The sequence below is a fragment of the Capricornis sumatraensis genome, chromosome 17 (assembly GCF_032405125.1).
Source record: "Capricornis sumatraensis isolate serow.1 chromosome 17, serow.2, whole genome shotgun sequence".
Lineage (NCBI taxonomy): Eukaryota > Metazoa > Chordata > Mammalia > Artiodactyla > Bovidae > Capricornis > Capricornis sumatraensis.
This window is the reverse complement of record NC_091085.1, coordinates 77,691,944-77,816,118: the sequence shown is the minus strand read 5'-3', so window position 1 is coordinate 77,816,118 and position 124,175 is coordinate 77,691,944. Positions and strand designations below refer to the sequence as shown.

Below are 124,175 nucleotides of genomic sequence, written 5' to 3'. Positions count from 1 at the left end.
TGCTGTGTTGACGTGGGGATAGGGATTCCTGCAGAAACCAGTAAGCTTGGGATAAGGAAGCTTTCAGGTCACGCTACAGTTTACGCGCATTAGGCGGGGGTATTCAGTCCTGAAGAGCAGCTGGTGCCCCAGCAGGAGAACAGAGCCCTGAACAGCCCACCGGGGAGCCAGTAAGGGTCCCACCCATGAACACCAGGGAACGTTGAGTCTTGAGTGAAGAGTTGGTTGGAAAAGGAAGCTGAAGAGAAAAACTGGGTCGTTGTCAACACATTCAAAATGATAAACAACCTTTACATAAATAAATGCATATATGTATGTAAAGCAATTATCTAGATTGAGAAGTTACAAACTTAAAAAATGAGGACCACAGACATCACAAACTAGAGCAAAATACCCTGACATTTTTCTTAATTGCCAGACATACCTTCTCCTTTCAAATACTCCCTCTTCCCCCCATATTTTTTGACTGCAGACTCTGATTCACCTTTCATTTTGACCGTGATTTTATGTTTCCTGCAGGGAACAGGGGATTCCCCCACCTCTCCTTCGGCGGTAAGCGTGTCCCCAGAAGCCGTTTATGTGCCAAAGCAGCAGACACAAGAGTGACTTCAAAGCACATGGACATACCCCACTCCACCCATACATTAGTGATCCACCACCTTTACCTTCCCCCGTAGCCACACCCCAGATGCCCCTGACTACTCCCATGGGGGATGCGTAACAGGAGGGAGAGGCTCTGAGCATGGCAGCTGTTGGCGGGGGCGGGGTTAAAGGGAAGACGGGCGGGCACCTTTGCACTGCCAAGCCACCGGCTCACTCTAATTTTGCCTCGATCGTTTGGTGGGGTCGCACTGCTCCTCCTCCTGCCCCCTCCGCCGCCGTCCTCCAGCACACACAGGGAAGTTCCTGGGTTTGAGGGCGCCCCCCCAAAGCCCTCCTCTGGACAAGGGGAGGGTCCTTGGCCCTGAGCAGAGTTCTCCTGGGGGCCCTCCCCGCCCTGTCCACACGCAGCCTTGGTCAAGCTGATCCTTGCGCCGCAGGCCGCTTCCTGAGGAACAGAAGGGTGGGAGGACCTGCAGGTCCCAGGCCAGCTGCCCTTAACCTGTCTGTCCCCTGACAGGCCGGGGTTGCGGGGAGATGCGGGAGGGGAAGGGTAGAAGAAAACTGGGAAGAAAGGCGAGTGGGCCTTGGCTGGGGCGGAGGGGGGGCCGGGGGAGGGCGGTGGGGTGGGAACAGGCGCCGGTCCTCTCGCTGACTTGCTGTGCGGCGCTGGGGAGGCCGCCCGCGTCACCTCTCTGGGCCTCAGCTTCCCCTTGAAAGCAAGGCCGCTAGTCCCTCCCTCGCAGGGCTGCTGTGAGGACAGCGCGAGGCAGCGTCGCGGGGGGGAAGGTCACTCGCGCTGCAGAGCCTCTGGCTAGGGGGACAGGAGCCCCGGAGGCAGACACAGGCCCCAGGGGCCCCGCCTGGGAGGGGAAGCCGCTCGGGCCTTTACTCAAAGCGGAGCCTGCCTTAGGCGGAGCAGCAGCTGTGCTGCCCACCAGAGCCCTGGCCTGGGCTCGGGGGCGGGGGGGCGGCTCCCCAGGCTGCAGGAAAAGCCTGGGAGACAGAGGGGCTGCTGTAGGGGCATAGCCCTGGGGCTGCAGAGGCTGGGGGGCCCGACAGTCGGCACAGCGGCGATCGGGCAGCCGTGGGGCCCGGCCGGGCCGTCAGGAGCGGGGGGCCACCTCCACAGGGGGCAGCGGGGTGGGGCTGGTGGGCCCCAGTGGGGTGGGCACGGGGCCGGCTTGCTGCCCCCCCCCCGCCCACGATGGATGGTCTTCCGCACCTGGTACCTGGCGCTAGCCCCTCTGACCCCGCCCTGCTCCCTGTCGCCTCCGCGATCTGAACACATTCTGTTTCTGTCGGTGTGTGCAGAGAGACCCCTTTAAGAAACCAAACAAGCTGACTTGAAGTGATAGTTTGGGGTTCGTCTCCAGCAGAGAAAACTGGTGACAACGGGTTGAGGGGGCGACAGTGGTCAGAGGGGCTGTGCAGCATGGAAGAGGGGGAGGAGGCGGCCAGGGGGTGAGGGGGCATGGCGAGGCTGCAGGAGGGCCAGCCTGGGGCCTGGGGCACCGCCCAGAGACCCTCACCTGCCGGGCACTTTGCTCCGCTTCACTCCCAACGGGAGCAAGGAGGGCCGCGGGCACCCGCGCGACCGGGCGGGCCAGGTCCCCAGAGAGGCTGAGGGAGCCGGATGGAAGATGCCCCCTTGGTCCTCCCAAGTTCATGGGTCAGCGATACGGCTGCTGCTCCCCAAGCAGAGTGGCAGGCTGGACGCGATGGGGAGCCAGGGGCCACCGGGCACCTCAGCTGTTTCCCAGGGGTGGGGGCAGGCCCCAAATCTACTCATCCCCCTATGGGGGCCGTGGGCGGTTTATAGAACCTCCCACATCAGCCGCCTCACCACGATGGGCCGGAACCCACATCAGTGAACTCTCAGGACACCTTGGACCCCAGACCCAGAACTCTCTCCCTCCCCTTTCCCATCCTGAATTAGGTCCAACCTCAGAGTCCAAATTTGGCTCAGAGGTTCTGCAAGGAGATGAAACGACAGAGATGCTCCCAATAAAGGGTCAGCCTAGAAACAGACCCTCTGTCCTGAATTTCCTAGGGTGAGATGCAAATCAAAAAATTAAATTATTTTGCCCTTTTGGGTTAAAGTTCAAAGAAAGAAAAATGGAAAATCTAAGGTCAGGGGGATTAAAGCCCGAAGCCTTTCTCAGGGAGCCTGGTGGCCGGGTGCTCCCTGTCCAGGGACGGTGCTGCCCAGCCACCCGCAGGGCTCCCGGACCTTCTCCACACCTCGGCATGGTCCCAGCCTGTGGCGTGTGCCCCGCCCGCCACCTGCAGACTGCTCGTGGCCTCAGAATCTGCAGAGCCCCCGTGTGGACCCGTCTTCCCGCTGGCTCCAGGTCTGGGTGGAAATGGACAGAGAGTGGGCAGGAAGGAGCATGCCGGCCCACCCCCACCCCTGGGGGTCCTGCCCCAGCAGAGGGTGAGCTTAGCCTCACGGGCACGCACGGGGCCAGGCCTGGAGCCTCTTTGCCTTCCACCTCCTCTGAGTCCATCTGAGCCACTCCTGCGGGCTCATAAACCCTACCCCGTGGGCGGCCCAGCCTTCGGAGCTCATTTGTGATAACTTCCTCCTTCCAAATGTTCGGAACCTTGTACTTGCCGTTTCCCTCTGGCCACCCCTGACTGAACTCTGTCTAGTGTCCATCGTCTGGCCCAGAGCGGGTTCCCGCGCCGAGGGCAGGGCACACGGGGGCTGTCATCCAGCAGGGCCGCCCAGCCGGCTCCTCACCGCACAGAGGCCGGCCACTTCTGTTGTATCCAGGGCCTCCCCTCCTCCTGGCCCTTTCTCGTGGCTTCCTGGCCCAGACATTTAAGCATTTCTGACATATTCCTCTAGGTGTTGTCCCTTGGGCTCTCCCAGGCAAGAGAAAGAAACACTGCTGAGGCCAGCGTGGTCACAGCATCCGCCGCTGAAACAGCCCCAGGGCTCCACTCCCTGCCGCCGCCAGCCCCTCGGGTCGGCCTCCAGCCAGGCCTGCCCGAGGCCTCACCCCAATGTTGGGACCCCTCCCCTAGTCTTGCTAGCCCATCCTGTGCGCCCAGAGCTTCTCAGGCTCGGTGCCCCCATCCGAGAGCTTGCCCAGCTTGCCCGGCTCCTCCTCAGCCTCTCTCTCAGAGGTCCCGTCCGCCGGCGTGTTGTGCTGCCCGGCTCCGGGGGGCCGGCCGCGTCCCCAGCTTTGGCCCTGGGCCCCCCGCCCCCAGGGAGCGCCTCTGGCCCAGGTGCTCTGTGGGCCTGGCTGCTCGCTGCCTTGCGTCTCTGCCCAGCCTGTCTCTGACTGGCCCAGCCTGTCCTCATGTTCCTTTGAGGACACCCCTCTTTCTCCTTCTTTCGCTGCTCCTGTTTTGAGCGTGAGACCGGGGCAGGCTTTTCAAACCATCCTGTCCCCCCACCCCCTGCACAGCCCGCCAGCTCCCGAGCGCCCCTCTGCTTGCTGTGCCAGCCTCTGGTGGGCAGTGACCTCCTGAGTTGTTTTTCTGTCTCAGCCCCTCTTCTCTGCCGGTGATGTTGCTGTGAGTTCACAACCCCACACCTCCCACTGATGGGGTGGCTGGGCTTCCCGCCCCAGGGGCCAGACCTCACCCAGGAATGTTCTAGAAGGTGTAGGCGAGCCCTCCATGGCCCCTCTTCTGATGGCAAACTCAAGGGGCCAGCACCTCCCTGTAAACTGACCCTGGAGAACCCCACCCCCACCCAGAAGGCTGAAGCTCTCTGGAGCCCCGGTGAGGCCTCCAACGGCTCACAAACCCACCCACCCATGAGCACCCGTCCCCCCATCAAAGACCTCACCGCCTGGGTGTCAGCTAAGGCACCGCCAAGGTGTGGCCCGCACCCAGCCCCCGAGGCCCGTGGCACCCATCCCCACAGCCTCAGACCTCACCTGGGCTCCTGTGTGGGGTCCACTGGGGTACACTCAAAGCTTGACGCCAGTGTGCAAGGTGGTGGGCTCGAGGGGCCTGCGTAGACCACTGCTTTCTTCCAATTCCATTTTGGGGGGCTTCGGCCATAGTGTGGGGGTCCCAGCACGTGCCACAAAGCGGGCTGAGCACACGGAGCCCAGAGGGTCACGCCAGCAGGTGGAGGCGGGCGGTGGGGGGTTGCTGTGGGATAGACGCACCCCGCAGGGACCACCCCACCTCCGCAGGCCTGTGGCGGCGGGGCGCTCAGGGAGGCCAGGGCTAGGCTTGGGAGGAGGCAGCCGGGGGCAGCCCTTGCCAGACAAGGCCTCCGCAGGGTGGGGGCCGGAGGGCCACCCGCATGGCACGTGGCGGTCTTCGTGGCCTTCCCCGGCTTCCCTTCCGTGTATGTGCAGGGGGTGGCCACACAGACCACCGAGTATAGCATACACACAGCAAAATGCATGGCACCTGAGCAGGCGCAACCCAGACGCTCGTAACAAGAGTGAGAGATGATGTCGCCACAGCTTCCCCGCAGCGGGCTGGCCCGCTGTCCCCGGGAGGGGCCGCCTGGCCCGGCCTTCCTCAGGGTCCGAGCGCCTCAGCGGGGGTCGGAACAAGCTGGTTGCAGCTCGCTGGCTGGGAACTGTAAGCGCCCGAAAGGGCCGGGTCCACGGTGGCACGTGTCCCTGCGGCTCGCCCACGGCGCTGCCCGGCCGTACATGCTGGGTGCCAGGAATGTGCCGCGCTTTATTTATCCATGCCCTTCTGGATGGCTGTTGGGTGGTCTCCGGGTTTCTGTGGGGTCTGGGCGGGGAGCTGCAGGGGCTTCATCACCGCCGCCGGGACGGGTAGGAGTGGCAGCTTGTGGTGCCTTAACTGCCTTCCTCTCATCTTTAGGCCGAACATCTTTCCCACTTGATGTTCCGTTTGTGAAGAGGCTTATAAAGTCCTTTGCTATTTTTTTATTGGTTTGTCTGTCACCAATTTGTAGCATGGTTTTTTTGTTTTTTTTTGATATCTGAACGTGAACCTCTCACCGCACGTCTTTTGACTCGTCGTGAGATCTTACTAATTAGATCTAACGTGTCCCGCTTCCCGTAGTCATCTGTGCTCTCTGCACCTCACTGAAGAAGTCATGAAGGTGATATGCTCTTCCGTGACCTTTGCGTCTTTAGTTCACTGTGTGTTTTTTGCGTGTGGAGGCCCTGGTGGTCGCGGACCCGGGGTTCTTGCACGCCGATTTTGTTCCCTTCTGCCTGACCCTGCATCGGGCCCACACGTGTGTGCAGATGTCTGCCCTGCGCTGATTCACTTTGCCTCACTCATGGCGCTTGATAAGATACCTTGACGTCCAAGCAGGTCTCCCGCCTTGAAAATGTTTTGGCTCCTCCTGACCGTTTGGATTCTCATAGACATTAGAATTTGGTGATCAAATCCCACCCCAAGTCTGTGGGAATTTCTACTGGGACTCTGTGGAATCGTGGGGCAGACTGGGGGAAGTGAAGAGACTCTGGGGCCCTTCAGTGGCCCCCCTGGGTGTTCATTTTCCCTGTGGAGTTCAGCGCATCTCGGCTTCCTTCCCTGATGCGAGCGATGAGCTCAGCAACTGTTGCTTGTCTCCCTCCTCTCCACCTCTCATCTTGCCTTCTCTGCGTGTTTGAAGTCACGTTCGGTGTGGTATCTGTGAAGTCACAGCCTGTTCTGGAAAGTGTTTTTGCACCAACATTCACTATACCTCAGCGTTCTTTTGCTTGTCTGGTAAACGTGGGTTGTTGACGTAACAGGACAAGGGCTGTGACTGCCCTTCCTGTCCTCTTTACCCCACCACCATCATCAGCCCCCTTAACCTTATCTACACGCGGGACGGTGGTGGAACCTGGACTTGCCTGTCGGGTTTGTCGCCGTGTTTTGTTCCGACTGGCAGCCAGCCACTCAGCAAGGAATCAGCCCTTCATGGAAGGTTTTGCTTTTGCAAACTCCCTTCCAGAACCCTCATGAGCACTCAGCTCTCGTGGTGCTTTGCTGTTGGTGGGGGAGAGGCCTGGGCTCTTTGCTGCTGTCTGACGCACCACCTGGACCCCGCTGCTTCCTGGGGGGCAGGGCCACCTGGGCAGCCCCGCCCCAAACGCTGGCACTGGCAGGCAGGGTCACTCGTGTTCTTCTCTGAAGCCATGCACCTCCCTGGAGGGGGTCTGGTACCTGCCCCTTCCCCTCAGACCCACTTCTGGGGCGGAATACTGGGGGCTCACTAGAACTTTATAGGCTTGAAACCCAAAGGGTCTTTTCACTTCTCCCTGAACAAGGACAACACGGGCTTATTTTAGAATCAAGAGAAGTATCCTCCAAATTATCAGAGAGCAAAAGAGAAGAGACTCACTCCCTGAAGCTGAGCTTCTCCTGGGGAAACACTGGCAGACCCTGACAGAGTCCACGCCATTTTCTCGTGGGTCGCAGTCCTGTTGCCAGACTGCCTGCTAGGGATCGAGCCCTCGCACCCCCGCCCCCGTGTTGGAAGTGCAGAGTCTTGGCCGCTGGACCACCAGGGACGCCCCCGTCACAGTGCTTGTTTGACCGGCCAGGTCTTCTTTTCAGCAAAGCCACAGCGAAATGTGTGCCACCACTGAGGGTCATGAGAGTAACAGTTCAGGCGGGCATCGCCCTGCCACCCCCCGCTGAGCTAGCAGTGGCAGGGAGAAGGCCTTTGGGGAGGAGGAGGGGGCTGGCTGCCACCAGACGCCCTAACTTACAAGCCAAGTTGGTAGCTGTGGACTTTGGGGAGACACCTCCCCACTGCTGGCAGCGTCACTGTGGCCCGAGAGGGCTTCATTCCCGTGGCGCTCGGGCCGGCCGAGTTCCGGGCCCGCCGAGTTCCGGGCCCAAGCTGGGAAAACATTTGCAGCTCCCAGCAGAGTTAGCTACTCTGATACACGAAGAGCTTGAACAGAACGAACCACTCAGTGGGAAAACGGGCTGGAGGACTGGACTCGCTTTCCCGAAAAGGTACCAGGAATGGCCGTTCATGTCCGCCTCATAAGGAGAGAAAACCTTTCCCCACAGGTGGGAAGGCCCCGGGCTCCAGACACCCCCTCTAGGAGGGACATCTGGTCACAACGTCGATTTTGACCTACTCACCCCGCTAGGAACCTATCCTCCAGATACACCTCCGCAAGCGTGGCCGCCAACAGCACGGAGCTGAGGGCGGAGGGATGGACCGAGGCCAAACACTCCTGACCAGGGCTGCTTAAGTAGCTGAGCTAGACTTTAAAAAATAAAAAGCAAAGTCAAACTAGCGTTAGAATAGGCTACCATTTGTGGGGGACAAAAGTTGGGGGAGGGGTGTTATGTGTGTGTAAAGATGCCTCTGGAGGCCTTTGTGGAGGGGGTGGCCGCAGGGAGCTTTCTCTTGGGGGATCTTTGGAATACTCTGAGCCCCAGACACATGTCCCCTATTAAAACAAGAGCAGAATTAGGCAAGAAATCCTGTCATGGGGTCGCGCCCACGAGACTTCCCATTTGTAGCTTTGGGATTCGGAGCCCTGTCTGGGGGTGGACCCACGAGAGTACCCTGCTATCCCCGGATGGCAGCCAGGGCTCCAGGAGTGAGGGGACACCGCCAGCTTATGGAAAGTGGTCTCTTATTTTCCCCTCTTACACGGGCTTCAGACACAGAACGGGAGACGCACTCAGTCAACCAGGAGGGTGAATCTGGGGGAAGCGGCTGGTGGAGCCTTCCTATGCACCCCCACTCCGCCACCCCACCTTTCCAGCTCATTCTGTAATGCTTGCTGTGAGGCCTGCAGGGCTGGAAGTTGGCTTTGCTCAACTGGAAAGAAGGGCTGAGTGGCAGGAGAGAGCTTCACCAAACCCCATCTTGGGGGCCAGCACCTGGTGTGGAGTGGGGCGAAGTGTCAAGGAGGAGCTCACTGGCCCAGAAACGTTGGTGTCGTCCTGAGCTCTGGGATCCGCAGAGCCCCCCAGATAATATTGAGACCTGAGTGCAGGCGCAGACCCTGCTGGCACCTTCAGCGTCCCTGGCAATCACAGTGCCCGTGCTGCTGAGGCTGACGGGGACGGCTCCGCGGTTTGGGGAATACGGAGGAAAGATGTTTGGGGAATTCCTTCATTTCATCGATGGGGAAACCTGAGGCCCAGAAGGGGAGCCGCAAGCACTTGACTCCAGAGCCCCTTGGGTCAGGCTCCCAGGGGAAGCAGGCCTTCAGGCAGGGGCCTCAGGCTGGAGAGAAGGCAGTGGGATGGGCCAGGAGGGAACAAGGGGGGTCTGGGGGGACCTAGGCTGCTAGGCTGTCCAGAGTGGACAAGCCCCGAGTGGCCTCCGGGCTGCTGGCCCCAAAGATCACGGAGCTTGGTGCAGCTGCTCAGAAGGTGCTGGGGACACAGGACCGGGAGGAGCAGCATTCAGGGCCTAGGTTGACGCAGAGGGGCCTTCCTTGGCGTCAAGGCCTCCGGGAGTGCATCCCAGGTGCTGTGCGGGGCTCCCGGGGCTGAGGAGGGGAGGGCATTCAGCGCACGAGGAACGGAGGCGCCAGGCTGCAAATGGGGGCTGAGGGCGGCCGGTCCCCCTGGAGCCCGGGGGTCTTCGCTGGCAGACAACTGGCAGCACCGGAGCGATGGTGGAGAGCAGGCGGCAGCTGGCGCCCCCACCCCCGTCTGTCCCACCTCCATGTGATGTGTTCCTGGGAAATGAGTTTCTGCTGCCAGTTCCAAGGCTGCTGGCACCCCCGTTGCCAGGGCAGCTGCTGGCTCTGGGGGCAGGGACGGGCTGTCCGGGGCAGTGGACCCGTGCTTCAGGGTGAGGCGGGGAGTGAGGTCAGGGAGACGGGGATGGCCTGAGCGGGGTGCGGCAGGAACAGTGGTTCCCTCCGGAGAACCCCAGGGTGCAGTGGGCGTGGCCACGGATGTGGGTCCTTGACCAGCCTTGGCCATGCAACACTGCAGCTGACCAGAGGCTCCGGCGGCAAGCCCCACTCCGCTCTCCCAAGTCCTTCCACTCTCCCTGAGACAGCAGGCGCTCAGCCTGGGCCCTCAGACTCCTGCAGCCGGGGAGCCCTGCATGGCCGCAGTGAAAGTCCTAGCTGGGGCAGTGGGGGGTGGGGGGCGTGAGGCAGGACCCTGGGAGGAGGCAGCCTGTCAAGACGCCCCGGAGCCCAGAACCAGGTCCTCGGCTGTGAGATGAGGAAGCTGGATGAGATGCTCTGAGACCCAGATCCCTACTCTCCCTATCACAGGCGCTGGGCCAGGCTGGTGGGAGTTCATACCCAAGTTGGGGACGCTGAGCCAAGCCACAGTACGCCTGCCCCAGCCTGGAGACCCTGAGACTCCCGTTGCCTCTACTGGGGATAGAACGAGACCGAGGGGAGCTTGAAGACCTCTGTGGGGGGAGAACAACCCCCTCAGACAGGCCACACCCTCTAGACTCCTCCTTTCTAAGGTCCAGACTGTCTCTGCTGTCCTGGAAGTTAAACTCTCCATGGCCAGGAAGCAGACTTGGGGCTGGGGGATGGAGTGCTTCCCCCCTCCCCAGCTACGGCCTGGACTTAAGGAGAGCAGCCCTCAGGTGTGTCCAGGGGAGCAAGCTGGCCCTGGCAGGCTGCCCCAGTGGAAAGTGCCAGTGAACCGGGTTGTTCTGACCTGTCCTCAACTACTGGCCTCGACTAGGCACCTGGAGCTTTCTGCCCCTGCCTGCGGGGAGCACATGGGCTGGGCCATCGGCAGCCGCCCAAGAAGGGCCTGGGGTGGCCACGCGCATAAAGGGGCCCTTGCCACTGTGGCTCAAAGTCAGGCGTGCTCCTTACTCCCAGCACCAGAGGCCTGCCCAGGCAGTAAAACCCTTCCCCCAGTATCTCAGCTTCCAAAACCAAACTCACTTCAATTCCATGGAATTTTAAGTCACCTCTCTCTGGGTGTTCTTGTCTGTCTTAGGGGCTGAGGTTCAGGGCTAGCACGAGTCCATAGGGGAGGCCCCAGAACTGGAGCTGATGAGGCAGGGGGAGGCCGTCTCTGTGCCCACAGCTGAGTGACGGCACCTTTTCTTATTTGGAAGGAGCTGCGGCCAGGTGGGGCCCAAAGGCAACTGGCCTGGCCACAAGGGAGCAAGCCCCTGCACTTGGAGCAGGGATCCTACCCAGGCCAGGAGACCCCAGGCGCACTGGTGCTCCTCCTGACTGTCCCCTCGGCGCCGAGACCTTCCTATCCTACAGGGGCTAACAGCCACCTGGAGGCTCGGACAGCTGCTGTACCCTGAGATCTGAATGGCATCCAAACCACGAGTTTGTTCTCAAAGGAAACTGTTGCGCCCCAGGGGCCCCGGGGTGGACTGGGCGGCACCGTCAGGAACTCCACCTTCCGGGCACCTCCCCCAACACCACACCAGACAATGGTTCCCAAGTTCCAGAACAGGGGGATTTCCCAAATCGCGACACTGAGGCGGGCGGCGGCATCGAGGCAGTGACCCCGACGGAGCCCACGTTTCTGTCTCCTCCCCTCTGCGCCTCTACTGGGATTCTGACCCCTCCCCCTGTTCCCCCGCCAGCCCCGACCCACGTGGTGGCTGGGCCTCTGCGGGAGGTCGGGGTGGGGAGGGGGGACGGAGGGTTCTGGATCTGAGTTGGATTCCTGGGTCTGGGTGCAGGCAGGATGCCAACCAAGTGAGGGCCCTCTACTGGGGGCTGAGGCGTGGAAAGCTAGGCTGCAGACTCCGGGGATAACACGTCCCGGCCTCGGTTCCACCTTCACCGGCCCCACCCTGCACCGATTCCTCTGCAAGCCAAAAAGAGCCGAGGCAGCCGGCGTCTCCACACCGTTTATTGCTCCTTCCAGGGAGGCGGGGTTGGTGGGGGCAGGGCGAGAGGGAAACTCGTGCGCACCAGGGCTGCGGGCCCTGGGAACCCGTGGCGCGTCCCTCAGGCGAAGGTGGAGCCGTTCCAGCCCACGTTGGCCGCGTTCATGTCGCAGAAGTTGATGTAGATCCTGCGAGGGAGGAAGCGAGGCTGAGCCGGCCGTGCGGGGGCCGCCGGGGCCGCGCGCCCCCCGCCCACCGGCGCCCACGCACCTGTCCGGGCTAATGCGCAGGCGCTCGGTCAGCAGGCCGCACAGCAGCTTGCTGTAGGAGCGGTTCTGCGCGCCGCCGATCTTGCCGATGCTGTGCAGGCTGCAGAGCGCGCAGGGCTCGCTGGAGCCCCCGAAGGTCATGAGCTGGTCTGGGACCACGTGCACCGCGATGTACTGCGGGCGAGGGGCCGCGGTCAGCCGGCTCGCGCGCCCCCGCCGCTCCCGGCCCGGAGCCCCATCCCGGAGCCGCCCGCCTTCCCGGCCCGGGGCCCCATCCCGGAGCCGCCCGCCTTCCCGGTCCGGGGCCCCATCCCGGAGCCGCCCGCCTTCCCGGCCCGGGGCCCCATCCCGGAGCCGCGCTCCCCGCCTGGCCCTCCCCGCAGACCTGCGCCGGCTTGCCCGTGGCCTGCGCCAGCTGCTGCGTGAGCTCGGAGAGGAGCCCGTCCGGCACGGAGGCGCGGGGCACGTTGGTGTTCACCACGAACATCGGCATGATGGCGAGGGACGGCGGGGACCGGCACGCAGGACCCGACCGACGCGCGCGCTAAGGCAGCCCGGGAACCTGAGCTACGTGACCGCCGCCCGGCGCCCCGCCCAGCCCCGGCCCGACGTGGCCCCGCCTCCCTCGGCGTCACCGCCGGCCCCGCCCCCGGGCGGCGGCGCGCTCCCGGCCGGTGACGTCACCGCCTCTGGCCCAGCGCGCCCCGTCCAAGCCGTTCTCCGCCCGGCGGCCGGAAGTCGGCCGCTCCCTGGTTTGTCAGCCCTTTGACTTAGTCACAGGGATGTCTGTGTGCTGGGAACAGCGGTTAGCGGGACAGAGGACCCCTGGCGCTCCAGGAGGTCGCAGGCGGAGTCCTTGTGTGTCCGCAGTCTCCAGGGCCACAGTCTTGAGCGCATGCGTGTGTATGTGTGTGCGTGTGTGTATGTGCGTGTGAGTGATGGAGAGCGGTGGTCATTGCTGCATGTGGGCAGCGCTTGCCACAGCGCGTCGCCATCCAGGGGCCTTCCTGCACCCAGCTCTTGGAGTGGGTGAGATTGCCCGGAGGTGCCCAGAGGCAGTCCGCAAAGCTTCAGCCCACCGGGCTACCTCTCTGCAGCGCTGAAAATGTCAGCTCCTCAGGGAAGCCCACCCCATCAGGTCTTCTGGGGGTGCTGTCTCTCAGAGCCCTGGGGGGGAGGTCTCTCTCTTCCACTGTTGGTCAGCTCAGGGCGCACCCCGTAGGTGCCAGGCATATGAGAGACGTGGACTAAATACTGGCTGAATGAAGGAGTGAATGAACTTAGCCCTGACAGGGCAGGAAGAGGGCAGGGCCAGGGCTGAGCCTGCAGGCCCTGCCGTCCCTGAGCAGAAAGGCTGCCCAGCTCCCTCTCTGAGGAGACCTTGGTCATGGGGCTGCGCTGGGGAGCAGAGCTCTGTCAGGCACTGGGGCGGCGTGCTGGTTGGGCCAAGTCTCAGATCTCTCTGGGGAGATTCTGCTCTTGGCCTCTGGCAGGCGTGGTTTGGTTAAGGGGGGCCCCATACATGCTGGCCTGGACATCGGCCCCCATGCCAGTGGGACCAGGTGTACTCAGGCAGGAGGTCCCGTGGCCCAGCTGGGCAGATGCTCTGTAAAAGGTGGGCTCCAGGCCCCTTCCGTCCCTGCTCTTACCCCAGCCGGCCACCTGTGCCCAGGGCTCTCTTAACCACGGATGCCCTCCATGCCCGCCTCCAGCTCGGGCGCTCCCCCGAGCCCCAGCAGGCAAGCCCGCGCAGCCTGTTCTCTATGTCCAAATCCCGGTGCTTGCCTTTCGCCTGTCCCTGACGCCTGCCAGTGAAATGGGCCTTCCTCCACTGTGCTTGGGTCCTCACCCCTCCTGCCCACCCCGCCCAGTCTCCGTGAGCCGCCTGGGGCCGCGAATCCATACGGTCCTGTGACCTGCCCAGTGATACCTGAAGAGACCCAAGAGACTCCAAGCAGAAGATTCAGCAGCCGGCGCCTGCTTGGCGGTTCTCTGTAGTGGAAGCGGGTGACACGGTGAAGCCCCACCCCTGGCAGAGACACTTGCGCCAATGAGGGGTAGGTGAGCCTGTGGTCCTCAGGCTGCTGCTGTGGCACCGGGAGCCTTCCCTGGTCAGCATCGCCTCTGTTCACCCCTGACCTTCCCAGGAGTGCCTGTACTTTCTCTGTAGAAGGGCATCGGAGGAGGTGGCAGGCTCCCAATCCCACTTCTTCATAGCGTGGGCACCTGGCTGACCTCTCTGAGCCTGTTTCCGCATGGGTAATTTGGGCATGACGGTGGAGCCCCCTTTCCAGAGGGCCTAACTTTCCAGAGGGACCGGGTAGCCTAACTTCTGGCGATGGTCCCTTCCAGCCCTCGGGGCGGTGCTGTCGCAGAGCCCTGGGTGGCCTGGTCCCCACCCAGCGTCTCGGCCCGCCCTCCTTGGGTCTCTGAAGCTTGTGTGCTGCCCTGCGATGCCGTGCTCCCGGCCCCTGGCTTGGGCCTTGTTCTTGGAACGCTGCTGGCCTGCTGCTGCCCATCCGCCTTGGGCTCTGTTCCTGGGGAAAGCCCTCTCCTTCTGGCTGCCGACCCGCTTCTATCTGTGAGTTACCACGCTGCCCACCATGCGGAGGGGCACTGTCTCTTTTGGGCCCCTGAGTGGCCCAGGACTTCTGGGCCCATGACTTGTGACACGTGACTCAGGCAGGCAGAGGGCCTCCAAAGACGACCTCGCCCTAACCTCTGGAACCTGTGAATATGTTACATTTTGTGGCAAAAGGGACTTCACAGATGTAGTTAGGGTGACAGACTGTACAGTGGGGAGAGGATCTGGGTTATCTGGGTGGATTAGCGTGGATTATCCGATGTGATCACGTGAGCCCTTAAAAGCAGAGGATTTTCTCCATCTCAAGTCGCAGATGAGACGGAAGGGGCAGTCAGAAAGCCTCAAAGCAGAAAGACTCAGAAGTGCTGTAAACGGCTTTGTAGATGAAGGGGGTTCAGTCATCCGGAGCTGATTTCTGCCAACACTGAATTCTGCCAGCATCCCGAATGACCTCAGAAGTGGGCTCCTCCCTGGCTGACCCTGAGATGCCTTGGCTTGCCTGAAGCGGAAGGCCAGTCACTTTGTGCTCAACGGATGACTTGCAGAAACTGTGAGATAATAAAGGTGTTGTTTCAAGCTGCTCAGTTTGTGGTGATTTGTTCTAGGGGCAACAGAGCAGCGCCACCCCTGCGTCCCCAGGGCCTCTGTGATCAGCCGCCGAGCAGTAGCCTGACCTGCGCACCAGGAGGCCTTGGACCCCCGACCATCCACCCCCTCCTCACCGACAGCATCCCGGTTCTGTTTGCTTAGAACCTTCACCACCAGAGCCACTGGCAACCGGGCGTGGCCCCCACCCCCGGGCAGCTGTGTCCACGTGACGTGCAGACTCCTCAGGGAGCAGCTCCCTGCAGATGGGGCCGCGGCCCCGCGCCCTGCCTCCTGCCCTGCTTGGAACCTGGACTGGACTGCCCGATGGGCCGTCAGATGGGACCACCAGGGGCCATGCCCCACAGGTGAGGGCTGCGGGCAGAGACCAGGAAAGGAGCAAACCTCAGGATGTGGGGGACAGCTGCGGGGAACCCAGCATGCCCAGAGGGCTGGCAGCTGGGCCCAGATCTGAACATCTCCGAGGGCAGGGCCTGAGTCAGCCAGGCTGGGAGGGGTGCCCAGGGAGGGCGACTGCTGTCCTCCAGTCCCCATCCATGGGCGGCCCCCTGCCCAGCGGCTCCCAGGGTGCCTTTACCAGCCTCCTTCCCCGGTGTCCCTCCCCCAGCACTCACGGCTCATCTCTCGTGGAAGGATCCAGCTGGTGCAGAGCCCTCAGCAAGCACCTGCACTCTTGTTTGCTGAGTGCGGTGAAAGGTGCAGCAAAGACCAGCCAAGTCAACCCCCTCCCCTCTAGTCATAGCAGAAGGAGACCTGGGGGCCACCATCCCGGCTGAAGGGACAGGGTTTTAAGAGGGGTGTCCGCCAGGAGACCACCACGCTACCAAAGCAGGGCCAAGGCTTGGTGGGGCCCCAGCGGGCCTGGCCAGGTCTCCCCACAGGACGGGACACGGTTCAGAGGGGGCGAGCTGGGCTGAACCTTGTGAACAAACTCTCTGAGTCTCAGCCAGAAAACTTCAAAATAGGGGAATTCCTCTCTCGCAGACGTAGGTGAAGATGGGAGAGATTACAGTTCAAGCACAGAGCGCCTGCATGCAGGAGGTGCTCAGTAAATGCTCCCCGATCTTACTGCATTGTCACCACTTGTCCTGGAGCAGCGAGTGGGCTGACAGGCCTGACCCCAGTGGCACCTTGGGCTTTCCCTCCCTGCTGGCCCGGTCCCTTCCCCACCCCGCCCCGCCCCCATCCCACCAGAGCCAAGGCCAGGCCGTGTCCCGTCCACCTCCCCTGGCACAGCCTCTCCTATCCGTGGGGTCCCATCCCTGTCTCACCCCTCTGGGGGTGTTCCCTGGGCAACAAGGACTCCCAACACTCACCCCACACTTTCACAGACAATTCAGCTGGGTGGATGGCAAGCGGGACGTGGCCCAAGGGCTGGGCCTGGGCTGGGTTTGCCTCTGCAGCCCATGCTGGGGAGCAGCGCGCTCAAGTGTGACCATGCAGTCCCAGACCCGAGACCCAGCCGGACGCCTGCCCTGCTCCTAGCCAGTACACCTCAGGATCACAAGGCCAGTAGTGCTCCCGGGAGCCCAAGGAGGATCCAGGGAGGCTGGTCAGCAGAGGCAAAGTTGGGGCGGATGGATGGCAGAGAGAAGCTGGGAGACCGCACGGAGGGCTCCCAGAGTGCCGACTCCTGCCTTCCAGAAAGCACTGCGGTGACTGGACCCAGAGGCCCTCATTCCCATCCTCCAACACTCCTGCCTCCAAGGGAGCCCCAGCTGGGCCTGTCTGCAGGAAGCCAGTCCCAGGTGACTTCTCCGCGAGACCTCCCCTGAGCCTGGCTCAGAGAGTTCTCACTCCCTGACTGCTAACCTGGCAGTCACTGCTCCCTGTGGAAGCCAACAAAGTCTTCATGACACAACAGTGGCCAGCTGGCTTTTGTACCCAGGTGCCAAGGCAATCCAGCAGGGAAAATGGTCTTTTCAGTGAACGACGCCGGCACCACTGCACATCCATTACCAGTAAATGAATAATCGAGTTCCCTAGTGGCCCAGTGGTTGGGACCTGGCCCTTTTCACTGCCAAGAGCCCGGGGTTCAACCCCTGGTTGGGGACCTGAGATCCTGCAAGCTGTGGGGCGCAGCTGAAAACATTGCTGGACGCTGGTTGCAAGTCTGGACGACTATGGATTTGGTGGCGATTTTTAGATGCCGCACGAGCCACGAAAGAATCGATGAGCTCACCTTCTGTAGAATTACAAACGTCTGCTCTGCGGAAGGCACTGTCAAGGTGAGAGAGCAAGCCACAGACTGGGAGAAAATATTTGCAAAAGACGCATCTGATTGAAGGCTATGATAAGAAAGCAAACAACTTGATTTTTAAAAATTGACCAAACAGGGGGTTCCCTGGTGGCTCATTGGTAAAAAAATAATAATAATTCTGTCAATGCAGGAGACACAGGTTTGATCCCTGGTCCAGGAAGATCCCACGTACTCTACAGGCTCAACTACTGAGCCTGTGCCCCAGGGCGGGGGGACTGCAACCCCTGAAGGCTGCTCGTCCTGGAGCCCAAGCCCAACAACAAGAGAAGCCACTCGGCAACAAAGACCCAGCACAGCCAAAAACAAGTAATTAAAAAAAAAAAAAAATTGGTCACTTTAAAGGGATACTCACCAGAGAAGATATATACAGGTGGAAAATTAGCATATGAAAAGACGCTCCAGGTTTGAACTCAGGGAAGTACAAACCACAGAAACAAAATGGCACCATGCACCCGTTATTAACAGAACGGCCAGGATCCGGAGCACTGACGAACCAAACGCTGCTGAGGGTGCGGAGCGACAGGAACGCCCGCTCGCAGCTGGCAGGAACTAGACTGGCACAGCCACTCTAGGAGAGCTTAGCGGGTTCTCACAAAGCTACACAGACTCTTGCTCTGTGACCCAGCAATCATGCTTCTTAGTATTCACCCAAACGAGGTAAGAATGTATGTCCACACAAACACCTGCGTGTGGGTGCGTATACCTACTTACTCATGATTTCCAGAAGCAACCAAAAATAAACTGTGGACATCCGGACAATGGAATTTTATGCAGTGCAAAAAGAAATGGACTTTTAAAAGCTATAAAAAGACAGGAAAGAAACTAAAATGCACATTAGTAAGTGAAAGAACCCAATCTGAAAAGGCTGCGTAACAGCAGGATTAAGAAAGGACAGTTCAGTTCAGTTGACAGTTCAGTCACTCAGTCGTGTCCGACACTTTGCGACCCCATGAATCGCAGCACGCCAGGCCTCCCTGTCCATCACCATCTCCCGGAGTTCACTCAGACTCACGTCCATCGAGTCCGTGATGCCATCCAGCCATCTCATCCTTGGTCGTCCCCTTCTCCCAGCATCAGAGTCTTTTCCAATGAGCCAACTCTTCGCATGAGGTGGCCAAAGTACTGGAGTTTCAGCTTTAGCATCAGTCCTTCCAAAGAAATCCCAGGGCTGATCTCCTTCAGAATGGACTGGTTGGATCTCCTTGCAGTCCAAGGGACTCTCAAGAGTCTTCTCCAGCACCACAGTTCGAAAGCATCAATTCTTCGGTGCTCAGCCTTCTTCACAGTCCAACTCTCACATCCATACATGACCACAGGAAAAACCATAGCCTTGACTAGATGGACCTTTGGTGGCAAAGTAATGTCTCTGCTTTTGAATATGCTGTCTAGGTTGCTCATAACTTTTCTTCCAAGGAGTAAGCGTCTTTTAATTTCATGGCTGCAGTCACCATCTGCAGTGATTTTGGAGCCCCCAAAATAAAGTCAGACACTGTTTCCACTGTTTCCCCATCTATTTCCCTGAAGTGATGGGACCGGATGCCATGATCTTCGTTTTCTGAATGTTGAGCTTTAAGCCAACTTTTTCGCTCTCCTCTTTCACTTTCATCAAGAGGCTTTTTAGTTCCTCTTCACTTTCTGCCATAAGGCTGGTGTCATCTGCATATCTGAGGTTATTGATATTTCTCCCGGCAATCTTGATTCCAGCTTGTGCTTCTTCCAGTCCAGCATTTCTCATGATGTACTCTGCATAGAAGTTCAATAAGCAGGGTGACAATATACAGCCTTGATGTACTCCTTTTCCTATTTGGAGCCAGTCTGTTGTTCCATGTCCAGTTCTAACTGTTGCTACCTGACCTGCATACAGATTTCTCAAGAGGCAGGTTAGGTGGTCTGGTATTCCCATTCTCTCAGAATTTTCCACAGTTTATTGTGATCCACACAGTCAAAGGCTTTGGCATAGTATAAAGCAGAAATAGATGTTTTTCTGGAACTCTCTTGCTTTTCCATGATCCAGCGGATGTTGGCAATTTGATCTCTGGTTCCTCTGCCTTTTCTAAAACCAGCTTGAACATCAGAGAGTTCACGGTTCACGTATTGCTGAAGCCTGGCTTGGAGAATTTTGAGCATTATTTTACTAGCATGTGAGATGAGTGCAATTGTGCGGTAGTTTGAGCATTCTTTGGCATTGCCTTTCTTTGGGATTGGAATGAAAACTGACCTTTTCCAGTCCTGTGGCCACTGTTGAGTTTTCCAAATTTGCTGGCATATTGAGTGCAGCACTTTCACAGCATCATCTTTCAGGATTTGAAACAGCTCCACTGGAATTCCATCACCTCCACTAACTTTGTTCATAGCGATGCTTTCCAAGGCCCACTTGACTTCACATTCCAGGATGTCTGGCTCTAGATTAGTGATCACATCATCATGATTATCCAGGTCGTGAAGATCTTTTTTGTACAGTTCCGTGTATTCTTGCCACCTCTTCTTAGTATCTTCTGCTTCTGTTAGGTCCATACCATTTCTGTCCTTTATTGAGCCCATCTTTGCATGAAATGTTCCCTTGGTCTCTCTAATTTTCTTGAAGAGATCTCTAGTCTTTCCCATTCTGTTCTTTCCCTCTTATTTCTTTGCACTGATCGCTGAGGAAGGCTTTCTTATCTCCTCTTGCTATTCTTTGGAACTCTGCATTCACATGCTTATATCTTTCCTTTTCTCCTTTGCTTTTCACCTCTCTTCTTTTCACAGCTATTTGTAAGGCCTCCCCAGACAGCCATTTTGCTTTTTTTTGCATTTCTTTTCCATGGGGATGGTCTTGATCCCTGTCTCCTGTACAATGTCACGAACCTCTGTCCATAGTTCATCAGGCACTCTATCAGATCTAGGCCCTTAAATCTATTTCTCACTTCCACTGTATAGCCATAAGGGATTTGATTTAGGTCATACCTGAATGGTCTAGCGGTTTCCCCTGCTTTCTTCAATTTAAGTCTGAATTTGGCAATAAGGAGTTCATGATCTGAGCCACAGTCAGCTCCTGGTCTTGTTCTTGCTGACTGTATAGAGCTTCTCCATCTTTGGCTGCAAAGAATATAATCCATCTGATTTCGGTGTTGACCATCTGGTGATGTCCATGTGTAGAGTCTTCTCTTGTGTTGTGGGAAGAGGGTGTTTGCTATGACAAGTGCATTTTCTTGGCAGAACTCTATTAGTCTTTGCCCTGCTTCATTCCGCATTCCAAGGCCAAATTTGCCTGTTACTCCAGGTGTTTCGACTTCCTATTTTTGCATTCCAGTCCCCTATAATGAAGAGGACATCTTTTTTGGGTGTTAGTTCTACAAGGTCTTGTAGGTCTTCATAGAACCGTTCAACTTCAGCTACAATTGTAGACTGTAAAAAGATAAGTGATCGACAGGGGGTGTGCAGCGCAGGAAAGGGATGACCAGGTACAGCAGAGAGTGGATACATGTCACCATACATCTGTAGACCCACAGCATGTACAGGAGAGAAAGTTAGCATGGAAAATATTAGCGTGGAAAAGTAGCTAAAAATTAGCATGAAAAATACAGAGGAGAAAACCCCAGTGTAAACCGTGGACTTTGGATAATAATGACACGTCAACATGGGGTTGTGGGTTGCAACAGACATCGGCTCTGGTGGGGACACTGATGAGAGAGGCTGTGCATGTATGGGGGCCAGGGGCACACGAGAAATCCCAGTACTTTCCTTTCCATTTTGCTGTCAAATTGAAACTGCTCAAAAAAAAAATTTTTTTTTAAATAATGGGCAAAAGATTTGAACAGATTCTTCACCAAAGGAGATCTGTGAATGGCGTGCCATTTGTATTAGTACATAAAAAGATGCTCAGCATCACTGCCCATCAGGGAAATCCCACAATTACACCACGAGGTGCCACTACACTCAGCAGGACGGCTGATTTGAAGAGACTGATGATGCCAAGGGCTGAGGAGGACTGGAGGTTCCAGAAGTCTCGTGGATGGCTAGTGGGAATGTAAGACAGTATCATCACTGTGGAAAAGTTTCTTCTACAGGTAAACACGCATTCGTTATTAAACTCAGCAATTCATTTACCCAAAAGAAATGAAGGCACATGTCTATACACCTTGTGCAGGAATGTTCACAGCAGATTTATTCATCATGGCCAACAATTAAAACCAGTCCAAATGGTACATCCATACAGTGAACTACTACTCAGCCACACAAAGGGATATGTGCTGCTACATGCAGAAATATGCATGAGTCTCAAAGACTTTATCTGGAGCAAGACCAAACATAGACGCATGCACACAGTGGGGAATTTTGTCAAATGGTCTGAGAGAGAAATCTGACCTCCAGTAACAGAAGGCAGGTCCAAGGTTTCGGGGGTGGGGTGGGGGGTACTGATCACGAAGCGGCAGGAGGGATGGCGTGAGCGGTCTCCCTGGGTCGTGGTGTGGTTCACAGGTATGCACACGTGTCAAAACTCGTGGGATGTACACTTGTGGATGCATTTTATTGCATGTAAATTACACCTCAAAAAATTTGATTAAAAAAGTCAATTCCTCACAAAATCCTTTCGTGACCATGCCCCTCTCCAAGGTTTCACAAGCTGTATTTTCTTCCCCTGCGTTTCTCTGAGTTTGTCATTGTTGGTTTCCTGCCGACAGCCTCCAGACACAGGGCGCCGAGAGGCCCCTGAAACCATCTCTCTGAGGCTGAGCACCAGGCCTGCACACTGAGGGGCTCCACAGGAGGAGGAGGGTCCGGGGCTGGCCCCCGCTGTGCCGGCCGAGCTACAGCTCCGTGGACCGGACGACCTCGGGGCCAGCCCACGCTGGGCCTCGGCTCCTCCCTGGGAAGTTGAGTCTGTGCAGCTCCTCCGAGATCTCCACGAAGCTCTTGCCTCTGGTCTCGGGGAGGAAGATGCCCGAGTACACGGCCGCGCAGACGCAGACACAGAGGAAAGGCACATAGATGAAGTGGGACAAGCCCTCCTGGAGGTTGCAAGAGACCCGAGGCCTGCTGTAGCCCATGGAGCCCCCGACGCACGGGGCCTCCGCCCTCTTGGCTCAGGTGAGCCCCCTCCCCCTTCAGGCTCTCACTCCCTGGACGGATGGAGCCTCCCCGGGGCGGGGGTTCTCACACCACAAAGGCAGGCCCCCCACCCCCAGGGGGCAGGGGCAGGCAGGCCTACCACGAGGAAGGGGAACAGCAGCCCCACGAGGAAGAGCATGGTCCACATGAGCGCCCCGCAGACCATGTAGGCAGCAGGCCGGGCCATCTGGTCAAACAGCTCCGTGGCCAGGATCCCGGTCACTCCGGCTGGAAGCGGGTGTAGAGACGTGGGCGCTGCCAGTCGGAGCTCCCTGGCCTGCCTCACCCCACCTTGCCCCCCTACCAGGACAAGAAAGTGGGCCCCCCCAGCCTTCCTCCAGCCACGCCCTCCCAGAAGCCTGTACCAGGCGGGGGTGAGGGTGTCAGGGTTAGGGTTAGGCACACCCACTCATCCTTCTCCCAGACACCCCTGGTGCTTCAGCCAGGCCCAGAGGAGGGAGCCCCCGGGGCCCCAACTCACCAGGGCCGATGCCAAAGCTGAGGATGAAGGCGAAGATGCAGGCCATGGCCAGGTAGGGCGTCCAGGAGAAGGAGCCCTGCGGCAGGGGCAGGGGGCGGGGCGAAGGGAAAGTGGGCGGGGCCCAGCCTCCCCACCCCCACCCCCTCGCCCGCCCCGCCAAAGGGCCCAGCTACCTGGAGGCACAGGGCCACCGTGAAGACGCTCCCCCAGCAGGTCATCAGGCTGTAGCCCCCAGTCAGCAGCACCCGCCGGCCCGCCCTCTCAATCGCCAGGCACTGCGAAGGGAAGGAGCCCTGGCTGGCTCACCGCTGCAGCCCCGGTCAAGGGCCGCTAGGCTGCCGGCCCGCAGTCGGCAGGGGCGTCATGCAGAAGCTGGCGAGGGGCGGGCGCGGTTTGCCACTTCGCGGATTAAGACATTATTAATTTCGCAGAGGGTCACTCAACACCCATTGGGTTTCTCCATCTCAAAATGGCGGTGTGAGCACCTGGCAAACAGCAGGTGCTCAATAAGTGCTCGCTTGCTCCCTGCATTTTAACACAGTGACCTGAAGTGGAAGTGCCTTAGCTTGGAGGCCTGTGGTGCCTGGAGCCTTAGCACCCCGAGGGTCTCCACCCCGGCAGTCTGCACCCCCAAGGTGAGCACCCCGAGGGTTCGCCGCAGGGCTAGGCGCTGGGGGTCGGCCCCAGCAGACTCACGCTGAGCAGCGTCGCCAGCAGCTCGCAGCCCCCGGTCCCGATGGCCGCGTACTGGATCTTGTCCTGCGGGATCCCTGCCTGGCTGAACACGGCCGACGCGTAGGCGTACGTCTGCGGGGAGAGGGGCCGCTGCGCGCCGGCTCGCGTCGCGCCCGGCAGCGGCTGCCCCGGCTCCCAGCCTTCCCCGCCCGCTCGCACTCCCGGGCCCCGCGCGGCCGGCTCACCGCGTCGTTCCCGCACAGCTCCATGGCTCCGCCCAGCACCACCAGGCTGGCCACCTGCCGCCGCAGCGCGCGCTCCCGGAACAGCTCCCACGGGCGCCGCGCGCGCCCGCCCCGGCAGACGGCGCGCTCCTGCTCCAGCTCGGCCAGCTCCCCGGCCAGGTCCGCGGGGCCCCGCAGCCGCTGAAGCGCTGGGGAGGGGGAGGGGAGGATGGGGACGGATGGGGGAGGGGAGGGGAGGGGAGGATGGGGACGGATGGGGGAGGGGAGGGGAGGGGAGGATGGGGACGGATGGGGGAGGGGAGGGGAGGGGGAGAAAAGGGGGCAGGGGACAGGGAGGAGTGGGGCAGGAAAGGGTGGAGGAGGGGGAGGGGAGGGGAGGGACGGGGAGGGGGAGGGGGAGGGGAAGGGAGGGACGGGGAGGGGGAGGGGGAGGGGAAGGGAGGGACGGGGAGGGGGAGGGGGAGGGGAAGGGAGGGACGGGGAGGGGGAGGGGGAGGGGAAGGGAGGGACGGGGAGGGGGAGGGGGAGGGGAAGGGAGGGACGGGGAGGGGGAGGGGGAGGGGAAGGGAGGGACGGGGGAGGAGGAGGGGCAGAGTCCCCAGCCTCTCGGTGGCCCCCATAGTCAGCTCCCCACACCCCGCTCCGGGTCACTTCACAGCCCCACGGACCAGAAAGGCTTTAAGAAGCCCGGTGGTCTGCGGGTGCCTCACACAGGACGCAGTTGTGGCCGGTTGCCACTGCCGCCTCGGCTCTCCAGGGGTCCCCGTGCCCACACCGCTCCTGGGGTTGCGGTATTTGGCAGCTGCTCCCACTAAGTGGGCGTGTGCGCGCCGCCCCTTGGCTCTGCCCCCTGACTCGCTCTGGGCCTCAGGGTTAGCCCAGCTGGGACGGTCCTAGATCAGCCCATGCCCCGCTGACCCTCGACAGTGACCAAGATGAGCAAAACCGGCAGCAAAAGCAGGCTGGGCTGGCTAGCCCTCGCTGACCCTGGGACCCTGGCACCCTGGGCCAGCCGGGCTGATATCAGCAGGGTCGTTCAGCCCAGCCCAACAAGTGAATGAGTAGAGGAGGCCGCCGTAAAGGATTGCTGTTTTAAGCCGGACGTTTGGGGATTGTTCCTCGGGCATCCTTACTGTGGCCTTGGCTAGCAGGTGAGACCACCAGCCTAGCTGGCATTAGGCCCTTGAGCCCTTGCTCGGGGTTTCATCGTCTTGCCTGTGGCAGGGGCGGCGGGGTCTTTCTTCGCACCCACCTGGGGCTTCCCAGATGCAGGGGCTGGGTCTGTTCCCTCCCACTGCCCTGCCGCTCAGGACAGGCCCCTGATAAAGAGCGTCGAAGGGACGGATGCATCATGAAATTAAGGCGCAGAGAGAGCAACAGCTTTTCCTACGTGAGACGGACGACCTGCACGCTCTGGGCAAGCGTGGTCCGGGGGCCCAAGCCAGAGGCTCACCTGCCCGACAGGCCGCAGGGTCTCCACAGTCAATGAGCAGGTAGCGCGGGCTTTCAGGGAGCAGGGGCAGGGAGGCCAGCTGGAGCGCCCCGGGCACCAGGCAGCTGGCCAGCAGCAGGGGCCAGGCCTACGGGCCACCCAGGAGCTCCCTGGGGAGACAGGAGGGGCTGGGCCAGCGCTGCCTGGTCGGAGCCCTGTTCCCTCCCGCCCCCGAGGGCACCATCCACGTTCCCCTGTGCCTCCTCCTAGCCAGCTTTGGGTCGGACACCCAGCTGGGGACCCACAGCAGGGCAGGGCCATGGCCTCCCCTATCCCTGGTGGCTCCTCTCTCCAGGGCTCTCCCCAGGGCGCCAGGTTCTGCCCTCGCCTCTCTTTTCTGGGACAAACAGTACACGCTCCCTTTCAAAGCCCAAACCTGCCCCCGTCCTCTGTCCAGACTTATCCCTGCCGCCTGGTCCTTCGGGGCTGGAAGAGGCTGACAGACAGCATGCTGGCCAGAAGCCCATGGACGGCTTTCAATGCCTTCGTCCAAGGAAGCCACGTCTGAACCTACTTGGGGGTAGGGGGAAGTTTAGGCTGCCCTCTAACCACTCAGTGTGCGTGGGGTGAGGGGCGGCGTGTACCTGAGTCCCACCACCTGACCCATCACGAGCCCCACGGCGGTGAAGATGGCGGAGGTCATGGCCACGGCCCCTCGGAGCTCCTTGGGGGCGCTCTCCCCCAGGTACATGGGCTGAACGTTCATGCCTACACCTGGCCGTGCAGGGCGACGGTCAGCCACGGGCCGGGCCTCCAGGTTCCTCCCTCAGCCTGGGCGCTCTGGGGGTTCCTCCCCGCCTCGCCCCCGCTCCCCGCCGTCGGGCAGGAAGGACTCCAGTCCTCCCTCAGGACTCCCAGGAGGGAAACCCTGGTCACCCTTGGGGAGCGGGAGGGGCGGGAGGGAGCCGGCACCCATCAGCTGTAGGCTGTCCCCCTCCCACCTGCCCCAGGGAGGCCCCCAGCGCCCAAGCACTCCATGGGGTGCTAGGACGGACAGGCGCCGCCCCCCCGCCCACCCCAGAGGGTGACAGCTGGCAGTGCCGGGGCACCATTCGTCTGCCAGGGAACACAGCTGGGGTGCTCCTGCAGCCCTTCCCTGCCCTCAGGTCGGGAAACAGGCCCCCGACAAGGCCCTGCCTCTCTGAGCACTGGCTGGGGGAGCTGAGAGGAGCGGGGTTGCGCTGATGGCCAGAAATTCTCAGAGGTAGCCTACTCGTGCTGCAGATGCTGCGGGAGGGGTTCTTTCTGCGCTAGGAACTCGGGGCACAAAGGCACCGTCTGACCTGGCCTGTTCCCTGAGCGTGGGCTGTTGTTAGTGACTCGCTTCGTGGCAAAGCTGACGGTGTGTGACTCCTGAGATCAGGCCATAAGCCTCCCCGGGACTCTCTCCTTGTGGGCCCACACACAGGCGCGCGCGCATGTGCGTGCACACACACACACACACTCACACACACGGGCTCTCTGCCACCCATCACTTCCCCTGGAGGAAGCCAGCCACTGTGCTGCACGGACACTCAGCAGCCCTGCTGGGAGACCCGTGCAGGCTGGGGAGCGCAGCCCCTGGGAAACCGCACACAAGGCCGACAGCATCTCAGCAGCAGGCCCACCAGCCATGGCCAAACCTCAGCTGACCGCAGCCCCGCCTGACACATTACAGCCTCCCGAGCGGCCCCAAACCAGGACCCCCCAGCTAAGACACTCTGGGTTCCTCACCCATAGAAACCGCGAGTGGATCAGCATTGCTGGCTTTAAGCCATTGAATTGTGGAGCGCTTTGTGTCACAGGAATAGACGCCTAATAAAGAGATGGGCACCCGGCTGTATACACAGTGGGGCGTCGAGGGGACTGATGATGGCGCCCCTAGAAGCCCAGGGGGACACGCTCAAGATTCTGCTCCACACCCCACCCCTGCAGGAGCCCGAGGTCCCTGGCAGGCTCCTCGGCTTCTGTGGGGATGACCAGAGGTCTCCTCCGTGCCTCTACGCTTTGACCGCCAGGAAGCTCTGGGCTTAGCCTTCGGGGACGCCTGTCCTCGAGCGTTTCCGTTTTTTCTAGATCCACTTCAACTGCCTAGTTACATGAGCCTTTTAAGACAAATCATGAGTAAGTCACTCTGAAAAAAAAAATGGTGAGCACGCCTGGAAAGGAAATCAATGAATGACAGGAATACGGGGCAATGGGAAGGAAAGGCGACCCCCAGGCCCACTCCGTGCCTGCGCTGATGCCCACGAGCAGTCTTCCCAGCATGATCATCTCGAAGGAGCCTGCTCTGCGGCTGAAACCAAACAGCGCTGCGGCGGCCAGCACGAAGACGTTGTTCACCAGCAGGGACTTCTTCCTTGGGGAAGCGGAGCACAGGCGAGGCAGGCTCAGGTTCAGTGCCGAGGACGACCCCTCTCCCCCACAGGGACCCTTCCCTGCATCCACAGCCAGCCCTGATCACGCCCCTGTGTGTGTGTGTGTGTGTGTGTGTGTGTGTGTGTGAGGAGTGTGAGCTGCCTGCACAGAAGTGACGCCGGCCACTGCAGCTGGGGTCACCCATGGGATGCCCCCAGGGGCCAACCCCCCAGCCCCAGCCCCAGTGGGTGCCTGCTAAGTTGCTTCAGTCATGTCTGACTCTTTGCAACCCCATGGACTGTGGCCCGTCAGGCTCCTCTGTCCATAAAATTCTTCAGGCAAGAATACTGGAGTGGGTTGCCATGCCCTCCTCCAGGGCATCTTCCCGACCCAGGGATCGAACCCTGGTCTTCTGCACTGGCAGGCGGGTTCTTTACCATCTGAGCCACCAGGGAAGCCCCCCGTCCCCAGCATACCCCAGACTACTGTCCTTTCTGCCTCCATCACAGCTTGAATGGACAGAACTTGTATTTCATGCGTTTATCCCTACAGACCGAGCAGCGCTCTCCTCAAAGCCCTTCGTAAGGCAAGTGCCCGACATCTGACTTCTCAGACCCAGGGAAGCCTGGGAAGGGAGGGAGGGGGAGCCAGGGAACCTCCCGCGCCCTCCATCCATCAGAGTCACTGCCCAGAGCAGGACGTCTGGACGGCCCCTGCCCAGCTGGCTCAGCGGGACAGACTGGCAAACCGGGAAGGGGGCACTGGGCACGTCAGCGTCGGCTCTGGGCTCCTGACTCTGCGCTCGGAGGCGCCACCCTGAGGTCACCATGTGAGCTCCCAGGAGATCCTGCAGCTCAGGTCCTGATGGGGAAACGGGCCAGACGCGGCTTGTAATTTTGAAAAAAGAAAAGGATGGGAAAAATCTCAGATGGCTTCTTTCCAGTTTGGAGGCAGCCTGCCCCTCGGTGGGTGTCGTGACCTGACACCTGCCCCAGGTGATCTGCAAAGCAGGGTCCTGTGAGGGGAGTGCTTTCTACTGGCCCACTCAGCAGCGGGCCAGTAGTCCAGACCAGCTGCCAGATGCTCTGCCCTCCGACCCTTTAGACTGTAGTGCTGAAAGTGCCTCCAGAGAATCAGAATGCAAGACCTCGGACTTTGCAGCGAAGCCACAACTTCAGTGAATTATTATCTTCTTAACCTGAAAGCGGAGAAACATCAGACTGGGGTGTCTGGCTGTTGTTTTAGCCAGCTGAGTCCTGGTTTTCTGTTGCTTGCAATTGATGCTTCTGTTAAATAGCCAAACACAACGTCTCATGCACGTCTGCTTCTGACAGTGGTGGTTACCTCAGTAACGGTGGACGAGAGCCCACGGCACCTGGCGTCATCTCAGGAGCCTTGCGGTGCAGGAGCTGGTTGCCTCAGAGGGTAGAGCCTGCTAAAGGGCCCAGGCCGGCAGGACTGTGGCACCCACTCCAGCGCAAAGACTGGGGTCACCCCGGTGGGCAAAGAGCTGCAGCCCCTGGAAGCGCTGACCCGAAACCGGCCTGGGAGACCGGAGCATGGACGTCAGCGAGGCGGGCGACAGCGTGCGCGGCTCCAAAACCCCGGAGCAGACCTGTCCCTTGTTTCCAAGGCTAGGGCTCTAAGCCAAATTCAGCCAGTAGCTTCCTGTCCCTTGGTTACTCTGTCTGTCCCCTTTGTTCGTCTCTCTTCCCGTGTGAGGTCTTGAGGGCAGTTAAGTTTACCATCAGCATGTAGACGGCGGGACAATGAGAGGGCTGCAGGGCTGGCAGGCTGGCCGCCTCGTGGAAACCCCGCCTGCGGGCAGCTCAGCTCGGGTGTGTCGGCGCTGGTGGCCGTGGCGAGGCAGTGCCCTGGGCGGGCTCAGGAGGGGCGGGACTGGGTACCGCGAAGTGGCGAGCCCAAGATACAGGAGAACGGTCCTGACGCGTGCTGGGCGGCCCGGCGGCCAAGGAGGGGATGGTGGGAGCCTGGCCTGCCTCCCCCTGCTGTCTCAGCCAGTAACAAGCTGTCTCCCAGGACTCTGAGGCCGAGTGCAGTCTCAGTGTGGCCGGAGCTGATGTGCTCAAGGCGACCCCCGCCCCGACCCCCCAGGAGAGCCCAGGCTGCAGGCCCGCCCTCTCCAGACCCGGCTTCCGTCCGGTGAGCTGCCTCAGGGCCCTCCGCGCTCTCACAGCATTCCACGTCTCAGAGTCTGTCTCCTGCTTGCGATCTAAGAGCTGCCTCAGGTGGATACAAAGGGGGCCTCGGGGAGAAAGCTCCTGTTCATGGTCCATCTAGTCAAACCCATGGTCTTTCCACGAGTCATGTGTGGACGTGAGAACTGGACCATGAGGAAGGCTGGGCGCCGAAGAATTGATGCTTCTGAACTGTGGTGTTGGAGAAGACTCTTGAGAGTCCCTTGGACAGCAAGGAGATCCAACCAGTCCATCCTAAAGGACACCAGTCTGGGTGTTCATTGGAAAGACTGATGCTGAAGCTGAAGCTCCAATACTTTGGCCACCTCATGCAAAGAGCTGACTCATTGGGAAAGACCCTGATGCTAGGAAAGATTGAGGGCAGGAGGAGAAGGGGAGGACAGAGGATGAGATGGCTGGACAGCATCACTGACTCGATGGACATGAGTTTGCACAAATGCCGGGAGTTGGTGATGGGCCGGGAGGCCTGGACACGGCTGAACGAGCGCTGCGCTGCCCTGCGTTGCGTGGCGTTCCCCTGTCAGACGTGGGTCCTCCCTCCCTCCCTCCCAGCGGGGACTCTTCCTCTCCCACGTCCCCGGGAAATGTGGGCTTCTCAGTGACGCAGCAGGCAGAGCCGGGGCCGGTGCAGAGCTGACCTGGGCCTGGGCCTGCCCGGTGACCTGCCCCCACCCCTCAGCCCGTGGACCAGGATGGCCCTTGTTGAGAGGCACTTGGGGGTCCATGGGAAGCACTCACCTTCCCAGCGTGACAGCCAGGGGCCCAGCGAGCAGCGCTCCCAGGAGGCCCCCGAGGGGATACAGGGACACGATGAGGGACCACACAAGCAGGACCAGGTGGTCGGGCAGCGGCTGGCCGGTTCGCGTCTGCCACGTCTCATTGGTGAATTCCTGAATGTGCTGTGGACACAGATGCCGGTCAGCACCCCCCCACCTCGGGGTGGGGGCTCCCCACAACAGGCCTTCTCCCCCAGACCCTGCCCCCGCAGGGCAGGCAAGCCTCCCCGGCCCCCCTGCCCGCTGTTGGGGGGATGGAACTCCCCTGAGTGTGGGGTGCTGTGCCGTGTGTCCTGGAGCTCAGAGCTGGCCAGTGTCTATGTGGCCCCTCTGAGTCCAGGATCAGGCCCGTCTCTCCCCCAATCCCACCTGGGCCACATCATCAGCCTCCCCCACTGGCCAGCTTTCTGATCGACTTGGCCGTCAGCGAGCATCAGCAGGGTATCAGAGAAGCTGGAGGTGCGTTTGTCCCCCAGGCTCCGTTCCTGGATGGGAAGTGAGTTCGCTGACAGCTGCTCTCTTGTACCCTAACCCTAACCCTGAAGGGACAGGAGAGCCAAGTTCCATCCTAGGACCTTTTTTCCTGCAGCCCCAGCTATGTGACGGGACACATAACCTCCTCAGTCAGGTGGGTCAGAGGCGGCCTCTATCACCGGGGCTGAGAGATGCCGCCTTTCCGCAGGCACTCGCTGAGCATGGGCACAGCCCTGGCGAGCTTGCTAGGGACTCAGAGATGATGGGACCCCGAGAGGGGACCAGCAGGAGGCTGAGTCCAGCTGGGAGCTTGCTGAAGAAAGGCTTCAAGCAAGTGATGGCATCTGGGTGGCTCTTGAGGGGCTTCTGCAGGAGGGGCAGGGAGGGCTTGGCCCAAGTGGGGTGTCTGTGTTTAACTGCTCTGGGCACGGAGTTGGGGGAATCAAGGCGGGAGACAGGTGGACAAGTTCGGACCCCAGGAGGCCTTGGACTTCAGGTAGATGTATGTGTTGGTTTCTCAGTCATGTCTGACTCTTTGAGGCCACATGGACTGTGGCCCACCAGGCTCCTCTGTCCATGGAATTCTCCAGCTAAGAAGACTGGAGATTCCCCTCTCTGGGAGATCTTCCTGACTCAGGGATTGAACCCAGGTCTCCTGTAGTGCAGACAGATTCTATCATCTGAACCCCCAGGGAAGCCCTCAGGTAGATGAGTCTGTCCTTAATCCTACAGGCACTGGGAGTCACAGAAGGTTTCTGAGCAGGGCGTTGGTTTGATCAGACTTGAGAGGACCCACAAGGGGAGAGGCTGAAGGCAGGGAGGCCGGTGGGGAGGCGGGGCGAGCGACCCCCGCAGCAAGGATGGGTCTGAACTAGGATCATGGCAGAGACCCGAGCCAGAGACGGCCAGGGAGGACTTGGTGCTTTCCCAGGAGGGAGGGCAGAGTCAGGCGGGACCTCCTCCCTGGGGGCACAGGGGGAGTCGTCTGCTGACATCAGAGACACAGGAGTACGTGTGAGTTTCAGGGGGGACTGCAGAGCTGGATTTGAACTCGCAGGGCCTGGGGAACAGCCCAGTGGAGGCGGAGGCGTGGGAGGAAGCTCCACCAAGCGGATGGCGGCCTGCAGATGCGACGTGGGCCGCTGTGGACGCTCGGGTGGTGACAGTGGGCACGCAGGGTACATACCAAGGTCGGAGCATTGATAATGGAGAGGTTGTAGCCGAACTGGAAAGTTCCACCAATACCAGCCGCACAGATGGTCAGGAGCAGGACCCTGCCCTGAGCCTGAGGAGAAAGGAGAGGACCCAGTGGCCGACGGCAGCTCCCGCCTTTCCCCTGCGGGGCTGCAGCCCACCAGTCCCAGCATGGCGATCTGTCTGAAGCTGGCGGTGGCGACGTCCCCGCTTTGCAGATGAAGAAACAGAGGCAGAGAGGAGTTGCGTGGGCCAAACAGCACGGGGCAGGCAGCAGAGATGCCCCTCGCCTTCTGCTCTGAGCCCGGGTCCCACTGCCCCTCGGCCCTGCCAGCATTTCCCGGAGATGGACAGGCATTCCCGGGCCCCTGCCCCTCGTCTTGCCCAGCTGCCTCCCAGGCATGCCTGCTGTGGCTCAGGGCACAACACCCTGAGCTGGGGCCCCAGGGGAGTGGAGCTCTGTGAAGCTTCTCCACAGACTGGCTGGGCGCCCCGCCCTGTTCAGAGAAGGGGCCACATGGACCTACACGTGTGGGCACCTGGGAGGCACCTTGAGCCGCAGGGAGCAGTGGGAGCCCGCTGATGCTGATGGCGACTTCCAGGCTGGCGGCAGCCGGTGCGCACACCCCTGGCACAACAAGAGGGCATCTTCCTGTCCTAGAGCGGTGCCCCTACACAGGCGGGCGACGCCCCAAGGCACCCCCAGGAGGCTCAGCGCCCTGATGCCCCGTTGTTAGGTTGGTAAGCTTTCCTAGGCATTCACCATCTATTTAGAGTTTGCCTCATATATTTTCTTAAGATTTTTTTTACACTTTTAAAAATTTATTTTTAATTGGAGAATATTTGCCTTACAATGTGGTGTTGGTTTCTGCTGTACCACAGCGTGAATCAGCTCTAAGTACACTTATATCCCCTCTCTCTTGAGTCTCCCTCCCACCTCTCACTTAAAGATTTTTTTGATGTGGGTCATTTCTTTAAAGTATTTATTAAATTTGTTACAACATTGCTTCTGTTTTATGTTTTGGGTGCTTTTTTGTTTGTTTGTTTGTTTTTTGCCGAGAGGCATGTGGATCTTAGCTCCCAGGACCAGGGATCAAACCAGCACCTCCTGCGTTGGAAGGTGAAGTCTTAACCACTGGACCACCAGGGACATCCCCGTCTTGTCATTTTTGATTACAAAAGAGTATGTTCATTAAGGGGCTTCCCTGGTAGTGCCGCGGTAAAGAATCCACATGTACTACGGGACATGCAGGAGACCTGGGTTCGATCCCTGGGTCAGGAAAATTTCCTGGAGGAGGGCATGGCAACCCACTCCAGTATTCTTGCCTGGAGAACCCCATGGACAGAGGAGCCTGGTGAGCCACAGTCCGCGGGGTTGCACAGAGTCGGATACGACTGAAGCAACTTAGCGCGCGCGCACACACACGCGCGCACACACACGCTCATTCAATCTTTTGAAAGCTCAGTACACACTGAAGGTTCTCCACTCTCCCAAAGAACAGTGGCCTGCTCCCCCCGATATTTCACGAGACACTCACAAAGTGGTTAACTGTTCAGAAATGGGATTGTCGATCTTTTCCCAGTAATGCTATACTACCTCTCATGTTCTGGCAAATTGTCTCCCAGGTATAAAGTGCTGTGTCATGTTTATTACTTTTTTAATATTTAAATACAGGTTTCATGGTAGAAGGATGTTTGGCTCAGGACTTCGTGAAAAATTTCCAGAGCCTGAAGGCTACTTACACATTCATCCGTCGAATACCGAGCGCCTGACCCAGCCAGGAACTGAGCTGGGGGGCAGACACGGGGCGGGGGCGCGGGTAGGGGCGATGGAGGGGTGGAAACAGACCTGCTTTCACCGGATGGTGAGAAACGGCTGGGTGGGGGGAGGCGGGGGGGGGGTGGGGGGAGGGGGGCGGGGAATAGCCTCCCAGGGCAGGACCTTGCCAAAGATGTTGCCACCAGTCTTCGGGCAGGTCTGTGCCGGGCACCGTGGCCGGCCGCCAAGTTCCGATAAGGCTAAGTGACTTCCCCCCAAGCGGGAAGCCACAGAGGGAAGCCAGGTGGGAACGCGAGAGTCCGATCCCGCTGGAGTCACGCGGAAGCTCCCTAATGGGCTGCCTGCGGTGAGAGTCTCACTGGGAGCGCAGATCCGCAGGAAGCGGCAAGTCACCCGATGAGAACCGACCCCAGGTGGCAGGGCGGAGGCTGCCAGGTCGCCAAGGGAGCATAAATTACTTAATTCCCTGAGACCGTGGATGGAGACCGCCTAGGCCTGCGGCGGCTGGTCATGAAAGCCTTCAAACGTTAGCTATGGTGGGGAGGAGTCATTCAGTGAGTGAGGAAGGCTTGCCTTCCCACTCTGGGCAATAAATCTACGGTTCTAGGTGCTGAGGATACAGCAGTGAACCAGAAAGACGAGATCCGGGATCTCACGCAACTTTGCTTCCAGCGGGGGAGTGACAGGCAGTAACAAACGCACCAGGAAAACACGTAGGGTGTCAGAGACACAGAGAAAGAGGGCAAGGGGAGGGGCGGGGTCTGCGGCGTGGCCAGGGAAGGCGCCCGGCGTTGAGGGGTCGCCCGCGCGAAGACCAAGGAGATGAGGGGAGGCGCCGTGCAGGGCTCTGAAGGGAGCGGAAAACCCCCAGGGATGGGGTGGTGGGCGGTGTGGACATGCTATTCCGGATGCCTGGCTCTGGGAACAGCAGCAGGTGAATGGAGACGGAGTTTAGGGGCAGCGCGGAGATGAAGGTGGGAAACAGGCCCCGCACGGGACGAGGAGCGGGTGCAGTGGCCAGGGGCTGCTGAGTCTGGAGGCGCTGTCCGGCCTGCACGAGAACCTAAGTGATGCTGGTGGGGGACAGGTCCAGCACCCTGCGCCCCAGCCAGACCTTCGCCCGAAGCGGACCCGAGGGGAAGGCGAGGCGCATGTGCGGTGGGCGCTTGCGAACGCTGGAGCAGGGCGCACCTTAACGCGCGCGCAGGCGCACAGGGCGTCAGGGGTGGGGGGCCCGCGAGCTGGTCTCCAGGGTCCGAGGCTGTATCTGGGATGAGGCGGCTCGCGCGCATCCTCCATGCCCCCGTTTCTGCAGCTGCGAGGACCAGCCCGGGCCCACCTCTGCAGACCGGAAGGGAGCCCCGATCCGGGGACTTCTCGCCCAACAAACAGCCTGCCTCCGACCCCCGCAGGTCTTGGCGGGCGGCTCCGATCAGCGAGCTCGGGACTCGCCCGAAATCCCGGCCCTGGTTCCCCGTGCCCTGCCCCGCGGCGGCCTGCGGACCGACTTTCTGCAGGTCCCTGCCGCGCCCTTCTGTGGACCTCCGCCGCCGCCCCTTCCGGCCCCTTTTCGGGGCCGCCTCTCACCTCCATCTGGCGCCCCCGCCCTCTGTCAGGTTCCGGGAGACCCCTGTCCCCGGGAGGGCCCCGTCCCCGGGAGGTCTCCGTCCCCGGGCACTCTGAGGCCGAGCGCTTGATTCTGCGCGGACATCCCCACGCTCCTCCAGCCCAGGTGTCCCCGCCCTTTCCCCGGAGGAGGGGCAGGATTCGGAGGGACGAAGGGCCGACCCACCAGTCTCCGGAGCGCTCTCATCTGTCCGTCTCCCGCAGAGCCGCGGATAGGAGAGCGGGTCTCGGGTTGCAGCCCAGGCATGCATTGTGTGCGAGGCCGCGCTGGCCCCGGAAACAGGATGAGCCCAGTCCAGCGGACTTTGTGAGGTGAGCAACTAGCGGGTCCGCTGGGCCGGATTAATCTTTCATTTCTTAGGGCTTCTCAGGTCCTTCGTGAATCCAGGTCGATTAAGGTCAAATCGAAACCAGACCTGCCACAGATGCTATTTGTGGTCATGGAAACAGAGACCCGAAGGTCATCTGAGCGACGACGGCGACAGGACACAGACCGCAAGTGACGATGCAGTATTCCTCTCGCTCCTGCTTGGGTTTATTTCGTTGCTCTGAACTTTTGAAGCGTCATGTATTTTTAAGGAAAAATACACAAGATAAAATATTAGCAGTTGCCAAGTGCTCGCCTCTCTGCGTCTTTTGCGATGATCCTCTGCCGTAGAAGCACCCACTCCGCTCCCCACCCCACCCCCCCCCCCCCCGATGCCGCCTGGACACCTTGCTGGAGTCAGCTCCCCCCACCCCCTCAGTGCGTGGGCTCGCCAGACGCTAATTATTGTCCTTGAGCAAGGAAGCTTGAGGTTTCTCTTCGGCAAACATTAACCGGCAGTTTAACCTTCAGCACGCGCAAGTCAAGGTTGTGAGTGATGACGAATCCTCTCAACACCCCACACGGGGTGGCTTCAGCCTCCCTTGCGGAAGAGCCCCTGAGACGCCACAAGGTGGAGCTCGCACGCTGTGCCCCGCAGTCGTGCTGGGAGTCCGGGCTGGGCTGCCAGATCTCAAGCGCGGCGCAGCGGACCCTGCGCGATGGGGCGGCCAAACCACGCCCGAGTGGGGGGAGCGTGGACAGCCGCCTCCCCCGCGGGCCTTCCCGCGTGGAGTCCCACCCAGTCTCGGTTTCCCGGGTGGGAAGGCGGAGAAGGCAGCGGGGGAGGAGGGGCGGCCTGCCCACGGCCTCCGTGCTCAGGACCTCCGCGCCCGCGGCCCGCGTGCGTGGTGGCGCCCCTTCCCAGCCCTGGGAGCCAGGCCCCGCGCTCGCTTCTACACGCCAGAGCCTCTTATTCTGCAGATCGGGAAACTGAGACCCAGAGCGGCGGGGAGGGCGGAGGCCGGGGAGGCTCGCGCCCAGCATCCAACCGGAGGCGGGAGCAGCAACGGCTCGCACCGCAGGCGATCGATACCGCAAAGCCGCCTGGAGGGCTCCACCGGGTCCGCGCCCCCAAAAGCCTCTGGCTACTCCTAGCCCCGCAGAAGCGGCGGGCCGCCTTGTTGACCAGAGCCCGCCCCAGATGAGGCCTCCATCACTACCCGGGCTCGAGGCCCTCCGCAGAGATGCGGCCTCCAGACCCGCGGGTGACCCGTCCAGCCCGCCCCAGGCGCCAGCTACCAGGGACATGCCCGCGCCGCGGAGACCCGCTCCGCCTGCGAGGGGCCGACAAAGCCCGCGCTGCCGGCGTCGGCGCGGCGCGACCTTCCGGGGCTCCGCGGCGGAGACAAAGCGGCTTGAGTCGGTGCCCCGTCAGGCGCGGGGCCCTCCAGCAGAGCTGCCTCCGCGGCTCCTGGCCGAGTCTGGGCATCCCCGGTTCCGCGATCCCCGGGTGATTTCGCTTTCTCTGTCCTGCGCACCCAGCCCGCGCCCGGCCGGGCCGGTAAGCCAGGGTCTTGGCGGGGCTTGGGAGGTCTGCTAGCCAGCCCACCCTGCCTCTGCCTCGCTGCGTGCCTTCCCTCGCTGATCCATGAGGTCATGGGACAGGAGTCTGGGCAGAGGCCTAAGGCCTGGAGCCAGGGCCCAGGCTGGACCCCAGAGGCCCTGGTCTGTCCTTCAGCCGGTCAGCTGGGCGCCCATCTTCAGGTGGAGTGGCGGCTGGGCCCCTACTGCCCCTGACCACCGGTGGGCCGAACGCCTTTGACCTGACTGCCCCCTCTGACCTCAGTGTCCTTCTTGGTCAACGGTGCCTTCCAGAAAGGGCTCAGGAGCTGTTCCGGGCTGCTCCAAGGCCCCTCCTCCTTGTGGCCTTCCCACTTGGGCTGGCATCTCTACTCCACACCAGGAGCCTCCAGATTGGGCACTGGGCGGAGCTCAGAGGCCAGCTGACCTTGGTCACCAGGCTGCCAAGGTGGGCAGTGAGCCATCATGAAGCTCAGCAGGCCGGCAACAGGCCTGGTTGCGGTGGATTCCAACCGAGCCCCTGCAACCCCAGCACTTACTTTCTGCCTCCCAGCCTCCGGCTGCTCACCTGTGAAATGGGGACATCATAATAACCGACCTGCCCCCTGCACAGGTGCTGCGTCCTCAGGCCCCACTTGTATCTACTGACTGCCTGCACCCAGCATCCTGAGGACAGGTACCCCGCCCTCTCTTTATCTCCAGACACACCTGGCCCACCTGTGGACCAGGTGTGTCTGGAGATAAAGAGTGTGGAGGGCACGCCCCGGGGGCAGACTCTACCCTGAGACCCAGCTCTGTCCTCCTCCCCCTCCCCTCCCCTCCCATCCGATCTGGCATCCACTCCAGTTCTGGGACACATTTCCAACTTAACAATCCAGAAGAAAGAAAGAAAGAAAGAAAGAAAGGAAAACCTCAAGCAACCACCGGGTGAGCAACCCTCCTGGCCACCCGTTGATATTTGAGGAGTGGAGCTGACTGCGATTTTGGACCGGAGATTTAAAGCCATCTTAATTAGAAGGAAAGAATGTCCCTGTGGTTGGCCGTTCTAAAAATACAGCTGTGCCCACATCTGGAGGCGAAGGGTCGGAATGGCGGTTAGAGCATCTGTAGCGCTGACACCCGCATTCCTTGCAGGGGGAGGCCCCTCCCAGCAGGGCCTGTGGAGCTGGGGAGAGGGGAGAACACCAAAGCAGCCAGTCCCCTGTGGCCGGGCCACCTGGCCAGGTCTGGGACGGAGCTGAACAGGGAGCCCACCCCTTCCTGGGCACATCTTCCCCCTTCCCCGTGCCTTCCCCACACCCCAGCCTGTTTCCCCGGGGGCCTGGTTAACTGGGGCTCCTCTCTCACCAGCACCTGCTTGACCTGGGCGCGGCTTCTGACCAGGGAGGGGATTTTCTCCGGCTGTGATATGAAGTGCTATTTATTACCTTTAACGAACTTGTCGCTTGTTTTGTTTATCCGTACTAAGCAAACGGGGTACTTTCATACCTAATCTTAGATCTGTAATTTTGCTTTTTTTTTTTTTTTTAAAGAGGCCCTGATACCTCACACAAGTGAAGGGCAGGTGAGGCTGGGAGAAGGTCTTGAGTAAACTGGCGGCAGGGCCTGCGGCGGTGTCTCCAGGGGATCTGAGGGCGCGGGGTTCCTGTTCCCGCACACGGCCTGGGGCTCCCTCTCCCGGGTGTGGGAGCAGGGCTGTCGGGGGTACAAGCCAGGACAGAGGTGTGGCGCCCCGGGCCTCTCCCAGCCTCTCTGAGCGCTGAGTCACTGGTTCTGGGCACAGGCTCCAGAACGGTGGCCCTGGCCTTCCAGGTCACTGCCAGACCACAGGCCGGAACTGTCTGAGGTCCTGGCCGGCCGGCAACGGCTAAGGAAGGCCATGGGACAGCGTGGTCTTAGGTTTCATGTGGACCAGATCCCACACACAGCCCAGTGGGCAGGGGTGGGGGGCAGACCCATGTGGGGACACACGTGTCTCCAGGAACTCACATCCCCAGCCCTGCCACTTGGCTGACTTGGCCAAGCAGATAATCTTCTTCCAAAAGATGGCCCCGGGCGGAGGAGGGGAGGCCCTGCCAGCTGCTCCGGGCGCCAGCTGGAGGCAGTGGTCACCGTGGTGAGCGGGAGCGCGGGGCACCTGCCGAGGGTCCTGACAGCTGGGCACCGAGGGTCAGGCTGGCCCGGCAGCTGGGGAGGGACCGATTCATCCAGCCAACCGAGGGCCGGGTGGGGAGCCCCAGGCCCCACTGCTCAGCCAGGGAGCAGGCTGGGCGCAGAGCCGCTTGTCAGGACTCCGTGACCGGAGCCCAGAGGCGGCAGGCGGCTCAGTCTCTGAACCGGGCCTGGCCCTACCCGGCTCCGCTGCCTCACCGGGCCGGGCGCTTACTGAGGTCTGTGCCTCCTGCCTCCTGGATCCTTCCACCCTCTCTAGTGCCTGTGACTGCAGGCTGTGGCCATCTTCTCTGACCTGCGGCTTCCTCCAAAGAGCCCGCCGCCATCTGACCTCACCCCACTGAGGCTCCTTGCTGCCCGCAGAACGGAGAGCACAGCCTGCAGGGCCCGGTGGGCCAGCCTCTCAGCACGTGCAGCCCCCTCCCCACCCCCACCTTTGTTCCTCCGGCTGCCTCGGGACCTTTGCACGAGCTCTCTGCCCTCCTCCTCCACCCTGACAGCCCCCCGCCTTCCCCAGCCCACTCAGAGACCCTCAGACTCCTGGAAGGTCGAGTCTGCTACCAGGCTCGGAAGGCCAGGCCCCGGTCACCCCCTCTGCTGGGCAGCCCTGACGCAGCCCACCTGGACTGTGTGTCCGTTTCACCCTCCTGCCACGAGTAGCTGCTACCCAGTGAGTTCCGGAATCAGTGCTAAAAATATCCCGTGACCCAGACAGGAAGGGCCGCCCGGGACCCAGCTGCTCCTGGGGGCGCGGGCTGGAGCTGCGGTGAGGCCCACCCACAGCAGTGGGGGTAGGGGGAAGTCCTCGTGAGGGCGCCCCATCATCCACAGGAAGACTCCGCGCCCCCAGCACTCACCGTGTCTCTGCTTCGGGCCTGTGCTGCGTTCGGAATAAACTAACATTTAAAAATTGAGTGCACGGGGCCCTAAGAGAAGGCAGGTGCGCTCTGGTCCCTTCAGGGAGGCTTCCTGGAGTGGGGGGCATTTCCAGCACCCTCCCTCTCTCTCTTTTAATGGAACACTGAGGATGGTAGGGAAGGAAGTGAGTGAACGAAGGAGGCAGATTTGGGCCGTCCCAAGAGAGGAACGCTGACTCAGGGGTGGGGGGAGCGCTGGAGGGTTCCCTGTGGGAGGGGGCGTGGGCAGGGACGGTCCCCGGGTTCGGGGTTGTTGCTGGGGGCTCGCGAGGGTCTCTCCTGGTGTGGGAGCCCTGAGAGGAAGGCGGGCACTGTGGGCAGGCAGAGGGTGCTGTCCCGCCTGTAGGACGGGAGGAAGGGGGGTCTCCAGACCTGGGCACCCCGGGTTCCTTGCTCTGCAGCAGGCAGGAGCCCCGGGCCAGCAAGGGAACACAGGCCTCTCCCCAACAGTCCTCAGCCCAGGAGCGAGGAGGTGGCCCTGCTGCCCAGGACAGACAGACCGGGTAGAAGCCGCCAGCATCCAGCACGCCACCTTCCCGGGTCAGCCTGGCTCCCAGGGATGTGTGGAGCCTGGGGCTGCTTTCTGTAATGAACCGCCTGGAGGCGCCGAGGGTGGGAGCCGCGGATCCAGTGCCTCCAGAGCGGCCTGTCCTGGGCCTGCTGCTGGGCGGGAAAGCCCGGACACGTGGCAACGGCCCGCTCCAGGCCCTGCTCTGCCTCCTATGGAGCCCGGGGGGTCCCGGACCCCCGGGCTCTCCAGGAGAGGACCCTCCAGGCAGGACGGAAGGTCTGCAGTAGAACCTGTGCTGTCCCCGGCACGTCCTGCCCCCTACCCGGGGCTCCCAGCCTCCCAGGAGTGTGCTTCCTCAGCCGCAAACCAGGCTCTTGCCTGATCGGCCCCGTCGAAGGGGAGAGACAGGCCCTCTATCCCATGACGGCCCCTCCATTAGCCCCGCCTGACCCCTGCAGAGGGCCAGCCAGCGCCTGCTGCTGACAGCCAGCAGGCCAGAATGCCTCCCCTTCCCCATGCACACAGGAAGCCTGACCCCTCTCACCGGCTCCTTCAAGCCTGGCGGGCGCCTGCTGGGGTGTCTGAGGCCCTGGATCCCTGGCCTGCAGCCATACTTCCAGCTGGGTGAGCTCTGCTCCCCCAAGTTCACCTCCAGCCTGACCTAGGTCTGCTCGGCTGGGAAACGGAGGCTGCCTGAGCAGCGGTTTCTCAGCCTGCTCCCACTGCCCAGCCTCCCAATCGCCTTGATCCGACTCCTGCTGTATAAGATTGAACTCTCCTCATGCCTGAACCAAATGCACACCCCACCTTCATCCGCGCGCCTCTTCCTCCCCCTCCCTTCCCAAGTGGACCTCCAAGAGCACTCCCCAGGGACTCCTCTTACCCCTCCCGTGATCCATCAGAGATAACCATCTTGGCTGGTCGTCTCCATTCTGGTCTCCTTGGGGGGACTTAGGGCCCAGCTCAGGGCTTCCCTCACCTGCCACACTGGAGTCCGAGGTTGAGCTCCTGTTTGGTAAAAGTCTGGACACTTCCTCTCCCTTGTGGCCACTGTTACCCAGGGCCCTTGGCGAGGCTGCGCATCTCAGAGACTTTCCAGGTCACGTGCCCCAAGGCCTCCCACCGCCTGGCCCCTGCAGCCCTGTCCTGTCTCTGCAGCAGCCTCCCTGGTTGTCCACCTTCTCTCTCTAACTCGTGAGGGTCGAGCTGGCTGGGCCTGCCCTCGTGCCTTGGGCATCTCATGAGGGCCCAAGGCTACAAAGGCCATTGGTCTACTGAAGACTGGTACCCACACTTGAGCCGCCTGCCTGGCCTCTCTGCCACGTGGATTTTTCCACGCGGATGTCACATAGATCCCCTAGACTCAGTGAGGCCAGAACAGGATGCTCCATCCGCCTGCCCTCCCCGTAAGCGTTCTCCAGCTCAGGAAAGACCATTGCCTTCCATCTCCCCTGTGGCTCAGTCCCTCAAGTCACCCTTGACTCTCTCTTACAGCTCCATCTAGTCTGCTGGCAAAACCCACATCCCGTCCCTCCTGGTCCTCCAGGTTCTGCCCTGCCCGAGCCACCAGCTTCCCTGGCATCCTCCGCCTGCCCCCGGATTCCTCTGGCCTTCTGCTGTCCTCACAGCAGCCACAGGCATCTTTTTAAAGTGACAATCAAGCATCACTTCTTCACAGAGCCTTCCCAGATCATCCCATCTGGCAGGGGGCCGGCTACCCAGCCCTCCAGCCTCCACTTGACTCTCATCACCATCACTGTCCTGCAGACGCTAGTTCTCATCTTAGCAGAAGCCCCTGACCCCGCGGTCTCCTTGGCTACACCAGGAGTGATAGCATCTTTTGTTGGCCACCGTGTCTCCAGGCATCCAGAACACTGCCTGGCACACAGTCCATGCTCAATAAACTAGGGACTGTATTCATTAGAAGGAATACACGGGGTTTCTCTTTTCCACCCAAGTAACGAGTCTCTCTCCAGCTCGTCCACTTGCGCCAGCCGGTCTCCGCACCTTCTCGTCCCACCAGTGCCGCAGGTCCCCACTCTGCTCCTCCCCTGGCGGCCCTCGTTGGGGCTTCCCAAAGGAGTCGGCAGTTTCAGCGGGGCCTGGGCTTGCAGGGAGATTTGGACACAGCCGCCGAGCGTCTCCCTTCCTGCTCTGGTTCTCAGAGAGAAGGACAGCCTGGGACCCCAGCCAGCCCAGGTAGGGCTGCTGAGCAGGGCGGTCCAACTCCAGGCTCCGCCCCGCCCATGCCCCACCCACGCTGCGTGGGTGGAGGCCAGGAAGCGGCGGGACGGCGGGCGGTGGGCCGGGCGGGGAGGCTGCGAGGCCGCACCCCTCAGTCTCACGGGGGCGGGGGGCCCTTCTAACAAGTGCTCGTAGCCTCAGCCTCGCCCGCAGGGTGGGCCAAGGTGTCCCCGCTACCGGCAGCCCCTAAGTCCCCTAAGGGCTCAGCTCCTCATTGGCCACACCTCCCACGCCACCGCCGAGGGTACCACAACACGCGCCACGTGCTCCATCGTGGGGCCTGCTCATTGGCCCCGGGTTACGCCCCGCCCACGCCCCGTCCCTCCGCTATCTCTTCCTATTGGCTATCTGCCTCAGGGCCCCGCCCTCCAGCCGCGGGCGCGCTCCACCGCAGGTGCGGATTGGCTGAAGGCGGATGGGCGGGGCTTGGAGGCGGGTTAAGAGAGCGTGGCAGGCCGACCACGATGTCTGGGAAGCGTCCATGGCGTGGCAGGGGCTGGCGACCGAATTCCTGCAGGTGCCGGCGGTGACGCGGACGTACACCGCGGCCTGCGTCCTCACCACCGCCGCCGTGGTGAGCCGGGAGCCGCGGTGGGGGAGCGCCGCCGTGGTAACCGCCCCCGGGGGTTGCCAAGGTTACGACTGGACCCCCCCCCCCCCCGCTCCCCCAGGGTGGGTGGGTCGGGGGGCAGTTTCTAAGATCTCCTGGTTCCGCAGCAGCTGGAACTCCTCAGTCCTTTCCAGCTCTACTTCAACCCGCACCTCGTGTTCCGGAAGTTCCAGGTGAGGCCGCCCCGCCCCTTGCACTTGCTGGCCCAACCCCTCCCGCCCAGAGCTGGCCTGACCGCCCCCCACCCCGCCGCACCCCACGCAGGTTTGGAGGCTCATCACCAACTTCCTCTTCTTCGGGCCCCTGGGATTCAGCTTCTTCTTCAACATGCTCTTCGTGTATCCTGCGCCGTGCTGGAGGCGGGAGCGGGCGGCGGGGCGGGGTGCGGGGGACCGGGCGGGAGGCGGCGGGCCTGGGGAGGCTGAGCCCTTCCAAGGGGCACGCTTCCTATACCAAAGCCGCAGGTTCCGCTACTGCCGCATGCTGGAGGAGGGCTCCTTCCGCGGCCGCACGGCCGACTTCGTTTTCATGTTTCTCTTCGGGGGCGTCCTGATGACTGTATCCTTCCTGGGCTCGGGGACCTGTGGGTCCGGGCCTGTGCTGGCCCTGGGGCCCTGCTTGAGCGCCGGCCCAGAGGGAGAGTTGCGCCCCCGAGCTGAGGGTGTTTTTGAGCGTACATCACGTGCTCAGCGGCAGGTGCCCCTGTCGAACTCCAGGGCTACACCCAAAGTACCACAGGGCAGGGTGCCCAGGGGCTGACTCCTGAATGCAGGTAGCCAGGAGGATCTAGGGCTGGGCCCGGGAGCTGGGGTCAGGTGGAGAGGCAGGGCGGATCAGGTGGCCCCTGGAGGCCACGATTTGGTCTTAGAGTGGGAAGTGAAACCAACTAGCTTGATTTCAGGGGTTTAGGAAGTCAGAGGGGCCCTGGGCAGGGCACAAGACCTTGACTCTGGCCCAGCTACTGGGGCTCCTGGGCAGCCTCTTCTTCCTGGGCCAGGCCCTCACAGCCATGCTGGTGTACGTGTGGAGCCGCCGCAGTCCTGGGGTGAGGGTCAACTTCTTCGGCCTCCTCACCTTCCAAGCGCCGTTCCTGCCTTGGGCGCTCATGGGCTTCTCAATGCTGCTGGGCAACTCCATCCTGGTGGACCTGCTGGGTGAGCCTGCTGTCCAGGGAGCCCGCCCCAAATTGGGTGTGCTGGGCCAGAGCCCTGGCCCGCTCCCTGTCCCCCACCGCTCTTCCCTACTCCTGGCACCCCCACTCCTCCAGCCCCTCCAGCAAGCCAGCCTGTCAGTTTTACTTCCTCGAGCCTGACCCATTCGCTGGCACTTGTGTGGGGCCCGACCCCGTGGGGATGGGTGGCTCAGGGCGCCTGCTTCACGGCTCTAGTTCCTCTGATGTCCTCAGGCCTGACCTCCTCCCAGGTTCTGCCCACTTCTGGGCCAAGCCTGGCCCCACGCTGGGCTGGCCGGCCGTGCAGGGCATCGGACACCCATGCTCTGGGGGCTTCAGGGTTGTGACGGGTGGCCTCGCTCAGCACTGGTGGGTCTCCCACAGGGATCGCGGTGGGCCATGTCTACTACTTCCTGGAGGACGTCTTCCCCAACCAGCCTGGAGGCAAGAGGCTGCTGCTGACCCCCAGCTTCCTGTGAGTGCTGACAGCCTTCCCCACCCCCTCCCCAGATGGCTCTCCACCCCATGGGGGGTACCCTGCCAGCTGCAGCTCAGCGTGGGCCCCTCCTCACAGGAAACTGCTACTGGATGCCCCAGCGGAGGACCCCAATTACCTGCCCCTCCCCGAGGAGCAGCCAGGACCCCTGCAGCGGTGAGGACGACCTCACCCAGAGCCGGGTCCCCCACCCCCAACCCTGGCCTGCGACGCAGCTGCCTGTCCTGGAGGCCGGGCCCGGGCCCAGGGCCCCCGCCTGAATAAACAAGTGACCTGCAGCCTGTTCCCCACAGCACTGGCTCTCCTGCCACGGCCGGCCTCTCCACGCAGGGCACGTGCTGCTGGCCGAGAGACAGGGCCATCAAGCCTGACCTGCTCTCCGGCCCAGTACAGGCAGCACAGCCGGAGGCCCGGGGAGGGTCCAGAACCTGCCCGGTCGCCAGCAGAGCTCTGAGCACAGAGGGCAGCCCTGCCAGGGTTCTCATCCCCGCCCTGCCTGTGCCGTACTTCAGCTTCCACTGACGGGGCTCAGATCTCGGGCAGGGCTGGGACTGGGATGCTGGGTTTTGCTGAGCTTTGGCTGTGGGGGCCCTCCGTTGACGCCTCCCTAGGTCCTCCTGTCCCGAACTAGCAGCCCCCAAGGGGACCCCTGCCTCATTTCCCAGCCAGGCCACTGAAGGACGGGCCAGGTGCAGAAGAGGGCCAGGCCCTTTCTGTGATTCCAAAGCCTCAAGTGTCACGTTTGCAGAGTCCAGTGGCTGAGGCAAAGGCCTCTGGGAAGCTCCGCCCCTGCCGCTTACAGCTGAGGCCCGCGGGAGCCTCACCTGGCCCCCAGCTCACGGGCATCGGAGGACCAGTCCACACAGTGGTTTACTCCTGGGTCGGCACCAGCGGCCGCCAGCTGTCACTTTCACAGAGGATAAAAGGACTCGCTGTGGACTCGGACCTTAATGTTGTCGTGAAACCTCTGGCCCAGCAGCGGGCCCGGCAGTGGGTAGGCAGGTGAAGGCCCCGCCCCGGGCCTCTCCCAGGCAGGTGCCGCCTGGCCAGCAGGGGAGGCAGGCAGTGTCATTCCCCACCGGCTCTGGGGCTCAGGCCACCTCCTGCTATGGCCGGAACATCCCCCCTAGTGGGGGAGCCCAGTGTCTGCGAGGCCAGCTGGGCCTGGAGCCTTTCTCTCTGAAGCCCTGCCGTCCCCTTGCCCTGTATGGAGGGCAGAGGCTGGAGCGCGTGTTCCTAGGATGTGCTCACGAGACCCCCAAGCCCAGGGGCGAGGCCCATCGCAGCCCACCCTGCAGCTGGAAACCCTCGGAGCTCCGCCCCTCCCACTGTGAGGCCCCTGCCATGTTGGTGCCAGCAACGGAAGGTCCAGGGCCTGGACCCACGGGCTTAACGCAACTGGGCCTGGGTCACCTGCGGGGCCTGGTCCCGGGAGGAGGAAGCCCCCAGGTGCCACCCTCCTGGGTGCCATTTCCAGGTTGCGTGGGGACCCGTCCACGTCACAGAAGATGCAGGGTCACGTGGTGAGCTGGCACCGGGCCCCGCCGGAGCACCGGCTGCGGGTGGAGGTGGGCCCCAGCTCTCCTGTCAGGCACGGGGTGCTGAGAGGTGTGGCCAGAGTGGTGCCCACCAGCTGCAGTGGAACAGGTGGGCACAGGCCCGCAGGCCCACCAGCAGCGCCCGCACAGGACGGGGCCCCTGCAAGGGACAGAGAAGCCAGGCTCCTGGCTGGGGGCCGGGCTGGGACTGGCAGGCGGCCCTGCCCTCTGCGCCCCACCACTTCCCACCCGCCTGGGACTCCAAGGACTTGCTGAGCTGGGCGGGTGGGAGCCACGGGGAGTCAAACTCCGGTGGGGGCAGGAGGGGCGGCTCGCAGGGCTGAGTGGAGCCCTGGCCCTGCTCGTGGTTGTCGGGTGGGGAGTCCGCGGGCGCCCTAGCCCTGCTGAGGCCCAGCTGGGACGTGCGCGCAGGAGGGTGAGGGGCCAGCCCGTGCCATGCTGCCCCTGTTCTCAGCTCTGTGCCACCACTTTGAAGAAACAGAACCTGTTGCCTTTTTATTTAGAAAGTATTGCTGCCCTGCCTGGGGCTTCTATACAAAAAACAAACACAGCTCAACTCGGCCTCTCCTGACCAGAGACGGGTGGTGGGGACGGGCTCAGCAGACGGAATGTGTCCCTGGGCGGCGGGGACCAGGAGGCCCCTGGCCCGTTCTTCAGGATGGCCGGGCTGCCCCCGCCTGGTCCCCTCCGAGCCAGAAGATGGAGGAGAGGCGGGCCGATCTCCAGACGCTCCCTGGGAGCCAGGCTCCGCGGGGTGATCACCAGGCCGGGGCCGTGTTGGCCAGACGCCTCATCCGCCTGCGGGAGGGGGAGGGCAGCGACCCCCGGATCTCTCAGGCAACCGAGTGAGGGGGCAGGAGCCCCTAGCCCCTCCCTTGGCTGCTCTGCTGCGTGGGGCCCCGAAGCCGCCCTGTCCTGCCCCCTCCCCAGGGAGAGTGAGCCTGCTCTGGGCTGCGGTCAGAGCTGCCCGAGGGCTAGCTTGGGACCCCTTGCCCGGGGGTGTCCCTGGAAGGGGCTAGGGCCGCACCTCGTGTTCCGGTCCTGGTCGCGGATCTTCTTCTCCATCTCGGCGTCCGTCAGGGTCTCCAGCAGCGGGCACCACTGGTCAGCGTCCCCCGTGTTCCGGATGGCAATCTCCACCGTGGGCAGGGGGTTCTCGCTGTGGAAGACGGGAGAGGTAGACGGCTCGCAGAGCAGCTGCAGGAGAGGCCCCCAGAGAGCAGTGTCCACCCCCCACGGGCAGACAGGACGTGGAGCCTGGTTTCTGCGCCCGGCTCCCGACACAGGGTGGCCGGGCACGCTGCCAACATGGCATCTCGGATCTGCACGTGGGGAGGGGTCCACAGGACAGTGCTGCGGGCCCAGCCATTCCCAGTGGGGCTGCAGGGAGGAGGAGGGCTATCCGCCCCGCTCAGTGTCCAGGAGAAAGGAGAGCGAAGGAGTCCACCCACCCAGGAGTGGGGTCCCAGGGTCCCTGCTCTGACCAGCCCACAAGGGGCCCCTCGGCCCACGTCACGGGGCCCAGAAGCCATAAGCCCTGGCTGCTCCATGCCGGGGCCCCTCAAAGATGCGCCCAGACTCCATCCGAGGAGTCTGTACACCCTCTGGCGAAGTGGACTCAGGGCTGGGGATCAGCCTCGGCGAGGCGCTGCCTCTGCCTGGAGAGCCAGGCCCAGCCTGCCAGCGAGCCTCAGCTGCGCCCTCGCCTGCCCTGCCTGCAGCCGCAACACTGGCCTCTGGGTCCTCTGGCCTCTTGCTGGGCCACTGGTGCTCGGCCCCAGGAGTCAGCCTGCCGGGAGCCCTACAGAGTCAGCCCCCAGAGGGAGGGTGGGGGTCCCCAGGGGACAGCACAGGAAAAAACAGGCCCCTGGCCTTAATTTTAACTCCTCATCTGGAAAATGGGGACAGTGTCCTTGCTGCGAGGAGTTTCAGAGGACCACTGCCACCAAACAGCCAGCACACACCCACTGCGTGGGGGCCGGGGCCTGAGCCGGTGCCCCCGAGTCCCAGGCCGGTGGCTGGGCCGCCCCGGCCGCCCCTGCCGACAGCCGCTTCCCAGCCAGATCGTGCTGCGGCAATCCAGAAGCCAGCGCTGCAGACCCAAACGTCACTCCTCACATTGCAGGCTCCCAGCTGCCTTCCTCGGGGGCAGCGGACACAAAACTCACCAAGCCCACACCAACGGGAGCAAATACGTCTTCCTCTAAACTTAAACAGGCGCGGGTCCAGGAGGCCCTGTGTTTACCTCCCTGTGGCTCCAGGAAGATTGCATCCCAGGGGGTTGTTCTCAACCAAGGGCTGCTCAGGCCTGGAAGGAGGGAACTGGAGCCAGGAGCCCACCCTCCCGGGCCTTTGACTTCCTGGGCCTCAAGGCCACCTGGGACCCTGCATTCCCACCACCCGCCAGGTGCAAGCAGGGAGGCCGTGTCGGAGCAGGCAGAGGGCCCGGAGGGGCGTCTTCAACGGGACCTCACTTTGACAACCTCACGGGTGCGGCAGGCCAGCTGGGAGGCGCGGCTGTGCCCACCTGGTAGATGCGAACAAGACTGCAGGGAGTGATACCCCTCCACACCTCCCCAACCGGGAGGAGGGGACAAAACTCGGTGTCACCCTCCTGGGTAAGATCAACTGACTTGACAAGGGGCCCAGCCCACTCGATGGGGAAAGGGCAGTCCTTCCAACAAGCAGTGCTGGGACAGGACCCGGCGGCCACGGTTTCTCAGCTATGCCACCAGCAGCACAAGCAACGCGAGGAGAAAACATGAACTGGACACTGGCACAAGCCTTTGTGCTGCAAAGGACGCTGCCACGTAAGTGAACTACAAACCCACAAGACGGGAGAAGATACATGCCTATGTATCTTCAGATACGTGGTGAGGTACCTGTATCTGGAATGTGTAACGAACTCTTGAAAAGTAGAAGTGTTAGTCACTCAGTCGTGTCCAGCTCTTTGCAACCCCATGGACGGTAGCCTGCCAGGCTCCTCTGTCCATGGGGTTCTCCAGGCAAGAATACTGGAGTGGGTTGCCATGCCCTCCTCCAGGGGATCTTCCCAACCCAGGGATCGAACCTACGTCTCTCCTGCACTGTCACGGGGGGTTCTTTACCAGTAGTGCCACCTGGGTAGAAAAGTCTCCAGGGCCCCTGAATGTCAGAGCATGAGGGGCTCGGCCAGGCCTGTGAGGGGACCCCCTCCGAGTCCCCTGCTGTGCGGCAGTGAGAGGTGCGTTCTGAGTCAGCCTCCAGGGACCTCAGGATCTGCTCTGGGAAGCGAGGCCCCCCCCAGACTGGCCCCAGCTCATGAGCCACGCGTGGACAGGTGCCACAAGCAGGCCTCCCACTGGACTTGGGGCATGGCCTGGACCCATCTGTGGCCTGGACCCCAGGGCTGCTGGTGGTCGCGGGGGGCCCCGTGTGGCGGCTGTTCCCTCACTTGCTCAGAGTCCCGGGAACATGGTGGGCGCTGCCTCCCGGGGTTTCTGGAGAAGCAGCTGAGACGCAAACAGCCCCACATGCTCCCTCAGCTGTTCCCTGTCAAGGGCGGTCCCTTGGTACCGGCCTCCACATGGGGACGGTGACAGCTTGAACAGCCGCGTAAAGGCTAACATCCGGTTTGGAAGCCTCCCGAGGTGGAAGTGGGCCCAAGGGATGGGGTTCCCCGGGGCTGCTGGCAATTGGAAGGCACTCCAGGGTCGCGAGGAGCCCGCCCGTGTCCACTGCCGCCAGCACCTGGGACCAGACCCCTCCCCGCTCTGTGGGCGGCCTGAACACCCCCCTCGCTCCCACGGGGCACCCACCGCCTGCTCGTGGACTGAACGAGGCGGCAGTGGCCTCCAGACCCCCCTTGGCGGGGGCAGACCTGTCCAAGACTGAGCCCAAGGCCAGGGGATAGGCGAGGGTCTCAGTAATGTCCCCGCTGGGACAGGGGACGGGAGGAGGCGACAGGCCCCCAAGCGCGCGGCGCGGCTCCCGGTCAGCTGGCACCGAGGCCCCAGGAAGTCCCGGAGGCATCCCCGCAGAGGGGGGCGGGGGCGGCCACCTGTCCGAGCCCCTACCTGAAGGCGTAGGTCTTCTGATGCCAGCTCAGCTGTCCCCGGATGCTGTAGGCGATGGTGGTGACGAACTCCCCGCCCAGCCCCAGCTCGGAGCACAGCTTCAGGGCGAACTTCTCGGGCGAGTTCTCCTTCTCCGACATGTCCCACTCGAACTGGTCCACCAGGGAGATGTTCCCCACGTGGATGTTCAGCTGGCCCGGGAGCACAGACGTGAGCTGGAGTGGCCCCCCCTCCGGGGCCAGGCCGCACCCTCACCACCCCTTCTCTCCAGAACGACCCCCTTCATTCTCGGCCGCGCCCCTGTGCTGCTAGCTGGGGTAAGGAAAACAACCCCTATCTCTCTGCAAAGGGATTAACTACTGAGGAAGATGTGTTGGTAAATGGATAACTCCCTACAAAGAAAGATTGGATCTGATGGCTTTACTGGTGAATTCTACCAAACATTTCAAGAACTAACACCAATCCTTATCAGATCCTGCCAAGAAACCGAAGAGGAAGGAACACTCCATAACTCACTGCCTTGACACCAAAGCCAGACAAAGACACTAGGAAGAAAGGAAAAGCACAGACCAATACTCACTGTGAACATTGATATGAAACCTCAGCAGACACGAGCAAAGCTACACTCAGCAGCACATCAGAGTTATACACCGTTACAGATGATGTGATGGTGACACGAATCCTAAGTGGGGGGACTTGCTCTGGCAACGTGAGGACGGTTCAGTAAGTAAACCCATCAGTGCAATGAGCCACGTGAACAGAACAAAGGACAAAACCACACAGCCATCTCAATAATCGGGGAAAAAAGCACTGGACAAAATTCAGCATGCTTTCATGATAAAAGCACTCAGTAAACTAAGAACAGATGGAAACTATGTCTACAAGATTAACTCAATCCAAAAAATCACTGCAAGTATCACCCACAATGGTAGAGGACTGGTAACTTTTCCTCTAAGGTCAGGAACTAGCCAAGGATACCCAGTCTTGCCACTTTGATTCAATATGGCGTTGGAATTTCTACTCAGTGCAATTAGGCAGGAAAAATAAACACAAGGCATCCACCTGGAAAGGAAGAAGTAAAACCATCTTTGTTCCGAGATGTTAGGGTCTCATATGAAGAGTTTAAGGCGCTAACAAGATACAGTTAGAACTAGCGAGAGGATTCAGCAAGGTAACAGGGCACAATGTCCACGTGCAAAAACCAGCCGCATCTCTGTATGCCAGCACTGAGCAACCCGAGAAAGGGAGCATGGAGAAACTACAATAACATCAGAAAGAACAGCATCCTTAGAAATTAACTTAAGGAGATGGAAGACTTGTTCAGTGAACAACATAAAACACGCTGAAAAAAATTAAAGACATAAATAAATGGAAAAACATCCCACGTCCATGGATTGGAAGACTTAAAATTGTTACGTGGCAAGGCGATGGTTTTTCCAGGAGTCATGTGTGAATGTGAGAGTTGGACTATAAAGAAAGATGAGTGCCGAAGAATTGATGCTTTTGAACGGTGGTGTTGGAGAAGACTCTTGAGAGTCCCTTGGACTGCAAGGAGATCCAACCAGTCCATCCTGAAGGAGACCAGTCCTGAATATTCACTGAAGGACTGATGCTGAAGCTACAATACTTTGTCCACCTGATTCGAAGAACTGACTCATTGGAAAAGACCCTGATGCTGGGAAAGATTGAAGGCAGGAGGAGAAGGGGACGACAGAGGATGAGATGGTTGGACGGCATCACTGGCTCGATGGACGTGAGTCTGGGCAAGCTCCGGGAGACAGTGAAGGGCAGGGCCTGGCGTGCTGCAGTCCATGCATCCCCAACAGCTGGACTGAGCCACTGAACAAAGAGAAACCAACAGGGAAACGCAAAGCGGAACCGCAGGGAGATACTGTTCAGCACCAGGCAGCCCTTCTTGAGGGGGCTCGGGGCAGGCGGCCCCCTCTTTTCTCGTGATGCCCCCCAGGACTGCGGGGGTTGCTGAGACAGCATGGGGTGTGCCTGGCCCAGCCTGCCCACAAGAGTGGCAGTGTGCCCGCCTCGCCGTGCCCCTCCCTGCTCTGCCCGTCAGCTGGGTCACCCCTGGGACCACCCAGCTTCCACTCCACGCCTGGCAAGGCTGCAGCAGCACCTGGACGCGCCCAGAACGTGATGTCCTCCTCAGAAGTCGGCCCGTGCCCCTCCTGGGACAAGCTGCCCAAGAGACGGCCTTCCAGAGCCCTGCCCCACAACACGGACCCCAGACAAGCTCCCGTCGAGGCCTCCACGCACCTCCGCACCTCGCAAGCCCCGAGGACAAGGCAGGCCTGCTGCAGGTGGGGAGCCGCCTACCTTGATAATGACGCGCTGGTCTGACTGGTCTTCCAGGATGCTGTCCGTGGGGTAGGACTCGATCTGCTGTCTGATGGCGGAGGCAATGGCTGGCACGAATGTCAGCGGGTTCAGATCCAGGTCGTCACAGAGAATCTCTGAGAACATCTCCGGGGTCATCAGCTTCTCTGAAACGAAGACGGAGGTGGGGAACCGCCGGTGGACCACGGGGCCTAAGGTCAGGCCGCTCAGCCCTGGCTTCCCCCAGCCCTGCCTCCTCTGCCACCCACCCCTGGTGACAACAGGACCCCCCAACACCAGGCGGACAGAGCTGAGTGCACGCCAGCCAGGGCGGCGGACGGACCATTCATATTCCAGGTAAAGGCGTCCCGCAGCTTCTGCCCGTCAATCTCCATGTCCAGTCGGATGGGGACCAGCACCTCGGGCTGGGACGCGTTCTCGTGGATCACAGCTGGGTCGTGGTCGTCGAAGCTGGAAGGGAAGCGGCCGCATGCTCAGCAAAGCGGGCTGTGTCCCTGTGCCCAGGGCCTCCCTCTCTGCACCACTGGTCACTGAGACCTGCCCAGAGAGGACCTGTCCACTACGGGCTGAGCCGGCAGAGACAGGGCCGGTGGGGGTCCACGCGGGGCAGGAGGGGAGCTGCCGACTTGGGCAGCGGGACAAGCTCAGACGTTCCCCCCAGGAAGAGAGGTTTAAGCCTCAGAGCAGGCAGGATTCTCCCAGCAGCCCTGGGGAAGGAAGGGTGTGTCCAGAAGAAGAAACCTTGGAACAAAGGCCGAGGGGCAGGAGGGTCGAGGAGCGGCTGGGGGAGCAGGGAAGGAGGGGTGCTGACCGGGCGGGGGCGGGGGGGACGCTGGGGAGCCTCGGTGGCCAGGTGCCCGGGGCTCCCCGCCTGCAGCCTGGACCCCGAGGGAGCCCCAGAGCACGGAGAGCAAGGCAGCTCCGCGCTCACGCCTGCCCTTTAGGATGGGGAAGAGGGAAGAGACAGGGGCGGCGGGGGGCAAGGAAAACAGGCGCGCCCCTCGCTTAGACCCAGGGGTGATAACCGCTTTCCAAGGACGCAGGGGCGCCGCCGACGAGCAGACAGTGGGAAACAGCCCGCAGGTGGGAGGCCGCACGGCCGAGGCCCCTCACCAGAGCGGGAAGGTCCGCTTCTTGTCGCGGCCCATGCGGTTCCTGTTGATGGTGGTGGAGCAGGGCACGGCATCTAGGTGGTGCGAGCTGTTGGGCAGGGTGGGTACCCACTGGCTGTTCCTCTTGGCCTTCTGTTCCCTGGGAGACAAGGACACCCATGTGCTCAGCCTGCGGGCCAGAAGCTGCCCCTAGCCGCCAGGTTGTGGCCAGTGGACGCCCGCTGCGCCGCTGCTGGGCCCAGGCCCCTGTGCGGACCTCTGTGCGCCCAGCTCCGCGGCGGCGATTCTCCAGGCTCTGAGTGGCACCTGCGCGGGGTCACCAGTTTTAGGGGAGGAGAGGGCAGGAGGCCCCAGCCCAGTCCACGGGCTGTCACTTTGTGCTGTGTGCTGGGCTGGGCACTCAGGAAAGAAGGTCAGGGTTCACAGGGGGGTGGGGGCGGATTTCCAGCAGAGCCCTGAGGGCAGCAGAGAGGAGGCTCGGGTTAATGGTTGGGCAGGGGGCCAGGGCTGGAGACACAGAGAGGGTGCCGACCTGGGGGGGGCCCTGCCCTCAGCGGGCAGCTGAGAGTCCCTGGGGGTTTGCACACTTTCGATCAGGCTGTTGTTTCAGACGCATAGTCCAGCCTGAGACAGGTAACGCCTCTGGCCTCTGGGCCTTCAGGGATGGGAAGATACTCTAGAAAGTGGGGCTCAAAGTAACTCAAGGAACTCGCGTCCCACAGGGGGAGCCCTTCTCTCCAATTTACAGGGGGCGTTTACTACAAGGAAAATAACAAAGGCCATTTTGAGCTGAGGCTCCCGGGCTGGGCTGTCCGTCTGTGAGACCGCTCGTCACCCCTGGGCCACGTCCCCGGTGGCCCAGGGAGCAATCAGCCCAGCGACTGCACAACTCACCTCTGCAGCCCTGTCCCACAGCGTGTCACCATCGGTGACGTCCGCCCAGTTTCCCGCTAAGACAGCACCCTTCCAGGATGGGGGGCGGGGGGAGAGGCGGTGGCCTTTTCACTCCTCTCTGCAACGGGGGCCCCTCGCACCCCAGCACCTGGGCCCAGGAGCACCGCTTGGGGTGGGGTGGGGGGAGCCACACACCGAAGGGAGCCAGGACCCCCCCGAATCTCCTGCCCTGCCCTGACACCAGAGACCTGGGGAAACAGGGCCCGGGGCTAACGTGGGCAGGACCAAGAGCTGAGGTGGCGAGACGGGGTCCCCGCCACAGGCCATCTGGCTCAAAGTTTCTACTCCGGGCCTGCGGGCCAAGAGGGAAAAGGTGCCCACTCAGATCAGGTGCCTCCCGTCTCCGGGGGTTGCCTGCGAGGTCGGATCCTTTGTAACTTCCACGGGTGAAGCTGGCGCGCTGGGCCCATGTGGGCAGCATGGGCGTGGACCGTCACACTTTTCCCCATTGAGTCTCCAGCCAGAGCTGTCACCCAGGTCCCCCGAGGGCAGCTCCCCTCTTGCAGCAGCCTCTCGTATCTAGGCCAAGTCTGCCTGGCTGACCCCTCCTGCCTGATGGCCTCACGTGGACAACGCAAGTCACGTCGCAGCATGCGAGCGGGGCGACGCAGCGCCACGTGGGGTCCGGGTATCTGAGTCCCACCACTCAGCCTCCCTTCCACTGCAGAGAGGTCTGTCCAAGAGCCCCAGGGGTCATCCGGGCCCTGCCTGACCTGGCTAGTGTGGGGGAGGGGGCGTGCCACCCCTCTGGGGGGCTGGCTGGGTGCTGGGCAGGCGCCTCCTGACAGTGGAGCCCACTGGTGGCTTGCCTGCAGCCCCACCGCCACACAGCAGTTCTCACTGCCCAGTAACCGGAGGCTACTGGCCTAGCTCTCTCCTTCATGTGATGGACTCAGCCAGGAGCGTTCACTGCCCCACACAAGGTTCCCGGCTGCGCGTGCGGATCTCAAAGCCCCATCCACGTGCACGGAATCTCCTCCAGTGACTTCTCTAGGGAAGCCCGGCTATGCCGCCATCCTCACCGCACCACCGGGGCGAGAAAAGCCATCTGCAGCGCTCACGTCTACAATGGGCCAGGCCGTGAGCACACCACCTTCTTCAGGGGGTGGTGGGGGCGGGGCGGGGGGTTAGAAAAAGAATCCAATGGTGCAGTTGGAAGAAAACCTGGAAGGGGATTGTCCACGTGCCCGCCCCCTCCCCCTCCTCCCCCACTGCCAGTGCCCTGGGTCTCGTGCCCGGAGAGCTGAAGGTGCCAGCAGGCCTGCTGCCCGCCTCACTCATGTGGCCCGGGCTCGCTGCCGGTCTGCCTGCCCAGCACACAGACGCAGCCCCGGCTCTCTGCTGCCACCCGCCTCCCCCAGGCAGGACTCTCCCACACCGCCAAGGGTATCTCTGGGTTCAGGACGGCCCTCGTTGTTGAGACGAATGGGCCGTAGATCCAAACGAGGCTGAGGCTGCCGCAGAGCCTGGCGCAGGGCAGCCACGGTGCGGAGCGGCCCAGCTCCCTCCCTCCCTCCCTGCTTCTTCATGCTGCCGGCTACGCCTATTTTTACTCTGCATTTTAGAAACGATCCTGCAGGACAAACACCGTCCCCCCGTGTGTCTGCTCTACACCCTTTATCGACTTGTCTATTAGAGTGTCCAAGTTTTGCTGATAAGTCTGAATGAACACACACTACCCACAAGCAGCAACGTCCCCGTGACCCTCGCCTGTTCAACTGGGAACATAAACGTGCTTTCAAAGGACCCAAGTTTCTACTTCAAAACTGCTGTGTGTTTCTTTTGGGAGTGAACCTAGGCCACTCATTGTTCTGCCTTTCAAAGCATTCTTAACAACTCTCCAGAACCCAGGGCTTGGCTTACATTTCTTAGAAATTCCAAAGACAGACACTTGGAAACCTGGAGAAGACGGCTTGTGAGCACAGGGGGCCGGCGGTACCTGAGGTAGGTGGGGGGCTCGGTGCTGATGGACACGGCCTTGTACTTCTCATCGTTGCCATCCAGGATCTCCTCCACCTCGGAGGCTTTCAGCAGGGTCACGCTGGTGGCCAGGGTCGTGTATCCATGATCTGCAAGAGATGGGGCTGCGGTCAGACCGGGCGGGCGGCGGGCAGGAGCAGCCAGGAGACGCAGCACACCGAGGTCCTCACATGCACGAGGTGGGGGAAGCGGCTGTGGACCTCACGACTGCCCGATGCGGGCCTCTTCCAAAGGGGCGGCCTGGACCCTGGCTTTCTCCAGAAGCCCTGCCGGGCCGCCTGCTCGGGCTCCAGCCACAGGGCCTCTGGGGACAGGAGGGCTCCAGAGTGAGCCGGCCGGCGGGAAGAGGTCTGACACCGCTGCAGTCCACGACACGAAGCGAGGTGGAGATGGGATGAGGGATGAGAAACACTTTTCTTTTAAAACAAGAGCCCAGAGAGTTGGAAAGAGCTGCTGCACACGCAGCAAGAGCTCCCGGCCCCGGCGCCAGCGCCCTGGGAGCCCGAGCTCTCGGCAACCCGACCACAGCTTGCCTAGGGAGCCGGGTGGAGACGGGGGTCAGGGGAAGCTGGCTCCCCAGGCAGCACCAGGCCTGCGGTCGCCAAGGCTCACCAGGCGCAAGCGCAGCTAGGGGCGCAGGGTTAGTGACCGGCACTGCACCCGGCGCAGGAGGGCCAGGGAGGGGCTGAAAGGTCACAGCAGTGCGCGGACAAGAGGCTCCGGCTCCTGCGTTAAAAGAATGCGGTGGAGAGACCACGGCAGCGCCACGGACACACTCACACCTGACAGACTTCGGAGTTGCCCCAGGGCGCCCTGGTGCCCGGGCCCGGAGGCACACACGCACACACACACACGCACACGCACACGCACACACACACACACACACACAGACGGGCGCGGGCCGGTTGCCCCAGGGCGCCCTGGTGCCCGGGCGCACGCGCGCGCGCACACACACACACACACACACACACACACACACACACACACACACACACACACACACGGGCGCGGGCCAGTTGCCCCAGGGCGCCCTGGTGCCCGGGCCCGGAGGCACGCACGCACGCACACACACACACACACACACACACACACACGGGCGCGGGCCGGTTGCCCCAGGGCGCCCTGGTGCCCGGGCCCGGAGGCACGCACACACACACACACACACACACACACACACACGGGCGCGCGCGCACACACACACACACACGGGCGCGCGCGCACACACACACACACACACGGGCGCGCGCGCACACACACACACACGGGCGCGCACACACACACACACACGGGCGCGCGCACACGCACACACACACACACACACACACACACACACACACACACACACACACACACACACACACACACACACACACACACACACACACACACACACACACACACACACACACACACACGGGCGCGGGCCGGTTGCCCCAGGGCGCCCTGGTGCCCGGGACCGGAGGCGGCGCCCTGTGGCCCAGGGGCACACAGCATGGAGCAAACATGCACACGAGCCAGCGCTAGCGGACGGGCTGCCAGACCAGGTGCCACGGGATGGGCTGGGGGGTGGGGACGGGGAGGGCGGGGAGCGAAGCGGTGAAAGCCCGGAGGGGGGCGGGGCCAGGGCCGCCCCACCGCCCGGGCGCATGGAGGGTGAGGATGGCGCACGCCCGCGGATGGCACAGCATCACAGCAATCCTAAAACGTTTTCAGACCGGTGCGTCTTCACCGCGCCCGCGCCCCGCCCGGCCCTCCGACCGCCGGGCATCCCCTGACCCCGACCACCCTGACCGAGGACCCCCACCCGCACCGGGGAGCCCACCCCCACCCCGGGGACGCTCCGCCACGCTAAGGTCAGGACTGCCGTGAAGACACGCCGGGGTGAAAACGTTTTATCTTCATGACATAAGCGAGTGGTTTTGAAACAGGTTTACAAACCCTCGTGAAGACGCACCCTTAGTGTTAGGTTTTGTTTTTTTACCATGTGACGATGCAACTATTTTCTTCCTCTCTTCCACAGTGGCTAGTCGCCTCCAGAGCGAGGGGTATCTCTTGTACAGAGAACCTCGGAACATACGGAGGTAGTTTCCCACCTAGGGGTAAAGCGAGAAGGCTCATTACGAGGGCCAGGGCTCCTCGGGGAAGGGAAGGGCCCTGGCGCAGAGGCTCTGCCACCTTAGTGACACGCAGACCACCCGCGGCCTGCAGGCGCCGGGCTACGAAAGCAGGCAAAGCCCGATCTGCTGACATCAGGGGTTCCGCAGCAGCGAAGGTCTGGCCCGCACCTGGCCCACTGGCAGGGGGTAAGCTCTGCCTCCGGGCGATAGCACCAAGTTCAGGAAGGGCCACGCAGACGCTGGTGAGACAAGGCCCCCCAGAGCTCCCCGAGAAGCTCTGGCTTTGCACTAAAGATCTCTGGCGCAGTCCAAAAATGTGAGGCCTCTCTTCCTTTTATCTTAAGACTCTGATATTTTTACGATGTAATAAACACCAGAAAGGGCTTTTAATTTTAGACAGATGTAGGATAATTTCCCCCGTGGCCCTTGTTGTTTTGTTTAGTAACAAAACTCAAACCAGAAATACCAAAGGAATTTTCCGAAGAGTTTCAAAAGCGCTTATCAGCAATCACTGGATTGGCTGCATACAGCATCACTGCCCCAAACAACAGCCTGCCTGTGCCAGATGCTCAAAGCACAACTTACTTGACGAAAACAAACCTAGTCCTATCGTTTTGACAAAGCAACTCCACTGCTTCGCCGACTTTTCAGAAACAGCCACTCAATCACGTGGCAGGGGACAGTCGCTGGACTGGGTGCTGGCTTCTTCTGTGAGCGGGCAACACTGCCCTCTTCTCAGCCTCCCTACTCTTGACCGATGTTCATCAGCTGTGAAGTTCACCCTCGAAGGACCCACTTCCGCTATTTTCCCATGTACCTACCCCACTACAGTATCTTTCTTTTTTACAGTTTCTCCATTTTTCATGAGTTTAGAGATTTACACAACCACGGCTGCTGAACAGCGTGAGAGAGCGGCCACAACGTCCCCCCTGCTCCTTGCTGCAGGGGCAGGCCCTTGCGAGTTATCTGGCTTGAGCGTGGTTACCATCTGGGGGTAAACACAGAGTTTCTAGGAGGTTTTTGACAAGACACTGACCCTAATGCCCCCAGTACCACCGTGCAGGTCCTGCAGGCTTCCCAGCCTCCTAGGCCCTTCCCGAGGTCCCTTCAGAACTTAGGGGACTCAGTCTGCCCCCTGGGTTTTCCCTGCACCAGCTTTTGCCCCCTCTGGACCCGGGTTTCCCAAATGGAAAACGAAGGTGTTGGTATGGAGGCCCCCTGGGCTCCTCTCGGCTGTGCCTCTGTGTGGTGATGACGGCTGCCCCTGGTGGGGGCAGGACTGGGGCAGCTGCAGACACCCTCGCAAGGCTGCTACCCCAAGTGGTGTGGGGCGCTGTGGGCACTGCTCTGCCTGGCGTACCTCTTGGAAACCAGCGCCTGCTGGAAACCGGCCCGGGGGCCAAGCACCACTGCTGTCAGAAGAGCTGCTGGCTGTGAGTAGACGCCAGTCTAGCCCTGAACCCTGCCCAGGCCTCCTGAGGTCTGAACATTGTAAAGTCAGGCCCCGGACGGCAACTGCCTCTCCCTCCTGCTGTCTGGTCTCCATAAACTGCATCTCAGGACAAATCTTCTCACTCACCAAGACTGCAGTTGTCTTTCTCAGTCTAAGATGTGCTGCAGGGCAAGTTGCAGAAGCTGTCTAGCCTAAGCATCTCATCAGATGCCCGAGACAAGTGCCGTGGACACCAGGCTGGAGCCAGAGCTCCTCACGCTCTGCCCACCTGGCACCAGGCTCCACCCAGTAAACACAAGCTTGATTTTCAAAAGTACCACCGACTCAGAGCCAATGCTAAACCGAGCACTTTTCCTGCCCATTAGATCGGGTGAAGATTTCTTTAGTTAACCTGCCAGTCACCACATGCCGCATCCGTGCCCACAGGCTGGCGAAGACCTTTCTGAGCTGCGGCACGTGGCAGGCAGTGGCGCCTCTCTCCAGTACGGCCAGCTGTCAAGAGGAGCGTTTCTGTGATAATGTGAAAATACGTTGCATCCAGCCCCGTGTTTCATAAAAACCGGTGAGGAAAGGAAACACAGAAAGTTCTGATGCTACTGACAACATGGGTCTCATAACTCAATACAAGTCAGACAAGCCAGAGGGAGTCACAGGGAATCCCGAAAGCCTCACTGAGTGTGACCATCATGAGGCTTAATTCATTCACAGTGTATTCAATCATGAAGAGGGAAAAAAAATTGTAAAAAAGAACGAAAGAGTGAAATGCGTAAAACGGAAAACTGCTGCCAGGAGAAGCAAGCGTCGGCGTTTGTGACTGCTGTAACTCCCCAAGACCCGCACTCGCCTCTCTACAAAAGGGAGGCACTGCTGCTCAGCGCTTGCACATCTGAACTGCGGATCTGTAATTTTAAAATGTGTGTGGACGCACACGCCGGAGACTGCCAAAGGCTGAGGGACACTAGAAGAACTTCATATACTTGGTGCACACTGCCAGTGAGAGTCAGTCACCCAGCCGATTCACAGAGTGCTGAAAGGTCACTGTTTAGGTAAGGATGAAGGGGTTCCGGGCTCGTTCCCTTGCACTAACTCAGAGTCAGTCCAAGATAGCCGAAGTGCCAGGTGCCTCCCATCTGCTGATGGATCTAGCTCGGGGCTGGCTGGGCCCTAGCCATCCAAAATCAAGCATCGTTCTCCCAACCTGTCTTCTCACTGATAATGGAAGATCAGAACGCCCACCCGCCCAACTCCAAGTCAAAGAGCACCAAGCGGGTGAGCCCCGACTAAGCTCGGTGTTTCGAATCAGCGGTTTCAGGATTCCAGCTGGGGCAACGAGGGAGAGGAGGGAGCGTGCGAGGGGTCCAACTCCTCGCCCCGTGTGCAGCAAGGGATAACCCAACACCCCGTTTCTGTACGTCCGGCTGGAGTTGTGGAACTCCGCGCGGACCCGGGGCCACCGCGGCCAGGGACACGCGTGACCGTTCCCAGACTGCCGGGCGCGGGGCGGGGCCTGCTCGACCACGCCCCGATAGACCACGCCCCGATAGACCACGCTCTCGACCCGATCCGCCCACCGCGTCCCTGCGGGACACGGGTGGGCGTGCCCAGACGGCGGGGCGGGGCTTCCCGACCACGCCCCAACAGGCCACGCCCCGATGCGCCAGGCCGCGCACGCACACGCAGGCCCTCTGCGATGAATGGAGACGCGCGTTCCCGGCGCGCAGACCCGCCCCGAGGCTCCCGCGGGAACCGGGCCGGCCGGGAGGCCCGGAGGGCAAGGATCGGCTACCTCAGAGCCGATCATGTAGAACTCGCCGTCGTCTTCCAGCTGGAACTTGACGGGCTTCTGCCCGAAGGTCTTGCTCAGCGCCATCATCATCATTGCGGCGGCAGACGCGGGCGGCCACGGCCTGGCTGCGAGGACCGGGAGGGCCGAGGCGGGGCCGGGGGCGCTCCTAGCCCGGGGAAGCCGACGCGGGAAGTGAAGGGCGGGCCGGGCCGGGGGCGCTCGCGCCGCCGCTGGGCTTCTCTGCCGCCGCCGCCGCCGCAGACAAGCAGGCCGCCCTCAGTGCGCAGGCGCGGGCGTTGACGCTGACGCGCGCGTCGCCGCCGCCGCCGCCGCCCTGACAAAAGGGCCGGGCGCGCCCCCGCGGGCCCCTTAAAGGAGCCTCGGCCCGTTTCTCGGCCCTCCCGGCTGCCTCCCAAGTGGAGGTACCAGGGAAGGCCGCTCACAGGCAGAAATAGCAGCCGCCGCCCTGACTCGAGCGGCGCCCTTCCCCGTCTCACAGCCGGGGCTGGCATGCTGCCCTGGTGAGGAGGAACGAGGCGAGGCCCGGAAGGCCGGGAGGAAGCCGGAGGATCCCTTGCCTCAGTTTCCCCGCCCGGAGGACGCTGTGCGGCTGAGCACATGGGCGGCCCAGGGACCAGTATCCCAGCTCCGGGCCAGCCCCCCAGCCCCCGTCCCTGTGGCTCTGGGGATGGGGCGAGCATGGGCTGAGACTGCCGGGCTTGCAGGATGCCGAGGCCCAGCCGGTGTTTGTTTTGCCCGCTGCATCCGCTGAGAGCTGGGGAGGAGCGAACGTCTCCGTCCCCTCCTTAACTCTGTGCCCTGTGCCTCCCGACAGCCCTGCCCTGGGGCGCTGACAGCCGAGCGGGCCGACACACAGGAAGGCACCCGTGTATCCGGTGGAACACGGCAGTAGGTCAGAAACGGCCCACTGCTGATGGCTGCCCATGTCAACACCTGATACCTGGCAGCTATGAGAGGCGCCGCTATGAGAGGCGCCGCTATGAGCATCCACGTAGGGGTGTGTGTGTGTGTGTGTATGTGTGTGTGTGTATGTGTGTGTGTGTTTAGGGGTGTGTAGGGGTGTGTGTGTGTAGGGGTGTGTGTAGGGGTGTGTGTGTGTGTAGGGGTGTGTGTGTTTAGGGGTGTGTGTGTAGGGGTGTGTGGGTGTGTGTGTAGGGGTGTGTGTGTGTGTAGGGGTGTGTGTGTGTGTAGGGGTGTGTGTGTAGGGGTGTGTGTGTGTAGGGGTGTGTGTAGGGGTGTGTGTGTGTGTAGGGGTGTGTGTGTGTAGGGGTGTGTGTGTAGGGGTGTGTGTGTGTGTAGGGGTGTGTGTGTGTGTAGGGGTGTGTGTGTAGGGGTGTGTGTGTAGGGGTGTGTGGGTGTGTGTGTGTGTAGGGGTGTGTGTGTGTGTAGGGTGTGTGTAGGGGTGTGTGTGTAAGGGTGTGTGTGTGTAAGGGTGTGTGTGTAAGGGTGTGTGTGTGTGTAGGGGTGTGTGTGTGTAGGGGTGTGTGTGTGTAAGGGTGTGTGTGTGTAAGGGTGTGTGTGTGTAGGGGTGTGTGTGTGTGTGTAGGGATGTGTGTGTGTAAGGGTGTGTGTGTAGGGGTGTGTGTGTGTAGGTGTGTGTGTGTAGGGGTGTGTGTGTGTAGGGGTGGGTGTGTGTGTAGGGGGGTGTGTGTGTGTGTAGGGATGTGTGTGTGTAAGGGTGTGTGTGTAGGGATGTGTGTGTGTAGGGGTGTGTGTGTGTAGGTGTGTGTGTGTGGGTGTGTGTGGGTGTGTGTGTGTAGGGGTGTGTGTGTGTAGGGGTGGGTGTGTGTAGGGGTGTGTGTGTAAGGGTGTGTGTGTGTAGCGGTGTGTGTGTAGCGGTGTGTGTGTGTAGCGGTGTGTGTGTGTAAGGGTGTGTGTGTGTGTAGGGGTGTGTGTGTGTAGGGGTGTGTGTGTGTGTAGGGGTGTGTGTGTGTGTGTAGGGATGTGTGTGTGTAAGGGTGTGTGTGTAGGGGTGTGTGTGTGTAGGGGTGTGTGTGTAGGTGTGTGTGTGTGTGTGGGTGTGTGTGTGTAGGGGTGTGTGTGTGTAGGGGTGGGTATGTGTGTAGGGGTGTGTGTGTGTAGGGGTGTGTGTGTAAGGGTGTGTGTGTGTAGCAGTGTGTGTGTGTAGCGGTGTGTGTGTGTAGCGGTGTGTGTGTGTAAGGGTGTGTGTGTGTAGGGGTGTGTGTGTAGCAGTGTGTGTAGGGGTGTGTGTGTAGGTGTGTGTGTGTAAGGGTGTGTGTGTGTGTGTAGGGGGGTGTGTGTGTAGGGGTGTGTGTGTGTGTAGGGATGTGTGTGTGTAGGGGTGTGTGTGTGTAGGGGTGTGTGTGTAGCAGTGTGTGTGTGGGTGTGTGTGTGTGGGTGTGTGTGTGTGGGTGTGTGTTTGTGTGTAGGGGTGTGTGTGTGTGTGGGTGTGTGTGTGTGGGTGTGTGTTTGTGTGTAGGGGTGTGTGTGTGTGTGGGTGTGTGTGTGTGTAGGGGTGTGTGTGTGTAAGTGTGTGTGTGTGTAGGGGTGTGTTTGTGTAGGGGTGTGTGTGTGTGTGTGTGTGACTTGCTCTGTCATGTCTCTGCACCCTATGGGCTGTAGCCATGGCATTCCCCAAGCGAGAATGCTGGAGCGGATTGCCGTTCCCTTCTCCAGGGGATCTTCCCCACCCAGAGACTGAACCTAGGCCTCCTGCATTGCCTGGTGGCTCAGACGGTAAAGAGTCTGCCTGCTCTGCGGGAGACCTGGGTTGGGAAGATCCCCTGGAGAAGGAAATGGCAACCTACTCTAGTACTCTTGCCTGAAAAACCCCATGGACAGAGGAGCCTGGTAGGCTACAGTCTATGGGGTCGCAAAGAGTCGGACACGACTGAGCGGCTTCACTCACTCCTGCATCGCAGGCGGATCCTGGGCTCTCTGAGGGTGGCAGGCAAGTAGACCCCAGAGAGTGAGGAGTCAGCCACGGTATCCTTGAGTTCGGTTCTGTGTCCTGACAGTGGCAGGATCGGAAAACGTGAGCAGCGCTTGGTGGACGATGGTCTGAGAGGCTGCTGGGGAAATGGGGAGCAGACTGTGAAGCCACTGTAGGCCTTCAAGCAGGAAGAGATGGAGCAGGGGGGGCCCTAAACGTGACACCCGGCCCCGAGGACCGGAGGACTGTGCGGGTCCCCAGCCAAGCCTCCCAACTCTTGGTCCAGCTCCACCCCTATCCTGGCCTTGCACTCACAGAGACACCCCAGGCAGGCAGGTAGAAAATGACCGTGTTTAATGACAGTCGGTTTTAAAAAAAGAAAAACAAAACAGCTTTATACACACTATACACATTTACATGGCTTTGGAAGATCTGACCCGTGATAGGACTGAGGTATGCTGGGGCCCCCAGGGCACAGGGTCTCTGGCAGGAAGCACCCCCACCAGCTGACCGGGCCTTTCGGCCAGGATCCTGGGGAACAGGTCTCCAGAACCACCGAACTGGAAGGCAGCACCTACCCAGAGCCAACCCCTGTGGGAGGCAGGAGGCGCAGGATCCTGACACCCAGGTGCCAGCCCCCTGTGGGACCCCACAGCGAGGACAGTGAGCCCAGCTCCCCCAGCCCTGCTGAGGCCCAACCCTGAGGGGTGTGGACGGAGACCATGGGCAGCTGGGTTCCATGTGACCTGCACAGGCTGCGTGGAGCCGGCCCAAGACCACCCTCAGCCTCCCTGCCAGAGGCCCCCTGCCCAGTCTCAGACAGTCACTGGCAGTGGCCACGACCTGCGTGGCCCTCCCTGCAGTCCTGGTGGCAGCACTCTGCCCTGCCCCCTCAGCAGCCGCGGCTCCGTGCCCTCCCTGGCACCTACAGCCACAGATACGGCCACAGTCTCCAGTGTGGAGGTGTCAGGGCCTGAGGACAGCCAGGCGATGATCAGCGGAAAGTGTTGGCAGCCTCAGCACAGCTGAAGAAGTCGGGGCCCACGAGGCGGGGGAAGCCCTCCAGGGCTTTCACCTTCACGGGGTCAAACTTCCAGTAGAGGCGGCCACGCAGGAAATAGGCGAAGCCTGAGAAGACAGGAGGGTCAGGGCCTGGTAAGTGGACACAGGGGTGGGCGCAGGCCTTGGCCACTGCTGGGTTCCTTGAAACCCAAGGACCTCAGGTGGCCCTTAAGAAAGTGAAGTCGCTCCATCGTGTCTTACTCTTCATGACCCCATGGACTGTAGCCTTCCAGGCTGCTCCGTCCATGGAATTTTTCAGGCAACAGTACTGGACGGCATTGCCATTTCCTTCTCCAGGGGATCTTCCCGACCCAGGGATCGAACCCAGGTCTCCTGCATTGCAGGCAGACGCTTTACCATCTGAGCCACCAGGGAAGCCCCAGGGTCTTCCTACCCTTGGGCGAGCCCTCCCACCTGCCCTCAGCTGGTCTGAGCTACCACCCAGCCTGACAGAAGCTGGAGCCTGTGACTGATTTCGCTAGCCACACCCGAGGGGCCCAGGCACGGGCCCCAGTCTCCATGCCACAAACATGGAGCACAGGGGGTTAGCACGGTCCTTGGCAGGAGGAGGGGCAGAGAGGGAGGGGGCGGGGCAGAGGCCTGCCCTCTGCACACCTTCAGCATCCTGGAAGGCCGCGTCGATCTCCGAGGGCACCCCTCGCCAGTCGGTGGCCCGGCGCGGCACGGGGCTGTCCACACGGCGGGTGCTGGGCTGGAAGCGCCAGTAGTCCCCGCTTCGGAAGAAGTAGATCTTGGTCTTCTCGGAGCCCCACACCAGGGCGGCATGGATCGGGGACCCCTGGAGCCCCAGCTCAGAGAGGGGCGCAGGGCCCAGGACTGGCTTCTCACCGTCGTACACCCAGTACTGAGCTCCTGTTGGAGAAACGGGGTTGGGAGGCGTGTGCTGCAACAGGGCTGCCCAGCGGCCACATTCCGCCACCGACACCACCTCAGACCTTCCCAGCCTCAGTTTCCTTGTCCATAAAACACAAAAGGCCAGTAATAACGCCTGCTTGGCAACCCCACCCCCAAGAAGGACACTGGGCAATGCCAGCGGCACTGGGAGGTACACGTGGGAAAGGTCGTTCTGAGCAGCAAAGAGGCCACCTGGGCGCCCACTCCCTGCACTTGGCTGCCCACCCTGGCGCCAGCCCTCAGGCAGCAGGCCCCGCCCCCTAGCATGCTCCAGGCTCCCATCTCTGGCACACTGAGCTCACATCCCTCCCGACCTTCACCAAGCTGTGCCCTCATGTGGGTCACTTCACCACCTCTGAGCCCCAGAGCCTTGTGTCTAGGGGCAAGCGCCACACGTGCTTCATGGGGTGCAATACCTTCCATCCTACTCCAGCCTTGAGAACCACCTCCTCCAGGAAGCCTCCCAGCTGTGCCCAGAGGAGTGAGCCACACTCCTCCTGGGCCCCAGAACTCCGGGGCCCCCCCGTCTGTCAATCTGCTCATCACGCCTGTCTGTCCCTTCCCTTGGCCATGACGCTCCTGGCTCCCAGCAGTCTCCCAAGTGTGACCCGGCCCCCACTCACCTTGGAAGAACCAGATGTGGCCCTGGGCGTCCTCGAAGGCTGCGTCCACAGGGCTGGGCAGCCCCTGCCAGTGCCGAGAGGCCAGTGCAGGGTAGCCGGGCTGCAGCCGGCCCCCGCGCAGCCGCCACACAAAGCCTGCCTTGAAGAAGAAGAGCTCGCCGCGGATGGTGGCGGCCGCGTCAAAGGAGACCTGGCAGGCATCCGGTGGGGCGTCCGGCTGGGGTGAGAGGGAGGGTCAGGAGGAGCCCATGTTGGAGCCGCAGAGGCAGCCGTGGGCGGGGGGAGCAGGGCCTCACCTCCAGCGGCGCGATCTCGTTGGTGTCCGCCCCGGTGCCGGGGCCCAGGTCCGGGGGCCTGGACGTGGCAGCTAGCCGAGGCCGGCCGTACAGCTGCTGGATGCCCCTGAGGTCATCTGGGCTGAGGCTCAGTGGGTAGCGGAAGGTGTAGAAGGGGGACATCAGGGCCTTCGCAGCTGTCGTGTGCTGCAGCCCCAGCACGTGGCCAAACTCGTGGGCCGCCACCTGCAGGAGGTCTGTGCCTGGAAGAGGGAGGCAGCCCGGCAGCGCGTGAGCTCCTGCAGCGGGACGCCGGGCCTGGCTCTGGGGCCTCGGCGGGGCCCCTCCGGAAAGCGGGGACCGAGCCCCTACCCTGGTTGTCCCCGACGGTCCAGGTCTCATCATAGTCGAAGTGGACATCCCCTTCTCGGTGGGTCTTGGGGAAGAAGGCGTGGGCCAGGATGCCCCCAGGTCCATCGAAGGGCAGGTTGTCCCCATGCCAGTACCTGTCGGGGAGTGGGTAGGGGCAGAGTCAGCGGCTGCCGGCAGATGGGTTTCCTTCCCAGGTTGGGGGGGTGTCCCCAGGCCCCCGGCTCACCTGGTGAAGTCGATCACGATGTCGGCGTGGCCCTCGTGCACCTCAGTGAAGGTGAGTGGCGTGACGTCACTCCACACTCGGAGGGCCTCCGCCACTGTCTGCCGCACCTGTTCCCGCAGCAGCTGCCACGGGAACCGGAGGATCCTGGGGAGGACCGAGGCGGTGGGAGGGCCTAGGTCTGGCTCACGGGGCTGGCTGTCAGGGCCAGGAGTTGCCCCGGATGTGCAGTGGGGGGGCAGGCGTGCAGGATGCGGGCCTGGTGTGCTCCGAGGCTGCGCACCGCTCCCTCCACCACATGGGCACAGCTTTGTGTACCCTTAGGTGCCCACGAGGGTCTGCACTGGGCGGAAAGGACCCAGGAGCCCCAGGGCCCCCTCCTAGACTTGACCATGCCACTGACCGTGGGGAGACATTAGACCCTGAGACCTGCCCCTCCTGTGTCCGCAGGCTCCCCACGCAGGACACTTCGGGGCCCCCAGGAGTCCCGGCTGCAATGACATGGGACACCACACCCGTCCTCGCCGCCCCCTGCTGCCCGCTGCAGGATGTCTAAGTCTCAGCGCCAGGGGCCGAGGCCACCTGAGCCACCACCTGGCCTGCCCCAGCGGGCCCCTCCCTGCACGGATCCCGAGTGCGGCGCTAGAGCTGAACCTGGCGTGGGAAGCACCTCGCTCTGCCAGAGGAGGGGCCGCGTCTGCCTCCCTCACCGAGAGTCCCAGGGCCTGGCCCGCAGCACAAAGCCCGCAGAGGTCGCGTGGGTGACTGCCGGCCATGCCCCACGGGTGTGTGGGGCAGCCAGGCGGGTGCGGAGACCACGCTCCCAGGCGAGGGCGTGGGAGTGCGTCTAAGCGTGGGTTTGGGGCGCTGAGCAGCAGCACGGGAGTCGGGGGACACTCCAGCCTGTCGGCCATAGGGATCTGCCCCACCCTAGTCCCAGAGTGTCTCAGACAGCAGGTGGAGGTCAAAGCCCAGCTCGTGGCCACTGGCCCTACCTGTAGGTGAGGTCCGTCTTCTCCCAGCGCCCGCCCGACAGCACGAACCTCTTCTGTCGGTTGCGGGCACTTGGCCCGTCGGGCGGGTCGGGCACGCCGCAGCGGGGAGGTCTGGGGCGGCCAGCGAGCGGGAGGGCCTCCTGGGTGGCCAGGGCGGGGGCGTCGCTGTCAGGAGGGGCGTTGGGCCAGGGCTGTGGCCCTCTGCTCATGGGGTGGCGGCGGGGGGCATCCTGACCAGGAGAAAGGCCCCGGGTCAGTGGTGTGGACGTCAGCACAGCCTCACTCCAGCGGAGGCCGTCGGGGAGCATGGTGCTCTGGCACTGGCTGACTGGCGTCCAGATGCTGATCCCAAGGCCTCCCGCCCCCTCCTGGGGGGCCCCAGGTGCCCAGGGTCACTTACTCCCACCGTTTGGGCCAGGGAGGGGTGGGTGGGGTTGCAGCCCACCTGCCTTCCTCACGCACAGCCTTGAAGGGACCCCCCCCTCCAGCAGACGCCTCTCCCCCTGCGTTTCTTCCTGGGCGCCCCCAGCCCCCAGGTCTGTCTTCTCCAGCTCCGTGAGCTGGCTCCTGCCCACGATGCCCACCTGCCACCAGCATGGAGGGGCTGCCGCCCTCCCTCACCTGCATCTGCTCACCTGACAAGTAGGGGTGATCCCTCCCTCTAGCGTGGATCTGGGGGTGAACCAACCAGGCCGCTTTCAGCACAGGGCCGGCACCACTCAGGGCACCGGGAACTGGGGTCCGACCGCTGGGACGCACTTGTTTTTTAAGTAATGATCTTTAAAGCTTTTATTATTTAGTTATTTATATGTTCGGCTGCGGCTGGGTTTTCTCCAGGTGCTGCCAGCGGAGGCGCGGCCTCTGTGTGGTCTCTGTGTCCTCTCTGCATGGGTGGGGGTGGCTGGCAGTTCCCAGATGCCCAGCCCCCACCCTGCCAGGGCCCCTGGACCACACTCGCCCGTTGGAGGGGTGATTCTGACCTGGCGCACCCACCTTCCCCGCGTCCCAGCCAGGAGGTCGCGTTTCCCCTGCCTGGAAAAGGCAGAAGCTCAGAGAGGCAGGGAGAGCCCGCGGGATCAGCCCACAAGGACACGACGGAGCCAAGCGGGGGCGCTGGCACCCCGGGCCGCAGGTGAGGGTCACAGCAGAGCTGGGGCAGAGGCCCGGAGCCTCAGTGCCCGTCTGGCCCAGCCTGTCTGCTCAGCGCCACTGTGGCCTTCCCGAGCCATATTTGGGGCAGGAGCTGGGCCGCCCGGGCCCCACCCTCGGCCTCAGCCTCTGGCAACTCTCCCAGGGCCTGGGCACCCCAGAGCTCCCCCCCACCCCCCGCCGACTCCAGAGTCGCCAGGAGCAGCAGCAGGCAGAGCAGGAGGCTCTCTGCGCTCCCAGCACACCCCCAACCCCAACTCTGCTCTGTCCTTCAGGCTGGGGTCCCCCTTCCCCAGGGGAGGGACTGGCCCCACCAGAGCAAACGAAGAGGAGGAAGGGGAAATGACCAAGTACCCGCTGTCTTCTAGACACCTTGGGGGCAGGGTTCACTGGGCCCCCGCCCCCCGCCCCCCTCCCCCGGTGTTAGGCGGGAGGACACACGTCCACGTCTCACACTGGGGACGTGGGCCCCGGGCCTGCCCCTGCTTCTCCCCACACCGCTCCGTGACCTCCAGGAGGAACAGAAACCCTTTCCTCAACCCGGGCGGGGGCCCGAGGACCCTCCCCAGAAACGCCAGGGCTGCACTGTTCCCCCGGAGCCCCAGAGAGCCCAGGGCCCAGCCTGCCATCGAGTGAAAATCTCCCCTCTCCTCTGCCCCCAGGGAGGCCTGAGCAGCAAGCCACAGTGGGGGGAGGGTGACAGACACGCCCAGCGTGCCTTCCTCTCCTGCCCCCACGAGGCGCTAGGTCCAGGCCCAGACCCCTGCATCCTGGCACGCTCAGTGCAGCCGCGAGATCCCCAGCCTGAGATTCAGAAGGCCCAGTTCCACGCCACGGAGACCCTGGGCAAGTCACAGCCTTCTCTCAACCTCCACTTTCCCATCTGTCCAATGGGAACGGGGCCGCGGCGAAGGGGTAACCAGCCTCTCTGTAACGCCCTTCGGGGCAGCAGGCGTGGAGAGAGTCCCCTCCTTGGGCTGCCTTCTCCCACTCTGGGACGCTGCTCTGCCGAATTCCTGCCGTCCCCCACCTGGCAGTCAGCCCCCACCTCCCCCCCAGGCCTCCAGACCTGACCTCTGAATGCGGGAGCGGCAGCTGGAAGGAAGCTCTCAGGGCCAGAGAGGAAGAAGGGCTCGCGCAGGGTCCACCTGCCAGCCGGGGCCTCTGCTTCCCTGCCTACGTCTTGGTTACCACTCCTAGAGGCTCTAGGGTCAGGGCCCCGGGCAGTGAGGTCCTTTCCTGGAGCCCACCAGGCCCCTGACCTCAGTTTCTCCACCGCTGGCCCCTGCTCTGCCGCCCTCCTGCATTCTGTCTCCCCACGTCCTTTCCGGCCTGGGGCTGGGGGGCCCTCCCTAGCTGCAAGGTCTGATCCCTCACCTGGGTGTGCCAGTCCCCCCCACCCCGCCCGGGGCTGCTGGGAGGCAGTGAGGTGGGGTGAGCACACACCACGCCTGCCTCATCCACAGCCCGGGGGACTGGGGAGCAGGCGTCGCCCCCCCTCCCAGGGGAAGAGACAGGGCCCGGAGAGGTCCAGGTCTTGGCCCAGGGTCACACAGCGAGGGAGCTCAGAGCTGGACCTAGACCTGGGGATCAGGCCTCCCCACCCACGGTCCCCCCAAACCCCAGCTGTGGCTCGTCTCCAAAACCCACATTCCTGAGACAGCTGCTCGTCGGCCAGCGTCTCCCTGGGCCTGCCTTGGGCGGGGGTGCCCAGTCCGCTCACCCCACCTCTCCCCGACAGGCGCCACACCACAGCCTCACACATCCTCGAGGAGTCACTTGGGGAATTCAGTCTCCCAGCTGAGCCAGAGGCTCCGGTCAGCCTCGGGGTCAACCTGCAACCGGGAAAACGGGAGGCAGCCAGCGGCCGGTAGCAGAGGGGGCCCCTGGACTGGGAAGTGCTGGGCACGGCTGGGCCGGGCATGCCCTCTCCGGCCTGCCTGCCACTGGCCCAGGTTCCCTCAGCCACCCCCTCTGCGGTGGGCAGGAGGCGACCCTGAGGGGAGGACACTGGTCAGGCTGGAAGGCAGGGAGCATCCACACACCATCCCGGGCCTCTCTGAGGCTCAGAGAGGTCAAGTGACGGGCCCGAGTCACACCGCCCGCTCCTGGGCAGGCAGGTCCATCTCCCCCACCCCCTCACCCCGCTGGCTCCAGAAGGGAAGGGGGGTCCCCCGCTCTCCGCGGGCGGGCGGCGGGGCTTTCATCAACCCTGAAAGCTGTGAGCTTGGATGGATAAATATTTACAGAGCCTTCCTGGCCCTGCCAACAGCCATCCGGGGATAAGCACGTCCGAGGCGACCCCGGGTGCCCCTGCATGCCTGCAGCGTGACAGCCCGGCTCAGACCCCGCCTGGCCCCGCGCAAGCGGCACAGTGGCAGCTCCAGGTGATGGACCGTGTCCGTGTGCCCAGCTCTCCTGGCCTCCCTGCAGACACTGTCCAGCCCGGCAGTGGGCACTGTCGCCTCCCACCCGCCCACCTGGACAAGGCTGGGGGTGAGGGCTACCGAGGCGCTGGAGGGCTCACGTGGGGCCACGTGGTTAAAAAGCCCAGGTCCCTCAGGTTCCTAAACCCGCGGATTCAGCAGCTGCCCAGGGTGGCCCCTAGACTCTGCCCCTAGGCCTAGGGGGCCGGGCGGGGCTGGGGAGGAGACAGGGCCCCCAGACCGAGGTACGGAGTTACCCGCCACCCCTTTCATCCCCAGCGCTGCCAGGGGCTGGCTGGCCAGACCTCCCTCGTCACCGGAGCTGTCCCCAGAGAGTCTGCCTGCGCCCCTGTCCCCACCCCTGCTAACGACCCCATCCCTGCCCCCGACCCCTGCCCGGACAGGCTGGAGGCTCAGCGGCACGACCGCGTGGGCCGGGCACCCGGGGAGCTATGTGCCTGCAGTAGCCCAGGCTGTGAGTGGTCTCCCGAAGCCCCAGCAGCCTTCAGGACACACACGGGCTGGCACACACTGGGGCGTCCCCCCCCCACCACCCCCGCCGTGGCACACCGGAGCTCTCACGCTTAGGCTGCCTCCTGGCTCCACAGGCTCCCGATCCTGGCACTCACAGGTCCCAGGCGGTGGCATCTGTCTCCTCCAGGCTCAGACCCCGCATGCCCTCCCCACAGGGGTTCCTTCAGCCCTCCCGCCTGGAGGTGTGCTCACCGAGGCCACACACCTGGCGGCTGACGCCAGCTGGAGACCCACGGGTCTTTGTCCCTGCAGTGAGTCGGGAGCCCTGTGGCTCCTCCCGCTGTCCCTCCCCTGCAGCACACACACACAACCCGGGATCGTGGCCGGGCGGGCGCGGAGGGGGCAGGTCCGGGAGCTGGGGGGGTGGCGGCGTGCGTCTAACGCACGACCGAGTCCAGCTCACCAGCCAGCCCGAGCGGTCCCGGCGCCGGCTCCACTTGCATACCTCCAGGGACGGGAAGCTCACTATCCACCACGCCCCCGGGGCACCCAGACAGTGTTTCGGGGTAACGGGCCGCGCCGGGCCACTCCCGGGCGCCCCCGTGGGTCCCGCTCTGCCAGCCGGCGCCCCTCGGCGTGGAGGGCGGGGCGGGGCGGGGGCGCTGCCGGGCGGCGGGCACTCACCGGCGGCCGTGGGGCCCGGGCCAGCAGCAGCGGCGGCGGCGGGAGCAGCAGCAGCAGCAGCAGCAGCAGCGGGAGGGCGCGCGGGGCCGCGCCGCGGAGCCGGGCGGCCCGAGCCATCCGCCCCGGGGCTGCAGGGCCTGCTGGGCCGCCGCCCGCCGCCGCCCCTTATAGCCTCCGCCCCGCCCCCGCCCCGGCCCCGCCCCCCGCTTTTGTTCTGCACTCGCCCCGCGCCCGCGACCAGGGAAGGGGGGTGGCCCGGCCCGCAGATCCGGCCATTCCCGGGGCGGGCCGGGCTGCGGTCTCGGAGGCCCGGAGGGACGGGGGGATGGGAGGGTGACCCTGGCCAGGGGTGTGCCGCTGCTCCGGGCCTCAGTGTCCCCAAAGCGATGGGCCGTCTGAGAGGAGTCAGGTTTCCCTACTGGCCCCCGCCTTCTGACAGGCCAACTTGGGAAGGCGCATCCCGAGCAGGGACCTTCAGCTGTGTCCCGGGGGACACGGAGCCACGGGGAGGCGGCTGGCCAGGACGTCAGGTTGGCAGAATCCGCCAATTCACAGAGGAGGAAACTGAGGCCCCGAGAGGGAGGGGCCAGATGAGGCTTTTTCCAAACCATCGGGCAGGATGAGGGGTCAGGAGGCCTTCTTGGCAGGTCAGGTGTTGGGAGGAGGCGGTCAGAAGGCAGTGTCTGTGCGGGGCGCTGGGGACCTCACGCCGCCCCTTGGCCTGGGACGAACAGGGTTCCTCAGAGGCCCTCAGGGCCAGCCTCCTGAGGCGAGGACGCGTCTCTGAGAATCACAGGGAGGGGTGGTGAGCACACTGCGAAATGGTCATGCAATCCTTGTGATGACCCGGGGCGCAGGCAATCTGCTTCATCTCCGGGGAGCCGAAGCACGGGCAGTGGCCCCCGTCCCGGCGGGCTGGCTCCTGAGCCGCCGCAGGGTGAGGCTGCGCCTTAAAAGGGAGGAGACGGGCAGAGGGGAGGGCCACCGGCTGACTCAACCCCCCCTCCCCCTCCGGTTCCCGCGGCCGCCGCCGCCTCTCCAGGGCGGCTCCACAGAGACCCCTAGAGGGCGAGAAGAGGAAAGACAGCCGTGATTTTTCACTCCTTAGGCAGTTTGCCATCTTTTTCTTCCTTTTTAAAATTTTTTGGCTGGGCTGCAAGGCATGTCGGCTCTTAGTTCCCTAACCCGGGATCGAACCCATGCCCCCTGCATTGGAAGCATGGACTCTTAATCGCCGGACCACCAGGGAAGCCTGCCGTCTGTTTCTTCAGAGTGATTCACTTTTTAAAAAATGAAAATGCCTACTTCAGCCTCATCCTAGCAATATTGGTCAAGAAGTCATGGATTTGATGAACTGATGATACATTTTTTTTCTTTCTGATACACATGAAAATGCATAAAGTAAAAATGGACCCGCAATCCACCAGTCATGAGAGTTTTAAGTAACAACCTCCCACGTTACAGGTCACAGTGGAAAGCCACAGTTATAGCAAGCTGGGGACACGACTGAGCGACTTCCCTTTCACTTTTCACTTTCAGGCATTGGAGAAGGAAATGGCAACCCATTCCAGTGTTCTTGCCTGGAGAATCCCAGGGACGGAGGAGCCTAGTGGGTTGCCGTCTATGGGGTTACACAGAGTAGGACACGACTGAAGTGACTTAGCAGTAGCAGCAGGGCTGGTCCCAGAGGGCTTCCTGGAGAAGGGGGGACCTGATCAGCCCACAAGAGGCTGGCGTGGCGAACAGGAGCAGGTCAGCAGGGGCTGCAGGAGCAAAGGGGTGGAGGCTGGCCCAGGCCTGGCATGTCTGCCAGAAGAGAGTGGCCACCTCTACACGCTCCCCTCTCCCGGAGGCAAACAGTCACCCCACTGCAGGCAGGAGAAAACTGAAGCCCAGGCCCAGATGGGGATCAGGGGAGGGCCCTGCTTCCCAGGCTGGCTGAGAGGACTGTGTGGTCGGGATGCAGTCGTGACATCAACCAGCTTGCCAGGCACTGCCGGTGCCCCTGTTCCCTCCTCGCCTGCCGAACCTCCTCACAGAGGGGCCCCCTCTGTCCACCTGAGCCCCCCGCCCCATGCTTCTGCTCCTGACTTATTCCTCTCTGCAGTCCCGGGGCCAGGAGGCCTCTCCTGGGGGTTGGGGACAGTGATGTGAGTCTAGGAGAGTCAGGAGCCCTCCCTGCCAAGGGCACGGATATGACCACTCAGAACTCATTCAGAGAGGACCATGAAAACCTGCCATTCCTGAAGGGCTGGGAAGCGTCCTGAATCTGGATGGCCCTGCCCTGGACCTGGAACCAAGGGGTAAAATTCAAGGCCACAGGATTCAAACTCGCACCAGTGCCCCTAGGCCTGCAGGGGGCAGCCTTTGGAAAGGACATCAGGGTAAAGGCAGTCGGGGTCTGGCGCTGCATCCAGCCAGTCCATCCTAAAGGAAATCAGCCCTGAGTGTTCACTGGAAGGGCTGATGCTGAAGCTGAAACTCCAATACTCTGGCCACCTCTTGTGAAGTACTGGCTCATTGGAAAAGACCCTGATGCTGGGAAAGATTGAAAGTGGGAGGAGAAGGGGATGACACAGCATGAGATGGCTGGATGGCATCACTGACTCAATAGATGAGTTTGAGTAAACTCTGGGAGTTGGTGATGGACAGGGAAGCCAGGGGTGCTGCAGTCCATGGGGTCGCAAAGAGTTGGACACGACCGAGCAAGTGAACTGAACCGAGGAGGGGAACTGGCGGGTGCTCTGTGAGCAGTCCTGGGAGGCTTTCTGGGGGCGGGACGGGGGTGAGTGCTTTGTACCCGCCCCAGTCCACCCGCGACCCTGGGGCCACGCGGGAGCCAGCGAGCCGGGCCCCACGGGAGGGGGAGGAGCAGGGCTCGGCCGTCGCCGGACCGCCCTCGGTTCGGCTCGCCGCGCTCCGCCGCGGCCTTTGAAGGACCGTCCCGTGGCCCCTGAGTGCGCCCTCCGCGCCCTGCCACAGCGGCTCCGCTTCCCCAGGGCGCACACAGCTCGGGCCGGCGGCCAGGAGGGCGCAGGCTCACCGGCCCCCGGAGCTGCCGAGGGAGAAGCCGGGGACCCGCGGGGGTGCCGCGTGACCGGGCCCCGGGCCTCCCGCCGGGGGCGTGTCTCCGCGGCCCCGCCCCGCCCCGGCCCGCCCCGGCCCGCCCCGGCCCCGCCCCGCCGGCCGGGACCCGCGCGGCCGCCTCGGTCCCGGAGCCACAGCCAGCGCCGCCGTCGCCGTCTCCGACTCGGCTCGTCCGGCCCCGCCGCCGCCGCCGCCGCCGCCATGCCCCGGGGGAGCCGCAGCGTGGCCTCGCGGCCAGCCAGGTAGGAGCCGGCGCGGGCGCGGGCGCGGGCGCGGGGGAAGCGCGGCCCCGCAAGGACGCGGCGGCGTGACCTTGGTGACGGCCGCGCCATCTTGGCGGGGGCGGGGCGGGGGCCGCCGCCGCGCGGCTGGGACGGTGGTCCTAGGCCCCGGCCTGGGGCCCGGCCGCGAATGACCGCGCTTCCCCCCGCACCCCGCAGCCGCCCCGCCGCGCCCTCTGCCGCGCACCCGCCTGCGCACCCGCCGCCCTCGGCCGCGGCCCCGGCCCCCGCCCCGTCGGGCCAGCCCGGCCTGATGGCGCAGATGGCGACCACCGCCGCCGGAGTGGCCGTGGGCTCGGCTGTCGGCCACGTCGTGGGCAGCGCCCTGACCGGAGCCTTCAGTGGGGGGAGCTCAGAGCCCGCCCAGCCTGCCGCCCAGCAGGTGAGCAAGGGCTCAGGGGAAACTGAGGCCAGAAGGATCCCACGGGTCACTCGGCTGTTGGCCTGGGGTCACTCACAGGCGGGCTCTCCCAACCCATCTCCTGAGGCCAAGGTCCCTAGAACCACATGGACAGACACCAACCAGCCCTTTAAAGATGGGGAAACCGAGGCGCTTAGGGGTCAGAGATGGCCCTGGGTCGCCCAACCCTCGAAGAAGGGAGGGCTGTTGGAGTACCTGAGTGCCCGCTCTCCCACCCCCCAGGAGGCCCCTTCCTGAGGCCAAGGGTGACTGGTAGTCAGTGACTTTGGGCCTGCCGACCTGTCCCCCACTGGGCACCCCACCAGTCCTGAGCCACATTTGGGCTTAGTGACGGGGTGAGGGATCATGGGGATCAGCGTGACTGAGCCCGGAAGGTGTCAGAACCTGTCGGCCTGGAGCTCACACCAGCAGCGGCCTGGGCTTTTCTAGACCCGTGTCCCGCCTCCCACCCCACCTGCCCCTGTTGCCGCACCCCACCAGCAGCGGCAAGGGCTTCGAGAAGGCTGTGGGCTCTCCGTTTCAGGGATGGAGCCGTTGAGACCTGGGGCACACTGCCCACTAGGGACCCCTGAGGCACCAGGGCCAGGGGCTCTGCGGAGGGGCAGCCACCACCCCCAGCTTCGGAGTCCTCTCCCGGGTGCCCAGCCCGAGCTGACCCGGCTGCCTCCCACGCTGTGCCCCAGGCCCCAGCCCATGCTGCCCCGCAGCCCCTGCAGATGGGGCCCTGCGCCTATGAGATCAGGCAATTCCTGGACTGCTCCACCACCCAGAGCGACCTGACCCTGTGCGAGGGCTTCAGCGAGGCCCTGAAGCAGTGCAAGTACAACCACGGTAAGGGGCCGCTGCCCGACTGGCGCCAGGGTGGGAGGGGTGGTCCACTGCTCCCGCTCCTCCCGGGTGCTCCCGCTTCTCCCTAGTGCTCCTGCTCTTCCCGGGTGCTCCTGCACTTCCCAGATGCTCCCGCTTCTCCCTGGTGCTCCTGCTGCTCCTGGCTGCTCCTGTGTCTCCAGGGTGCTCCTGCTCCTCTCGGGTGCTCCCACTCCTCCTGGGTGCTCCTGCCCTTCCCGGGTGCTCCTGCACTTCCCAGATGCTCCCGCTCCTCCTGGGTGCTCCCGCTCCTCCCGGCTGCTCCTATGCCTCCTGGGTGCTCCCGCTTCTCCCTGGTGCTCCTGCTGCTCCTGGCTGCTCCTATGTCTCCAGGGTGCTCCTGCTCTTCCTGGCTGCTCCTGTACCTTTGGCCTGACCTCCTCCCTCTACAGGTCTGAGCTCCCTGCCCTGAGAGACCAGAGCAGATTGGGTGGCCAGCCCTGCACCCACCTCCACCCCCTCCCACCGACAGCTGGACCATGACGTCAGATTGTACCCACCGAGCTGGGACCCAGAGTGAGGAGGGGGTCCCTCATCCCACAGATGACCTGAGATGAAAATGTGCGATTAAAAGCCTTTATTTTAGCCGACCCTGCCGTGTGCCCTCTTGCTGAACTGTCTGCAGGGGGTGGGGCGGAGGGAGATAGAAGTCCCACTGCAGGGTGGGGTGCCGCCCCTTCAGCTGCTGTCCCTGGTGGGCAGGGCGACCTTGTCATCCTGCGTAATCCAACAGGCAGCGCAGACCGGACGGTGCGCCATTAACTGCTGACCTCAAGCCTCAAGGGCATCTGACTCCGGCCAGCTGGAGACCCTGGAGGAGCGTGCCACCTCCTCTCAAGGAGCGCCGCCCCTCCACCCTTTTCGTCTCCGTGGCCTCACGCTCCGTCGGTGACCTTGCGCCTCTTGCTGATGCAATCTCCCCGTAATCACAGATTCAGCAGGAGGAATGCTTCGGGCCTTTGCACCTAACCACAGGAGCGGAGGTCACGGCCAGCCCCCTTGGATCTCAGTCCAGCTCGGCCGCTTGGCCGTGATGTGCCAGGTCACAGGGCCTGCCGGCACAGAGGAGCAGGCCCTTCAAACGGCATCGAGCACTCGGAGCTGCTGCCTCTGCTGAGTTCATTCAGTGTCTCCACACAGAGCACCCTCTGTGTGCCAGGCCCTGTTCCATGTACCCGGTCACCGGGCCCCCAGCGACCTGCCCTCGGGCACAGTGTGTCCCGCCATGCGGTTTTACGTGTGTCTCCGAGGGAGGCTGGCATCGCGGTCCACCTTTCAGCACACACATCTGTTCCCTGGGAAGGGGGTCCCATTTCTGGGTGCGAGCAGTCCCCCGGGGTCCGTGTCTCCTCCTTACCTGGCTCCAGGCCCCAGCTCTTGGGTCCTGGACAGCAGGGAGCCCACCCTTCGGGGCCGTGAAGGAGGGCCTTGCTCCTGGTGGCCTCGCTGAGTGCCCAGGCGCCGCCTCTGGCCGTCGCCCTCGGGGAGCAGGCCCAACCGCCAGCGCAGCTCCTCTGTGAGGCCCAGGAAACCCTGCCTGAGGGCGCAGGTGGGCAGGCGTCCCCGCCCCCAGGCTCTCCCGTGTGAGTGACACTCACCGGCCAGCTCTGGACGCTGCCCATCCAGGTTCTCCAGGAGGAACTCATAGCGGGTGGGGTCCCCTCCCTCCCCCTCTGCAGAGGGAGGGAGTCTGATCACTGGCAGGCTGTTGGTCCGTACCCGCCCCCCCGACTCTGGACGTGTTTACTACCCCCGCCTGGACTCAGGACAGGGCATTGGATGGGAAGGACAGGGCTGGGTCCTGGCCAGGCTGGGGCCTCTGCAGGGCACGGGTGCCCCGTGGGTGCTGTCTCTCCTCTTATGTTCCAGCGTCACTGCAGGGGGCACAGATCCTGGACCCCACTTACTGATGATCTGCACCAGGACGTAGGTCCCCCGCTCCTGCAGCGGGGGGCTGGCCACGGAGGGTGCCGGGGAAGGCCCTTCCTCCAGCCCCTCCGCGAGGCTCACCAGGTGCCCATCCTCAGCCAGCAGGGCGATGGTCGCTGGGAGGGCGGAGAGGGAGGCAGGGCAGGGCTGGCGCTACCCCTGCCGGGGGGGGGGCCCTCAGCCAGTCCTCCAGCACCCCTCGCTGCCCCCTCACCGTCAGGGGGCACCTGGCCCCTCTGCCTCAGGTGGGCGGTGAGGGTCCCCAGACCACACCAGGTGTTCACCAGCTCCCAGCAGCCGGCTGCAGGAGAGGAGCGTAGGTGGGCGCATGGCACCCGTCTTACCCCCAGACCAGGATGCTCTGCCTCCCTCCCGCCTACGGGGTCAGGAGCGTACCCCCTTCCATCTCCCCAGACATCTGAACGGCTCTTGCCTCCACCATGCAGCCCCGCCTCCACCAGAAGCTCAGGAGCCCCGCGCCCACCCCCGCCCCTGCTGTGGGACCCCTGACCAGCGAAGAGATGGGGCAGTTGGGACACACGCTCCCCCAGTGGCAGCACAGCAGCTGTGCAGCCCAGAGGAGCCTGCCTGCTTCACCCAGGACCCAGCTTGGGGGGTGGTTTCCCTCAAGCAACTCCACCCAGACTCATCCCATGGACACCCCCTTCCCCCCACCACCTTCTCGTTCTCCCCCTCCAAGGCAGAGGGAACGTACCCCTACCCGTCTGCTAGGACAGGGGACCCCCACTTACCTCCGAACATCACCGTGATAACCATGGCCGTGGTGGGGACAGACCCCTCCGACCCCCAACTTCTCACCTGGGGAAGGAGCTGGGGTGGAGCTCGACTGCAGGGTGGGGCCCTGCGGGAGGCGAACGGGTAGGGGGGATGATGGGTGGGTGGGTTCAAGCGGAGCTCCTTGCTCAGTCCAGGGGTTCCCTGCAGCTAGTCCAGGGTCCTCAGCCGTCTCCCGCTCACTGGATCAGAGAGGACTGAGGCTCCCTCCCCCGCCCCCCCACCCAGCTTCCAAGCTGGTCTCCATGGCAGTGGGGAGCTGCCAAGAGGTCTGAGCGGCCAGTATCCGGGTAACGGGGTTTGTGGAGGGTCCGGGCATTCCCGGTGCAGGGCTCTAGTGGGGGCTGGAGCCTCGGGCCCAGAGCTGTCCAGAGACCAGTGCCCCCGCCCCCCCGCCGCCGCCCACAAGGAGAGACAGAGCTCCCAGGCGGGGAGTGGGGAGGTTCCTGGAGGTGGGGGCATCCTCAGCCTTGCAGGCCCCCTTCCCAGGCGCACTCCCCGCCTCCCCGTCTTCTGTCCCCGGTTCTTGTTGAGGTATGATTGGCACACAGTTCAGAGCCACCCTGCGCAGTGTTCTCCACAATCAGGACACACAACATGTCCCTCGTCCCCCCAAACTCCCAGCCAAGCTGTCACGAAGAGGGAGGCGGCCGACGGGGCAGGGCCTTGCACCCCCTGCGTGTGGGATCCACCGGGGTCATCACCGGGTTGGTGGGTCCTTCTCATGCCAGGAGGGTCCCCCTGCCTGGAGGTGCCTGCGTCTGTGGATCCGCTCACTGCCTGCTCTTTGGGTCGTTTCCCGTGTGGGGTGATGATGAGAAAGGCCAGCAGGTCTCTGGGTGAACAGGCATTTGTTTCCCTTTCTCGAGGGCAAATGCTGGGAGGGGGTGCCGGGCTGTCCGGGGAGAGTGCGTTTCCATTTCTAAGAAGCTGCTGGTGTTCTCCAGTGTGCATCTGCTTGTGGCTGGGCCTCTGGACTCAGGAGACCTCCCTCTCAGCGGCCCTCCCCACCGGGTGGTCAGGCTGTCTGCGCCCTTCTGGGGCAGAGCTCAGCTCAGGAGGCGGGAGGAGGCCCAGATCCCAGCGCAGCCCGCCAGCATCGCTCTGCTTTGCTTGGCGTTTACAGCTCGAAAAAGGGCAAGGGGCACCGGGCGCAGCCCCACCACAGGCAGGTTAGCGGGAGGACGCGCTTCGGCGACGGCAGCAGGCGCTCCGAGGCAGCCACGGGGCAGCGTTCCCGACTCACACCAGCGCTTTCTCCCCAGGATGCCGCTGCGTCTGGGGACCCGAGTCCTGCAGGGTCGGGAGCGGCTGTGGCCAGATTCCGGCCTGCACCCTTGGCTCCAGCCACCACCCGTTTGTCCAGGGGTTTTTGTCTTTCGAGCCGTTGGGAGGGGTGTTTTGTCTGCAGTGTCATGGAAGTGCCATAGAGGGCTCACAGCGGGAGCTTTGTAACAGTGGTGCGGAGGGCTGCTCCAGGTCAGGGAGGCGCTTGAGGGAGCCTTCCAGGGCGATGGAGATGTTCTAAAATTTGGTCTGGGTACAGGCTGCAGGGCCGTGTGTGTGTGTGTGTGTGTGTGTGTGTGACCCTCGAGCCACACGTGTGAGGTCTGTGCACGTGACCGTACGCATGAGACCTCGGTGGAAAGCAGCCACCTGCTCTGACTGCACCTGTGGGTTTCCCGCTCCTGCTCTCAGGCTGCCTGTGGCGCCCACTGGCTGACGTTGGGGAGACGGCACCGCCCTCCCCCGCTGTTGGGGGGCTGATGATTTGCATGCCCTGTCGGGGTCCAGCGGCCTCCCTCGTGGGGAGGTCCCAAAGCACCTGGAGCACCGCCTGCCCGCAGAACAGCGGACTCCCGCCTGCCTCCCTGCCTTCGGCCATGGCCTGCCCGCCTCTGGCCCTCCTTCTGCTGGGGGCCCTCCTGGCAGGTGAGCCCTCCCAAGGCCTGGCTCACCTAGGGGGGGGGTGTGTAAGACAGCACGGGGCTCTAGAAGACCCCTGCGGGGAAGTAAATCGCAGTGGGCAGGGGGGATGGTTTCCGAAGGGGCCGTGAGGGGGAGAGGAGACCTGGCCTCAGTTTCCCCACTGGTGAGTGACCAGATAGCTAGGGTCCCTTTGGAATCTGACTCTGGGGGGTCTCAGAGACTGGTCACCTACTTAGGTTTTCAGAGGGGAAGCTGGTGTGGCCTCGTCACTGCCCCGCAGGGCCTCAGGGACAAGCTATCCCTGAGAAGGTCTCTAGCAGTCAGTGGCCGGAGGCTGAGCCGATGGATATAGTAACGGCCCAGGAGGCTTCTTGGGGGTGATCAGCCTGTAGCCAGGTTTTGGACCAGCCAGAGTGACCTAAGTGATGGGGGTCTGCAGGGCAAGGGATGAGGATGGGCAGCAGGGGGACCCAGAGGCCACCAGCCCACCCTCTGAATTCTGGACCCTTAGCTGCACGTGGCTCCTTGGGAAGACGGGGCTTAAGGGTCGCCCGCTCTGTGGCCCACACAATGCTGATTCCGCAGCACTGGCTCTGAGCTTTTGGGAGCAGATTCTTCTGGGGAGCCTGACCCAGGCTTTGTGGGGCAGGGGCCGGAGGGAAGGGGCCCAGGCCAGACCTGAGTGTGTGTGTCTCTCAGCCTCTCAGCCAGCCCTGGCCAAGCCAGAAGCACTGCTGGTCTTCCCAGGCCAAGTGGCCCAACTGTCCTGCACCATCAGCCCCCATTACGCCATCGTCGGGGACCTCGGCGTGTCCTGGTATCAGCAGCGAGCAGGCAGCGCCCCCCGCCTGCTCCTCTACTACCGCTCAGAGGAGGACCAACACCGGGCCCCCGGCACCCCGGACCGCTTCTCCGCGGCTGCGGATGCAGCCCACAACACCTGCGTCCTGACCATCAGCCCCGTGCAGCCCGAAGATGACGCCGACTATTACTGCTTTGTGGGCGAGTTATTCTAGGGGTGTGGGATGAGTGTCTTCCGTCTGCCTCCCACTTCTACTCCTGACCTTGGGACCCTCTCTCTGAGCCTTGGTTTTCCCCCTCTGTGAAATGGGTTAATAATACTCACCACATCAACAATAACTGCTCTGAGGGTCATGAGATCCCTGCGGCCGGGGGTGTGGGGGTAGGGATGGTCCTGGGGATTACTGCAGAAGAGGAAGCACCTGAGACCCTTGGCATGGGGCCCAGCCTCCCCACCAGCCCCCAGGGGCCCAGACTGGTGGCTCTTGTCTTCCTGTGATGGGAGGAGCTGGAGTGAGAGAAAAAGGAACCGGCCTTTGCTGGTCCCGGCTCTGCATGGCTGGTTGGGGTCCAACACTCAACAAGGGGACTGGATTGGGTCTTCGGGAGCCCCTGCCTGCTCCTGGGTGGGGCAAGGGGGCAGGTGTGAGTGTGTGCGTGGGGTGCGGACACTCAGAGGCACCTGAAGGCAGGTGGGCAGAGGGCAGGGGCGGCATGGGCAGCAGCCCTCCTGGGGTGGCCGGGCAGTCTTGCCACCAGAAGCAGAACTTAGCCGTGGGAGGGGGGTAGGGGGTTGAAGAACGCAGCTCTCTTTTCTCCCCGTTCCTCTAAGAGGCGCCACCTGAACAGGGGGACCACCCCTCAGATCCATGAGAGGGGCCCGCCCAGGCGCCCAGCCATCTCCTGGGCTCTCATCGGTCTTTGAGGGGACGAGATGGGCAGGCGGGTCGCGGGCTCTCCACGAAGGCGGCGGGTGGAAAATCCCAACAGGCGTGATGGGCACGCCTGCCCTTCTCCCGGGAACCCCAGCGCCCCTCTCGGCCTCCGGCCGGCCCCACCCGCAGGACAGGTACCTGGTCGACGCCCTCCCGGCCGTCCGGGACACGCTCGGGGACCGCCCCGAGAGCCGCGCGCACGGGACTGGCTCCCCCGACCCCGAGTCCTGCCTCCAGGGGCCCGGCGTGCAGGCGGCGGGACCAGCGAGACGCGGGCCTCCGCGCGGCCTAGAGCGGCCCCGGAAGCGCCGCGGGCGGGGGCGGGGCCGCGGGCTTCGCGTCAGCAGCCGCCGCCGAGCGAGGCCGCGGCCACGGCTGGAGGCGCTGAGCTGCGGCCCCGCCCCGCCCGGGAGAGCGGCCCCGCCCCGGCCGGGGGAGCGGCCGCCTGTCCCTCTGGCGGCGCAGGTGTGGGCGGGCCCCGGCGCCGGGAGCAGGTGCGGGGCCGCGGCCGCTCGCCAGCCTCCAGCCCGGAGGACGGGCCCCGAGGGCCCCGGAGGACAGAGTGACGGAGGCCGGAGCAGCAGGGAAGGCCCGAGAGAGGTGGGAAGCTCGGGCTTCCAGACCCTGGACATTTCGGCCCCAAAGCGTCGGTGAACACATTGCTGGGCACAGATAAAAGCGTCGCCAACTTTTTCAACACGGCGGAGACCTTAGCAGGTAGCTGGCACCCAGGGGGAATGCAAAACCCAGGATTTAGCAGGTGGGAGGAGGTCACACTCCCCAGACCCCGAGAAAGAGGGGTCAGCGGGGCGGGAAAATTAGCGGGGAGAGGAGCTTTCAGAAACCAAGGCAATGAAGCGAGGCTTGGGAGTGGGGGGGTTGGTTATCCAGCGCCACCCCCACCCCGCCCCGCGCGAAGGCTGGGCCCCGTACTGTCGCATCTTCCAGCTCTTCGTGAGAAAACCTACAGCGTTTTAAATATTGTAGCAGCTGAGTCAAACAATAAGGAAAAGCCCGACTCTTTGAGAGCCAGGCACAATGCGTCTGTGACAGGGTCTCCAGGCTGCCCATTTGCAGTCTCTGAAACGGAGGGTTTTTTGAAGAGGTCTTGGGACGCCTGCCAGAATGGGGGGGTGGCGCAGGAAGTGAGGACCCAGAAGAGAGGGCTTGGCCGGCTGCAAAGAGGTCACTGGACGCTGGAGCTGAAGCGGCAGCCGAAACTGGAAACTTGAAATCTGTCTCCATGCCAGCCGCAAGTCGTATGATTTTCCTTGGCGACGTTCAGCATCTTAGAAGGAGCTGGCCGGGGAGGTGGGTAGTTCGTGGGCGGTTGCAGCAGGGCAGGAAGGTGAGGAACCTGAGTCTGGTCAGAGAGCTGGTTGGAGTGACGCCCATAGGTGGACCCGCTGGAGAAGGCCTGAGTAGACAAGGTCTAAACTTAACCGGGAAGGGGTGGGCCAGGGTGGAGATGGGGTGGGAGGTGTGAGGAGGGGCAGCAGTGGAGATGGGGGTTGTGAAGAGGAACGGGAGTGAGCATAGAGGTCTTGAGGTACTTCAGGTCAGTCCAGTCCAGCCGCTCAGGCGTGTCCGACTCTTTGCAACCCCATGAATCGCAGCACGCCAGGCCTCCCTGTCCATCACCAACTCCCGGAGTTCACTCAGACTCCCGTCCATCGAGTCCGTGATGCCATCCAGCCATCTCATCCTCGGTCGTCCCCTTCTCCTCCTGCCCCCAATCCCTCCAGCATCAGAGTCTTTTCCAGTGAGTCAAGTCTTCGCATGAGGGGGCCAAAGTACTGGAGTTTCAGCTTTAGCATCATTCCTTCCAAAGAACACCCAGGACTGATCTCCTTCAGAATGGACTGGTTGGATCTCCTTGCAGTCCAAGGGACTCTCAAGAGTCTTCTCCAACACCACAGTTCAGAAGCATCAATTCTTCGGTGCTCAGCCTTCTTCACAGTCCAACTCTCACATCCATACATGACCACCGGAGAAACCATAGCCTTGACTAGACAGACCTTTGTTGGCAAAGTAATGTCTCTGCTTTTCAATATGCTATCTAGGTTGGTCATAAATTTTCTTCCAAGGAGTAAGCCTCTTTTAATTTCATGGCTGCAGTCACCATCTGCAGTGATTTTGGAGCCCCAAAAAATAAAGTCTGACACTGTTTCCACTGTTTCTCCATCTATTTCACATGAATGATGGGACCGGATGCCATGATCTTCGTTTTCTGAATGTTGAGCTTTAAGCCAACTTTTTCGCTCTCCTCTTTCACTTTCATCAAGAGGCTTTTTAGCTCCTCTTCACTTTCTGCCATAAGGGTGGTGTCATCTGCATATCTGAGGTTATTGATATTTCTCCCGGCAATCTTGATTCCAGCTTGTGTTTCTTCCAGCCCACCGTTTCTCATGATGTACTCTGCATAGAAGTTCAATAAGCAGGGTGACAATATACAGCCTTGACGTACTCCTTTTCCTATTTGGAACCAGTCTGTTGTTCCATGTCCAGTTCTTACTGTTGCTTCCTGACCTGCATACAGATTTCTCAAGAGGCAGGTCAGGTGGTCTGGTATTCCCATTCTCTCAGAATTTTCCACAGTTTTTTGTGATCCACACAGTCAAAGGCTTTGGCATAGTCAATCAAGCAGAAATAGATGTTTTTCTGGAACTCTCTTGCTTTTTTGATGATCCAGGGGATGTTGGCAATCTGATCTCTGGTTCCTCTGCCTTTTCTAAAACCAGCTTGAACATCAGGAAGTTCACGGTTCACATATTGCTGAAGCCTGGCTAGGAGAATTTTGAGCATTACTTTACTAGCATGTGAAATGAGTGCAATTGTGCAGTAGTTTGAGCATTCTTTGGCATTGCCTTTCTTTGGAATTGGAATGAAAACTGACCTTTTCCAGTCCTGTGGCCACTGCTGAGTTTTCCAAACTTGCTGACATATTGAGTGCAGCGCTTTCACAGCATCATCTTTCGGGATTTGAAATAGCTCAACTGGAATTCCATCACCTCCACTAGCTTTGTTCGTAGTGATGCTTTCTAAGGCCCACTGACTTCACATTCCAGGATGTCTGACTCTAGATGAGTGATCACACCATCGTGATTATCCGGGTCGTGAAGATCTTTTTTGTACAGTTCTTCTGTGTATTCTTGCCAACTCTTCTTAATATCTTCTGCTTTTGTTAGGTCCAGACCATTTCTGTCCTTTATCAAGCCCATCTTTGCATGAAATGTTCCCTTGGTATCTCTAATTTTCTTGAAGAGATTTCTAGTCTTTCCCATTCTGTTGTTTTCCTGTATTTCTTTGCATTGATCGCTGAAGAAGCCTTTCTTATCTCTTCTTTCTATTCTGAGGAACTCTGCATTCAGATGCTTATATCTTTCCTTTTCTCCTTTGCTTTTCGCTTCTCTTCTTTTCACAGCTATTTGTAAGGCCTCCTCAGACAGCCATTTTGCTTTTTTGCATTTCTTTTCCATGGGGATGGTCTTGATCCCTGTCTCCTGTACAGTGTCACGAACCTCATTCCATAGTTCATCAGGCGCTCTATCTATCAGATCTAGGCCCTTAAATCTATTTCTCACTTCCACTGTATAATCATAAGGGATTTGATTTAGGTCATACCTGAATGGTCTAGCGGTTTCCCCTACTTTCTTCAATTTGAGTCTGAATTTGGCAATAAGGAGTTCATGATCTGAGCCACAGTCAGCTCCCAGTCTTGTTTTTGCTGACTGTATAGAGCTTCTCCATCTTTGGCTGCAAAGCATATAATCCATCTGATTTCAGTGTTGACCATCTGGTGATGTCCATGTGTAGAGTCTTCTCTTGTGTTGTTAGAAGAGGGTGTTTGCTATGACCAGTGCATTTTCTTGGCAAAACTCTATTAGTCTTTGCCCTGATTCATTCCACATTCCAAGGCCAAATTTGGCTGTTACTCCAGGTGTTTCTTGACTTCCTACTTTTGCATTCCAGTCCCCTAGAATGAAAAGGACATCTTTTTTGGGTGTTAGTTCTAAAAGGTCTTGTAGGTCTTCATAGAACCATTCAGCTTGAGCTTCTTCAGCATTACTGGTTGGGGCATAGGCTTGGATTCTGGTGATATTGAATGGTTTGCCTTGGAAACGAACAGAGATCACTGTGTCGTTTTTGAGATTGCATCCAAGTACTGCATTTCCGACTCTTTTGCTGACTGTGATGGCTACTCCATTTCTTCTGAGGGATTCCTGCCCGCAGTAGTAGATATAATGGTCATCTGAGTTAAATTCACCCATTCCAGTCCATTTTAGTTTGCTGATTCCTAGAATGTCGATGTTCATTCTTGCCATCTCCTGTTTGACCACTTCCAATTTGCCTTGATTCATGGGCCTGACATTCCAGGTTCCTATGCAATATTGCTCTTTACAGCATCGGACCTTGCTTCTATCACCAGTTGCATCCACAACTGGGGATTGTTTTTGCTTTGGCTCCATCCCTTCATTCTTTCTGGAGTTATTTCTCCACTGACCTCCAGTAGCATGTTGGGCACCTAATGACCTGGGGAGTTCCTCTTTCAGTATCCTATCATTTTGCCTTTTCATACTGTTCATGAGGTTCTCAAGGCAAGAATACTGAAGTGGTTTGCCATTCCCTTCTCCAGTGGACCACACGTGTCAGACCTCTCTACCATGACCTGCCCTTCTTGGGTTGCCCTGCAGGCATGGCTTGGTTTCATTGAGTTAGACAAGGCTGTGGTCCTAGTGTGATTAGGTTGACTAGTTTTCTGTGAGTATGGTTTCAGTGTGTCTGCCCTCTGATGCCCTCTTGCAACACCTACCATCTTACTTGGGTTTCTGTTACCTTGGGCGTGGGGTATGTCTCACGGCTGCTCCAGCAAAGAACAGCTGCTGCTCCTTACCTTGGACAAGGGGCATCTCCTCACCGCCGCCCTTCCAGACATTCAACGTGGGATAGCTCCTCTAGGCCCTCCTGCGCCAGTGCAGCCGCCGCTCTTTGGACGTGGGTTGATCTTCCCGGCCACCGCCCCTGGCCTTGGGCGCGGGGTTGCTCGTCCTGGCCACCGTCCCTGGCCCCGGACGTGGGGTGGCTCCTCCAGACCGTTGCCCCTGACCTCGGATGCTCCACACCTGGCTGAAAATTCACTCAAAACAAAACAAAACAACCCTTCCTCTATGACAGCCTAGACGGGTGGGAGGGAGGCTCAAGAGGGAGGGGACGCGCGTGTGCCTGTGGGCGGTTCATGTGGACATATGGCAGAAAGCAACACAGTACTGTAATTATCCTCCAATTAAAGATCAAATACAAGTTCAAAACCCCCAAATACAAAATGGTAAATCAGCTAGACTCCAGTAAACATTTTAGTAAAAAGATTCCAACTGGGAATGAGTTCCCCCATGACTATCCTGATGAATTTCCCATGTCTTCTTGAGGCCATTCCTCTTTGAACTTCCGTATTCGGGGAGGTGTACCTTTGTATGGAGTCCTGAGGAGTAAATGAGACGCGCTTGTAGAAGGCCTAGTAGTGCCTTGCACGCCGCAGATGCTCGACAGCCTCGAGCTGGCCCCATCGTGGTGCCTCAGGAGCCTCCTTGGAGCTCGCACGGTTTCTGAATGGGCTCCCTTGGGCTCCCACAGTGGCACTGGGGGGCTGAGTGGGCTCAGGAGCCTCCTTGGAGCTCGCACAGTTTCTGAATGGGCCCTGCGGGGCTCCCACAGTGGCACTGGGGGGCTGAGTGGGCTCAGGAGCCTCCTTGGAGCTTGCACAGTTTCTGAATGGGCTCCCTTGGGCTCCCACAGTGGCACTGGGGGGCTGAGTGGGCTCAGGAGCCTCCTTGGAGCTCGCACAGTTTCTGAATGGGCCCTGCGGGGCTCCCACAGTGGCACTGGGGGGCTGAGTGGGCTCAGGAGCCTCCTTGGAGCTCGCACGGGTTCTGAATGGGCTCCCTTGGGCTCCCACAGTGGCACTGGGGGGCTGAGTGTGGGTGTTCCCCGCTCCATTGCTTGTCCCTGTGGAAACACCCCCTTCAACCCGAGCAGCCCTGCTTTTGTCTGTTGTGTTTATTTGTATCTCCTAGATTGTTGTTCGGTTGCTCAGTTGTGTCCAACTCTTCGACGCCATGGACTGCAGCACACCAGGCCTTCTGCCTTCACCATCTCCCGGAGCTTGCTCAAACTCCTGCCCATTGAGTCGGTGATGCCATCCGACCATCTCATCCTCTGTTGTCCCTTCTCCTTTTGACCTCAGTCTTTCGCAGCATCAGGGTCTTCTCCAGGGAGTCAGCTCTTCGAATCAGGTGGCCAAGTATTGGAGCTTCAGCTTCAGTATCAGTCTTTCCAGTGAATATTCAGGGTTGATTTCTTTTAGGATTGAGTGACTTGATCTCCTTGCAGTCCAAGGGACTCTCAAGAGTCTTCAACACCACAGTTCGAAATCATCAATTCTTCGGCACTCAGCCTTCTTTATGATCCAACTCTCACGTCCGTACATGACTACTGGAAAAACCATAGCTCAGATATAATTGACTTGATTGAATACAAAGTTCTTTGGCAAAAAATAAAAGTGTGGCACGCAGTACTAGCACAAAAGCAAATGGCTTTTCCTCCGATGAGTCACTTGTTTACTCAGTGGATGTGTGCCTGTAGAGGTGGAGTGGTTGGGCTGGGAGCTGGGGCTTCCAGTTCAGAGGAACCCGGACCTGCGCTTGGGGAGCTCACAGGCGGCGCGGCGGAGGGTCCTACCAGGACGCCTGCCCCACGGGTGCCCAGTGCTGCGATGGGTGCCCCGTGTCTCCGGGGCCACGTGCCTGAGATTGCCCGGGATTGTCAGGGTCTGAGGGTGCAGAGAAGAGGGGGCATTTGGACTGAGTCTGGGAAAACGAGCATGTGGCATGTGAGAAGCCAGTGGTGGGCGACCAGTCAGGCGGAGGGAGGAGCGGCTCATGCGAGTTGCGGAGCTGGAAGCATAAGCGTGTGTGGAAGCAGAGGCAGGGGTCAGGGCCGCAGGGCCGGCCATGGAGGGCGTGGGCTGCTGCAGGCTCCTGAGAAGGGGGACGCCACCGTCAGGACTGGGGTTAGGCGTTTGACCCTGGCGTCCACGTAGAGAACAGATGTGGCTGGAGGGAAGCTGGGCATCCATCGGAGGTCAGCCTGGAGAGAGGCAGACACCCCTTCAGTGGGCCCTCAGGACATGGATGGGGTGGGTGTTGGGAAGATCTGAGCCCCGGGTTCCGGCTGGGGCTCCGGGCTGGAGGGGTGCCGCCCACCAAGCCCAGGAGGCAAACGGGTGCTCTCTCCCAGCAAGACCCCAGCCCCAGCATCCTCCGGGGCTGGACTCCCGCCCCCCTTCCAGAATGGCTCCCCTTCATGTCCTCGCCCATCTTTGCAGTGCCCTGAACCCTTAGAATCTGGACTCCAGCGTCTCCCTTGCACTTGTTTCTGGGAAGTCTCTGGCTCACCCAGGACCATCTTCGAGGGCAAGGTTGTGTCCTTGGTTCCAACTCCTTTGGGCTCCGGCTCCTACTCGGTGCTTGACCTGCTGACGTGACAGTGTCTCTTGTTTTCTTTCCAGAATCCGAGAGCAGCTGTGTGTATCCCAGACAGATCCAGCCACTGGGATGACGGGCCCCTCCGTGGAGATCCCCCCGGCCGCCAAGCTGGGTGAGGCTTTCGTGTTTGCGGGCGGGCTGGACATGCAGACAGACCTGTTCGCAGAGGAGGACCTGGGGGCCCCTTTTCTTCAGGGGAGGGCTCTGGAGCAGATGGCCGTCATCTACAAGGAGATCCCTCTCAGGGAGCAAGGCGGGGAGCAGGACGATTACCGGGGGGACTTCGATCTGTGCTCCAGCCCCGGTCCGCCTCAGAGCATCCCCTCGGGAGACAGGGCCCAGGACGATGAGCCGTTCGGCCCAACCTTCCTCCAGAAATCAGACCTGACTACGTACCGGATCACGGGCAGCGCGGAAGCCGCCGATCCGCCCGCTGGGGAGGCGGTGGGCAGGGGGGACTCGGGCCCGGAGGGGCCGCCGGGGACCGCGCAGCCCGCCAAGCCCTACGCGTGTCGGGAGTGCGGCAAGGCCTTCAGCCAGAGCTCACACCTGCTCCGGCACCTGGTGATTCACACCGGGGAGAAGCCGTACGAGTGCGGCGAGTGCGGCAAGGCCTTCAGCCAGAGCTCGCACCTGCTCCGGCACCAGGCCATCCACACCGGCGAGAAGCCGTACGAGTGCGGCGAGTGCGGCAAGGCCTTCCGCCAGAGCTCGGCGCTGGCGCAGCACGGCAAGACGCACAGCGGAAGGCGGCCGTACGCCTGCCGCGAGTGCGGCAAGGACTTCAGCCGCAGCTCCAGCCTCCGCAAGCACGAGCGCATCCACACCGGGGAGAAGCCCTACGCGTGCCAGGAGTGCGGCAAGGCCTTCAACCAGAGCTCGGGCCTGAGCCAGCACCGCAAGACCCACTCGCTGCAGAGGCCGCACGCCTGCGAGGACTGCGGCAAGGCCTTCAGCCACCGCTCGCACCTGCTGCGGCACCAGCGCGTCCACACGGGCAAGAAGCCGTACGCCTGCGAGGACTGCGGCAAGGCCTTCAGCCAGAGCTCCAACCTCATCGAGCACCGCAAGACGCACACGGGCGAGAAGCCCTACCGGTGCCACAGGTGCGGCAAGGCCTTCAGCCAGAGCTCGTCGCTCATCGAGCACCAGCGCATCCACACGGGCGAGAAGCCCTACGAGTGCGGCCAGTGCGGCAAGGCCTTCTGCCACAGCTCGGCGCTCATCCAGCACCAGCGCATCCACACGGGCCGCAAGCCCTGCGGGTGCAACGAGTGCGGCAAGGCCTTCCGCCACCGCGCGGCGCTCATCGAGCACTACAAGACGCACACGCGCGAGCGGCCCTACGAGTGCGCCCGTTGCGGCAAGGCCTTCCGCGGCAGCTCGCACCTCCTCCGCCACCAGAAGGTCCACGCGGCCGGCAAGCTCTAGGGGCCCGCCCGGGCCGAGGGCACGCCGGCCCTGGCGCCCCTGGCCCAGCGGGTGGACTTGGGGGCCAAGCCGGACGGCCGGATCCCGGCGCCGGGGCAGAGCTGGCTCCCGGCCGGCCGTCTCGGCCTCTGCTGTGACCCGGGGGGTTTGGTTTTGCCCTCCCTTCGCTTTTTCTAAAATGCAGACGAATACACGTCAGAGGGAGAAAGTGGGGTTAAGCCCCCGGGAGACGTCCGGCGAGCTCTAACCTCAGGCACTTGGAGAAGTGAAGCGGGCGCAGCCCAAACAGCCCAGGAAAGACGAGTCTGAAGCCGAGGGCTGCCTTGGCCACTGCAGGGCCGCTCGGCGGCAGGGCGGAGGGGGTGCAGGAGGGCTCGTCCTGGGCTTGGGGTGGCGGACGAGGCCCCAGCGCCTCTCAGCCCTTGGCCCGGGTCGGCTGAGGGTGGGCCTGGCTGTGGGCCCTCCAGCCGAGGTGGAGGCGCCCCTGGGCTCAGCCAGGCACAGGACCCTGCCACCAGGAGCAGCCCTCGGCCAGACCCGGGTCCGGGCTGGGGCGTCAGCGGGGCCTCTGTTCTGCGGGCTGGGCAGCCTGCTCTCTGTCCTCTGGAGATGAAGGGGTTCCGGTCTGAAGGGCTGGGTTCAGGGTCCAGCTCTGGCTCCTCCTGCCTTGGTGTCCTGGAGGAGGCCCCAAGGTTCCGTTTCCCTCTCCGGGAGGTGGGGATGTTGGGAATGCCACATTCCCCTGGGGGTGGGTGTGTGCAAGGCTCCCATGCAGACTAGGACACGGCATTCTCGAGCTTTGGCAACTGGCAACTGAGGACGGAGACCCAGGGTGACCCCCGGCCCCCCTGGTTCTTTCCTCGCCCCCCGGCAGGGAGACACAGGCCTGACTGGTTCCCAAGATGGCAGGGCCCCTCCTCCTCTAGCTTGTGCCCTGGGTGTGGTGCCTGGGGCTGTAGCACCCAGCACAGAGACCCTTTCCCGTTTCCCGGGCCAGTTCAGCTGGGCATCCCCAGGGCGGGGCTCTGAGGGTGCCGTGTTTCCAGAGCTCCCCCTCCTCCCACCTGTAGCAGGCGGGGGGCCAGCTCCCAGGCAGCCCCCTGGCATCGCCCAGGTGCGGGCCTGCCCGCTCTGACCCAGCGGGGCTTGAAGGTGGCCATCCCAGTTCAGTCCCCTGGCCCCGGCCCAGGAATGGGCTTGGGCAGGGCCGCATCTGGCTGCCCCAGAAGCGTATGTCTGCAGCCTGCGGGAGTCGGCGGCGGTTTCTGGTACTGGCCCTCGCAGGCCCCCTTAGCACCACTGGGGGAGGAGGTGGGCTGAGCTGTTTTTTGAAGTTTTGCACGTCTGTGGCTGCAGTCCCAGGAGCCCATCAGGGTCACGCTGGTTATTTCAGCGGATAGGGCTCAGCTCAGCAGCTAGGATGGTCCTGAATATAAATGGGAAAGCCAGAGCTGTTCCTCCATCAGCGGGCTTGGCAGCTGGGGACGTTGAAAGGACAGGTCTGCTGGTCTGGGGAGACCGGCTCTGTGCAGCCCCTCTGCTGTCCGTGGGCACTAAACCAGCCCCTGTGTGTGCCCGTCTGGGTGGCAGCCCGCCTGGAGGACTGCCCGCCACTCGGGAGAGTGGAGAGAATGCCGACACCCCCGCTCGGTGCAGGGGGACGGGGCCCCCCAAGATCTACCTCCTTGCCCCGCCCCCGGCACCCCATTCGGCCTCAGCCTTGGCCAGGACTGTCCTTACTGGGCAGGGCAGTCATCCACTTCCAACCTTTGCCGTCTCCTCCGTGCGCCGTGCTCCCAGCCAAATTGTTTTATTTTTTTCCAAGCATCACGTTGCACACGTCACCCCTCTCCTTAAAACCACCCTTCCGGGGTCTCCTGCACGTAAACCCCCCGTTTCAGCCAACCTGGGTTACCCCCAACCCCAGCAAGTCTCCTGAGCCCCCGCCATTCCCTCCCATCGGCCTCAGCTATTTCCTGCTCGCCTCACGTTTCTAAACGTGCACTCTCTTTCTCCCCCACCCCTGTCTCCTTCCTTGTCTGATGATTTATGTAACACGGGGGGTTAGACTCCTTTCCTGAAGGGTTGACAGGCTCGCACAAAACTGTGGTCAGACCAGGCAAGCACTTTTTTTCAGAAGTGTGAGCAGAACCTCGTTCTTCAGTTCACGTTCTTTCCTTGTTTCCTTATGTGTTTTTAAATTCTTTTACTGAGGCTCTCGGACAGCGCGATGCTGTAAGAGGCCATCTTGGCAGTATCTGAATCGTCCTTGGGTTTCGTTGTTGGATTTTGTTTCATTGTCTTATGGTTTTTCCTTCTTTCAGTGGACGTTGTTGACTGTTGGAAAGCTCCAGTTTTTGGTTCTGTTCACGAATCGAATTGTTTTGTCAAAGTACATGTATTCTGCTCTTTTCTTTACCTTTTTTGTTACTTAATATTAATGCTTTACATTTCTAAGATTATTTAGGTAATTAACAATTTTTAATATTTCTAGTAAACGTGGGTGCTTTGATCTATGTTTGCCTGTACTTAGAGCCTTTTCTGCTCTGTAATGTTACATGTGTGTTTGTTTTTTGCTCTTGGGAGTTTCCCTTTGACCCCATTATTATTATTTTAATTAGTATTTTTTAATACTAATTAAAAAATTACTATTTTAAAATTAACCCTAATCCTAATCCCAGTGATGACTGCTTAAGACATTGCTGCTACTTCTTGTTGTTTGTGGTGGCGTCAGCATTTCTAAGTGTCCATAGAGACTCTCTGAGCCTGAACATACTGTCAGTTTTCGTGCGGCACTTGTGTACCCTCAGGAAATGTGCTTTTACTCCGTTAGTTCAGGTCGTTGCATCCATCTTTGTTATTTTGCTCCAGTCCGCACTTGCTCTAACTTGCCTTTCCTGCAGGGTCTGAGGACGCCTGGCAGCTTGTGAGCATGCCGGGGTTCGGGGGCTGTGGGCCCGGGGACCGAGCAAAGCCGAGTGGGTATGTGCAGGGATGGGCTATTCTGGGAGGAAGCCTGTAGCCCTTGAAGCGCCTTGTGACCCCACAGTGGTTAAGAGCGCTCATTTCCTGGTCAAATCGCAGTCTGGCTTCGTGCGTTTTTTCTTCATGTATTTCTGCTTTGCCTGAGTTTCTGTTCTGTGCGTGCTGCTGTGCTTTGTTAGTCATGCCGCTGCCTTGATGGACAGGGTGCACACGATCAAGTAATTACCGTATTTGGAGCAGATGTCTGCTCAGCAGAGATGAACTGAAAACCTGTGCCTTTGCACGCCCTCTTTGCCTCTTAATGCTTCTAGCTTCAACTTCTCTTTTCCAAACATCATAACGGAAACCCCTTGCTTTTTTTTTTTAATTTGCATCTGCACGAGAGTTTATTTAGCTTGGCATTTTATTTTTAAAATTTGTGTATATATTTTTGCTATATATCTGTAACTTATAAACAGCAAATTATTGGATTTTGCTTTCTGACTCTTTCTGTAATTCTTCTTACATAAGAAGTTCTATTAGTAACATGACTGTTTAGAGTGAGGCATGATTTATTTCCAGCTTAGTATTGCATTGGCGCGGTTAACCCCCAAAGGTCATGCTCATCCCCGCCCCATCTCTGTGAGTTATTGTCCGAGTGTGGAGCGTCCCGTCTGGGCCGCCGAGAGATCCACCATCGGGCACACCTGCCCCTCCTCCTGGTCTGGTCAGTGCCAGGCTCTGTCCTGAGTCCACTCCTGACATCACAGGCTGGTGCTTCAGCGACCTCAGCTGTGACGTGGAGGCTGTGATGGCGCTGCCCGGCCCTGTGGGGCTTGGAGGACTGAAGTGTGCACACCTGCCCGGCAGCCTGAGGGCACAGATGACTCTCACACCGACAGCGTTTGAAACATTCTTTTCATTTTCCATCCTAACTCCCACAGATCATTCAATATAACCTAGAATGTTATGTGGTGCTTTATTACATTCTAGAAAAGTTTCAGCAAATACCACGAGATGCAGCAAAGAGCTAGACGTCACAGATTAGGCCCCTGCGTGAGGGAGCCCACACAGTCATGTGGGAGACGGGGGCCCTCTCCCACCTCCTGTCTGTCCCAGGATGGTCCCCTCGCCCGCCCCTCTCTCCCCTGGCCCTCCTGTGGCGGGGGCCGGCCACCGTCACAGCTGCAGAGGCTCGAGAAGGGGGCCGGCCTGGCCGCTCCTGTGGCAGGAGGGAAGCGAGGGCAGGAGTTTCCCTCGCGAGCAGTAGTCTCGGATCAGCTCAGCCGGCCACCGCGGGGCCGGGGGGCAGTGCAGTGGGAGGCAGGAGCCCCCACTGGAGCTGCTGGGACTTCTCAGAGGCGGCAAGGGGGTTCAGTCACCTCGGCCCAGGTGGAAGCCAAACGGCCTCTTGCGCAGCTCCTGGGGCCACGCGGAGGCTCCCCGGGATCACGGGTATCTGGATGTGTGCGCCATGGACATGCACCACCTTTGGGGGGTAAGAGGAGGGGAAAGGCAGCCCCTTTCTTTTGGGGGACCCCCTCTTCAGTGTCTGATAACCAGGAAACCAAGTCAGAAGGTGGTCTGGGGGTGCTGAGGGGGGTGTCTTCCACTCCAAGGCCGCACACTCACCCAGCCTCCAGGACTCGGGTGGGGCTGAGGCTGGAGACTCACCCATGTTTGCTACCCCTCCCCCCAAGGCCTTCCCAGAGCAGCTGCCTGCGTCCTCGCGCCTGGCCCCTCCCCTCTGGTCCAACCCCGTGAGGGTGGGCCGGCCTGGGTCCACGCCTCCTGCTCTTCCCTGGGCCGCTGGCTGCCTGCAGGTGCGGGGTCCTGGCCCGGAGAAGCGCCAGCATAGCCCGGAGGATGGGAGGGGAGCGGGGAGGTGAGCCCCAGAGTCTCGAGGGGCCAGAGGCAAAATACTGCGCTGTGTCCCCAGAGGGCAGTTTCCCATGAAACCTTCGATAGAGGCCACCCCAGATGACCAGCCTGATCTGCTGTGGAGGCGTGGACCCCTCCCCGTAGCGAATGGTGATTGGGTTCTACCTGGACCCGGGACTTCTGTTTATATTATAATCTTTTCCCCACTGCCCCTCCAGGGATCTGGAAAACGGAGGCCTGGGCTAGACGGAAGCTTCCTCCAAGATTCTTTATTGAAGGGATTCGAAGAAAAACTTAGGTGGTCAGTAATCTGTGGGGGATGGAGGGGTGAGTGCTACGTGTAACGGTTTTACTGTTGTTACTGGACCAGTTTTGATGTGTTTCCCCCTTCAAGAAGCAGACCCAAACACCGAGATGCTGAGGTTAGCAGCAAAGAGCGGGTTCATCCGCAAGGCAACCAGGCAAGGAGACCAACCAGAGCCCGCTCTGGAATCTGCATCCCTGCGGGCACGGGGCTGGGGCTCACGGATGAAGACCAAGCAGCAGGTGGCGCGGGGCGTGGGGCGCGGGGAGCCTGCGGAAAGCGATGGACAAGGTGCGGGGACTGCGGCCGGCGCGGTGGACCCAAGCTCCGCCTCTGCGCTCTGGGGGCGGGGCTTCCAGGGACACGCGGCCACGCCCCGTGGGAGGGTCAGCGGTCCCTCCAGTCCTAAGCTCAGCTCCAGCTAGCCGCCGCTGAGTCCGGCTTTCTAGAGAACACTCCGGGCGGGTATTTTATGTTCTGGCTTCGTGATTGGAGGACATGTGAGACTTTTTAAAGACTTGATTAAATCTAATCAAGGCCCTTGATTAGTGCGGGCAGGCGGAATGGATTTGACTGATCACGACCCGCAGTGTCACCATCTCAGGGGCCGCCCTCACCCCCACCTACCCTACCAAAGGGGGGTCCTGGGTGCTGAGATCGGGGCCACACGTGCACTAGACAGTCGGTCAGCGCTGCTGCTGAGCGGACCCAGGGCCATCCTGACACCGTCACTGGCCCCTGTGCTCAATAAAAGGAAGGAAAGCGGGAAAAGCGCTTTCTGGCCGCGGTGGCCTTGCGCGTTCCTCCATCACCATCTGCTGGCAGAGCCTGGCATGACACCCGCCGCACAGAAACCTCGGTGTCCGTTTGGGTGCCCCATCCTTGACCCCGAGATAGCACCCTCCGTCCAAAATGAAAAACACCTGCTCCCAAGAGTCATTATAATCACAGCCAATTGTGTTAATTCGTCCTCATCCACTCACAGTTCCACGGAACATTCTGCTAACCTCTGACAGCTCCTACATAAGGCAATACTGAGAAGAAAAGAACGTGGTTGATAAATACAAACGCATACACAATAAGGAGCAAAGAAAAAAGACAGAAGTCCTTGCGGTTCTCTTTTGTTCATCTTTCATGAGCAGGATGGCAGCTAAAACACAGAATGCCCAGTGAATAATTTTTTAGTCTAAGTATGGCCCAAATACTGCATAATCTTCAAATCTAATCTACCTTATTTTTAAAATATCTTTTTTTTGCTGGTCACTCATTAGTTCATGCCCAAAGCCTTTGTTTCTTGACTCCTAACTTTCTGAGTCCTCTGGGGTGAGGAGCACCCCTAACCTCGAGAGCCCACTGTCCCCTTGGGACTAGACCCTTCTATGCCCGTCAGAGCTGACCGGAAGGGCCAGCGCATGGCCAGCGCTCGCGCCCCCTGGCGGACAGACTGCGGCAGCCGCGGGAGCCCGGGTGCGACCCCCGCGGTCTCTGGCGCCCTCTAGTGTGGAAAGATCTCAGCCTGGTGTTCTGAGTCATTGGGCTATATTTTATTAGTGACGATGATGGTCCTTTACCTGGAGGCACGTTTGCGGCGTGTCGGCTCAGGGGCCGAACTATTAGCCTGCATCGCGCCCACAGGCATCGCGTCCCCCTGGGCTGGGTCAGCTGTGGGCTGTCCAGACACGGGGCTTCCCCGAGCCTCTGGCCCAGTGTCCCTCCCAGGTCAGTGTCCAGCGTTGCCCTCCTGGTTGTGGACTTGTGCAGCGGTCTCAGCAGATGTAGAGGCGACCCTAAAGGATGTATTGAGGCATCTCAGCACCGTCCTCCGCCCAGGCTTGCTGGTCAGCAGTGAAGTGACACGGAAGAGGGGCTGTTTTGGGGTCCCTTCAGGGATCTGGGAAATGGAGGCCTGGGCCAGACCAAAGTTTTCTAGAAGATTCACCATTGCAGGGAGTCAAAGACAAACCTGTGGTGGTCAGCAATCTGGGGGGGATTCGGCGGTGAGGGAGATTCGGCGGTGAGGGGACTCCGAATGCCACATGTAATGGTTTTACTATTGTTAGGGAACCTTTTGTGCCCCCTACAAACAGCGGGCCAAAATACTGAGATGTCAGGTTTGCAGCAAAGAGCGGGTTCATCCACAAGGCAACCAGGCAAGGAGACCAGAGCATGCTCTGGAATCTGCCTCCCTGCGGGCACGGGGCTGGGGCTCACGGATGAAGACCAAGCAGCAGGTGGCGCGAGGCCTGGGGAGCCTGGGGAAAGCGATGGACAAGGTGCGGGGACCGCGGCCGCCAGGTGGACCCAAGCTCCGCCTCTGCGCTCACAGCGCGAGCTGGGGGCGGGGCTCCCAGGGACACGCGGCCACGCCCCGTGGGAGGGTCAGCGGTCCATCCAGTCCTAAGCTCAGCTCCAACTAGACGCCGCTGAGTCCGGCTTTCTAGACAGCAACCCGGGCAGGTATTTTATGGTTCTGGCTTCGTGATTGGAGGACGTTCAAGTCTTAAAACGCCCTTGAGTAGTGCGGGCAGCGGAATGGATTTGACTGATCGCGACCCGCAGTGTCACCATCTCAGGGGCCGCCCTCACCCCCATCTATCCTGCCAAAAGGGGGGGCATCGGTGCTGAGATCTGGGGTGACACATAAAATCAGGTGAAGTCTTGGGACAGAGGGCCGATTCCAGGTCCTAGGATGCAGGAAAAACCTACCTGGCCCCGGGCTAGACAGCGTGGAGGGCGTGGCCCGGGCTGGTGCACAGAAGTAGCCCCCAACTGGCCAGAAGGTGTGGGAGCCCAGGGCTGGTCTACTGCAGAAGGAGTCGCCTGGGGGCCAGAGTGGGGCCTGAGCGCCTGCTGAACTGGTCCGTCAGTGCCGCTGAGCAGACACGGGGCCATCCTCCCATCATCACTGGCTCCTGTGCTCGACAGAAGGGAGGGAAACCGGGAAAGCAAAGGCACTTTATGGCCGCTTTTGTGTTTCGCGTTCCTCGAGCACCGTCTGCCGGCGGACCGCGGCATTGCACCCGCTGGCCAAACCTCGGGTCAGGCTCGGAGATCTCACCTCTCAGCAGTTCCCCTGGGGAGAATGTCGGGAAGATGCGACCTTGACCCGGAGCTCGGTGGAGAGGGTGCCCTGTGTTCTTTCCGCAACTGCTTGGAGTGGAGGTTCCTCATGCTGGGCTGGGAACGGGAGGAAGGAAACAGGTCATGATTGAGATGCTCTAGCCAGACTGTCCCTGCTCTTGCCAAATTTCAGTAGATTTTCTTTAATAAATATTTCATTTTTTGTATGCCCTTAGGTGTATTTCCAGACACTTTAAATATATTGAAAGACTTTCAATATTTATAGAAAAATATTATTTCATCGAATGTATACAAAGCAACAGTTAGAACTGGACATGGAACAATAGACTGGTTCCAAAATGGAAAAGGAGTACGTCAAGGCTGTATACTGTCACCCTGCTTATTGAACTTCTATGCAGAGTACATCATGAGAAACGCTGGGCTGGAGGAAGCACAAGCTGGAATCAAGACTGCCGGGAGAAATATCAATAACCTCAGATATGCAGATGACACCACCCTTATGGCAGAAAGTGAAGAAGAACTAAAAAGCCTCTTGATGAAAGTGAAAGAGGAGAGTGAAAAAGCTGGCTTAAAGCTCAACATTCAGAAAACAAAGATCATGGCATCTGGTCCCATCACCTCATGGCAAATAGATGGCAAACAGTGGAAACAGTGGCTGACTTTATTTTTCTGGGCTCCAAAATCACTGCAGATGGTGACTGCAGCCATGAAATTAAAAGACGCTCACTTCTTAGAAGGAAAGTTATGATCAACCTAGACAGCATATTAAAAAGCAGAGACATTATTTTGCCAACAAAGGTCCATCTAGACAAGGCTATGGTTTTTCCGGTGGTCATGTATGGCTGTGAGAGTTGGACTATAAAGAAAGCTGAGCACCGAAGAATTGATGCTTTTGAACTGTGGTGTTGGAGAAGACTCTTGAGAGTCCCTTGGACTGCAAGGAGATCCAACCAGTCCATCCTAAAGGAGATCAGTCCTGGGTGTTCATTGGAAGGACTGATGTTGAAGCTGAAACTCCAACACTTTGGTTACCTAATGCGAAGAGTTGACTCACTGGAAAAGACCCTGATGCTGGGAAAGATTGAAGGTGGGAGGAGAAGGGGATGACAGAGGATGAGATGGCTGGATGGCATCATTGACTCAATGGACATGAGTATGAGTGAACTCTGGGAGTTGGTGATGGACAGGGAGGCCTGGCGTACTATGGTTCATGGGGTCGCAAAGAGTCGGACACGACTGCGTGACTGAACTGAACTGATACATAAATTTAACATTAATATATAAAACAAATACACGCAGACAATTATAAGCATATAATATATTTATATTATAAATGCATAATTATAAGCAAGTATGTGTTATTATATTTATAATACTTAATAATATACTTATAAGCAAGTATATATTATATAAGCACAATTATAAATAGAAGTAACTTTGGGCTTTCCTGGTGGCTCAGACAGTAAAGAATCTGCCTGCAGTACAGGAGACCTGGGTTTGATCCCTGGTTCGGGAAAATCCCCTGGAGAAGGGAGTGGCAACCCACTCCAACACGTTTGTCTGGAGAATTCCATGGACAGAGGAGCCTGGCAGGTCACAGTCCATGGGGTCACGAAGAGCTGGATACGACAGACTGACTAACATATGAATAAATTACTTAAATATTATATATATATATTTATAAACACATTCAGTTTATAAATAGAAACATATGGTAAATCTATTTCAATATTGTTATAAACATATAAATTTAAAAAATAATTGTCACCCCTTTGGCTTGGGGGTGTTTTTGTGGATGTCTTCATGCTACTGTTCCAAAAGTGGAACTCTCCCCCTCCCAAACTGGCTTTTGAAATGACTGGGAAAGAAATGAAATATATAAGCATTGGAAAGATAGCAACAAAATTGTCATTCTTCACAGAGGATATGTTTAAGTATGTAGCAAGTCCCACAGAATGTAGATAAATTAATATAATCTATTAAAAAAATCGTGCAGCAAATTTACCAGGTGCAATTTCAAATATAAAAACTTACTGGGTCTCTCAGTTCACTTCAGTTGCTCAGTTGTGTCCGACTCTTTGCGACCCCATGGACTGCAGCACACCAGGCTTCCCTGTCCATCACCAACTCTTGGAGCTTACTCAAACTCATGTCCATAGAGTCAGCAATGCCATCCAACCATCTCATCCTCTGTCGTGCCCTTCTCCTCCTGCCTTCAATCTTTCCCAGCATCAGGGTCTTTCCCAGTGAGTCGGTTCTTTGCATCAGGTGGCCAAAGTATTGAAGTTTCCGCTTCAGCATCAGTCCTTCCAATGAATATTCAGGACTGATTTCCTTTAGGATTGACTGGTTGGATCTCCTTGCAGTTCAAGGGACTCTCAAGAGTCTTCTCCAAAAGCACAGTATAATAGCAAATGAATAGAGAATAACATTTACGAGGATATATTTTACCATTGCATAAACAAACATCAGCTTGTAGAGAACAGACCTGTTCCCAGGGGAGAGGGTGGGTAGGGAGAGATGAAGTGGGAGTCTGGGGTTAGCAGAAGCAAGCTGTTATATGCAGGCGAAACAACAAGGTCCTACTGTATGGCACAGGGAATTATATTCAATAGCTTGTGAGAAACCATAAAGGACAAAACGCGTATATATATGTGTGCGTGTGTGTGTATTTGAGTCACTTTGCTGTACAGAAGAAATTAACACAACATTGTACATCGATATTTCAATAAAATCCACCCCCCCCCGAAATATGTGTTTCCTGGAGATGGAGATGGTAACCCACTCCATCTCGTGCACCCCAATATTCTTGCCTGGAGGATCCCATGGGTAGAGGAGCCTGGTGGATTACAGCCCAGGGCATCGCAAAGAGTCGGACCTGACCCAGCGACTAACACTTTCACTTTCAGAAGTGTAAGTTTACTAGGGATGAATCTATAGAGATGGCCAAGACATTTGTTTATGAGGAAAACTCCACACACAGCTTCACTGAGAATTATTAAACCTATTAAAGGGGGAGAGCGCCAGGGTATTCATGGATTGAAAGATTCAACGTGGTCAAGCTGCCAGTTTCCCCCAAACTGACTGGTGAATTCCCCCAGAGCTGGTTCAAGGCGCACGATTTTCTTTACCTTTCTTCTAAGAGACAGAAGCCAAGGAGCCGATCCTAGCTGAGAGAAGCTCAGGTCCTCCTGCGGGAGAGCGGCCTTCTTCCTCCCGGTCGCCTGGGCGGTTTCGAGGCCACGACCAGAAGGACTTGGTTCCCTGCGTCGCGCACTCAGAATTCTCCCTCTCGTCCCGGGGACTCAGAAGCTGGGCGTCCCGCCCGCCGCAGAGGAGGCAGCGGGCAGGGCCCCGCGGGCAGGCCGCCGCGGTTTCAGCCCCGCTCCGCTCTCTGCCTGGGCGCCGGCGCCGGCTCCGGGGCCGCTCGTGCCCTCCGGGGCCGCGAGGCGTCGCTGTGCCCCCGCTGGACGTGCTGAGGGGCCCAGCCCGCTGACCCGGGGAAGGGCCCAGACGGAGGGACTCGGGGCCCCCCCGGCGACACCCTGGGACTCCGAGCCCCGGAGCCCGGGGTCACCCCAGGCAGGGGCAGCGGGGGGCCCGGGGCGGGGTCGGGGGCCTCCCCCCGCCCCGCTCTCATTTGACACCGGGGGTGCGCTGGGCAGTGCCCAGGGACCGCAGTCCGAGCAGGGGCGCGAGGCAGGACCCGGCTCGGCCTGTCCCGGGGCATGAGTTCAGCTGCTTGGCAGAGGCGGCAGCAGGTTGCAGTGACCCTCACAGAGACGCCCCACTCTGCGGCTCCAGGTGGGCCTGTGCCCCCCAGAAGCGCTGACCTGTGCACCGGGGCGGCACAGGGCTCCCCCAGCCACGTCTGGGATGGAAGGGCCAGAACCGCATGTCCGTCCTCACAGACCGGCAGGCACCCGCCCTGTGTCCACACGCTGAGCCATCTGGCTCCCCTAGCTTGACATACACCCGAGACCTGAGTGTGCAGGAAGTTAGAAGGGGCAGGTGTGGTGACACGATGCCATCCAGCTTCGTCTGAGAACCTGGACAAACCTCAAGGGGCTCAGCCTGTTCTGTGAGACCCCGAGGGCCGGCCCCCTCCCCGGCCCCCTGCCTTGAATTTGGCCCCACCGGCCGCCTTGCTGTTCCTTGCTGCCTTGCTGTTCCCCAGGGCCTTTGCGCTTGCTGCCCCTTCTGCCAGGACTGCCCCTCCCCGGGCTCTTGCTGGGGTGCCCCTTCTTCGTTCGGGGGTGGCCTCTCTTGTTGTTCAGCGGCTCAGCTGTTCCCAGTCTTTGCGACCCCATGGACTGCAGCATGCCAAGCTTCCCTGTCCTTCACTATCTCCTGGAGTTTCAAAGTCATGTCCATTGAGTCAGTGATGCTATCCAACCATCTCATCCTTTGCTGCCCACTTTTCCTCCTGTTCTCAATCTTTCCCAGCATCAGGGTCTTTTCCAACGAGTCAGCTCTGTGCATCAGGAGGCCAAAGTATTGGAGCTTCAGCATCAGTCCTTCCAGTGAATATTCAGGGCTGACTTTCCTTAGGATGGACTGGCTCGATCTCCTTCCTGACCAGAGGACTGTCAAGAGTCTTCTCCAGCACCACAGCTGGAGAGCATCAATTCTTCAGTGCTCAGGTTTCTTTGTAGCCCAATTCTCACATCAGTACATGACTATTGGAAAACCCATAGCTTTGATTAGATGGACCTTTATTGGCAAAGTGATGGGCCTTCATTGGCCCTCCTTTTTAATACACCGTCTAGGTTTGTCATAGCTTTCCTTCCAAAGAGCAAACATCTTTTAATTTCCTGGCGGCAGTAACCGTCCACAGTGATTTTGGAGCCCAAGAAAATAAAATCTGCCACTGTTTCCACTTTTCCCCCTTCTATTTGCTATGAAGTGAGGGGGCTGGATGCCATGGTCTTAGTTTAAACCAGCAGTTGTCACCCAACTGCTTCCTTTCCTAAAGAGCTCATCACACCTCCCATTAGAACGGATCGTGTTGCCTGTCTGCCTGCTTCACCTCCTGGGACTTTGCCGCAGGTCTTGGTCTCTGAGGCACCTGCCGTGTCCCCAGGGCCCAGAGCAGTGCTGGGCTTTGAGTCTGATCAGGGACTACGTGTGTGGAGTGGATGGTGCTCGCTTCTTCTGGGGAAAGAGAGACCTAGGCTCGGGGGGCAAGGGGACCTGGTGTGGCCGGTTTTCCTCCCAGGTCAGCGTGTCTTGCTTCCACGTGGCAGGTGTATCCTGTCTGTGCCCGTCATCTTGGCATTTCGAGGTTTCTGTGAACCCAGCCCCTTCCCGTCCTGATACCCCATCCGATCAGCAGAGAGGAGACTGGGCTTGGGGACTCTGGTCCTGAGATTCCTCTCCGCATGTGACTCCCCCCTCCTGGAGGGGGCCAGGCACCGTGTGTGAGGGGGGTGGGGGCACAAGACCCCTAGCTTTTCTGTCCCAGAGGGCCCAGCCTCTGGGCTCTGGCAGGGCCTCGGGAGCTGGAATGAGCTGGAATCTGGGCCAGTGGGGGCTTCCCTGGTGGCAAAGAACCCACCTGCCCATGCAAGAGGCATAAGAGACGCGGGTTCGATCCCTGGGTCGGGAAGATCCCCTGGAAGAGGCCATGGCGACCCACTCCAGTATTCTTGCCTGAAGAATCCTGTGGACAGAGGAGGCTGGTGGGCTACAGTCCTTGGGGTGGCAAGGAGTCGGACACGAGTGAAGCGACTTCCCATGCACGCACGCGGGGTCAGGGGTCAGGGCCGCGCTGCTCATCTGCTGTGTGACCTTGGCCAGGTCACACCCCCCACCCTGTGAAAGAAGAGAGCAGTCTTCCGGGTCTTTACAGACATGCCTGCGAGCTTTGTGCCCACAGTGGCCGCTAGAGGGCGCTGTCCGCCGGGCCCTGAGTGTGTGCACGCATGTGAGCGTGTATGCATATGTGTGTGCGTGTGTGGGGGCGCACGGTGCGGGGACACGGGTCTGCGGTCAGGAATGCAGCCGGGACACCTCCACGTGGGCCACGAGCACCGTCAGGGGAGGGTCTGGCTCCGCTGTGTGGGTGACCCCCCTCCCCGCCAACGAGGTGCACAGTGACCGCCTGGCTGGGCTGCCTAACTCCGCCACCCTGCCCCCGGGGAAGCCCCCGACAGGCCCAGCTCTAGGCCCCACGTGTGGACCGAGGCCCCCAGGTCCCGGCCTGTGAGAGGGGACCTCGGTCTGGGGGGCTCACTCTGCTCCTGGGGGCCTGGGAGGCCCCTCCTCTCTGGCATCGCATGCCCCCGCAGTCTCGGTGGGTAAGCACAGGACACCGCGCCTGTGGCCCCCGTGGGAGCGGCCTGCTCTGGGAGGCCGGAGCCTCAGCTACAGGGCTGTCACACGGGGGCTGCGGGCGGGACCCCACAGGCCCAGAGGAAGAAGACGGGAGCGAGGCCTGCAGGAACCCCAGCCAGGCCCTGGCCCACTGAGCGGACAGGAGCCTGGCCAGAGGCCTGCACGGGGTGAGGGGCTGGGCCCTGTGGCCTTGACTGCAGATCCCGAGGGCTCCTCAGCTTAGAATGGCCAAGCCTGAGTCTTGGGGGTACAGGTCAGGGGGCTTGACCCTGTCCGAGTTGAGGGGGCACTCAGGGCCAAGGGGATGTGGCCACCATGGGTGGGGGACGGCCCTGGGCCTTGAGTCCAGCAGCTGGGCTCAGGGTGTGGCCCTGGCGAGTCCTTTGCACCCTGTGGGCCTCCGTTTCTCCTGTGCAAGCTGGGTGGGTGGCCCCCGATCTCTAAGCCCCGCTTCCTGGTCCCTTGATAACCCCCACCCCCCCACTGACTTCTGAGTCAGCCAGAGTGGCCAGGATCACTGATGGATCTGCCGAGCCCAGACTCTGAGATCAGGGCCCGGTGGGTTGGGGAGCCAGGTCCCAGTCCTGGAGGTCCTGGGGCTGAGGGCCTCCCCTGCAATCCCCACTACCAAGGCCAGACTGGGGTCCCCAGCCTCAGCAGCCGAGGAACCAAAGGGGCCCGAACCCCTTCCTTCGGCCCTGACTCGGGACCGCTGACTGGGCCTCCTGCACAGCTCCACCATGGGGACCTCGCAGAGCCCGGCCCACAGCCCGCTGACCTCGAGGTGCCTTCACAGCCCCGACCCCCAGCACTCATGGCCTCCCAGTGACCCCCACCCCCACCCCCCGACACACTCCCAGAGCAGCTGGGGGCCGAGATCACAGCCTGGAGCTTTCTCTTCTCACCGGGGCTCCCTGCTGCCAGGAGACAGAGCAACTGGAGGTGGAGGTGGAGGGGAGTGGTCCGGGGACACCTTGAGGAGGGGGCTTCCAGCCTGGTTCAGACCTGGCGGGTGCTCCCAAGAACTGGGAAGAGGCCTCGGGGCCCCTCTCTGTGCCCTGCCTCAGAGGAGAGCAGGAGTCAGGTGGGACAGGCTGGGGGCAGTGTCCTAGGCCGCTCCCCGTCTAGGCCGTGCAGTCCCTTCCCCAGGAGCCTGGGGGTCCTCCTGGGCTCTGCGGGGTAGGTGTGTGTGCTGTCTTCCCGGAAGTAGGCCTGTAACTTGCTCTGAAGGCCTTAGACAGCACGACCTTCCTGCAGGGAGGGTCCACCCCCTTCGGTGGTGGGATTCCTGCCTGGGGATGGAGCCGGGGCGTCTGCTGTGTGGGACGCTGGGGCTGGAGGGACCCGGCTGGTGTTGAGAGAGCAGCAGGTTCACAAGTGTGACAGCCAGCTCACCACACCCGTGTGGGTGTGCGGTCAGTGACAAAGGACGGGGTCTCCCATCTGTCTGTGCCCTCGCTTGGTGTCTTAGCGTCTGTCTGTCCATCTGTCTGTGTACCCCTCTGTCTACTGTCTGTCATCGGCCTATCCCCCATCTACCCACGATCTCGCATCCTCCTGATATCCACGTGGAATGTGAGGTCCAGCCTGGAAGGATCTCCAGGCTGTGCTGGGAACTTCCATTCTTTATACTTTTTCTGTTTTATTTGTGGAGAACCTGTGTACTTCTTTTTATAATCAGGGAAATAGTACGCTGCCTCCATTCTTGAAAACAAAACCAGCAGGAACAACGGGCCGTGACAGGCCCTGGAGAAGCCCCTCGCCTGTCCCCCGTGTCGGTGGCCCCGCTCTGGGCGGGCAGCTCTGCTCGGCGGTGACCGGCCGGGTATGCAGCTTTGGGGCAGGGGGCCTCCCATCCACAGTGAATGCAGCGCTGGGCAGTGTGGGTGGGTGTCAGACGCAGTATTGAGAGAAGGAAGACACACACAGTCTAAACTTAAAAACTTTTTCTTTACTGTTGGAACATAGTGGATTAGTGCTGTGTTAGTTTCAGGTCTGGGGGGTCGTTGGAAGGGCTGGTGCTGGGGCTGAAACTCCAATGCTTTGGCCACCTGATGCGAAGAACTGACTCATTGGAAAAAAACCCTGATGCTGGGAAAGATTGAAGGTGGGAGGAGAAGGGGACGGCAGAGGATTAGATGGTTAGATGGCATCACCGAGTCAACAGACATGGGTTTGATTAAGCTCCGGGAGTTGGTGATGGACAGGGAGGCCTGGTGTGCTGCAGTCCATGGGGTCGCAGAGTCGGACACAACTGAGCGACTGAGCTCAAGTTTCAGACGTATAGCAAAGTGATTCAATTATGCATATACAAGTGTCTATCCTTTTTTCAAATTCTTTCCCATTGAGATTATTACAGAATATTGAGCAAAGTTTCCTGAAACACAGTCTAAAATTTATATAAAGTCCAAAATCGGACGAGGTTGAAACATGGTTGGTTTAAGGGCAAATACGGAAGGCATAAAACTTGAAGGAAAAGCAAAGAAACAGTGAACTTGGGGTTTCTGAGGGCCTGGCTGCGTTCTGAGCCTGTGACGTTAATTAATGGGAAATTCACATCACCTAAAACTCACCATTTCCAAAACATTCTTTTTGGCCACTCCATACGGCATGTGGGATCTTAGTTCCCCAACCAGGGATCAAACCCACGGCTCCTGCCATGGACTCAACATCTCAGCCTCTGGAGCGCCGGGGGAGTCCCTAGGACCCACCATCGTGAAGCGAGCATCCACAGCGTGGTGCAACCATCCCCACTGGCGTTCTTACTTATTAAACTTTACAGATACCTTTAATTTATTTATGATGTGGTGTTTACAGTTTACCATGAAAATAGGATTAAAATAGAAGGCAACCCATCCAAACATTAGAGGCGGCTCTTCTGGGTGGAATACCGGGGTGCGTGTTTCCCCCTCTTTGTTTCTCTGTACTCTTCATGTTGTTTACGGTGAACAGTTGTTATTTTAAAACCAAAGACCAGGACTTATAAAGGCTATTTCAAGAAAAACTCAGAAAACAAACAAGGTGATTCTCCCTGACGTGGGCTCACGCCAGAGTCCTTGCAGCTCAGCCACATCCTGTCGCCCCCAGCTGGGTCTGGAGTTCGGGGGCTTGGAGGGCCCTGCACCGCTCTGCCAGGATGGCCCTGAGCAGGACAGGACCGTGATGGGCTTGGCAGCTCCCTTCCTGGATTATCTCCTCCACGTCACACCCGTGTTTGATAAACCCAGTTTCCCTCCGTTTGGGCCTCTCGTTGGGTTGATTTTAGCACAGCTCACGAAGCAGAGCAGTGCAGGTCCCCTGGGAGCGTGGGTGAGATGTTCTGCCACCAGTCACCCCTTCTTCCTGTCTCAACGTGAAGCTAAGTCGATTCAGTCGTGTCCGATTATGTGCGACCCCGTGGACTGTAGCCTGCCAGGCTCCTCTGTCCGTGAGGCTTTGCAGGCAAGAATACTGAATGGGTTGCCATTTCCTTCTCCAGGGGAATCTTCCTGACCCAGGGATCGAACCCCCATCTCTTATGTCTCCCAAAACCAGCCGGAGGGTTCTTCACCACGAGTGCCACCGGGGAAGTCCCTTTCAACTTTTAAGTTACTGGTAAAGTCCTCTTGTAACAACCTTGAGAGACAGATTTAAAAAGTAAGTTGAATCCAACCGGGTCTCCTGCGGTCCTTCTGCCGTGCCCTCGTCCTGGGGGGCAGGGAGGGCGCCAGGCTGGGCTGAGCGCCTGAGTGCTTGGCTCTCTCCTGGCCCACCGAGTCCTCCCGGGGGAGCTCCGAACCTCTGTTTTTCCTTAATGAGGATCTTGGATTAGATCAGTGAGGGGAGGCACATCCCTGGCTGTCTGGTGGTTAAGACTTCGCTGTCCGCAAAAGCGACGCAGATGTGTAGAGCGCACTTTTGGACTCTGAGGGAGAGGGTGGGATGATTTGGGAGAATGGCACTGAAACATGTATACTATCATGTAAGAAACGAATCGCCAGTCTGTTTGATGCAGGATACAGGATGCTTGGGGCTGGTGCACGGGGATGATCCAGAGAGATGATATGGGGTGGGAGGTGGGAGGGGGATTCATGTTTGGGAGCTCGTATACACCCGTGGTGGATTCATGTCAATGTAGGGCAAAACCAATACAGTATTGTAAAGTAAAATAAAGTAAAAATAAAAATTAATAAATAAAAAAGACTTCACTGTCCCGTGCAGGGGCTGTGGGTTCAGTCCCTGGTTGAGGAGATAAGATCACACAAACCTTGCAGCCAAAAAACCAGACCATAAACCAGAAGCAACATCGCAGCCAATTCAGTGGAGACTTTAAAAAGGTCCAGCGTGCTCAGCCCTGCACGGGCGGTGGCCCATTTTCTGCTCGAAGCTCTGGACCTGGCCCCCCACAAAACACATCTTCACAGACACCCTTCGGGGTTTCGCAAACCGCTGGTCAGTGTCCTGGAACACCTCCCGGTCTCCAGGGCCCCTTGCTGCTGAGAGGCGGGACTGGGCCTCTTCTTTGGGACCCCAGATCCATCGCTGCGCCCTTGGTGGGTGCTGTGCTGAGTGCCTTCCCAAATGATCCCCCTGAATCTCCCGCAGCCCTGAGCGGTCATCATGTCCACCTCCCAGAGGAGGACAGTCATCTGCCCAAGGTCACATGCTTGGAAAAGGGTGGAGCCAGGACTGCAACCCAGGTCTGTCTGGGCTCCAAGCTCAAGCTTTTCCCACCACAGATGTGATCCAAGCCCGGGGTCAGGTAAGGGGTGTCGGCTCAACTCCCTTAAAGGCCCTCGCAGGGCTGAGTGTGCCTGGACAGTCCCTCGGGTTTCCAAAGCATCTCCACGCGTGTGTGTCCTTCCCGCCAGCCTGTGAGGTGGGCAGGGCAGGGGCTGGGGTCCTCTTGGCCTGCAAGGGGGACAAGGCTTCAAGGCACTAAGGAAATGGCCAAGGTCACACCAAGTCAGGGTGAGAGCTGCGTTTGGAACCTGGGTGTTGAGTTCAGCCCCTTCTCACAGAGCAGCCAGGCGCTAAGGGTCTGTGTTCCTCAGGGTTAGGACCTGCCCACACACTCAACTATCTGTTCACCCATCCGACTACTAGCCTGTTCATGAACCCCCAGTCCAATCACTCATCTACCCATCCATCCACTCATCCAGCCATTGACCCATCCACCCTCACAGCCAGCACCCATCCATGTAACCACACAGCTACCCATCCACCCACATATCTGTTCACCCACTCATCCAGCCACTGACCCATCCACCCCCATGTCCATCAACCATCCAGCCAGCCAGCCAGCCACTGACCCATCCACCCTCACGTCCTTCCTCCATCCATCCATCCACACACCTGCCCAGCTGCCTACATATCCACCAGTCATTCACGTACTATCCCATCCCCTCACCTACCCACCCAGCTATCCATTCATCCACTCACCCACCCAGCCACCCACACAAGCATGCACCCACCAACCCATCCACTCTTCCACCTGCCCGTCATATCTCCCTTCCCTCCTTCCCGCCCTCGTTCAGACTCTTTACCGAGAGCCTTGAAGCGGTCAGGCACTGGGCTGGGGGTGAGATGCCCAGGGAGGGGCTGCGCCTCTTCCTTTGTGGAGAGGGCCGGGGAGTGGGAGCTGAGGCAGCAGACAGGCAGACTGGAGAGACGGCTGCTGGCTTCCTGCCCGTTTGGACTCACGGTCACAGTGCCAGACTCACTGAACTGGCTTAATCCCTCACCTTTTTCTGGGGAGAGCGTGTGGAATGAACAGCTGAGGTGTGTGCACACATCCGCAGGACGGCCGGCTGGCGGTGACTGTGTGTGTGCTGTGTCAGTTGCTGAGTCGTGTCTGACTCTTTATGACTTCATGGACTGTAACCCGCCAGGCTCCTCTGTCCATGGAATTCTCCAGGCAAGAATACGGGAGTGGGTGGCCATTCTCTTCTCCAGGGGGATCTTCCTGACTCAAGAATCAAACCTGAGTCTCCCGCATAGCAGGCAGGTTCTTTCTTGTCTGGGCCACCAGGGAGGCCCCTTGAATGGAGGGTCTAAATAGAGTGTCCAGGGGGCCAAGAAAAAGAAAGGACGTCTGTACAGGATCCTTCGGCTCCTGTAACTACGATTAGAATTAACAAGCTCTGTGTGAGTGTGTTGCCAATAATTCCTGCTAACCCGTTTCTTTCATTCACTGAGCCAGGTGTTCTGTGAAAGACCTCCTCTTCTGCATTCCTCAGGATGGAGCTGTGAGGTGGCCTCTAATATTACCAGCATCGACCAGATCAGACCCAGGGAGACAGAGCATTGCTGAGATGCCTTGTCACCTCTGTGGCAGCCTAGGCCTTGCCACCTACACAGACTGTGCTTTCATCTACCACGTGATTCTTCCTGTCCGAAGAACTGGTTAAACGCTCGTGAAGCTTATTCTGGTCTGCTTCAAAAAGTGCCTGTTTCCTCTATAAGTTCTGCCAATCCTGGACTTTGTCCCAGGCCAGTCTCCTTTATTTGTGGGAAGGTTTTTTTTTGTCTTTTTTTTTTTTAACTCTGCAGAAATTGCTTACACTTTTGGTGGGCAATTGCTCTCTCTTATGTTTTTAGCTGTATTAAAATGGGTTGCTTTTCTTTGTTTTAAAACCTTTTTGGACGTGGACCGTTTTTAAAGTCTTTATTGAACTTGTAACATCGTTTCTGTTTTATTTTCTGGTGGTCTGGCCATGAGGCGTGTGGGTCTTAGCTCCCCTACCAGGGGTCCAACCCACGCCCCCTGCTCTGGACGGCAAGGTCTTAACCATTGAACCACCAGAGAGCTTCTGAAAGGGGCTGCTTTTCTCCAATCCTCTTTGGTCCCTGCCTGCTGGCAGGCATTCCGCACCCCTGCCATACCTTCTGTCTGTTCTTAGGGGCTCAGTAGCCTTTCTGCCTGGGTGTGGAGCTGGGGTTGTGAGAGAGTTTTGTGGGTTTGGACATGACCTACGACTTAGAGGTGAGACTCCATCTTAACGTTGTCATGACCTCTTTCCAAATAGCCACCCCCACCACCCTGGACCACTGATCAAGAGAGGTGATCCTCTCTCTTATCATCAGCGTGGCCAGTCCCAAACCTGCACCCGGCCTGTCACAGATGTAGCAGGTGAGCAATAAATATTTGTTGAATGTGAAGTGAACTGAAATAACACAAGTGAATACAAAACCGCTTAAAAACATGTGTTTTTATAGCTACTCAGTAAACATCATTGTGGAAAAAGATCAGGAAAGTGGCAAGGGCCAAGTGAGAACCACTGCTCCTGGCATGTCCATGCGCCCGGGTAGCCCCAGGTAAGAGGTGCGCACACGGGTGGGCTCGTGGACACAGAGACACACGCTCGCAGATGCTGGGTCTTGTCTTGCGGCCTCTTGGGGACGATGCTCTCACGGTGCCGTTCGAACCTTCTGCCGCACCATGTTTAGAGGGTCGTTCATCTGAAATCAGTTCACTGCTTTCTCTCCTGACGCTGAAAGTGTCACGCTCTTCGAGAAACGAGAAGGAACAGGGGCGCGTAAGGAAGAAAGTGAACGCCCGGTCTTGCTTCCAGGGGGCACTCAGTGTGTTGGTGTGCACGCTGGCAGCCTTTCTTCTGTGACGGTCAGGGCCTTTTCCCAAAGGCGGGCTCAGACACGACCGCCTCCCGTCCCCTGTCCCCGTCCCCTACAGCGGAACCCACCCACGGCACATCTCCAAGGCCCTTTGGGGCTGCGGAGGGCAGGCTGTGCGGACGTGCTGCTGGTGGGGACCCAGGGCTGGGCGCCGCGTTGTCCCTGCGTCCTGGGCCAGTGAGGAGCTCCCAGAAGCAAGGCTGCTGGGCCAAAGGGCAGAGCGTCCCCAGGCCATGGACAAGGGATACATTTCCTGCTGAAGGGCTGGACTGCGTCTCCCTGGGGCCCCTTGGAGTCATGGGCAGTGGGGAGGCCTCTGCTCACCCCCTCGCCCACCCATGGCTCACTTTGCAGCCAGGAGGGTCCCGGGGTTGGGACGCCGGGGCCAGAGCCCCTCCCTGCTGTGCTGATGGGCTCGGTGACCCTGCTGCCCCCTCCCTGGGGCCCTGCTGACCACGGGGGCCACCGCCGGCCGGTTCTGAGATTCCCCTGGGGTCCAGCCCTCCAGGATCCCAGGACGCAGGATGGCAAGGATGTTGAGGAGGCAGCTAGGGGGCGGCATCAGGCCCGGACCAGGCTGGGCGGGGGCTGGGCGGAGGTGGGGGGGGCTCTGCACATCCCCACCTGTGAGCTGCACAAACATCCGGCATCAGCCCTGAAACTGGCCTGTCCCGCCGCGCGGGCCGCACCTGGCGCTGTTTGTCCCCGTCCCACGCCCCGCCGACCGCGGCTCGGTTTCTCTTCCCCTTGCGGCGCCCTGCTGGCACCCGGAGTTCTGGTTTCAGCCAGCGCAGGGTTAACTTTAGCCTGGGGATTCCCAGGGGCGGCCAGCTGCAGGCAGAACCCCCACCCCACCCGCCCCCCTCCCTGCTCCCACCTCCGGCCTCACTGCCCCTTCAGGCCCAGGGCCTGGCTGCCCAGCTCCCTGATCCAGGAATCCAAGGTCTTCCTGCTGCTTCTGGCCTGCAAGTCTCCCCACCCGCTTCTCCCCGAGCAGAGGGGAAGGCTGAGGCCCAGAGAGGGGAAGCGTTTTGCCCAGGGTCTCACAGCACGGCAGAGGCAGGCCCTGGACAAGGAGCCCAGGAGGGGACAGAGTGACTGGGGTGGGTGAGAGTCACTGGGGTCCAAGCACATCACAGGTGTCATCGCCTTTAAGCCCCAGGCCCCTCTTCAGGGGAGACTCACTAACCGCGCCCCCCGCAACCTTGTGCAGTGGAGAGAGGGGGCTGAACTTAGGGGAAGGCCAGTGGCCCCAGGTCAAGGCTGAGAAGGGCTGTGGGTGGGGGACCCCCCTGCCACCCTGGGGTCTGGGCTCCTCCAGGCCCTTGGCCACCAGCTCCCAGCTCCTCCCAGCTGTGGGGTAGGGGGTGGCCCGGGGGTCCACCCTTGGGCCTCCCCTCTGTCCCCCAGGGCTGGATGATGGAGGCGGAGGTCACCCACGTGGTGTCCAGGGCCTGGCAGAGGGCAGCCCTCGTGGAGCCCCTGTGTGGCCTTGATTTCCCACCCCACAGAGGGGAGGCCCCAGGCCGGGAGGGGGTACCCCAGGGGCTGGCTCTGACCCGCTCGCTGGGATGTTCGTCATCTGGGCCTCGGTTTCCCTCCCTGTGAGATGGAGTGATGAGCTTGCTGGGAGCCTCCCAGAAGGCGTGAGTGGCTCCACCCGGGAGCGTGTGTTCCACGTTTCAGAGGTGGTTCGGGACAGGGTGCCGCTCAGTGGCCTCAGGGCGCAGCTGCCTTCTGGACCCACAGGTCTGGTCAGGGCTCGGCCCTTGGGTCCTTTGAGCCCCGTCCCTGCCCCTCTGCTGGGTTCCCAGGCCTGGGACACCTGGGGCCTCTGCTCACCAAGCCCAGCATAGCGCCGTCCACCCTGGAGAACTCCTGCCCCTCCACCCCCCCGGCCTCCCTCGGCCCCCTCCCAGCACTCTCTGCTCGCCCCTCTCTGCCCTGGCATCCTGTCTGTCTGAGTCTCCTTCCTCCCCAGGGCAGGGCCCAGCCACATGGCACCGCATGCAGGGATTTCCGGGTGGTGAGCAGGATGGCAGGCCAGGCGGGAGATGGGAGCCCGGGGTCTCCGAGGGGGAAGGGTGCTGCAGTGGGGCCTGTGTGCCAGCCGAGGGGTGCTCAGCCCCCACCTTGGTGCCTTTGCTCATGCCAACCCCCGGGAGGCCCTCCTTCCCTCCGCCCCTCAGCCCTGGGAGTCCAGCTCCCGGGCCTTGTTTTGGGGTGCCCGAAGCTGCTGCTGCTCCCAGACCCTCTCATCTGATCTCCCAGGACCCCAGAACCCCCCGGCTCTTGCCTTCCCCACTGATGCTTGCTGACGCAGGGAAGAAGCATTTCTTGATAGCCTCGTGGGCTCCGGGCTGGGCTGGGATGATGCTCCGTGACTTAGCTTCACCCCCAGGACCTGAGCTGGGCCCACAGGGGAGGCCAGGGCGCTGGGAGTGGGCAGCGGTTGATGAGCTGGCCGACCCCGGCTGGGCGGGCGAGGGCCACACTCCCCAGGCTCGCGGGCGGGGGCAGGCCCTGTCTGCCGGACGCTGTGTCTCTCTGTGTCAGCTGACGTTGTGTTATGGCTGTGGACTTGCAGGCCTGGCCCCTGGCTTCCCGGGGTTGGGGGACCCCCTGGCAGCTCCCCTGAGAACGAGCTGGTGAAGTCCCACCGGCGGAGGGATTTTTGTGTGTTTGTGTTTGGGGGTGGGCTCAGGAGAGCGTGCCGGGTACTTGTTCCCCACCTTTTACTCCTGTGAGGACCACGGAGCCCTGGAATGTCCCAGGGCCTCTCTGATTGGAGCCAGATGGGGAGGCGAGGAGGGCAGGGGGCATCAGGGAGGCCTGTAACTGGGGTGGGGTGGGCAGTCTGCTCACCCACAGCCAGGGGGGCAGCTAGCCTCCCCAAGCTGGCCCGTCTGTCCCACCTCCCGCCCCCGCGTTGTCCTCAGCATCTCGGCCGAGCATGGGGGGCAGGCTGGGCAGGGCATGGGGCGCCCTGTGTCCTCAGCCCCTCTCCTCCTGTGGTGAAGCAGGCTTCTTCCAGGTCTGACTTTGGCCTTGACTGTGCCGGGCCTGACTTGCCTGGGATGAGCAGCTGAGAGCCGCATGCAGGCCGGGCCCCCAGGGAGGCCTCAGGGAGGCTTTCAGATGGATGCAGGGAAAGGTGATGGTTGGATGGATGGGTGGACAGATGGATGGATGAGTGACTGGCCCATCTGAGGTCCCGTGCCCTGGAGAATGACCCTGTGAGGCCCCGTGGGGATCATCTGTGCTTTGAGTCACCTCGTAGTTACTCCAGACGCACCAGAGCTCCGAGGGCAGCGATCGTGAGGGTCCCCATTTCTCTCCCCTTCCCCACACTCGGCTCAGTCTCTCCCCACAGAGAGTCCCAAGTGAGGGGCAGCAGGGGAAGTGTGACCGTGGTGCCTCAGGCCAGCCCCAGCTCCTCTGTGTCCCGCGGCACCCTCAGCTCTGAGCCCAGCACTTAGACGGGCTCCTGGGGCCCCGAGAGGGGCCATGACCTCCAGGATCCCAGACACAGGATCGTGGGACAGAAGCTGCCGCTTCTGACCGATGTGGTCTCAGGCGGCCAGGCCTGGACACAGGGGCCTGGGCTGCCTGGGTGCTGGGCTGCAGGCCCTTCTCCAGCTGGGCTGGTGGAAGCTTCCAGAACTGGAGCTACCCTTCCCCTCACCCTGGGGAGAGGGAGGCACCTGCTGCCAGGGCTGGGCCGGTTGGTCGGGGTTTCCTGGCTATTTCGGGCATCAGGGCCTCTTGGTTTCGCCAGGCCAGCTGCGTGGGGGTGAGGGTGCGGGACCTGTGGAGAGCCCCAGGGGTGCTGGCCTGAGGCTGCTGGGCCCAAACAGCCCAATGCCAACGGCGACAACTGTCAACCCCAGAGGCCCGCAAACGTCCATTTTCCACCTGACCGTCCCTCTCGGGCCCCCAGGGAGCGAGGTTCCACTGTCACCGGCCCAGCTGCACAGAGGGTACCCTGGCCCCCAGCTCCCAACCCAGAATCAGGGCTGTCCCGGACACTGGCCGCCTCCGGGCTCAGCTGTGGCCCCTGGACAGCCTGGCAGGGCGCCCGGCCATCCCCCGGCTGTTTCTCCAGGGCACCTCTCACCCTCCGCAGGCTGTCCCCTGGCCCCTGTTCCCAGTTGGGAGCCCCTAACAGGGCTGCCTTGCCATTGCCGAGGTCCCTGAACGCAGTGGGGACTCAAGAAATCACTGCTGAGCCAGGGCTTTGCTCCAGGCCCTGGTCCACCCGGGCCTCACCCACGCACCCTGGTCCACCCGGGTCTTACCCACTCACCCTGGTCCAGTGGGCCTCACCCACATGGGCCCTGGTCCACCCGGGCCTCACCCACGCGCCCTGTCCATCCAGGCCTCACCCACTCGCCGTGGTCCACCCGGGCCTCACCCACTCGCCCTGTCCACCCGGGCCTCACCCACGCGCCCTCGTCCACACTGGCGCTGGGCTGGTGGCCCGTGTGAGCAGAGACGCTGCGGGTGGCTCACAGGTGGTTTGGGGTCTGCGTCTCTCAGAGAGCTGCTCTCGGCCGGCCCACGGCAGCCTTTCTGTCCTCCTTAGGGGGCTCACTGGGAGTCTGGCCCAGGCTTCTCCCTCCTCCCTCGACGTGTCCCCAGGAGGCCGGGTGCTGGGCGGGCAGGAGTTGCCCATCCTGGTGAGACCCGAGAGGGGGTGCAAGCGCTGGTGATCAGCACGGTCCGGGCACGGGGTGCTCAGTGGACGCCAGCCCTGACGTCCCCGTGGGGGAAAGAGGTTCCCAGGCCAGGAGCTGGGGAGCAGGAGGGACCTGGGGGGGCGTGATGTGGCCACAGGAAAAGAGTGCCACCGTGAGGGGGCGGCCTGTGTGGAAGCAGGCGTCGGTGCCCTGGTGGGTCGTGCTGACCGTCAGCTGCTCTTTCCCGGGAGTGGGCACAGGGCCTCTGCTGCACCCAGCCCTGCCCCCTGGCCCCTGCTCCGTGGCTGCCTGGAGACATTCTCCCTGAGTCCTGCCAGGTTCCCTGGGGACAAGAGCAGGTTTCCACACAGGCGGATCTGTCACTGAGTGGGAAACGGTTAGGGCTGCACCCAGGCCTCTCACGGGCTGGGAGGGGGTGGGCTCACTCCAGGGGCTCCAGTCGAGGCCCACGGGGGCCAGGAACCCCACGGCGGCCACACACTCGATGGGGCTCCACGGGGTCTGCCTGGCTGACCGCGGGGCCTGGTCCTGGCCTTGGGCCCCACATTTTAACCCATGAGAAGGAGTATCAGTCAGTCACTCAGCAAACGGTTACCCCGAGCTTGGACAACCCAAGTTCATCGGCCACACTGGGACGTTTCCAGGATTGGAAGTTGCTCAGTCGTGTCCGATTCTTTGCGACCCCATGGACTATACGGTCCTTGGAATTTTCAAGGCCAGAATACTGGAGTGGGTAGCCTTTCCCTTCTCCAGGGGATCTTCCCAGCCGAGGGATCAAACCCAGGTCTCCTGCACTGCAGGAGGATTCTTTACCAGCTGAGCCACCAGGGAAGCCCACCCCACCTACCCTCCCTGCGCCCCCGCTGTTAAAAGTCATGCCAGCTTGGTATACACAGTCTGAAGTCAGGGAGCCTGACTTCCAGCTCCATTTTCCTCTCTCAAGATTGCTTGGGCTCTTTAGGATATTTCTTGTTTCCCTGCAACTTGTAAAACTGTTTGTTCTAATTCTAATTCTGTGAAGAATGCCTTTGGGAGTTTGATAGGCGTGGTACTGAATATATGGGTTGCTTTGGGTAGTATAGGCATCGTCACAGTCTTGATTCTTCTAATCCAAGAGCGTGCTACCCCTCTCTCTCTGTGTCGTCTTTGATTTCTATTTTATGGTTTTCTGAGTGCGGGTCTTTTTTAGGTAGACTTATTCCTAAGTTTGACGCAATGATAAATGGGATGGTTTCCTTAATTTCTCTTTCAGACCTTCGTTGCCAGTCTATAGCAATGCAGGAGATTTCTGTGTATTAGTTTTATCCTGCAACACACTCGCTGATGAGCTCCAATAGTTATCCGGGAGCATCCCTAGGGTTTGCTGTGTATGAGCGCCACGTCATTTGCACACAGTGACAGGTTCGCTCCCTCTTTTCCAACCTGGGTTTGTTAATGTCTTTCTCTTCTCTGATTGCCATGGCTAAGACTTGCAGAGCCGTGCTGAGTAGAGGTGGAGTGAGTGGACATCCTTATTTTGTTTCTGATCTCAGAGGAAACGCTTTCAATTTTTCACTGCTGAGCATGTTTGCTGTGGGTTTGTCGCTTATGTGCAGAATCTAAAAAAGTGGCATAAATGAACTTGTTTACAAAACAGAAATAGAGTCACAGATGCAGAAAACAAACTTATGGCTCCCAAGTGGCGGGGGGGGGGGGGGGCGGGTGATAAATTGTGAGAGCGGGGCTGCCATGTGCGCACTGCTGTATATAAAATAGATAACTAATAAGGGCTCTCCATACTGTTCATGGGGTTCTCAAGGCAAGAATACCAAAGTGGTTTGCCATTCCCTTCTCCTAGTGGGTGCTGGGAAAGATTGAGGGCAGGAGGAGAAGGGGATGGCGGAGGATGAGATGGTGGGATGGCATCGCCGACTCGATGGACACGAGTTTGAATACGCTCCAAGAGTTGGTGATGGACAGGGGAGCCTGGCGTGCTGCAGTCCATGGGGTCACAAAGAGTCGGACACGACTGAGCTGAAGTGGGTAAGGACCTTCTGCACGGCACAGGAAACGCTACCTGACACTCCACAGAGACCTGTGTGGGAAGAGAGTCTCGAGAGAGCTGGGTACATACATGCGTAACCGATGCACTCTGCTGTTCAGCAGAAACACACACAACACTGTCAATCTACAGGAATTAATTTACCAAATCACGGACTTGTTAAGACTCAGGCGTGAGCTGGGACTGTAGGGGAAATGCTGGAGGCAAGTCTACCCCCTGGAGCCCCCACTGGGCCCGATGTTCTGGGGGAGGCCGTCATTGGGAGACTCCTGGCCAAACAGGATTAGCTTTGCTGTGACCTCAGATGACCAACTGTCTTTTCAGAAAA

General features: G+C 60.8%; 9 protein-coding genes across 10 annotated transcripts; 4 read left to right on the top strand and 5 right to left on the bottom strand.

Moving 5' to 3' along the window:
- Positions 1-11,335: 11,335 nt before the first annotated feature.
- On the bottom strand, positions 11,336-12,169 carry MIF (macrophage migration inhibitory factor). The gene is made up of 3 exons (XM_068990165.1): positions 11,969-12,169; positions 11,585-11,757; positions 11,336-11,502 (listed from the first exon to the last, which is right to left on the bottom strand). Exons 1-3 carry the CDS (start codon positions 12,074-12,076, stop codon positions 11,436-11,438), a joined length of 348 nt encoding a protein of 115 aa, XP_068846266.1. The 5' UTR covers positions 12,077-12,169; the 3' UTR covers positions 11,336-11,435.
- Positions 12,170-21,240: 9,071 nt separating this feature from the next.
- Positions 21,241-35,471, bottom strand: SLC2A11 (solute carrier family 2 member 11). Its single transcript, XM_068989929.1, is given in 12 exon segments — positions 21,241-22,021; positions 22,222-22,349; positions 22,603-22,678; positions 22,776-22,877; positions 23,299-23,409; positions 23,523-23,710; positions 24,976-25,124; positions 25,599-25,728; positions 27,228-27,352; positions 30,309-30,469; positions 32,007-32,105; positions 35,382-35,471. Coding segments are annotated over 12 exon segments (1,476 nt in total). The 5' UTR covers positions 35,388-35,471; the 3' UTR covers positions 21,241-21,820.
- An 8,162-nt stretch (positions 35,472-43,633) lies between these two features.
- On the top strand, positions 43,634-45,589 carry DERL3 (derlin 3). Its single transcript, XM_068989688.1, has 7 exons — positions 43,634-43,726; positions 43,870-43,935; positions 44,027-44,100; positions 44,227-44,320; positions 44,721-44,916; positions 45,318-45,408; positions 45,508-45,589. The coding sequence occupies exons 1-7, from the start codon at positions 43,634-43,636 to the stop codon at positions 45,587-45,589; spliced, it is 696 nt and encodes a 231-aa protein (XP_068845789.1).
- Positions 45,590-47,492: 1,903 nt separating this feature from the next.
- Positions 47,493-62,964, bottom strand: SMARCB1 (SWI/SNF related BAF chromatin remodeling complex subunit B1). Of its 2 annotated transcripts, none has more exons than XM_068989686.1 (9): positions 62,798-62,964; positions 59,396-59,534; positions 57,401-57,530; positions 54,509-54,646; positions 53,718-53,845; positions 53,375-53,541; positions 51,044-51,234; positions 48,016-48,147; positions 47,493-47,786 (listed from the first exon to the last, which is right to left on the bottom strand). In XM_068989686.1, the coding sequence occupies exons 1-9, from the start codon at positions 62,888-62,890 to the stop codon at positions 47,747-47,749; spliced, it is 1,158 nt and encodes a 385-aa protein (XP_068845787.1). In that variant the 5' UTR covers positions 62,891-62,964; the 3' UTR covers positions 47,493-47,746. The 2 variants fall into 2 exon arrangements, with proteins under 2 accessions (XP_068845787.1, XP_068845788.1); XM_068989687.1 differs by having other exon boundaries at positions 59,423-59,534.
- Positions 62,965-66,088: 3,124 nt separating this feature from the next.
- Positions 66,089-75,026, bottom strand: MMP11 (matrix metallopeptidase 11). Its single transcript, XM_068989924.1, has 8 exons — positions 74,910-75,026; positions 70,177-70,406; positions 69,185-69,328; positions 68,959-69,092; positions 68,608-68,849; positions 68,312-68,528; positions 67,389-67,646; positions 66,089-66,839 (listed from the first exon to the last, which is right to left on the bottom strand). The coding sequence occupies exons 1-8, from the start codon at positions 75,024-75,026 to the stop codon at positions 66,706-66,708; spliced, it is 1,476 nt and encodes a 491-aa protein (XP_068846025.1). The 3' UTR covers positions 66,089-66,705.
- Positions 75,027-78,197: 3,171 nt separating this feature from the next.
- Positions 78,198-80,141, top strand: CHCHD10 (coiled-coil-helix-coiled-coil-helix domain containing 10). The gene is made up of 4 exons (XM_068990171.1): positions 78,198-78,238; positions 78,437-78,659; positions 79,382-79,529; positions 79,958-80,141. The coding sequence occupies exons 1-4, from the start codon at positions 78,198-78,200 to the stop codon at positions 79,975-79,977; spliced, it is 432 nt and encodes a 143-aa protein (XP_068846272.1). The 3' UTR covers positions 79,978-80,141.
- Positions 80,142-80,492: 351 nt separating this feature from the next.
- C17H22orf15 (chromosome 17 C22orf15 homolog) lies at positions 80,493-82,346 on the bottom strand. Its single transcript, XM_068990177.1, has 6 exons — positions 82,247-82,346; positions 81,709-81,795; positions 81,473-81,610; positions 81,164-81,238; positions 80,923-81,079; positions 80,493-80,530 (listed from the first exon to the last, which is right to left on the bottom strand). The coding sequence occupies exons 1-6, from the start codon at positions 82,269-82,271 to the stop codon at positions 80,500-80,502; spliced, it is 513 nt and encodes a 170-aa protein (XP_068846278.1). The 5' UTR covers positions 82,272-82,346; the 3' UTR covers positions 80,493-80,499.
- Positions 82,347-83,124: 778 nt separating this feature from the next.
- On the top strand, positions 83,125-85,243 carry VPREB3 (V-set pre-B cell surrogate light chain 3). Its single transcript, XM_068990135.1, has 2 exons — positions 83,125-84,221; positions 84,918-85,243. Exons 1-2 carry the CDS (start codon positions 84,056-84,058, stop codon positions 85,232-85,234), a joined length of 483 nt encoding a protein of 160 aa, XP_068846236.1. The 5' UTR covers positions 83,125-84,055; the 3' UTR covers positions 85,235-85,243.
- An 8,321-nt stretch (positions 85,244-93,564) lies between these two features.
- ZNF70 (zinc finger protein 70) lies at positions 93,565-94,926 on the top strand. The gene has a single exon (XM_068990306.1). The coding sequence runs from the start codon at positions 93,565-93,567 to the stop codon at positions 94,924-94,926; it is 1,362 nt and encodes a 453-aa protein (XP_068846407.1).
- Positions 94,927-124,175: the final 29,249 nt, after the last annotated feature.

What these genes read in the sequence shown, in the direction of transcription:
- MIF (XM_068990165.1), bottom strand. Translation starts at nt 12,076, where the DNA reads ATGCCGATGTTCGTGGTGAACACCAACGTGCCCCGCGCCTCCGTGCCG. An exon ending in CCACGGGCAAGCCGGCGCAG is followed by an intron (nt 11,758 to 11,968) that starts GTCTGCGGGGAG and finishes CCTCGCCCGCAG; the next exon opens with TACATCGCGGTGCACGTGGT. An exon ending in CTGCGCATTAGCCCGGACAG is followed by an intron (nt 11,503 to 11,584) that starts GTGCGTGGGCGC and finishes CCTCCCTCGCAG; the next exon opens with GATCTACATCAACTTCTGCG.
- DERL3 (XM_068989688.1), top strand. Translation starts at nt 43,634, where the DNA reads ATGGCGTGGCAGGGGCTGGCGACCGAATTCCTGCAGGTGCCGGCGGTG. An exon ending in TCCTCACCACCGCCGCCGTG is followed by an intron (nt 43,727 to 43,869) that starts GTGAGCCGGGAG and finishes CTGGTTCCGCAG; the next exon opens with CAGCTGGAACTCCTCAGTCC. An exon ending in CATCCTGGTGGACCTGCTGG is followed by an intron (nt 44,917 to 45,317) that starts GTGAGCCTGCTG and finishes GGTCTCCCACAG; the next exon opens with GGATCGCGGTGGGCCATGTC.
- SMARCB1 (XM_068989686.1), bottom strand. Translation starts at nt 62,890, where the DNA reads ATGATGATGATGGCGCTGAGCAAGACCTTCGGGCAGAAGCCCGTCAAG. An exon ending in GAGCCCCCCACCTACCTCAG is followed by an intron (nt 54,647 to 57,400) that starts GTACCGCCGGCC and finishes CTTGTCTCCCAG; the next exon opens with GGAACAGAAGGCCAAGAGGA. An exon ending in AAGCGGACCTTCCCGCTCTG is followed by an intron (nt 53,846 to 54,508) that starts GTGAGGGGCCTC and finishes CTTCCCTTCCAG; the next exon opens with CTTCGACGACCACGACCCAG.
- MMP11 (XM_068989924.1), bottom strand. Translation starts at nt 75,026, where the DNA reads ATGGCTCGGGCCGCCCGGCTCCGCGGCGCGGCCCCGCGCGCCCTCCCG. An exon ending in AAGACGGACCTCACCTACAG is followed by an intron (nt 69,329 to 70,176) that starts GTAGGGCCAGTG and finishes GGTCCTCCCCAG; the next exon opens with GATCCTCCGGTTCCCGTGGC. An exon ending in CCACATCTGGTTCTTCCAAG is followed by an intron (nt 67,647 to 68,311) that starts GTGAGTGGGGGC and finishes TTTCTCCAACAG; the next exon opens with GAGCTCAGTACTGGGTGTAC.
- CHCHD10 (XM_068990171.1), top strand. Translation starts at nt 78,198, where the DNA reads ATGCCCCGGGGGAGCCGCAGCGTGGCCTCGCGGCCAGCCAG. An exon ending in GTGGCCTCGCGGCCAGCCAG is followed by an intron (nt 78,239 to 78,436) that starts GTAGGAGCCGGC and finishes CGCACCCCGCAG; the next exon opens with CCGCCCCGCCGCGCCCTCTG. An exon ending in CCCAGCCTGCCGCCCAGCAG is followed by an intron (nt 78,660 to 79,381) that starts GTGAGCAAGGGC and finishes GCTGTGCCCCAG; the next exon opens with GCCCCAGCCCATGCTGCCCC.
- C17H22orf15 (XM_068990177.1), bottom strand. Translation starts at nt 82,271, where the DNA reads ATGGTTATCACGGTGATGTTCGGAG. An exon ending in TATCACGGTGATGTTCGGAG is followed by an intron (nt 81,796 to 82,246) that starts GTAAGTGGGGGT and finishes CCTCTCCTGCAG; the next exon opens with CCGGCTGCTGGGAGCTGGTG. An exon ending in GCAGCGTCCAGAGCTGGCCG is followed by an intron (nt 81,080 to 81,163) that starts GTGAGTGTCACT and finishes TGGGCCTCACAG; the next exon opens with AGGAGCTGCGCTGGCGGTTG.
- VPREB3 (XM_068990135.1), top strand. Translation starts at nt 84,056, where the DNA reads ATGATTTGCATGCCCTGTCGGGGTCCAGCGGCCTCCCTCGTGGGGAGG. An exon ending in GCTGGGGGCCCTCCTGGCAG is followed by an intron (nt 84,222 to 84,917) that starts GTGAGCCCTCCC and finishes TGTGTCTCTCAG; the next exon opens with CCTCTCAGCCAGCCCTGGCC.
- ZNF70 (XM_068990306.1), top strand. Translation starts at nt 93,565, where the DNA reads ATGACGGGCCCCTCCGTGGAGATCCCCCCGGCCGCCAAGCTGGGTGAG.